We start from the raw sequence: 113043 nt of genomic DNA, 5'->3' as shown, positions 1-113043 counted from the left end.
TTCTTGCTGGAAGCAATAATGCCAATTCCAGGAGCTAAGAACCTATCAGTCAGACCTTCCCAAAGTGCATGGGATGGGGTTCAAAACCAGGAGGCTCTCACATAATTTTCACAAGGCTTCCTCTTCAGGACTCCATGGGTTTTGGTAGCAACCCATTCCCAGGTGAGGATTTAACTTAAATAAATGCTCTCTCCTTGCTACCCCAACCCCCGGCTCCTCTCCCACGGGAGCAGCCGGGGTCCCTCTCGCCCCCAGCCCTGCCCCATCCTTTCTGCAGTGCTGGCAGGAGTCAGCGGGGCCGGTGCAAGGGCAGTGCTGGCTGCGGGTACCCGCTGGGGAGATGGGAACGTGCCAGTCCTCATCCTTCCCTCTTACAGGAAAGGGCAAAGGCATCTTGCATGCCACATGTAGTTTTTTTAACCCTCCTCTATTGATTTTTAAGCATCCACCACTGCTTCTCACGCTGGGGAGTTCTCCCAACACAACACCGACCATGAGCATGGCCACAGATTTAAATTTGCTTTTTCCTGAGCATGTTGGGGAAGCTGCTTCAGGGGCACATCCCAGCGAGGGACCCAGACACAGTGATACATCCGTCTCCAGGAAATCAGGATGGCGAGGACTGCAGTCCCTGGGAGAAGTGCTGCCTCCTGTATTATACAAGTTTCCCAACCAAATTGTATTCTCTCCTGCTCAGGCAACATTCATTTGCTAATCTGTGCTGGAAAGGAGGAAATTAAGTATTCCCCCCCCTCCTATTGGGAATAGCCCCAATTTCCCAGAAATCTCCCCTGACTTGTCCTTTAAATAAAGCTTAAATAATGCCACACTGTCCTTTAGGCAGCTTATGGCAGAATATTAAGAAATAAGAACAAATACATACTCATATAAAGACAAATATATATATATACAATACCGTCCTTCAAGCTGCCCAGCAGGTATAGTAGGCAATCACGCCAGTCTTCAAATACCTACAAATGAATATTGTGGGACAGGCCATTAACCCTTCTTTACCCCTGCAGGATCCCAGACAGACACTTTGGAGAGATGCTCCATTGCAACGCCCTGGCCCTGAGCAGCCCCATCCCCGCTTTCCCTCTCTGCATATTATTATCTACAAGGTCAGGCAAAACACTATAAAAAATGTTCTGATTACTTCCCAGGAGGGAGCATAAGCAGCCTTTCAGCCTGGGTGACCTCAGGGGCTTTATCTTCCATCAGATAAGTAATCCCCCCTGGCTGGAGCCGTAGTTCAGCCCCACAGGGGAGTGAGGCAGCAAGGGGCCAAGAGCTTCCTGCTCTGTGGAGAGGTCCCAGACAACCCCACCGGGCTCCAGTCTTTGCAGCTGTGACCCTCCTTTCTGATAGCCGTTAGCTGTTGTAGTCCCTCTGGCACCCCATATGTCTGGGTCTCTTTATAAAGTCTTCCCCAGTGTTTATACCTGTGGTGGGAAAAGAACATCTCCATACCTGCAGGGGAGGAGGAGGGTGCTGGGGGCATAGATGACAGGGACCAGGCACCATTTGCACCACAACCCAACCCAAGCCGGAGCATTTTATCCTCCACAGCAGGCTGAGCAGGATCGGGAATTTTCCCTCTCCTCTCCTCTCCTCATGCCTTCCATCCGTAGTGCATTCCCAAACTCTACAGATGTCACGTTGCTCCAGGGTTTAAGGCAGATTCTTGCTGCCTGACTCAAGGGATGTGGAAATAAGCATAAAATGGGATTTAGAGAGCAAAGCTGTTACTAGGGATAACCGAGAGCAGAACGGGGGATGTCTCTTGAAGCCGAGGACCCTGCCCAGGTGCATACTGCACTGCCACCTTCCCATACGGGGTGTACAGGGCATTCCACACCGGTGTGACAAAGATGCAGGGAAGGAAGAGGGCATCCAGGAGAGCATTACCCCCAGCCCGTGGGGCTGAGCATCCCTTCTGCCCCGGTGTCCCTGCTCAGCTCATTCCTGGGGGACAGGGACCCAAGTCCCGGCTCCAGCAGGAGAAGAGCAGGGAAGAACCTGGCGGGAACAGGCTCTTTTCTCTCAATGGCATCGATTATTTCTGTAATCAGCACCTCGTTGCCGAAACTGAACATCCATTATTACAGGATTCTAAAACAAAAATAACCCAAGGGAGAGAAAAAGATATAATTCAGAAGCTGTCCTGCTCCCAAACCATGTGCGTTGGGTCAGTGCCATCTAGAGGCAGCAAACCAACCAAAAGCACCCACAGCCCGGGATTCACCCAGTGCCCGAAGGCGGCGTGGCCCCAGCGTGTCAGGGAGGGAGACCCAAGAGGGGATGCTGCCCCTCGCCCCGGCGACGCAGAGCCACCGGCCCCGCTGGCCGCTGCCCCATGGGACGCGCAAGCGGGGAGCCACGCCGCAGCCTGGCAGACCTGGGGAGCAGGCAGCACCGCATCCCGCATCCCTGCCCGGCACGGCGTGGCAGCGAGGGCAGCCACGGCCCCACACCACCAAGAGCAGGATCGAGGCGTAGCTGAACGTGCGCCCCACTCGCAAGCAGCCCGGCTATTAATATGCATGCAGCTGTATTAATAGAGCTGGCTAAACACCGCCTCAGGCCAGAGGAATATTTCAGCATTTCGTTTTCATCCCAAATTAGACTGAAACAGCTAAACAGCAATTTTTTTTTTCCACTGATGGAAAGTTCAGGAAAAATATAAAATGAGAAAATTGGAGATGAGCAAATACGACATCTTTCTTGTTGGTGGGGTCCAGGCTGGGGGTGTATCTGCCTGTGCCGCCCTGCCCCATGGGCACTGTTGGTTCCTGCCTCGTGCTCACACACCTTTCATGGTTGGTGCCCTTATTTCAGTGTGACAAATCTGCCCACAGGACAAAACTGGATCCCCCAGCCTGGCGATCCCCCCGAGATGGCTGCAGCCATCCCCGGGGTTTATAGCCAGTCTGTAGATAAGGCCGGGACAAAGCTCACACCAAACCCAGCTGCAGCCAGGGAGGGTGACACCAGCTCCAAAACTGGGACCAAACCCTGTGCTGTCACCAAGCCAAAAGGAGCCTCTGGCACGGCCCCACAGTCCCTGCCTCCATCCCCCCAGGAGCAGCGAGGGTCTCCAAAAGCATCTCCGCAGTACAAACATTTCCATTCACTTTTGTTTGCTTCTTTTTTCAAAAAATACGAGTGTGTCTTCAACATATTTAAGAGCGAGGAGCCTGCATAATGAAAGAATAAAATTGCCTTCTATCCCTGGAAACCCTGTCCTATTTTGCAATGATTAACTACCTGTATTTGCATACTGTCCATTCCTGGTTAAAGACTCAAGGGGACTATTTCCAAACACTTTCTAATCTTGCACAGAGCCTGCACGCAGTGTTGTCATTTCCTGACAACCCCCAGCGTGGCTGCATCTGGCAAGCTCCACTTTTGCTTCCTTTTATTAATATTATTTCATATTTCCATTGCCGGCTTGCCCACAGCCAGGGCCCTGCTGTGCTGGGTGCTGCACTAATGAGAAGGATGATGCCTTCCTCACTGTGGAATGTTGCTGCATAAATCAAGTGGTGTTTGCACAAGCAGCGGGCTGTTAAGACCTATGCCCACACACGCACATAAGGGCATCACGTTTTTTGCTGAGTTTTTATGCCCATGATCCCAGTTGGGGGTATTAGGGTCACTGGGAATTGCTGCTGTTTTTCTCCCCCTGGGGTTTGCATGTGAAGGTTCCTCAGGACAGGGTTTATCCACAGGCACCGATGCCAGTGGGCTCTTCAGACCACCCAAACATCCCAGGGTGGTACCTATCAATGAAGCAGCAATGGGTCAGCCCATACAACCCCAAATTATGCGATATAAACACTAGACTGTCCCCCAAGGGAAATGCAGAAACTCTGGTGTCTTTGGGGCTGGGAATGCAATCGGAAATCAAAAGGTTTGGGGACTCAGTAATCATCATAGCAGGGTTTTATTAAGCAAATTATTACTGAGCAAGTAAATAAAGCAGTGGGAATCAAAGTGGCAATCGATAGCACAGTTCGATCTGGGGCAACCTGAGCATGGCCTCACGCGTGATCCCACAGCACTGCCAAAGCCAGGTGCCACAGCCAGCGCCGAGCTGGGGGGACATCCTATCACACGGGTGCTTGAGTGGCAGCCAAGTGGAGAATAAAAAAATAAACACCTCAAAAAACAGCTAGATGGGCGCAGCCTGGGATAGGAGTGTCTCAGGGGTCTTTGCTGTCTTTTACATCCCACTTATACACTGGCCCCATCACTGCCTTTCCCGACATACAGCTCCCGCATCGAGGCAGCACGTGTACACGGCAAACCCTTTTTCTGCTCACAAAAGCACCAGCAGCACCGATTGCCTGTCCTCTGCTGCAGCCCCCCTTGGCACAGGGCCGTTCCCTCCCAGCATAAAGGGAAGGAGCCACACTGCAATTTGCAGAGCTTGTAATCTCCTGCAAAGGCTCACGTGTTGTGCTTTCTCTCCCGTGCAGACGTAGCAGCTACCACAGAGCACTTAGAAAGCCTTCCACCATGGAGGAAAGCACCCCGTGGGCACCCGAGGGAAAGTTTCCCACCTTTACACTGAGCTCATCCTGTTTGCCATGGTCAAACTGGACCGCAGCATCCTCCCGTGGCCGGACCACGGCATGGGGTCAGGCACAGGGCTTTGCTTCCCTGTGCGAATGGCTGCCCCACGAGCAAAAAGCATCCCACAGTCACAGCCCACTCCTGCCCAGTGGCCTCAGGGCTGATCCAAAACCCTCTGCTGACGACAGCACCAGTGCAACTCCTCTTGGCGTTTATTTATGGGACTGAAGGTGATCAAATCCCTGATATTTGTTAATAAAGCACAACAGAAGTGAGACGCCTCTCTGCCCCGGCGGGGATACATCATCACTCCCTCTGACACCTGAAATTTATGTGCTTGATTTGCACAGGCTGTATTACTCAGCGGGGGCAACAGAAAAGTGTGGCCAAGCCCAAGGACATAAATCTGCGCGCTCAGGAAGGCTGTGCAGGACCGACCTGCACCCGCAGGGAGCAGCCCTGGATGGGGACCTTACAGCCACGTACCCACCACCAGCCCAGCGAGCGGGTGCAGTGTTTTCCACCTCCTTTTTTTTTTTCCTATCTCCTTTTTCCCCCCCCCACCTCCTTTGGCAAAGGAGGCCAGCAGCCGTGATCTCAAAGGAAAAGGGTCACTATTTGTCCCGGAACCATGCAAACACAGAGGAGAGCCCCCCCGGCCCCCAACACGCACAGACGGCCCCACGCTGCTTGATGGTGCTGGAAAGTGTCGGTGTCCAATATGTCCCAAATTTCCCACTGCACCAGCCCAGCTGTAATCAGCTTTGGATTACCATAGTCTTCTAAAGTACCAGACTCTGATAACATCCCTTCTGTTACTGACTCTAAATCTCTCGAGTCACGCAGATGGTTTCCCCCCAGCAACCCAGCACCAATTACCAGGAAGTGAAAAGAACCCCCAAAAAAAAAAAATTAATAGTCAGGTGAAAGCCAGACACTGTTGCAATGAGCAGCTGGTGGCTGGTTTTTTGCAGCAGCACAACTACAAGAGGATATAAAGTGAAATCAGACAGCGGTGAATTTAAAACTGACCACTATCCCACAATGTATCATTAACCTCTGGAAGACACTGCCACAAAGTGTCTCTGAGGCTTCAGTGGTGCAGGGCTCGAGCTGATCAGACATTCAGATTGATAGTGAGAAGAGCCACGGCCACCTGAAGCACAAGAGAAAAAATGCCATATGGGTTACAGAGGTTTATCCTTCAGAACGTAGTCCAAGTGTTGTCTGAGCACAGGAAGAATTTCCTTTTTATTGACAGTCACCGTTTTTTCCCATCCTTCCCTTGAAGCTGCTGGCATGTGTGGCAGCAAGAACATCCTCCGTGGCAGCTGGTCCTGCCCCAGTGTTTTGAGCTGCCTGGCGTGTACTTCTCATCTCTGATTTTCCAACAAGTCCCCAGAAGCTCCTCACCTAAGCTCCTCCTCCTACATTAGGATGCCCTTTTATCTCCAGCTTTCCAGAAGGTGTCATTTTCCAAGCAGGGACGTGCTTAAGTGAGGAGCTGCACCTATGCCGGCACAGCCCACACACCTGCAGGGTCACAGCACGCCGAGGCTGGCCCTTCTCCCCATCATGTATTGGAAAGTGGAGATCTTGAAAATCCGAGATTGCTGCTTTTCAACAGTTCTCCTCATTCCACTTAATTTGGGGTTTAAACAACCTTGCAGAAGGGTTTTCATCAATCCAATTGCCTCAAGTGGTAAAACTCAGGTCATGTGGGAAACAGTTGGGGCCCCAAAATAACTGCAGCAGCCAGAAAACAGAAATAGGTTAATGAATATTTTTTTAAAGTCTCCATCTTCCTGCCAGCATGGTGCCTGGCGTACATCCCACACAGCAGCCAGGGGCACGGGGCAGCTCTGCGCTGCGGCAGCCCCGCGCTGCGGCAGCCCCCGGGGCAGACAGCCCTGGCACAAAAGCAAAGCCTGACATCTCCCACCAACCCAGGACGAGGGCAGTGACCACTTCATGTTGTTCCCAGTGACCACATTTTGCAGCACTAAGTGGTATTTCAAAGCCCCACCATGCCTGAATCCCATTGCAATGTGCTGGAGACCAGATCCTCAAGGTGCCGGTACGGCTCGTTGTCTCCTTAGCAGAATACAGTCACATGGGGACATTTTGGTACCCGGTGCTGCAGAAAAGCTTCACCTCCCGGGTCACATCAGTGCCTGTGCGGCTCACAGCAAACACCGCAGCCTTTGGGGAGGGACACGTGGCAGGGCCACCACTAACAAAGCACGGCACGTCCCTGGAAGGCTCCTCCGGTGACCCTGCACTGGCCATTTGACATCCTTGCTGAGCACGGAGGGCAAAGGGCAGTCAGGAACAGAGAGGACTTTACAGCCCAGCCAAGCACAAAGGAAATAAAGGAGAAAAAAAGAGCTGACAGAGCATGGCGAGAGAAACTTTATAGGTTCTTGCTTTCATCCTTTTCCTCTTGTTGTACAGTGAATGGGAAAAGACAAAGCAAAGCCCGGCACCTCTGCAGGGACGCTGTGTGCTGGCTCTTGCCGTGACACGCAGGCGTCAGCATCGCCGCCGCGCAGCATTTTCCTCCGGGTAAGTCAGCCAGTGGTTTTAAACTCTTTAACATTTTCAAAAGACTGATAAGGTAAATCCTCCAGGCCTCAAGTAAGGGTCCCACTGGACCCCACAGAAGCTTTGCCTGAATACTGAAGGATTATTATAACCAAAATGTTTCTGTGGATTCAAACATCAGCCTTTTCATATACAGCCTGTAGCTGCAAGTTTTGTCAGCGAATGGCCCTGATAAAGCCTTCCTGATTTTTACCCCCATTCTAATATAATTGGTATTTCTCTCCCTGTAATCCAGACGACTCCTTTTCTCTGCCATTTCACACAAGCACTGAGGATTTACTTTTTCCCTCACAAAAGGGAAAAATAATTTTCTCCACCCTGTGCCCCAAATGTTTCTTTTCCGCCTGAACAAGCCTCGCTGTTCTTAAGGTGCCAGGATGGACCCAGGAACCCCAAAGCTGAGATGGGAAGAGACCAATGACCCGAGTCCTGCTGCATCACACTCGCCTGCCCTGCTCCCAACAGGCTGGGAAACACAGCCAGAAAAACAGGAAGGAGTTTTGTATACACCATCCACGTGTTAAATTGCTGCCAGACAGAGCCTGGCCATGTCGATAGAGGCATAGGGGCAGCCCTAGATGGGTTTGTCAGGCTGGGGTGACCCCAGGAGCTGTGGCACTGGGTGAAGCACCCCATCCCCTGAGGCTCGGGGCCAGTGGTGACAAGCCAGCCCTGCCTGGGAGGACGGCGCTGGGGACAGGGGCTCACTGCAGGCGGCGGTCACGCTCTGCCCTGGCTGCTGTGGGTTTTCCAGCCAGCAGAATTAAGTCTATCCATTTGGCTTAGTGCCCTGAGCTGCTCAGCGGCTTTGCCAGCTCCTTCTGCAGGGCAAGGGGTGAGGACTGGAGGGAGCATCGCCCTGCAAAAGATGCTGAAGCAGTGTCTGGAGGAAGGAACTTCTTGGTGGTGTCTTTTAGGTCATCGGCTTTCATGACACCTCCTCTTAGTGACGTCCTGAGCGATGCCATCACCCAGCAAAGAGCGGGGCTTGGAAGTTTCTTTAAAAAATTGCCATCCCCTTCAAATCCTTGCTTTCTCTGTGTGTGACTTCAACGGGATACTTTAGAGAGGTTTCAGCAGGTGTACTCTGCCTCCTGTGGATCACCACAGCGGAAAATTGAGCCTGAAAGGAAGAAAATAAATTTCTTTGCTGGGACAGTGCTGTGCTGCACCAGGCTCCATGGAAGAGCTTCACCCTGAAGGTCTGAGCCCGCCCTGGGGGGATCATGCTGCAGCTGTGCCAGCGCTGCCCAGCTCCGCTTCCCGGGGCAATGAGGGAATAGCTCCTGTCAGTACGCACCAGCAGAGCCCCAAAGCAAATGGAAAGGAAGAGGAGTGAGACTGCAAACCCCAGGTAAATGTCTAAATCAATAGCACAGCAGCTCAATAGTGTTTCCGTACAAATCCAGCAAGCCACGCTTACAAATGCCTCCAATTTAAAGGCAGATTTCTCATCAGCTCAGTAAACCACCACTCCTCAAAGCACAGGCATGTACCGAATGGCCTGTGCCTGCTTGGGCTGGGAGAGAAATAGCAGCTGAAGATGTGAGATGAAGTCTCAGCGGTCCCCAAAGCTACCCAAGTACAAAGCTGGAGGCAACCCTAACATTCCTGCTGATCTGTATTTTGGTGCCTGGCCCTCCCTTCTGCCCACGTTGCACAGGACCATCTAGAGACTACCTACATTAGCTCTAGGAAAGAAAAGAAAGAGCATCCACAGAGGAAATAGCAGTTCTGCTAGCTAGTTGTTTCAGCCAGGCTGCTGCTCAGCAGCGTGTGTTAGCCCAGACCAGTTGGGCTGCACAGCATCCAATCCCCAGGCTTGGTTGGAAGCTGGATAAGGTACTGCCTGGCATTACACCGAGCAGCATAGCACGTCCCAAGGAGGGGGGATCAACTCTGGGTCTGACACACAGGCCCTGTGCCTGTGTGGCAAGGGGAGTCGGGGCCAGTCCCTGCTCCTGGAGGCCAGCCTGAAACCAGAGGCTGGTGCTCACTCCTGGGGCAACCGGCATCCGACCTCTCCCCTCCCGCTAACCGCTCCTCCTTGCCAGCTCTTCCCAGCTTGTTCAAACCAGATTAACCTTCTGGGTTCAATTTAGTTTCAGCCCCTCTGTGGCTAGTGGTAAAAAGTACAATGCTCCCCTTCCACCTGTAAAAATCAAACTCCAGCTATCACTTAGATTTTTATATTCCTCTGCATTTCAGAAACAAAGAAATACAGCCACTGCGCGCTGATCCCCATGGCTGCGGGTGCCACGCTGGCCGCAACAGCATCCTTCTGCCCATGAGGAGCGTTTGCTTCCACTGCACAGGGAGCCACAGCCATGAACAAAATCTCCTCAGACACAGCAATGCATTTCAGCCTTACACTTGTTACCACTGTACTTGTACAGCAGAGATGCTACAGAAAGATGCTCCAGGGCCCTGCCTCTGTGCCCGAGATCCCATCCCGCTGGTCTTTACCCAGGTCCCACAGGACACACCTACAGTCTCCTTTCGACCACCTACATTTGCAGCGGAGTGAAGAGCCCTCAAAAAGACATATGGGATTTGATGTTAAATAGTAGGGAAAAAAACAATTTGGAAAATTGGAAATAACTAACAACAGGTGCTTCAAAGGGCTGCAGATCCTGGTGCACTCCAGAGGCTATGCATGGCCACCAGACCGCAGAGTCCCTCCTCGGTGGACAAGTTTCCACCCTAGAGATGAGCTACGACCACCAAAACAGTTGAGCCCATAACATCTAGAAAGCTTGTTTACTGGATGTAAAATTAGTTCACACTTGTCCAAAGAGGCTATAAACAGCTTTGATTTCCCTCAGCAGGATGGGAAGCTGGGGTTAATGACACTCTGCAGCAAAAGCTCTTTCAATTGATTTGTCCTAAAACTGCCCACTTGCTCACTCAGTTGAGGGATTGCACATGTGCCCACTGGAAGGGACCAACAGGAACAGCTGGGGAGCTCCACCGAACACTGGCTGCTTCCTGGCAGGCGGACAGGAAGGGAACAGATGCTGATATTTGCTACATCCATGAACGCACCTCAGGGCCACGAGATCAGGGACCCAATGCACAGAGCCCTGAGCAGCACAGTCCCACCCTGAGCTGCTCACTGGCACACCGTCAGTGACCATCTCTGCTTAATGGAATTCATTTTTTATTTGGTTTTATTAACCTTCACATGTCTAGACACAAGGGCTACGATTTATAGCTCACACACAGGAAAATATGAAATCGCCACATCTCCCTGTTTAAGATATTTGTAATCATGTGTGATCTGTCCCATTATTAAATGTCGTTCCCAAACCCACTGATACGGGGGAAGCAATCTCCTAGAAGGTGGGGGAGCCCAGCTAACCCTCCACTACTGCATTCAACACACCAACCTGGGCCTGCTTGCAACACCTCCGCACATCACCCTGCTTTGCTATCTCACCAGTTTGGGACATGATCTTATTCCTGATACAGGAAGCCATTGCATCTGATTTATTGTATTCAACAAGGAGAAAGAATTTAAAACAGAAGGTCTATTCAGAGGAAAGTTTTGAAATGTTTCTGTATCTCTACCTTTGCCCCAGCCATCCCAAAAGCCTGTGACTTGTTTTGAGCAGAAGAGGTATTTTGGGGCAGTTTGCAGCTACCCCTGGGGCACAGCAGAAGCCAAGAAGCTGAGCTAAAGTGCACCTTAACGATGCGGCCTCGTGCATCTTTTTCAAACACCTGCATCTTAATTACTTCAGGGAACAGATTTCTGACACACAAAATGCAGCTAAACTAGCTGGGGTGTCTTTCATGCCTTCCTAGCTCATTTTGCCACTGGTTCCTTCAAAGCAAACCATAAAGCCAAATACATTTCCTTTAATGCACTTGATAGGGGTTTGATGTGAGTGGTGGGCTCTTTCATCTGCTTCTTCTTCAAAAAAGGATGCAGATAAAAAGATGAAAGAAAAAGGAAACCTCGTGTACATAAGTTTTACTCCAAGAGACTTGCTTGCTCTGCACTTGCTCCATCAGCATGGCCCATGTGCTCACGCGTCACAGTTCCACCTCGGTGCTCTGGGCAGGGGAAGGCAGCACCCTGCCTGTCCTGGTGGCCTTTGCCCATGGGACAGGGCTCCTCCATCACAGCCACCTGGAACATCAAAAGTACAGCCAGGATGGGGATGAGGCCAGCCAACTTGTCCTGCTAGGACAGGTCCCCAAGCATCTCTCTGCTGCAGCTTGCCCCATTAATACAGCAGAGCTACACGGCAGCTTTTGGGTGCCGTGGACCCACCCTAAGCCAGCTCAGATGTTTCCCCAGCCCTTCAGCATCTCCGCTCACCCAGACTGTGCCAGCATAGCTGCTCCCCAGGCCCTCATCCCCTTGACCTTCCCTCACAGCCCCTCAGGGGCTCATTTGCAGTTTTTCCCCACTCCTTTCCTCGAAGTCTAAAGGGTCAGCCTTACTGGCAGGAGAGGGGAACTGGGAGTTGGAAGGAGGCTCTTTCATCCCCCTCCTGCTAAGCAGCCAAGCAAGCAGGGCCAAACAGCATGAGGAGACAGGTCAGGCCAGAGCAGAGCACCAACCCTGCCCCAAAGCCTCATCTCACACTGCTCGTGGCTGTGAGGGCTCGAAGCATCCTCTCATGCCTCGTGCGTGCCTGGGGGCAGCTTCCCTGCCTCGCCACCGTGCACGCCACACGCCCCAGGCAGGATTTCAAGCATGCATGCGGCAAATCCATCCTCGCTGTAGCTTTCAAGCAACACCCTGGGCTGTGTATGTGCTACCTGAGCCCAGCAAAGGTCGCAGGAAAAGGGGCTGCTTGTTTTCTCTGACCTGTCCGAGCATTACCCAGCATCAGAGAGCTGCCACTCTTCCTGATAACACTCGTGGGTACCCACCTGCTGCAAAGAGAGCATCAGCTGGGGCCAGGCATATGCATCTCCTTCCTAGGAACAGAACAGGGGAGGGAGAGGAACAAATAGGAGAGGAAAGATCAGGATGAGAAGATATGAGAGTTGACAGCACTCTCATCTATCACTGCAGGTCTTAGCCTCAGCGCTCATTAAAGCCCTGGGTCTTCAAGTCATGGGAATTAGAAGTGGTAAAAAAAAAAAAAAATCCAAAACAACCTCTAATGGAATGGGTTTTTTCAGAACAAAGAAATGGCATTTCTGTTGAATTGTGAAAAAAATCTGTTTTAACTTGAAAATCTTTTGCTATTGTAAGTGAAACAGAGATGCAAATATGTTTCATTTAGGTTTTATCACTACAACTCATTCTGACATTTACATTGTATTAAAGTTTTAATATTAATACTGTGCAGCTATATAATATTTAATACAAAAAATAAACATATATATTTAAGTTAATATTTCATATGCTAAAATTCAAATGGCAAAATCCCTTTGCTCCATCAAAGATAAAAGCACCCAGCACTAATTAAAAGTTATCTGATGCTACTGAGGCTCAGGCCCAAAAGCAGCACCAAATAAATCCCTTGGAAACAAATCACAATGATGCCAATAACATTTGCAAGAGCATCTCAAGGGCTCTTTACTGACCTGTACTGATGTGGGGATCAGGTAGAAAGTGACCCTTCTTGCTCTTCACACCTTTGTGCATCACACACCATGAAAGCAGAGTAGGAGCAGCACTGTGATGAACATGTGGAGAAGTGGGATGAGGAGGGATGGTCAATGGTATTTTTGCAAAAAAAAAAACGTTAGCTGTGTAAGCAAGTCACCTCCAGCCAAGGCTTAGCAGCTCTGGGCTATCCGTTGCAGAGGGTCGGGGCCCCAGAGAAGGAAGTGCTGCCTTGGAGCAGTGGGTTTGGACCGGACACCACCGCTGACTCCATCGTCTTCCCCAGGCCATCACTGAGATTTCTTAACCGTGCCCATTAATAAGGTGAGCAGCCACGGAGCCCACACAAGAAATCAAGAGGAACTGTGTAATCCTACAGTAAAACCACTACCGGGTCCCAAGCCAGCTGGTCTGCCCAATGTAACATCGTGGGCAGCAGCAAAGGGAGGCTGGTGCTGAGTGGAGGTCTCAAACACCCAAACCACAGACCCCAAGTTAAGCCATACACAGCTCTTTGGGTCTTAGAAGACAGGTGAATGCCCGCATTTCCTTGTAATCTGCAGCTTGTTGGACACCCAAACACCTTGAAGCTATCCAGGACTTACCTCCCCATGTACACAGCCACCCCACCTATGGCACAGCCCTTGGTCCTGTCCAGGTCCAAAGAATACAGATGTTACAGCCCACCGACACCTCTCTGAAAGTCAGAGAAAACTGATGGGGACACTGGGTACCTTTTTATTCCCCCAATTTCTCAAGCCCCTTATCCAGTCAGCAATATTTCCCCAGTCCCCGGTTGTTCTAGTCAGCACCACCTCCAAACCTCTCCTGAAGCCTCAAGCCTCTGGTCTCCACCAGCCTGGAGACCACCCTAGCCTCGTTCCTGCTGAAGAATCGATTTGGGCTAATTCACCATGTGCAGGCAGGACCACAAGCATCCTACCCACAGGCTCATTCCCACCAGGGAGGACCTGCAGATGCACGGAGCTGCTCCACAGGTCCCCCTCTCCCCTCAAGCTCCGGTTCTCCAACCGCCTCTGCTTAATTAGAGGCCAGCTTTGAACTGCCTGTGTTTAACAGGGCCTAATCTTCAAACTGAATATATTTAACAGTGCCTGATCTTCATAATGGCTGTGTCTGACGCCCTGGATTTCAAAGCAGCTCCACTTAACAGGACTTTGTCTGGAAGCTGCAACCATATAATAGGGCCTGGTTTTAAACCAGGAGTGTTTAATAGGATCTGATGTTTAAAGTGCACATATCTAATTGGACCTAATCTTTATAATCCTCCTTTCCTCCCCCTTCTCTGGTGTTTCTTCTCCTCCTTTGCTGCTCCCCCTCCCACCAGCACCAAGACCCCCATCCCTGCCTGTGCCGGGAGCCCCACCAGGGCCACGAGCTGCTCCCGCAGGGACCATCCCGAAGCCTTTGAAAACCCTCCAAGGTTTCCTAGACCAGCTCCTAATTCCCACTGCACTCCCTCTGCTCTCACCATCTCCTCCTCAGGAGCTCACACAGACCCAATCGGTCCCGAGGATACGGGCACAAGCCCATCATTAAAAGCTTGTTTTAACAGGAACATGAACCGTAGCAAAAAAACCCAGACACCTGATTTGGTGACTGGAAAATATGGAGGTTTTTTCCATCCTGCTCTGCAAGAATCACCAGCCTCAAACGATCTTATTTCTGTATTGCCTTCCCTGGTGCTATGAGAGAAGTTGCACATTTTGGAAGGAAAGTCTTCTCCCAGGAGTAGCCAAGATGTTGAGTTTCAGCGAGTTATAACTAAAAGGCTGAAGCAACAATTTCTTTTGCCTCCTCATTTGTCAAATGGGAAAAGATTATTTTAATTTTTTTTAAATCTACTCTATTTCACAAAGTTCAGGCGGGAGGACTCAGCATCCCTTCCAAGCAAAGAAACCATAAATACAGACACACAGTGTTTCTACAGCAGCTCTGAATAGTCCCATGCCCATCTACATCTGAGTCTTAGATGTGCCCACCTCTAAGGACAGGAAAGCCCCTCAGCTCCCACTGCCTGAAACACCACACCTGCCAGGATTTCAAGGTATGCGAGTCACCCCATACCCATCCATGTAGTTTCTGTCATACACAAATATTTCAAGACGCTCTTTTTTTACATACTTAGAGTCCAAGCCTTCAAAGTAACACAAACCATGGGGCCATACTGTGATCTCTTCACAGTGACAGATATGACGGGCTGTGCTCTTGGTCGGTACAAACTGAAGGGTCACAGGCGCTGTGCCAGCAGCTGCTGTGCCCTACCCTCACATTGCCTTTCTGCTGCTGGCATCCATTTCCAAAATACCTCTGAGATTACAAAAGCTTCAACAGTCAATTTTAATACCTGCTTCAACTGTGCTTTAAAATTGTACCGTCCACAGGTCAAGTATTTTTTTAGCACACCTCACATCTAAGGAAGGACACTGCAACCAAGCCATAAAGTTTACTGTCCCCATAGCTCTCAGCCAGCCATGGATCACAGAGCACAAGGAACAAAGTTTAATGGGTTTCGTTCCCTGCCCAGCCCAATCTCTGCCACTAACACAACCGCTCTCTATAAAGTCTGATTTATTTCCTGAAACGCAGCTTCAGGTCCCATCGCGCAGGGGGAGATGTGCTCTCAAGCTCACCCCGAGGCCGCCCGGCGGTCCCAGCAGCTACCCTGCACCTTGGCCATTATCTGGCAGCTTGTCAGTGATTGCAGAATTAAACAAGCCTGTGTCCAACATGGCCTCAGTCACCTTATCTGCTGGTCCCTGGAACTCACACTTTTGCCCAGAGACCACAAATTGTCCACATGAAGTATTGCCTGTGAGCAGAGGCTGTGGCGTGGCACAGCCGGGCAGGGATGCAGCCGTGCACGAGCCCTGTGGGAGATGGGACCCCAGGGCAGAGGCCTGTGACTCAGTTTCCCCTGCCCACCCTCCGTGCAGCACTGGGAGGGGACAAGCCACAGGATGTATTTGTCCTTCATGGCCCATTGCTGTAGGACCTTTCAGCAATGCTCCTCAGAGCCATTGACCTGCAACATGGAGGAAACAAAGAGAAAAATATTCTTGACCCCGCTGACCAAGAGAAATTAAAGCAGCGAGAAACCAGGGGGTGGTTTGAAGGGCAAGGAAGGATGGAGCGTGGAGCAGAGCCAACATGGGGCAGCTCTCCTCCAGCCCCTGCACAGCCTGAGCGTGAGGACATCTCACATCTCCAGTCCCTGGGATGATCGGTGAACCCTTCCCTAGAAACACGCATCCCTCCTGGTGCCAGCCCCAGCACTTCCCCGGAGAGGGCAGCCCAGTTTGAGCCACACCATGGGGTTAGGCACCCACGTCTGGCCCATGCTCGCACCTCCGCCATCGTTCACCACCCGCTGGGTACTCCTGCAGAATTAATTCGCCATGTTTTATTCGCAGTTGAATCGAGCCCTGGCACTGCCCTAAGATTTATGCTCCACGCAAGCCTTATTGACAGACAGCAGGGTTGGGAGGTTAGAGAAGCAATATTTCCAGAATTTGCATAAAACAAGGGCATTTCATAATTTAGCTGATGCAGATTTGGATAAGATGAAATTGTTGGCCATTTTATAATTAGATGGCTAATCATAAAATAACCTTTGCGAGTCATCAAAAAACATTATTATACAAATGAATTCCTGCTTGGTACTAAACTTACTTTACCCTCGTCCTTGAGCATCAGAGACGATAAAAGAAGATCTTTTTGGTAGAATTCATTCTGCAGCCAGCCCCACGTTGTTACTATGTTTTATGGATCACAAATGCTTAATCAATAATGCAGCGCTTTCGGGAATGATGTTCTTTCTCGTGTCTTTCTGTGGCTGGAATTGTTTGGCTGGCTGCTCACAAATCTTTTGACGTGGATTCATTGTTTTGGAGATACCCTTCTCTGCATCTCAGGGCAGATTCATCAGCTGAGCTAGAAGGGGTGGGAAAGTTTATTGGGGTAAAAAGAGACGTCCTGGCAAGCAGCTAGAATCATTGTTCTGGGTTCACTGGTTGACTTGTCAGGTTAACAAATGGCCCTAGGAAGCCATTAAGTATGCAGTGGCTGAAGATCCCTTCTTCAGCAAGTAAAAACAAAGCTAAAACACCTCTTCCCACATGCCGGTGCTGCTTTTCCCAAAAAGCTAGGCTAGGAAAGGCAATTGCTGCAAAGGGCCCCCCTCCGAGCCTGGGAGCCCTGTGCATCCCTTGCTCCCCGCCCAGCCCACAGCAATGCTGCTCCCCATGCAGCAGACATCCCTGCCTGCCTTGGGAGGGACCCTCTGTCAGTGCCTGGATGTGGAGATGATGTTTTCCAGAAATTCAAGTTTGCCCCCCCCCGGGATTTCCCTACACTTGATTTTCTGTCCCATTACAGAGGGGCAGACGTATTGCTCCATGGTTAGAGCCGAAGAGCAGGGGTCCCAGCTCCCCAGCACAGACCCACACACACCTTGTCTCCCCTCATATCATAGTAGTTCTCTACCTCATAAGGTTGTTATGAGAACAACTCCATTAAGCGGCTCACAAAAAAACCCTGCACCAGCACTGGGGACTTAGCTCAGCTCCAGGCCAGCCCTGACCCAAAACTCACACCGAGCTTCAGCAGCACCTTGGGCTCCTGCTGCCACACTCATTCCTGCACCAACATCTTCTACGACTCAGACTTTGCTGCAGGATCAAAGCTTGGGGGAAGGAGGCACCTTGAACAGGCAAAACTGCTTGGATTAAAAAAAAAAAAAACAGCAGAAAATACCTGGACATTTATACAACTGGAGGCAAAGAAACAGCCGTAGTCTGCAGGGCAGCCCCTGCCCAGCAAAGGTGGTACGAAACTTCCTTGGGAATAGTCTCTGTAAAATAGAGAGCCACCTAATTCCTGTACTCTCTGTTTAATTTTCCATGTTCATTATAAGAGGAATTATCTATTGTAGTTCACCCTTAATTTGTGTGCCAGTTTGTTTAACAGGTGTACTGACCATGTTTGACTTTGCCACCTGAGTAAATGTTGAACCTGCTCAGACTTCATGGGTGGGTAAGAATGAGGGAAGAGTGAATTGGGGTCTGGCTCATTATACAAATCATCTCCGACTACATTTTTCCTCCAATGATCGCAAAGCACTTTGGCAAACAGTGATTAAATCGAAGCCCCCCACACCTCCGGCACGCAGGTGGGGGTGAGCAAATAGCCACCTTAGAGCAGGTACCGCAGGAGAGGAGTCACCGAGGAGCACGAGGGGCTGCAGCTGCCCGGCCACCTCCTTGCCACCGCCAGCTCACACCCCGGGCACTGCTACCACGAGCGGCTGGGTCATCCCGCTCCTCCGTCCCTAAACAGCGTAACCCGCACCTTTAGACACAATTTCAGTACAAACTGAACCAAGAACTTATCCCCAGCACTGCTGCAAGGGCTGCAGCCGCGGGGATGAACCCAGGTGGAAGCAGGACTTCCTTCACGGCTGCACAAGGACCACCAGGTCGGGGAGCCAGCGGCCGCGGGGCAGGCCCCCAGGTTTCCATACGCGCAGCACAGAGTTACTGTAGAGCATTAACTGTCTCTCATCAACTATGCAAACAGTGCATTTCAAGGTCCATTGCACAAGCACCTTCTCACTGCACTATGCTTATATTTTAATTAGCAGCTTATGCGCTGATTACCCTATTGGTATCCAGCACACTATGCAATGTGGCTGGCTCGCTCCCAGCAGGCAGGTAGGCAGCCAGCAGGCAGGCAGGCAGCCCATGCTCACTGCCTGGCAATCATTGCAGGGTGCTAACTGCACCCCTCGCCATGCATTGCTCATTGCTCTGGGGTTTTCTTCCTTGAGGGTGAAGGAAAGCTGTGGCATGAGACGGGCAGACAGTCTCCACTGGGGATGCAGGAAGGAGCTTTCTCGGAGGGGCTGAGCTGGCCAAGCTCCTGTCTGAAGGATTATTCTTGTGCTGCTGAGGTTAACGGTATTCAGAGAAAAAGAGAGAAGCAGCTGGAAAGGATAGGGGAAAGGAAGAGGTGATGATAATGACCAGGAGATGAAGGGGGTAGGAAAGGTTTAGTCACACGGCAAAGGCTTCGTGACACAGCCACGCAGAGGGAGGCAGGGTCTCACCATCTCTCTGTTATGCCGAGTAGCTTGAAGTGCAGCAATGTGAGGGGACACCTTGACCCCCACTCACAGCCCACCAGGGGAGCAGTGGCTTGCATTAGCCATGTCAGCCCGGGTGGCAGGATGAGAGCAATTACCCATGTCCAAGGTAGGTTGGCAAAATTTTGCAGTGTTGGGAAATAATCGGATAAGTCAGGCTGGAGGTGTCTCATCCAACCTCCTGCTCAACACAGCATTAGCAGTGACGTCAGACCAGGCCAGGCTGGTACAAGCATCAAATGTGTCAGGAAGGTGCTGTGCCAGCCACAAGGTGCTCTACCCTTACACAAACACCATCTGCAGAGCCCAGCACCCACAGCAAGCATCTTGCTGTGTGCTACAAGACAGGAGGAAGACGTATACCCTGGTTCAGCAATTAGACGCAGAGTCCTGGCCAACTCATCCAGACGATTCGTCCCCACATCAAACCACTTTCAGAAAGGATAACACATTTAAAGCCAATCCTGCTCCATGACTTTCCTGCAAGGAGGCCACCTGAGACCAAGGGGCTCTCCAGGCATGACTCTGCAAGCAGAGCTGGCCCTTCTCTCAGCCTTTGACATGGCAGATATTCCAGTTGTCTCTTCTACGGTTACTACAGGGCTGCGACCCTGGGTTGAAAAGCAAACTGAGGGGTGCCACCATTATTTGGAGCTATATGGTCTTACCCTAAGTTCGTAGGGAATTAAAGACTTTGAGGACCTTCCCTTTCTTCAGCCCCCAAGTGAGGTCACTGCAAAATAGCCTTTAGGTACAACCATGACAGCAGCCAGAGCTCAAGATGGGCCAGTACCCACAAGAGCATCACAGCTGCCCTTGCAAACCAGGGCATCATGGGTTTCCTGAACTACAGCTCACACATGGAGTTCCACTGATCTCTGAGTCTCAGCAACCCTCTGTTGGTCTGTTGGGACATGAGTTGTCACCAACAGCTCAGCTGCCAGTTCACCCCTGCAACACATCAAGGAGGCAATTCATAAAATAATGTGAAGTTTAGGGGGCTGGGCCATCTCACCCAAAAGCCATCATTTACCTGATAAAGCAAAAATCTTTGGCTTGTCCTAAATAAGAGGGATTTAATAAGCTGAGGCAGGTGGGGGAAGAAGAGGATTAAGTCTGTAACCTTTTTTAAAAAAAAAAAAACACAAAAACCCACACTTTAAAATGTGGGTCATACATCTTTTACTGCAACCTATCTGCCTACATCTGTGCACTGCAGCTCCGACGTGCATGTGATCCTCCTCTAAACCTGGCGCTAATCCTAAAAGCCCAAAAACTGTTGACCCATCATTATTAATTAGCTCACTGTTACCAAAATACACAAGAAAGATGATCATGTTATTAATTTCTGTGCAACCTGCTGTGATGCTGTCTTGGACGGGGGGAGCATGACAGAAAGACTACCAAAGGATTTTCGTCCCACGCCCCGCCAGCACGCGAGGAATCAGCTGCTTGCCTGGAGCAGAATTCCAGCTTGGCTGCAGTCTCATCCACAGCACAGGATAGTGTGTCACCATAGCAAGTGTGTAATAAACATAATTATAGAAAAAACATGATTATTCAGAAGCATGTGTGGGCAGAAGAAAGCACTAAGTGATGTAAAAGCATTTCAGTAACTGCAGCAGTGCTTTCAAAATCTCCCAGTTCCATATTTTATCAGAAGAACAGGGGGAGACTTGAGTGGAGGATCTAACAGACCTCCCTCTTTAACCTCAATACTGCCACCAAAAGCTCAGGCTAAGTAGGGTTTACTCACACCTCCTGCTACTGACGGCTGTGTGAGTGTCACAAAGTTGATGGCACTCAGCTGTTTATTCCGAGGTTTGCTTCCAGAAACTGTGTTACTTCTTTCTGAGAAAGAGATGCACTGATCCCTTTCCACTTCACGTTGCCTCTCCCACCACCCAACGGAGAAGCTCCAGTGAAGAGCAGGACAAGCAGACCCACTGGCAGCAGGCGGATGCCCTGGTAAAGCTCATCTGGGAGGGTCTCCCGCCTGCGGGGACACCAGGCTCTGTCACACAGACCCAGCCTTCGCTGGGAACCCACCTGGGCACGCTGGACCACTTTTTGGCCGGTGGTCTGAGGCTGCCTGTGAGCCTAGGCAGGCTGATGTTGCATTTTGATTCACATTATTTATGGCTTGGGTGATACGAAGCTTTACCAGACATATACTCTATGACACCAAGAGCTGATGTGCAACGCCTGGGGCATGTTTCCTAACAGAGCTATTATGGATTTAAATGATAGCATTTTCCAAGCACTTGCACCAAGATGCTTTCAAAAGCCCCGTGTGCTAAGCCTTAGCTGAATAGCTAAATGATCTCTTGCAGAGATGGGGACACAGAAAGGAGGAATTTAGTTGATTCCTTATCAGTAACACCCAAAATGGCTTTTATTTTTTTTCAGGAAGACTTATCCTTAGAAAGAGCAGCTTTGCCTTCCTCACCTTTGCTGGCTAATGCCGAGTTAGAGCTCTCTGTCCTTAACTGAGTTATTCTGCTGTGTTCTCACCAGCTTCCCACCCTGACCCAGCTCCTGGTCATCACCATCTCCCAAAGTCATTCTGATATCCTGGCACTGCCCTTGTCCCAGGGACATGGCCCCAGGGGCAAGAGGGTAAAGCAGCCAGCCCAGAGCCAGATGGGCACTGGTAAAACCCCCAACTAGAATCTTAAACAAGATAAGGGAGAGAGATGGGGAAAGTTTTGTATTTCACTGTGGCTTATTCCTGATAACAGATGAAACTTAGCAGGTCTCCAGCCAGCCACACAATACTCCAAAACACCCATGACAGACACAGTGTGGCTTTTTAATCATCTCCCTTCACTTTATCTTAAAAGACACTCTCGAGATCACTTACCCAGAAAAAGCAACAGAAGGAATAACACAAACATTTTATGCTTAAGCATGCCTTTTCTAACACGAATAGCACGCATGAATCCCCTGCCTGAAGCAAAACCAGGGCGAATTGCTTGGGGGGGACTGGCAGAGAGCACCTCACGGGGCACTGACATTTGCAGCCCAACACGTCAAGGCAAACCCGAATCAGCACACGGGCAGTCAATTAGCCAGCTGCCCTGGCACAAGCTGTCCTCCCTCGGGTCACAGCCTCTGCTCCGGCAGAGCCAGCGCAGCACCAGATCTGGCCTTTCTCCTCAGGATTTCACAGTCCTCCCTCCTATCGCCTGTGGGTGGGGAGGAGGAGGACAGGGAAGAAATAGGATCTCGCTGCCTTCTCCTGTGCATCACACAAAATAAATCCAAGATGGATTGGTGACCTACTTCACGTGAGAGGCAGTAAATAATACGTAGCACAACCAATTGCCTTTCAGGCCCACCAGCCACGTGTAACAGACAAATCTACCTGGGCAAAGGAAGCTTTCCCACAGCACACCACTGCCGGAGCATGGCTCTGGTCTCAGAAAGCCCTGAGGATCGGACCAATGAAAGGTACATGCCAGAGACACGCAAAGCTGGAGATGCTCAGCAGGTCCAGGGTCGACTGATGGGAGCCGGGAAAAGGGGAATGTGGGCTGAATGGAGGTACCTGTCATGCCGGCACAGAACCAGTTCACGGGGAAGCTCAGCTGATCTGGCACATTGGTGTCAGGACTGCTGTGCTTGTGCATAATTGCCTGATATTTAAATAAGGTCCGTCAACATAAAAGAGCTTTTTGTAGAGGATGTAGAGTATCAACGTGTAACATAGATCACACTGTCTGGGTGATGCACAGGAAGGCATGGACACAAACATGCTTTTGGGTTCACTGGACCACCAGAAAGGCTCTGTGGGATGCACTGTTGTGGTTTAACTCCAGCTAGCAACTAAGCCCAACATAGCTGCTTGCTGACTCCCTGCCATGTTGGGATGGGGAGAGAATCAGAAGAATAAAAGTGAGAAAACTCATGGGTTGAGAAAAAGACAGTTTAATGGGGAAAGTGAAAGCCGTGCACACAAGCCAAGCAAAACAAAGAATTCATTCCCCACTTCCCATGGGCAGGCAGGTGTTCAGCCGTCTCCAGGAAAGCAGGGCTCCATCACGCCTAACAGTTATTTGGGAAAACAAACGCCATCACTCCGAACGTCCCCCCTTCTTTCTTCTTCCCCCAGATGTATATGCTGAGCATGACATCCTATCATCCGGAATATCCCGTGGGTCAGTTGGGGTCAGCTGTCCCGGCTGTGTCCGCTCCCAACTTCTTGTGCACCCCCAGCCTCCTCGCTGGTGGGGTCGGGTGAGAGGCAGAAAAGGCCTTGACTCTGTGTAAGCCCTGCTCAGCAGTAACCCAAACACCCCTGTGTTATCAACACTTGTTTCCAGCACAAATCCAAAACATTGCCCCATACTAGCTATCATGAAGAAAATGAACCCGACCCCACCCAAAACTAGCACATGCACTCACAAGGGTTTGGAAAAGACAAAGGTAGTCCTTAGAGAGATTTCCTTAGTGACTCCTTTCCTGACATGCCAGCAACATTCCCAAATCATTGCATGGCCAAAAACCAGACATGACCAAGATACAGAGGGACTCGAGAGTCATCCATGGGTATGAAGCCTCTCCAGGGAGCTCACCCTACTGCCACCAGCCAAAGTGGGGCCCTACAAAGCCCAGCAGGTCCCAGCATAGCATAGTACCCTCAGCCACAGCACCATCCCTCGTCTTCCACCTCCCGCAGCGAGGGAGTGACCACCCTGGCTCGTGCCAGCCCAACCTGCTGCCCACCACAGCATGCAGCTTCATCACAGGGGCTGCCCTGAGTTCCATGCCCCAGCACAACAGCTGGAGGTCTGCTGAAGCCAGCCAAAGCCCTTTTGGGCCAAATCAGTCCCTTGTCATCTGCATGATGCTGCTCCTTGACTGGAGCCACAGGGACCAGCCATCTCTGCCACCTACGGCCAGGAACTGCACCCTGAACGTCTGCACTGGGGTTATGGCAGCTCCCAAACCTGTGCTTAGGCAATGTCCTGATCTCTGGCTGCCTCTCCAGGGCAAACACATAGGAGCTGCTGCATCACGTCTGCGCTGAATTGCAGGTCTTGCCATTTTTTGCAGGGATATGTGGATGTGTGTGCATAGCAGGGAAGATTTGGTTTCCAAAGCAGAAACAACATGATTTGGACACTGTTTTACAGTCTGGGAGAGGCAGAGCAGGCAGGGAGAGCCCTGGGCCTTCAGCAGACCAGCTGGGGCTGCCACTGAGCCCCAACAAGCAAGATCTCTGGGGCTGGAGGAGCTACCTGCTGTGGAATGAAAGGTGCTGGGCTACAGGACTCTCATCAAGTTGCAAGACAAAATCCTTGTGTATAAAGGAGTGTAGGCCCTCGCCAAGTAACCTCACACCTTCCACAAAACCCTTTCTTTGGCTTAAACTCAAGGCAAGCAGAGCTGGAGCAGGAGCGGTTTCCTAAATAGAACTACAGGGACAGGACCAAGGCTGAGGACTCCTCCTGAGCAGTCACCGCTGCTCACCGTGCCGAAGTGGTTTGGATGCAGAAGCGTGGGACTAGTGGGATCTGGCTGGGTTTGACCTGGAAAATACTTGTAATACCAGTCTGGAGGAAAGTGCTTTATAAGAATATCGTTGATGGGATGGGACGAAACGAGAGCCATAAACACCAGCCCAGACACAGGATGAGGGTTGGAAGTGATCAGACTCGGGTCTTTGGCCAGTGGGTTCCCAGGTGGTGTGAAGGGGGAGACAAGCCAGGTCTGCTCACCAGTTCACAACTGTTAAAAAGCCTCTGGGTGCTCAGACCCAAAAAGCAAGCCAGGTGCAACCAGCTGACCCATAAACACCAGCAGCCTCAGGGCAAAATCCAACACAGAAACCCAACTACTGCTGAGGTCTCCTGTTCGTGCAGGGCAGCAGCAATCACCATAGCCCTTCATTTTACACCAGCATCGAAAGCACCAGAAGGTTGTGCTTGAAGGCAGCATGGGATTACGGCTCTTTCTCCCCCCTCCTCCTCACCTCCCCAGGAGCTGGAGGTTTCTGCCTGTGCCAGCACTCACACATACCAGCTTTGAAATAACCCCTGGCAGAGCTCACCTGTCCAGTTCACACAGGGAGGAGGCAGCAGAAATGTGTTTCACAAAGAGCTGGCAGATTTTCTAACCTGCTATATTTTCCTGCCCTTGGGCTGTGCTTCCATTTACCCACTTGTGAGATGCATACAGCAGCTCCTTCCTGCACAGACCGCCCAGCGCGGTGGGAAGAACTCTTGGTATCACAGACAAGTATTTATAAGATGTTTGTACTGGAGCCAGTGCTTCACCTACCTGTTTTATTTTTAATCTTCATTTCATAGAGCTCAGATAATTCTTTCAAGGTTCCCATGAATGATCTTTATCCCTTTTGCACCTCATTCCAACTCTGTGAATAAAACCCTGGGTGGTCCTGGAAGAAGAAGAGAAAAAGGATGACATCTGAAATGAAATAAGAAACTGAAAACAGAACATATTTTTAACGAAAACTCACAATTCTAACCGCAGCAAGCCATAAACAAGCATGTTTGGCATCTGTAGGTCCTAAAACCTTTTGCAGGGAGAGGTAAAAAAATTGGATGAATGGGGTAATCTGCATTTCATAGGCAAAGGGACTGGGGTCCTAATGAGGGAAAGGGTTCAACGGCATGCACATATCTAGTGTATCTCACAGGACAGAGAAATAACCTTGAGGTCAGCTTGAGCACGTAAGTTATGACATGAGCATCAGACCACATGAAAGTGCCCAAAAGCAGAGATCCTAAACTGCTCTACCCTAACAAGTCACTAAGCCCCATTTTTAACTCTCTTCTCCAGGCAGAGAAGGACCAGTTCCACAGCAGGCTTTGGAGCTTTGCTTCTCTTCTCGACCCACTCCTTCCTGTAGCAGGAAAGCCTGTTTCACCAGACTGCCAAGAGTTCATCCACCCACCTGCATCCTCATCGTGCTCTCCCAGCTCTTCATCAGCATCTCTCCTCCTCAGGCCTCAAAGCGCTTCATGGATCAGCCAGTCTCTCTTGGTCCAGGTTGTCAAACCCATCTGGTCGCAAGGGAAGGATGATACTTACCCTTATTGTCCAAGACGGGTCTGAAATCTGGGTCACTCCCCGCTTCGATATCGAACAGGGGGGTATTAGCCCTCCCCTGGGTGATGCTATGGCAAGTCCTTCACTTCTGCCTTTCCCATGGCTCCCGGAGGAAGAAGAGGCCTCGGGGAGGGAAGGGGACCCGGCTGCTTCGGGCCCGGCCCGGCCCACGGCCGGCTCTGCGGCGTGGCAACACTCCCCCTTAGCGGCAGGAGCCGAGAATAAGCCTTCAGACAAGAAAGAACTCTAACAAAGGGACAAAATGATCTCCTGGCTCAACACGGGTCCAGCGTGTAAATCTGGGTATTAATCCGGCTGCATTTCCACAGCGTGGTGCCTCTCACAGCCTTCTAAAAAAAGATGCCTGACATCAAGAGAGGGGAAAAAAAGATTTCCTTCCTTGCAAGGGAAGGATGCCGTGAGCTCCCCTGAAGGCAGAGCAGGGTTGGTTTTGCAGGAGGGATTCAAGCTGCGGCCCAGCAGCCCCAGTCCTGGGGGTAAGGCAGGCTTTTTCCCCACCTTCCCTCTGCCACGGCAGCCCGGGATCGCCAACCGCGAGGGAGCCACGGGCAGGATACGGCCCCATGGCAAGGAGGGCTCCGGAGAGCCGTGGCTGCAGGGATTATTAGGCAGAAATGAATCTGTAAAGAAAACTTAGCAACAGTTAGAGCAAATATCGATTTTGTGTTTGTCTGCTTCTGCAGGGCCTGAGAAACGGCAGATTTAGACATTAACTGGGGCTGTTTTGGCTTAATTCAAACCTCAATTTACACTAACCCTGGGAATAGACGAGTACATCAACAGAATTAAATCTAAAATTTTTTTTCCCCTGCCCTATCTAGTCCTTTTGGGCAGATCTGACACCAATTTTGGCACCCATTACCTGCTGCACAATTACAGATAACAGGTTTTATTTTTACAAGGCTGCAGATTCTAATTTGATAGTGGAGTTTTTAGACCAGCAGTCTCCCCGGACACAGGCACTTGGCAGCACCGTCCCCAGCCACTCGCACCAGCACTGCTGCTGTGACAGCTTTGCAAACACAGGCAGTAAAAACACAGTTTTATGCACCAGACTTTGCACTCGAGCTCCGGCTGCCGTAGCGAGGAGGGGAGCAGTGGGCAAGGAGGCAGCTTTGCTTGCCCACAGGGTGGTGGTGAACATCAGCACGACACACTGGAGCATCTTCGCATTCAAAGCAAGATGCTGCCCTGGGTCTTTGCCCAAAGCACAGGTGCTGGGCTCTCCCGTCCCCAACGGACTGACTCGGGCACTTTTGGCAGCTCGGTGCCCCTGGCCAAACTCAGGACTGGGCACAGCACATTTGCACCAAAAGAAAAAAAAAAAAAAAAGAAAAAAAAAAAAAGAAAGAAAATTGCAGCTTAAAAGGCCTCACTGTACAACAGTGATGCAAGGCATCCCTTCCCCGGGCCTGGCTACCTCACTCGAAGCCAAAGCTTTGGGTGAGATTTCCAAAACTGAATAGAAAAAAAAAAACCCTAGGGAATTAGGAATGCAATTACTATTTATTTTCCTACAACATCTGTTTAGTATTTTGAAAAGAAAAACACAAAACCAAACCTAATACATTTACAAACAAAAACTCCTATAAAATATTAAATTTGCCTTTCACGAACTATTAGGTCACTAGGTCACATATGATCCAGGTGATGGTTTTGACCACTGCCAGCTATGCACACGCAAGCCGGATGCTGCCCATGGCAAGGGTAGATGAGCCTGCGCTTGTCCCCCGGGCAGTTCTGCTGAGTCTTTTTACAATGGGAGTTTTAACTCCCTGAAATTTCTCTTTTCTAACATTTTCCAAATGGAAACATTCATTTCCTCACTCCAAACCCTTTGGTTTCCACAGCAAAACGTTTCCCTGACCTCGTACCATATTTTAATCTTTTATTATTCTGTACGGGCAGAGATGAAGAATTGCAGTTTCCTTGCTCTAGAAACAGCAGGAGGGGATGTTAAGTTTCTAAAGCACAATTAGTTTCCTGCCCAGCTGCAGCCAGCTCTTAACACAAGTGGTGTCCACCTCTTGCAAAATCCAGGAGCTGCTCAGCTAATCCTCAGCACGTTATCTACCAGGCTAAAATTGTCCTTTTAATTTCCTAAACCTCTAAACCCACAGGTCAGAGTATCAAAAAAACCACATAGGAAATTTTACAAGGTTATTGCTTAGCAACTGCTCAATAAATACCATAAGCAAAGGCAGGAGAGGAGGCATTTTGCCGCTTTGAGTAATCCTCAGGGTCAAAGCGGTTTTTGGCAAAGCGGAAGCCCCAGATGCCCACCCCAACCTCAGCATCCCCTTGCACCCATCACAGGGTCCAACGTGGGGTCTAAGGCAGCCTCCCTTCCTGCACGGAGCTGTGATAAAGCTCATGGAACATCAAGGTGTAACGAACTCAGATTTAGCCACCAACAGGAAATTCATCTTTTTTTCACCCCAACACAGCACGCCCACAGCCGCAGAGGATGCACAGCCTGGGTAAACCCCGCTGCCCCACACGGGAAGGCAGGAGGAGAACAGGGATGGAGCAGCATGCCTGCAGACCAAGGAGCAGGGATGGCTCCTGAACAGAGCTCCCAGTGCAGCCAACAGCCCTGCTGCAACACAGGGTCACACCGCTGCTCCGGGAGGACAAACCTGCCAGACACCCTCCGTGCACACCGCAGCCTTGCCGTGCTTTCGTGGAAACATCAGGCAGCGACAGGTTACGCTAAAACTCAAACCTCTGTATCACCACTAAGGAATTACTCATCGTTTCATGCTCTGCAACTTATTTTGCTCTATGCCATTGTATTAGTTACCAAGTACTGTGTGTTAGCAAGGTCAACATTTGGGTTGCACCAGTAATTGCACCCCGGTTAGCAGCTTCTCCTGCCGCAGCTGCGGTGCTCGGCTGTGCCACCCCGGCCAGCACAGCTGCACCAGCAGAAAGCCTCTGCATGGGAGCAGGCAAAGCACTTGCTTACCAGGGCTGGTTTTGTGGGTGAGCCAGAGAATGGCGTACATCAGTTGCCTTTTTCTTTTATTTCCTTTAGTTACAGGAAATACGCAAAATAGGAAAAATTACTTTATTCACCATTTGCATCCCTCTGCGACTGCATGCAGGGACGGCTCTCCCCATGGGTGCCGTGCCAAAAAGCCCGCTGTGAGCAACCTGCTGTTTGCACAGCGCTTTAGCAGAATTAGCTGTGAAAACAAGATTAAAAGGCAGTGAAATCCCTCCAACCAGCAGGAACAAGCCCAGCAGACGAGAGCCCTTTGAGGGACACACAGCGGCTCCCATGTTATTGGCCATGGAGCCATGCAAGCTCAGCACTGCTCCGTCCTGCCAGGCACTACCCGGCTCCATCTTGAAGGAAGCTTGCCAGTAAAAAACCGTGGGTGTCCTTTTTTTCTTTTTTTTTTTTTTTTTCCCCCCTCCTTACCCCAACATTTTTATTCTCCCCAGCTTTTCCAGGGCTTGTCCCAGCTGGAAGCAACATCCCACTTGCAGTCAGGGCACTGCTATCACCCAGGAGGCTCCAGCTCTGCTATTCCCCTCTCATCCCTGATAAAAATCAAGGCTTTTTCCACATCTGGATTCAAACAAGGGGTCATCTGCTCTGTTGAGGAACAAAAAATACCAAAAGCAAATACAAAGTTTATAATAAAGCAGAAAGCTGGGGTTTCTGCAGCTTTCCAGCAAGCCGGGCCATGGGAGGGGATTTCTTTCCCACACAGCAGAGGCTCCTGGGACTCTTTCATCCTGGTCTTTCATTTAAAGCTAAATTAAATTTCCAGGTTTCTCCTTGTGAATGAGGGTTGTGCAGCCTGAGAGGGCTGTGCTAGTGCAGAGGCTTCAAAGGGACAACAGCCAGGGCACAGCCAGGGACACAGAGCCCTGGACTGAGAGGAGTCTCCAGCAAAACTCCTTCCTGGAGTCTCCAGCTCCAGTCCAGGGACTCCACAACCAGTGTGAAGTTCAACCTCTATGAGATTCTTACTGGAAATAAAGCAGAGCATCCAAATTAACAGAAAAACAAAGCAAGTGGGGCCTTTTTCCTCTCACCTGTGGAATGGTGCCTATTCCTGAGCCCCAGGACAGCCAAGCCAGCCTGGTAACATGCACACCAGAAGGAGCTCCATTTTCCAATTAAAAGCTAATTGTCTTTTTACTCATTAACTATGCTAGGCCTTGCTCATTTTCCTTGGTAATTTTCTGCCCCTCAATCTTTCTTAATAAGCACTCTGCAATGCAGGACACCCAGTGCTATCTGGATTTACGGCATCAGAGCAGCAGTTAATACTTCTCAGCCTCATAATCCTTTAATTTAGGGGCAGCTCCCGAACATATGTGCCAGGCTCACGCACAGATTTATTTTCCAGCAGACCCTGCCTGCTCAGGACTCCCAGCTCACATCAGCTCCAGGAAGGAAATGCAATTTTGGGCTTGGTTTTGTAAAGTCACCCAGCACAGGAACAGCCAAGCCCGCTAAAGCCCAAGGGGAGAGGGATGGTTTTATGACAATTTCTCTTAAAATAACAACAGAATGGAAGCAGCTAAATCCAGGCTTTCAGACAAGTGGTCCCAGCCGTCTTTCCAAAGCAAACACTGCAGCACTGAGAAACAGAAATAAAAATGACTTCATGGATTTGCTTTGGCCCTGAGCTTGCAGAAACAAAAAATGAGCTGGGTTTCTAGAATTCCCTCATTTTCCAGGATCCAAGGTTTTACTAACAAGTTTGTCAATAAGGATTTTTTTTACTCTATTTCTAAAGCAAGCCACAACCTGAAATGAGATTTATACAGCCCTGCTCTGTTTTTCCACCCTGCAAAGGGACTGGGGACAGTGACCCTGTTAAGAGGCTCAGGGGTGAACAGACCCCCTCCCCACATCTTTGCTGTGCAGCCACCCCAGTCAGAGGCAGATCTGCAACAATGGCTTTGGTGGCTTGCAGAGTGGCACATCACAGCACAGCCCTGAAAACAGCTCACCCAAAGAGCTGCTCACGTGCTGGTCTAACCGGCAAATTGCTCTTGAGTTTTTCCAACACCTTTCCAATTGCAAAGAGTTAATATATTGCTACAATAGCTACATTTCATCCTTGGTTATGTCAAAACAGGGCATCATACTACTGTTATCACACTGGAACAGCTACATGGATGCAGCTTTGGCCTCCAAAGGAAGGACAGAAGAGGCTCTGCTATATCACACACTCCCGGTGCTCTTCTCCAGCCCACCACTCTTCTGCGGCCTCCATCCACTCCTGCAGCTTTGCAGAGATCCCTGCCACGCTAAGCTCACAGTGTGGCACATTCCCATAAAGTAGCCAAAATAATTTCTAAACAACTGAACAAACTAAGGGGACACACACACACACACTGTCCCTTCTCCCCCATGCTGAGAGGCTAACAGTAATTCAGCAACTTGCCAGGAAAGAAGAGATCCCACATGAAAACCAGTGCTTTGCTGCATCTCATCACCCCAGCACAGCACTGCCTCCCTCCAAGTGTTGTGAGGCCCCAGGCAGAGTCAGAGTCCAAGTGACAGGCTGATGTTAGCACCATCGTTTATTTGAAGAGAGAGCACAGCCCTGGGGAGAGGCACCTGCCGCTCCCCTTCTGTGGCATGGCAGTACAAAACGGCCCCACAGGGAGCAAGGGACCAGCTCCAAACACCGGTCATCCCAAAGCACAGCTCCCATGAGTGCACAACACCCTCCCTCCTCCTAGAGTGAAGGGGGATGGACCACTTCATCCCCAGGGAAAGCCAGAAGGGGAGACACAAGACATGCAGAAACCTTTGCAAAAGCTGTTCCGAAGTACCTGAGCAGCCAGCACAAAATCCAGGCAGGCTGCAAGGCCAGTCTCCACCTCCCACTGCACATGCTGCTCCAAGGTAGAACACAGCTATGTGCTTCTACTTTTGCAGAACCCAGGTCTTGCAGAGAGAGGTCCTGCTCTTAGCTTTCCAACCCTCCCTCGTTTGCCTTTCCATAATGATCCCAAAACTTGCATTCCACACATTAGCCAGCAGTTAGCCCAATTTATTACAATATAGATCTACCTGGGAACAGAAGGAAAAAAAATCCACCCACAAACACTAGGGCCTTGCAGAGGTTATTTTTTCCTGTAGCTCCCCCTTCCCTCCACTTATAAAAAAAATTTAAAAAAATAATATAAAGCAGAACAATCCTTCATGATAAGATTAAGGTCCTTGATGTGTGACTCTGTTTCAACATGCCCAAAAACTGTCGAGCTTTCTCCTGCATGAAGAGTTGGTCTCGGGTTCCACCACAGGCTACTGCTTTCCAAGCCCTGGTCATCTACAGAGAGAAAAGAAAGCATGCGTACAACACAGTTAAGGGAGAGGACAAACAACGTCAACATCCTGTTTTAAAAGGCTACAAAAATAAATAAAACTAACAACCACCTGCTATCCAAGGGAAATAAAACTTCGGAGCACCCATCTTGCAGCTAGGAGGAAACTTGCATACTGCCAGTTACTCATAACAGCTGATATGGTAATCTCTAGCAAAGGGGGGGTTACATCCAGCAGTTTCCCAGGTTGAGTGCTCCATTTCAGGACAACCCATGTGCGCTTTCAGGGCTTTCCCTTACTTGGCTTGAGACAAAAACCCCAAAGCACAAACCCACTAAGGCTCCTTGTGCTGAAGAAATACCAGAGGGATGGATAGAATTCAAGAACGGCTTTGGGGTTTATTCCCAACCAGTTCAATTCCTACAGGAGCTGCTCAGCCCCAGGTCTAGATTGGTCAAAGACTATGCTTAACAGCAATTTGGTGCCTTCAGTTTCAGCAGGGCCCACAGCACACAGGAAGAGCTGAAAATCAGGTGTGCTTCAGTCACTGCATGCAGAAAGGGCACCCACAAGGTGTTTTTGCACTGCAGGAAAACCCCTGCGAATCCTCTGACAAATGCAGCCAAGAGACACACAGCGCCCTGAACGGGAAATACCCGTTTACATGCACTGCAAACAAGAAGAGCTCGAGCTTCAGTGTTTGCTTACAGTAACAACATCCCATACAGCCACAGCATGGTTTTGGGGCTGATTTAGGTTCAGCTCACAGCTAGGTGAGCTTCCTTAATAAGGAACTGCCACTGCTAGTAACACCAGTCCAGCACAATAAATCCCAAGAGCCCAGCAACACTGCAGACAGCTCTGCTGTCTTTGGGCAATGGGATTTCACTGCACACCTGTACTCTGTCACTACACAAGCTGCCTTACTGTCACCTTCAAGTCACTCCCAAAGCTTTATTTATACGGATCTATTAGCTCTCAGAGCAATACGACCCTGCCTAGGACAGGAGGAGAAATGGAAGTGTTTAAGTAGGGTTTATTTTGAGAAGGGGAAGGAATTACTCTGGCTGAGGAGTACTTATTTGTCAGAAGAAAGAGCTTTTCAACAGACAGCTCTAATCCAGGGACAGATGCAACCCCCCTCGCTGCAGTGTTCCATGACAACTCAGCCAAGGCTGCTCAGTGAAGACAACACTGCACCTGGGCTCTTCCTGGGATGTGAAAACACCCCCACAATAACCCCCAGTGCAGTTTTACCCCCCGCCACCAAGGGAAGCATATATTTCCATCCTCATTCAAGCTACCAGAGAGTTCCCATGACTTGGCCCAAGCAAACACCTGCAAAATCATGGTCCAAATCCCCTTCTCTAAGCTGGGCTGCCTAACAAAGCAAGGATACCCCTCTACTAATGCACTCTGCCTGCAAATATGCCAAGTGGTGAAGATTTTAAAGAGAGCACAAGAAACTGTTTATGCCCCAGAGGGCATTTGTAGGCTGCTGTGACTCCAGCACAACCCAGATGCAACTATGCAGAGCTGGGGAACAGAGTAACTGTAACAGCACCAACCTCAGCAGAAGCTACAAGGTGGCACACTGTCAACCGGAGCTCTGTACTGCCACAGGTTCAGGTAAACAGCAGGATAAAGCCAGCCTATGCTGCCTACAGCACACAGCCTTCACCACAACCTAGAAACACCCTAAAAGTCACAGGGGTGGGAAATACCTTTTTGTTTAGCATTTATACAGCACTTCACAGCCTTGCTATGCCCAGAGAAACAAAAGAGATGAGCCTACTGTTGTCCACCCAAGGAGTGCTCACTGGGAAAAGGGAGGTTTACTTCACTGCTGGATCAATCATCCAAATTCCCTGAAAGACTGGGACAGGATGCAGATTCCCATGAGGAAATCCAGGGCCAAACATTCTAAAGAGGCCACAGCTCTGATCAACCACAGGGCTTTGAGGCCCAGCAGAAGGGCAGGTTTGCAAAGAGACAGGAGGAAGCTGTAGCATGACACTACTGGCTCAGCATCTCCAAACCTTGGTGCAAAGACAGCTCTGATAGCGTATGGATGCCTATGCAGACCTTCATCCCTTCACTCCTCCTTGGGAGGAGGGACAAGGGCTGCACTACCAGCTAACCTCCTGACTGGGAGAACAGTGGCTGCAGGGCTTACCGGTGCTGGTGGTCTGAAATGGCTCGGCATTTTCCTGTAAGACATTTTCTCTGGCTGCACTTGCACAAAGGCTCTGTTGAGCAAACCACTGTCATTCTTCCTGCTCGAGGAGGAAAGGTTCAGGGACCTTGACAGGAAATTCACAGGCTGCAAAGGGGGAAAAAGAAGTATAAGGAAACAAGTTAATTTGCCCTAACAGTGCTGATACTTGGTCTGGCCAAAAGGCCAGCGAACAAATCCAGCCCTTCATCCACATTCAGGGGTGGATGTTCATACTATCGAACATACTGTTCAAAGGCAGCTGCAGGTGGCAAAGCTCCCACAGCTGCTTTGCACAGGGTTTCTTTGGAGCAGAAGCCAGCTCTACCCCTGCCCTGAGCACAGTACCCCTCACCTGGGCTCTTTTGAAACAGACAGTCTTGGGGAGGGCAGGCATATTTTGCGTCGTATCTTCATCCAAAATATCCAGAGCCAGAGACTTCCGGACCTTCTTGATGGGGCTCCTGCGCAACTGAGGGACATAGAAAAACAAGACTTGGCATGAATCAACCTGGTGAACTCCCGTCTTAAGGGCCCAGGATGCACACCAAGCCCACATCACCCCAGGTCTGCACTGCACCAGCACCTCAGGAAGAAAGCATGCTGCAGCCTTCCCCACCACAGGGCACAGCATCTTCCAGTGCTCTCCTCCTGGCACTAAGAGCCACCAATTCAGAAGAGGAAGCCCCTTTCAGTAGGAAAAACACCAGTGCAACTGAGCCAAGAGACTTCGCATACCAGCCCACAGCCTTCTGGGAGCCCAACTTGCCACAGATGCTCCAAGTGTGCTATGGGTCTCTCCTGTAGGTTATGGACACAGCATCTCCTAGCATGCCCCAAGTTCAGCGTAAATCGGGACACAGCTGGCCATATTTTAAGCTGGCCTTAACCTCAGGCACCTCTTGCTGATTAAAAGGCAGCAGCCATGGGCCAAATACTTTTTGGCATCAACAGCAGGATGAACAAAAGCAGCCAAAACACCCCTTAACAGCACAGGGCAGCTCAGCAGCAGGTTCTAGATGCAAAATCAGCTCACCCCTTGTTTCCTCTTCTGTTTCTCAGGCTTCACATCATCCTCTATGATAAGTTCAATGCCAGCTTCACTTCGGAGCACCTCTTTCAAGTCTTCTTCCAGGTGAGGAGTCTGGGGCTGGTGTGAAAAGGAGGAGAGCACAAGACAGTCAAAATTTGTATGCTGGGCAGACTCACAAGTATTTCCCTCTAGGGATAATGGGGTCAGAGGAGCCCACAGTGGGAGGACAAACACAAAGACAACTTATTTACTTCCCAGATGGAAAGGATATGACAAGATTTCTGCTAGCTTGACAGATTTACAGGATCTCCAGGCATGAGAGACTCTTATCAGCTGAACCCCAAATGTGCCATCAAGAGACCAGTGTGCACAGAAGGCCTAGGATACCGGAAACTGCCATCCCCACAACACCCACATTAAGAGACCCCGTTCCTCAGGGATGCTGAGGTAGATTGTTTCCTTGCTTCTCCTCAAGGTCATCACTAGCCAAGCACTGCAGCCTGATTCAAGGGCAGCTTATGCATTTTTAGTTGGTTTACAGAGAAGCTAAAAGTCCTGTGGCTACTCACCATGACATGTTCACCATGACAAGGTCCCCTTCATCCCTCCCATCTCAGCCTGACACTACCAAACCATACTTTATTATGCACAGATAATAGTTGGCTCACAGCTCTGCTGCAACCTACCCCACGTCCCATTTCCATTCATTATGTTTCTGCCACTTGCCAGTGGCAGACCTGCCCAATACTCACCAGAGGCCTAATTGGTCCATATTTCTCCAGGGCGTTTTTGAAAGGCGTGGGGGTGTGAGGAGTGTTGTCCACCACATACTTCTGATCTGGTGTGACAAACCTGGCAGCAAAGAGAAAGACAAAGGATCAGACATGATGTAACCCACACAAAGTAGACCCCATCCTTCCAAGCGTGCAGAGTCTCATATGGCAGCAGCAGAAGCCATCTGCCTGGCTGGACTATTCCTGGGGTGTTAGCAGGGCAAACAGGCATGGAGGAGCGTTTAGCAGGGAAAACATCCTTCAGATGTGCCAGCTATGTTGCTCCACCCTGCCAGCTACCAAGCACCCTTATCAGAAAGCAGTACAGCACCCTGAGAGGCAACATGCAGCTCTGCAGGCCAGCCCTACTCTGCAATGCTTCTGCTGGCAGATCTGCTCAGGCCCAGCCAGCCTAGGCTTGCGACAGTCACAGCTGGACCAGCAGAAGTCCTGGGTGCAAATGCACTTAAGAGCAGCCAAGCCACCTCACACCGCCTGGACAGGGGAGCTGCTCTGGACCATGCCAACAGAGCAGTTTTGCTAGCACAGCCAGCACTCCCAAACACTTGCTGCTTCAGTCCACCAGCAAAACACTCCCTTGCAGCCCACCCCTTCTCACCTGCCTGGTACAGTGACTTGGATAATCATCACCCTGGACTGCCCCTCAGGTCAGGCAAAGCAAAGGGTGCAGAGCTAAAGGGATGGATCTGAACAGCTCTTGCCGAGGAAACAAATCCCTTCCCTGCTGGCACAGGGCTTACAGCACAGGAACATTTCCCAAAGATGTACACAGAAGGCAACAGTCCACCCAGCAGCTGAGCACAACAGTGGTCACTTGGCTGCAGCCCCAATCAGATGGAACACTTGTTCCCTGCAGCTCAGAGAGGAGCTGTCTTCGCAGGGGAAACACTGCTTTAACAAAATCCCCAGCCTGTCCTGCCTCACTCTCAGTAGTGCCAGTACAAGTACTGGGGGAGGTATGTTTGAATTGGACCAGGCTGCTGTGTGGAAAAGGACGCTGCTCAGGTGGGGATGGGGGAGGAGGAAAGGACTTACGCAGAGTTCTTCTGGAGCAGAGGGGTCTTGTCCCTGTGCAGAGGGGTGGTGACAATCACCTTCTGACTGCACACAGGTGTGGAGGTCAGAGATGGGTTCTCCAGTTCTAGTGTATCCTGTTTGGTCCAAAAGTTTAAGAACTGCACAGCACAGAAAAGAAAGAGAAGACAGTCTCAAGCATCCCAGCACAGTATCACAAGTCATTACTTTTTCCTAAATATGGGGAAAACCTGAAGTAGGGACAATCCTCCCACACTGAGTGGCACAAGAGGGATCTGTACCAGTATAAACCAGGATGACTCTTACAGACTCATACAATCCTGTACATGGACACTCACATGAAAGTTGCCACAAGGTGCCTCACACCTAAAAAGGTTATTCATTTCGCATAAGGGATCAGCTGATACGACTATAAGAACCTACAGGGTGGAGAGAAGTCTCTCCTTGCACCGGTCCAGATAAGGCTAAGCAAAATGGTGAAGGACAGGTAATGCCAGCCCACCAAAGGTCTATTCCAACCTCAGGTTGGCAAACGTGAGGGAAGTCCATGTAACACAACAGCACACAAGTTAACAGATTTTGCATTGATCTGTCTTCAGCCTAAACTGTGAGAAAACGACAAACTGTCTCCTCTGTTAGGATTTTACTTCACAACATCAATATATCAGATGCTGTGGGTTTGAACACCACAGTGCTCCAAGATGATGTATGTTGGAGACCATGTGTGCACACGCGTGTGGACACTGTAGGAGTCACGACAAAGGCTGAAAGATCCTGAGTCTGTTTTGCAACAAAGACAAGCCCAGGAGCATTTTCCTAAGCACAGCAACTCAGAGATCTGCACAAGCCATGTGCTGCCAAGCCTGTCTGCATGACTTAACTGGAAACGAACAGGGAAGCCACTTTTCACTGTTGCCACTCTGCTACCCACAGCTGGGGCAGCAATGCCCTGGGGACAGAAGCACTGTGCTCTCCAGCGATCCTGCAGTGGGCAGACATGTAGATCTGCACAGTGGTGCTCCTTCCTCATAGTGGGCACGTGCCCTGCCCATCACACAGCGTAGCTGGGCTTCCTCGACGCTGCAAGCGCTCCCAGAGGCAGACACAGGCTGCTGCTCCCACAGGAAGGGCATCACTGAAGACAAGCAGTGCCAGAACCCAGCTCTATACCTTGTTTTAGCAAAGAGATGCACCCTGTGCACTGGCACTGCCTAATTCAGGGGAGGAGAAACACAAAGCTGGCAGAGCTGATGGGAATACATGGCATTAAGGCAAGTAGACAGAGCACTAACACTTACTAGCTCACGACCAAGCCCAAGCAGAGGAGCACAGACTGGGCTCGCCATTGCTCTGTACCTGAGATGGAGAGAAGGGCAGTGTCTTGACAGGGGTGCTCTTGGGCGTCATGCTGTTGCAGGAGTCAAGGAAGGAAAGGCTGGTGCTGGTGGCATTCTCTGTGACAGGGGACAGGGAGATCTTCCTCTTCTTCTGCCTCTTCAGCACAGAGGGCGGCGTGCCAAAGCTCACCTCTGCGTATGGAGAGATGGGGATGAGCTCCCCCTTGCTGCTCTTGCTTAGGTCGGAGATGGTGTGGCCGTCCAGGCGGTACTCAGTCACATTGGGCAGGGAAGGCATTGGCTTGCTGGGGGTCTGCCTCACCGGGCTGTTGCTGCTACTGCTGCTGCCAGCAGAGGGTTCCTCAGGTAGGTCAAACTGGGTCAGATCACACCACCCATCTGGGTCCTGCACAGAAGGGAAACCATCAGAAGCAGCCCAGGAGGGAAAGCTGAGCAGCCAACTGGTGCAGATGCAGATATGAACTGGGAGGTGAAATAAGTCGGTTTGTGAGATTGCACCAGCTTTTGCAACGAGCCTGGCTAGAGGAGAGCTCCTCCACTCTGCTGCCAGCTCAGCTGAGAACCAGACCAGGGAACTGACCCAGCTGAAAGCTGCTGCTTGTGCATAGGGCAGATTTTTCTGTTTACGCAAGGTTGGTTTCCCAGTTCAGTTCACAGCACAGCTGCACAAACAGCTGCACCCCCACACAGAGGGGACGAAAAAAGCAGCTGGGGATAAGTCTGGGGACAGGGGCTGAGTGACTGTCACCCAACACCAAACCACGGTCTTGGGCACATCAGTACAGCTGGACATAGGGCTCTGCTGTAACACACACTGCTGAAAGCAGATTAAAAATAACCAGACCAGTTCAGAGATCAGCTGTTTCACAGCTCCACCCCACCAATACCCAAAGCACCATACAAGCAGGCCCCTAAGGACCCACAGATGGGCCGTTAAGCCTTGGGCAAAGACTCTCTGTCCTCCTATACACATGCAAAGTGGATCCTTCACGGATAATCAGCTCATAAGCTCCTGAGGAAGGCTGGGGGTTGCAGAGACATTTCCCTCTCATGGCAGCAAAGTGCTCTGTTGATTCTACCCAGCCTCCCTCCATCACCCTGGTGACCTCAGCACTGCTTGACTGACCCAAAATTACTAGTTTCAGTGAAGCTACCTCCACTGAAAGCAAATGGTGGCGTCATCCCAGTGTGAAAGGGTCTGTCCTGCATACTACAAGTGGGCCTGGCCTATTCCCAGCCTGTCCTGTCCGATTCCATCCCATAACAGGAGGGAAAGAAAAGCCCATGAGCATGGGCCTGAACCGTTATGAACAGGAGAGCTAGAGACGATCTGGCTGATAAAGGAGGGCCTGAGATCAGGTTCGCCAGCATCTACAGCCTCCCACACCAGCAGAGCCCATGCACAAGGACACCCACCTAGGGGAATCTGCAAGCCCAGAGCAATACTGGCAGAGCTGGAAAGGTGTAATCCAGCCCTGGAAAAGAGTTGGTGGGAAGCCACAAGCCAATGACAGACCTAGCCCTCCTCAGGATGCCTATGGTGATGAGCCAGGGGACCCAATAAGTTCACTCAAGGGAAAAGGGTGGGGAATCAGTCTCCCTACATTAGCTGGAGGAACAATGGTCTGTTACTTACAGATTCAATCATGTCCAGAGCTTCACTGAAGGCTGGCACAGATGTTGGGTACAAATAGTTGGCAGCTTCAACGACCCACTTGTACGGTGATGTGAAAAATGAAGAGGCATCCTCAGGCACCACATCATCTGAGGTCCCCTCAGCGTTATGCTCTGCCAGTTCAGCAGCTGGCAGCTCTGAGGGTAACTCCTGTACACCGGTCACTTCCTCGTCGCTGACATCCTCTTCCTTTATTTCAGAGATATCAACTGGCCAGTTTGGCAGGACATTCTTTGCACATACAACAAAGAGAGTCCAGCCGTTAGTAGAAGCCAAGGGAACAATGTCAAGTTCTGGGGAAAAAGAGCAAGGGTCCCTGGACACATTCAGCTCTGCCTGCTCTCCTACTTGCCATTCAGTTTGTTTCACATCCCCATTCTCCCTCATTGCTCTGTCCCCTACACCATCTGAGCAGGAGTCCATGCAACATAATGAGCACAGGACTGTTTAACTGAAGGTTTCACTTAACAATATCCCAGGAGAAAGTTGAACAAAGGCTGAGCATGTAGCACCAATTCTGCATTTCCTACTTTCCAAGAGCCTGCCTTTGAAAACTACATGTTTTCTTCATGAAAAAATAATTGGGTATACTTCCCCTGCTTCCTTTTTTAGAGAAAAGGAACACAATACCTTTTCACCATGTCCCCCAACACGGTCTAGAACAGCTGCCTTCTCCCACTAGCAACAGCACAAGAGAGTAAAAAAAAAAATTTGGTCTCCAAGACAGACCTGATGCTGGGATTGGCAAGATAACAGTACTAGCAGACTGCTGTCCTCTGCCTGGATAACACACTTGGGCTCACATTACACCTCTAGCTCCTGGAGAGAGAGGTCTCCCAAGAGTCAGTCTGTTGGAGAAGGCTGGGGGAAGGCACAGACTGTCTATGTAGACACCAGGCTGTGGCAAAGGCAGCATGAGGGGCAGCAGAAGGGTGAACAGCTCTGATATGCATTAGCAGAGCAGACGACTGACACAGCTGCCTGCTGCAAATGTGCTGGTGCAGTACCTGGCTCCCAGCTCTCGTTCGACTTTGGCTCTCCTTGTCATCCACCTCCAAGAGGAAGTATAGTGACTTGGACTCCTTAGTTTCATTGAGAAAGCCTCCTGTGTCCACCTTCCGCTTGATGGTGGAGTTCCAGTGATTCTTCACAGCATTGTCGGTCCTGCAGAGAAAGCAGAAGGAAACAGAAACCATTTACAGCAGCTTTAAAGCACAGCTAACAGCTCCTACGCACTCTCCAGCCCCATCCTGTGAGCCCAACATGTGGATCTCCACAGGCCACCCAGGTGTGAAGGCACCAGTGAGCAAAGAGGTCCTACCTCCCAGGCAGCAGCTTGGCAATCTCCGCCCAACGATTCCCCAGGACCTTGTGGGCCTCAAAAATAATGCGATCCTCTTCCTCTGTCCATGAGGACTTCTTCACCTCAGGGTTCAGGTGGTTATGCCAGCGTTCCCGGCACTGCTTCCCTAACCGCCCTTTCAGGTGCTTGGCTATCAGGGTCCATTGTTTGGTGCCATATTTTTTAACCAGTTCAATTACCTTTGAAGAGAGTGGGAGGGAAATAAGGAAATTGAATAAAGGATGGGAAGGTCAACACAGTCATCTTCAGGCTTTGCTCTTTACCTCTTTTGAGACCAGGTAAGGGCAGAGAAAGGCCCCTTAGGAGAAAAAGCTGGAGGGATCCAGCACTGACAATCAGGTATACCAACACTTGAGAGCAACGATTCAGCTGAATTTCTAAAAGAGGCTGTTTCCATGCAGATATTTTGCCACACAGTACCTGTGAATGTAGACGAGCGCCACAAGATGGGGTGGAGACTGACAGGTGCACCAGGGACAGAGGGGCCCAGCTTTAGAAACACATGCCCATTTCTGAGCAAGGGCCAAGTCCCACATGCCCCAAGGCTACTCTGCTCCCGCTCCTACCGAGGACCTGGCCACATGACAGCAGTCTCCATCAGCTCTGCACTGGTCTGCCCACTGGGCACAGCCTCCCTTTAACAGAGTGTGCCACACCAAGGACATGGCAGAGCTGCAGCTCCATGCCCCGCTAGCACCAGGACTCCAAAACATAAACAAGCTATATTCACTTAAGAGCCATCCACTTTGCCACTTCCCATTCAACCAGGGCTTTGTCACTTCTGCCTGAGGCTCAGTGCAAATGCTTCTGGGCATGGAATCTGTTCTGAGCCCCTGAGATATGTCCACAGCACAGTCAGGACAAAACAATCTATTGCCTGCAATGTTCAGCCCACCAAAATCTTAGAGAGGAGGCTAAAGGGTTCTCAAAGAGCACTTCTAGCCTGGCCAGCTGTGCTCAGCTGAAAGATGTGGGTAGACAGGTGATGCTCACAGTGCTCTTGGCCCACAACAAATGTCCCTACTGCAGACTCTTGACTATCAAGCACAGACAAATGGACCAAAGACACCAAACTGAGGCACAAGCCAAGGAGCTGGAGTAGCTTGCGGGGCAAAGAAATGTGCAGTGTCAGGAGGAGAAAGCTGAAGCCCAGCCTGGCCAAGATGGGTATGCTGGCAGTCAGGACATGTAAAGGGACAGGGAAAGCAGGCAGCAACTGCTCTGCTGTAGGAAGGTGGAAGGACATCATGAGAAGCTTCCTTAGGACATGCTTGACATAACACACAGACAGGAGGCAAAAGGGACAGTAACAGCCTGTAATGGGACCAAAAGGGAAAGAAATGGGGGAGCAGAAGTGTTACATAGAATCTGGCAAACTAGGACATTTTGTAGCAGAAAACCTTGGTAGAAGTTGGAATGAAGTCCCAACTTTTCTTAAGCACATCAAGGTGATGAGTCTGCCTGAGCTGGCCCCTCTCAGCTCACTCTTGAATCAGCAGAGAAACAGGCTCACAGAAGTCATGATTCACCTAGCCAACCTCAGACATCACTTCAGTCTGTCTACTGTAGCAGAGGAAATGGCAGTTTTATTTTATTTTATGTCCAGCATGGCCAGGTCAGGTGGAGATCTGCCAGCAGGCAGACGAATTAATTCCCTTTTCCGCTCACTCCCTTGGCAGCCTACTGTAGCAGTACTGTGTGAAAGGGAGAAGATATTTAGTTGAAGAAGCCTAGACTCGCTCCTGCACATCACAACCATGCCTGCATTAGGCTGCTCAGAACAGGTCAGAGTGCTGCTCTCACGGGTATCCAGCATCGGAAAGAATTACCCACAGTTTACAAAAAGACCCAAGGGTCTGACACCTCCATCCTCTCCGCAGACAGTCACAGTTCAACACTCAGATCCTCTCAGCCCTGACCTACCTTTTGGTCCTCCTCTTTGGTCCAAGGGCCCTTAACCAAGTCTGGATTCAACACTCTCAGCCACCGGTACTGACACTGCTGATCACTGCGGTTCTAGGAAAAGGAACAAGAACAGCCGTGCGTTAGACCAAAGGTTCCAAAAGCCCCTATAGCAACAGCAGTCCCCATACATACAGGCTGTCCCATGGAAAACCTGCAGAAGCACATGAAGAATACATACTAAGACTAGGGCACTGGGCACAGAGGCAGGAACCTCAATTTCTCACCCCAGCTCCAACAGACTCTCCCTTGAAAGTCCTCTATGCAAGAAGGATGTCTCCCTGCCCTGAAGGATCACCATTTCACCGCATGGAGCTGCAGCCACAGAACATAGCCCCACTGTGCAAGGTGCTGCACAGACACAGAGAACCAGCGCGGTGAGCACAAGCAGCAACATGCAAACACTACAATTCCCACCTGGGCAAGGGGTCACTTACAGGAAAGTGACTGGCCAGGAACTTCCAGTCATTCTGCCCGTAATGTCTTACTAACATCTTCAGTTGCTCATCCTGCAAAGAACAAAGACATTCACTTTCACATACACTGAGGCAATACACGCCACGGACACCCCAGGCTGACAGCATCAAGAGAACAAGGTAGCTATTTTGAACTGTCAAGAAGGGGGGGTTTTGGCATTCTGCATTCAGGGGAGGAAGGTAGCTCACACCATCCTTTAGCAGTGCTCCAGTACATGGAGCGCAACTGGAAAATGCCTTGGTTCTGGGCTCTGTACTAAGGTGAGCTCATACAGCGAGGACAAAACAAGAGCTCAGCTCTGTTCCAGTACAGTCTGGTTCAAACCCTGTGGCCAAGGCTACCTGCTTATCCAGCCTCAGTACACCCCTGACCAGACAGTCCATCTCCCAGCTCAGCCACTGCTTTTGCCTGGCCAAGAAACCTGACTGGTTTAAGTGTATCGCCACTAGCCCGGTGGTCTACAGTCTTTCAGTGCTACAGGGCTCTACACCATTTCTTTCATGAATCCTGCTATAGCCAAGGTGTGCCTACTCTTACAGCTCATAGAAAGCTTGCTATAGGTGTCCTTGCCTTTGTGCTCCAGCTGGGCAAAGAGACGTGAAATAATCCCCTGCTCAACATGAGCCCAAGGCTTTGATCCCTGCACAAAGACCACCTCACTTGGTGTTCAGACCCAAGGGGAGATAGGACATCTTGTAGTTTTCACACAGAACAAAGATGATGGAGTAACTGGGAGGAGGGAAGAGAATATCCCAACTAATTTCAGGCTCTCAGCCAGGATGACTAAGCCATGATCCCAACAATCTCAATGCTCCCTGCTTTTGCTAGAGAAAAGGGAGGACATTTCCACTGCACAATTCAGCTTGCTGGAGGCCTCAGCCATCCTCTGGAACCCCTCTTTGCTCATAAGAGCGCTGCAGGCAGCAGATGGCTCGCTCGGGGCTCACAGGCTTAAGCTAAAGTGGTTGGAGCTCTTGCTCTCCAGGCTACACCTCAAACTCCCCTGAACCTCAGCTCACACGAGCAAAACAGACACATGGTCTTCTCCAGCAGGAAGACAGCAGGAGGTGGTATCGTGGCCAGCAGATGAAGACTGGGGTGGATGCACCCAAGCCCCAGGTGCCATGCCAGAAGCCTATCCCAAAGCACTCACTCTCAGCAAATGCTGGGCTCTCACTCACCTCTTCTTGTGTCCACTTGACTTTGCACCTGCCGTCCCGCTGCTCCGGCACATCTGAGTCGGTATCCTGGTAATGCAGCTCATCCTGGTCCTCACTAAAGATGAATAAACAAAGATTATAATTTCCACCTCTGATAAAAACACAGCAGAGGGAGCAACCTCCACCATGCAGAGCAGAGCTCCACAGAGCAACCTGCACTGTGCAGAGCAGAGCTCCAGATCTACTTTCTTCCAGCACTGAGCCCCAACACCTCACAGACATTCACTCAGACACCCCAGGTGTAAGGGGGTCCCTCAGCTTTGGACTCCCGGTGCGTGCTAGCAATTTTTATGCTGCCGAGAGCAGGGGAGGTAGTGTTTCTCTTGATTCCTGCTCCCTTCTGTCCCTCTGGGAGGGCTTTGCATCGAGGGACTGGCACCATCTCCCCTCCTTACAGCTCACCAGTCTCCCGTATTGCTGGACTAAAGAAAGGGGATGTGAGGAGCAGCCAGAAGCCAGCCAGCTAGTGCTGGGACAGCAGCCCCAAAGGGCTCTACACATCACCCACCGGACCCACCTCGGCCTGCCCTGTCACCCCCAGCTCCGGAGCAGGCACAGCCAGGCCCGCTCCCAGCTCCCGGGTGGGGCCAAGAGGAGCCTTTAGAGCGGGACTCGCGGAACACGGAGCCCGGGGGTACAGGGCCGCGGCCCTGCCTGCGGCCCGCCGTCCCGCTGCCCGGCCGGAGAGCGGGAACGGGCCGTCCTGGGCGGGGGGGGGGGGTGGGGGTTGGCGGGCCGCGCGGCAGAGAAGCGCCTCCAGGGGGTCCCCGAGGCTACCCCACACCCTCTTCCCCCCCCCACCGCCCCAGAGGGAAGGCGCGGGGCCCCCACACAAAGCCCCCGTCGCGGCGAGGGCTGCACTCACCCGCGGCTGCGGCGCGCCATGGCGGGGCCGGAGCCGGAGCCGGGACGCGGCTGGGCCGGGCGGCGGCGGCGGCGGCACTTTCCTATCTCGCGCCAACGGCGCCCCCCCCCTGCGCGGGGCCGGGCCGCGCATGCGCGCTGCCGCCTCCCGCCCGCACAAAGAGGCGCGCGCGGGAGGGCGCCTGCCCGCCCCGCCCCCGGGAGCCCCCGCGGCCCCGAGACACCCCCCCCGCACCGAGACCCCCAAAGCAACCGCAGCTAGGCGGTCCTGGGCGCGGGGCAGGAGGATTCCCCTCTCCCCCGGCTCACCTCTACCCCTGCAAAACCCGCTGCAGCCCCCCCCCGCCCCAGGATCGCGGCTCTGGGCGGGTCTGGGGTGCACCGAGAACCCCTCAGGACAAGGAACCCCTCAGGACAAGGCTTCGATTAGCTCTAGGAGGGGGGTTGCTTCTGCTACGGCACTGCTGCGGTCTTCTCATGCCACAGCCAGCCAGCCACGCGACACAGGACCCCCGTCAGCCACCTCCCATCAAAATGGGCAAAAAAACCAAATTAAAATCAACCACCATCCCCACGTTGCTTTTGCAGCACCTCTCGCTCCAGGGGTGCACTATGGGGCCCCCAGAGGCAAGCACAGGTTTGGCGCTTCCTAGGAGAGAAAAGAGGCGGTCAGCGTGGAAAAAGCTCAGCTCTTCCCTGCATCCCGCGGCCAGGCAGCGGCACTGTCACACCACGCACGAAAAGCGGGAGAGCTAAAAGCAGCAGGAGCGGCTACCCCAGTGACAGCTGGTCCTAGACAGGCCAGCACTTCGTACATGTGCGTTTTGAATTATGGCTATTTTCAGACTGCACGCTGCCTGCCTACACACAGCACGCACACCTGCTAGTGCCCATGCATTATCTATAATGTCCCTACTTAGCCTGTGCATGTGGATGCTCCTGGCCAGCGTTCCAGAGCAAACAATACATAACTGAAGAGAGATGTCACTTTGTTGGAGACCCTCCCAGAGTGTCATGTCCAGGCAGGAAGGCTCCATGTCTCATTCTCCTCCACCTGCAGCAGAAGACCACGGTTCCTGCAAACACCCCTCTGCTCTCCAGGGCTGCCCACTAACAGGCTACAAACACAACTGAGCCCTTACAGGACTCAGTTTACCTTCAGCAGTTAGCCACAACCCATGATCACAGCCCCTGTGCTTAAAAAGAAGCAAAAACCCCTCCTTCTCCCAAACTAGCTTAATTAGGAAATTAGCCTGTTAATGAATTACCAGAACTATAAAACCGCTACAAGCTACATTGGCAAAAAAGGATCAAGATCTCAAAGGGGGTCTTCATAGAAGCTGAAGGTAAGTAGTACTTTTTATTTCCCTAGTATTTATCACATACTATTTTTTTTTTAATTATCTTTAAGTAAAAAGTATTTTAGTCTCTTAAAGACTTTCCTTCTAGGCTGGTTATACAGCCCCCCCTGCAGTAAATTCAGGAGCTTTTTATTTCTGCTTTTAATGTGTTCAGTGTAAAAATGGTTTCAGGCCACAGTGACTGTCTTCCCCTTCCTTGATCTATCCTGTTACCTTTGGGGGTGGCTGGAAGGCAGCTACTGATTGAGCTGGTGGCGAGAACTTCCCTCTCAGGCAGAGGGGGAGCGTGAAGGAAGCTCCTGCCCACAGAGCAGAAGGCAGGGGTGTATGGCATGAGACCTGCTAGAAGGGCCTGTCCTCAAGGACCTCGCTTGGTGCCCTGTATGGGCTGTGGGATCCCACAGGTCTGCAGGTGGGGATTACCAGGGGTGGGAATAAAGTTAAGATGAGAGCTGCTCCTCAACCTCTCCCATCCTAACCAGAGCCTGGTTTTACTGCCTTCCTCTCAAAGGGACTCAACTGGTGTTAATGGCCCTCTGACTTGAGGAATGAGGATAAAATGTCTTATCTCTGGGGGAAAACAGCTCCATCTTAGTACCACTAACAGATGGAGAGGCTTACTGAGACTCCCTACACCCTGTACAAAGCTAAGAGTAGTGGTATCCAGGCTGAGGCCAAATAAATAGAACTCTAAGGAGGCTCCAAGCAATGATCAGGCTGTGGTACAATTGTGTTGCTCTAGAAGACAATGACAGGCTGGATGCCCACCTCCCTCCCCTGGATCCTGCTCAGCTCCTTGCTTTCTTAAGCAAGACTGAGACAGGATTTTGCAGAGAGCAGTCCTGCTACTCTAAGTCTGCAATTTGCTAGTGAACAGTAATGAACAGTAACATGTTTGTTCTGACAGGGACGTTCTGGTCTCCATAAACCTGACAGTAGTGGGATTCTGCACTATGCTGTCCACCAAGAGGCATGGTACCAGCACCCTGACCATAAAGGAAATCCTAGAAAATGGATTTGTGGCTGGGGCCTCCAGCCATACCCATTCTTCTCCTGTCCGCAGTTACTACATGGACTCTAGCAGTGTCTCCAAACCAGACACTTGGGAGCTTCTCATGGACTTGGACAGTGCAGCAAAAGGCAGTTCCCTGTGTGTTGTCAAGCAGTCAGAATCTCTGAGCAGCTGTGTGAAGACTGACCTGCACAGCCTGACCCAGGGCATCTCTGACCTCAGTCTTGTCTGCTTCTGCAAGACCCACCACAATCAGGCTGCCTTTGACCTGTCCAGTTTGCCTTGTGAGCACCCCAGCAGAGCTGGCTGCCTGATGGATGTGGCGTTGCAGAACACCTCAACACCGTGCAAGAAAGAAAAGCACCCCAAACTGCTGGAGAGCCTGCTCTCCAAGAGCACCGAGCTTGTCAGTGACCTCTCAACCCTTGGGAAGACACCAGGACCCAGATGGGAGATCTCAGCAATAAAAGGCCCCCTGGATACCAGCCTGTCCCTTGACGTGAGCACCGAAGAGCTGAGGTTACTGGGATGCTCCAAACCAGACACGCCGTCCCTGGAGACCTCTGTAGTAATTCCTCTGGCTTGGCCTGGAGCCTTCAAGAAGCACCCTAAGCTGATCTGCAGGTCTGCCACCCCCGAGACCCAGCTGAGCGATCTTGACCCTGTCCCTGTGTTTCTGCATCAGGCTCTGTGATGCTGCTGCCCTGGCTCCATGCCGGAGCACAGTGGGCTGCAGGGTGCAAGCCTGGGGACCTTCTGTGCTGCAGAGGAGCATTGCGTGCAGGGCTGCTGTCCCTGCTGCAGCACAGAAGATGAAGCACCCCTGCTCTGCCCTGAGCCAGGGCCTTGCTTGCTGATGGCACCACCTGGTAAAAGGTTAAACCACCCAACCTGGGGTGACTGAAACCACAAACTGCTTCGGGCACTGCTGGGTGGAGGAAGCTTCTTAGGCTGCTGATGGCAGCCCCCAAAAGCTAGCTCCAGCTAAGCAGCAGCCCTACTGGCTCCCCCTTCCTCCCCGATCGCTGTCTTTTGTATCAATGCAATAAAGATATAAATTTCACTGTGCGTGCAGTCTCTGGTGCTCTCTGACTGCTCGGCTGAGCTCCGCTGAAGACGGTCGCAGGGCCGGCCGGGGCCCGCGGCCAGGCCCGGCTCCAGCCGGACTGGGGCCCGGCTGCCGGTAAAACCCCAGCGAGCGCAGCCGCCTCCAGCGCCTTCCCCACCCGCGGGGGGAGCCCTCCGCGCCCCAAGCCCGGTGCGGAGCTCCGCGGCCCGTGGGAGGGGGCCCGTCCGCGGCCGGCTGAGGAGGGGCGAGACGCCGCGACAAGATGGCCGGGCCGGGCCCGGCCGAGCCCCGGGCGGGGAGCCCCGCGGCAGCCCCCGGCCCGGCCCGGCCCCGCTCCCAGGTGCGCGGCCCGGGGCCGCCCCACCCGCCCCCGTTACCTGGCAGAGGGGCCCAGGCAGGTCTCGGTGACGGAGGTGCGCGGAACCGCGGCCCTGGCCCCCGCCTCCGGGCCATGGCGGCGGCGGGGCCGGCCGGGCTGCCGGGGCCGGCCGGCTGCCGGGGCCCGCCGCTGCCCACGGGGAGCGCGGGCAGGGAGGCGGCGGCCGGGTGGGAGGCGCCGCCGGGGCTGGGGATCCCTCTTCTGGCACACTGGGAGAAAAACAGCCCGGGAGCGGCGGGCCAGGCCCGGCCCGAGACTCGGCAGGGCGGCACCGCGCCGCTCGTCGGGGGCAGCGGGGAAGAAAGCGGCTTCCCGGGAGCCCCCCCCCCTCGCGGCGGCGTCACCCGCCCGCGGTTCGTTTTATGCGGGATTCTAATCCTTCTCCCAGCCGGCGGCATTCAGCACCGCGGGCCTTTGCCGACAGGCAGAGGAGCGGGGACAGTTTGCTCTGTAACTCCCCCACCCTGGTCTGGGGGGGGAAGAAACGAGCCCACCTCCATCTCAGAGTTTCTTGGTCTCCTGTTAGGGCTTCCCACCTTCTACAGCCACTTGCTTTCCTTCTTTTTTTCCCTCTCCCATCACTACTTACAGCAGACACAAAGACACGGAGAATTACTCGTTAAAACCACTTTCCAAGGCATTTACAGTTTGCTCAAGAACCAATAGAGGCTCCCCCCTCTTCTTTTAGGGATAGAGTAAGGGATGAGAAGGCACGTTGCATGAGAGGACAGAGAAAAAAGTGAAAGCAGCAACAGTTGCTTGGACCCAACTTCTGTGAATTACAGCAATATTTTCATTAAATACATAAACTCCGTGGCTATTTGCATGTCTAACCTTCCAATGGCCTAGCCTCACTTCTTTAAAACCCTCACCCGCTTGTACTCCTTCAAAATTCTGCCAATGAATCAGTCCTAAACTTTATGTGTATCATATTCCCATGGCCAAAGCAAGCACTTCTGTTTACAAAATAACAGTTTACTTTCAGAGGGCCAAAGGGACATCTTCGAAAGAGGGATGCAAGCTATTGCCTCCACGTGTATTTCACAGCTTCTGGCCAAAAAAACCCATCCAGTCAGTGAAAAATCTGTTCTTTCACTTCAGCTGTCAGAGTGGCACTACAGATAAACAGCAAACAGGGAGCTGCTTGTATTCTCTGGAGGCTCAGATGACTTTTCTAAACCATGTTACAACATCAGGAACAGGTGACAAAACAACTCAGAAAAAGGACCCGGAAAGTATTTACAGTTTGAAGTATAAACACCACAGAACAGTACAAACCGGATCTATAATTAGGAAGAGGATCACGCAGTTGTTTGGTTCAACTGCAGTCTGTGCCGGTTGACTGATTAGTATTGATACTGCAGAGGAAAGATTAAGCTTATTGTGTAAATCTGTAGCTGGAATGTACAAAGTACTCTTTGTGATAAACACAACCATGCCATTAAGCAAAAATAAGCAAGAGAGGAAGAAATGAAAAATTTCAAACATGCTGCTATGAGAAAGGCATGTCTGCGGAGTAAGCAGAGATACAACCACTTTGCTAATGTTATACTAGCACATCTCAATTGGTCAGTAACTTAGCAGGTGCTTTGGGGCACCTCCTTTAGAAAAACCTGCATCAAGTTGGCATCCAAAACACAAAGCAATGTAAAATGAAATGACTTTTTGTGGGATGAAAAATGAACAGATCTTTTGGAAAAAGCAGCTTTGACGTTGAAAAGCATGGCAGAGCAAGATAAAGCACAGGTGTCACAAAGGCTGCATAGAAGGCTTGAGCGGGGGAAGAATTTAAGTTTCACAGCTTGGGTGTCAGATTAAATACAAAATTTTTTGGATGTCAAAGTGCAATCTCAGTGTTGATGTAAAAAAAAGTCCTTGCAACAAAGACACACAGCGTTAATGATGTTGACAAGTCATCTTTTCTTCCCACCACTCATACCCTTGGCTCTATTTTTGCTGTGCCTTGAGCTTCAACATTTCATGGTCTATGAATTTCACTTGAATTTCCATTCTTGTGCATTACCTAGCTTACTATCTCTGGGAATTTGGGATACCAAATAACTGTGAGTAAATACATTCCTGAGTTTCTGCACAGTATCACATTTTCTTAATAATGATCCATTAAATCTTAAAGTCTTTTTCATCCAAATACTGTCCCTTCTTTTCAAAATGATGTATTTCCAGTCTCATATGAGGCAGCGATCTGCAACAATGTCATTATTGCTTAATTTCAATTCTTCCCCTCCCTTGGAAGAAATGTTTTCCTTCTACAGTAACAAACCCACCTCTCCTTGGTTCACTTTGGCAGAGAGACAAAAGGAGACTGCCTCAGGGTGACAGTCTAGCATATTTTCAGCAGCTCCTGTATTTATGGCTGTATTTTCTTTTCCACAGTTCACAAACCAAAATAACAATCTTTCCCACAGTGCAACTAAGGACTACATGTACACCAGGAGAACCCAAAATAAGCCTTACTACAAGAAAATAAATACTAGAGTCAGGAAGAAGGACCCAAACCACATTTTCTTAGTACAAGATTTTTTATTTATATATTACAAAATTACAGTTTCAATAAAGAAGTAGAAAAATAGGGAATTATTTGGGAAGTGCTTGCAAAATACAAGCACTTCCTCAGAAGACATTAATTATCCAAATTACTACACATAAATGATCCAAACATTCAGTGAACTACTGAGATGGTCCTTATCAATATGCTGAACACAGAGGTTGAAAAAAAATGGAAAAGTATGTTTTTACTAAAAGGTCTCTCTCAAACTGGGGAAAGCCAGGTCTCAGTTACCATTCTGGAATCCAGCTTCACTTGTGTCAGTATCATGCTCCTCATGTAAGGGAAGAGAAGGGAGGAAAAAAAAAAAAAAAGAAAAAAAAAAAGAAAAAAAAAGAATTTTAACAATAGGATAGAAATGTCAGATTTTCGTCTTAACTAGACTCTTTGAGAAACAGGGAAAACTTGTTAGTAGAAACAGGTGATCTGCAAATATGCTCCAAACAGAATTTGAAGCATCAAATTTACTATGAAGAATTATTTCAGCACAGTACTGGTTGTGAGTAACAATGCTGGTTTCACATCTACATTGTAGCATTACCAAGCACTGTGAACATTCATGAGGGCACGCTGCTTTTACTCAATGCACCATTAATGAACTGTATTTAGCTGAAATTACCAAAACTACACTTGCAATGTATTAATCCCCCAATTAAAATAAATGAGAGACTTAATAAATTGAGCACTACACATTCTATACAGATTAACAGTCATAAGTATTCTGGATCACAATTTGCTGGTCTAATTTATTGCACAACAAATGTCTTAACACATCGCTCTACCTCTTGCCTGTGACAAGTGTAGCTGCTACAAAGATGTATCAGCCTCAGTGGTGATACTACCAACTATTTACTTGTAATTCTGTTATTAAAAATACCTGATTCAGTTTCTTAAACTCAACCACTTGGAAGAAGATGTGCTCCAGGATATGTTTGGCATCTTGCTTTTCCTTTGGGAGTTTACTTGTTACTCCTAGGATATCGCCACATTTTCGTATGTAAAACTCCAGGTCATCATCAGTACCTAAACAAGCATCCCAGGGAAGAAGGCAGTTGAATATCACACATATCTGTATCAGCTGGGCAAAAACTTACTACACATCTCCACTTACTGTTGGCATTCTGGGAGGTAAAGTCCTGTAAGCAAGTTCAATGGACTAGCCATGATGTATTCCTGCAGCTAGTACTTACTCATCTGGGTTAGAGTTAAGGTGTGTTTAGAATAATCTGAACATTTTAACTTCAAAGCATAGAAAGATGTGAAATAAATCAGCAAGAGTGCGCAAAGCAATTTATGCATGATATAGGAAACAGCAGGCAGAAACATAATAGAATGTCACGTAACGAACAAAATAAAATGTCATGGTACGTTAAGTCCTGTTATGAATTTCCAAGGCACTCCAATTTCTTGGCCCAGGATGACAGTAGTGGATTTTCATAAATGAGGCCCATGTTTTAAAACTAAATATAACAGTTTCCCTCCAAAAATTTGGACTTTATATATAAATGTGTAAACAATCAGTCTGCTCCACCTACATTTGTTCGTAATCTCTGCAAGACGAGCTTTCTCAGAGGAAAAAGTTTCGTCCAAGTCAAACAGCTCCAGAGGGGGAGGAGGCAATTCTCTGAAAGCAGGTGGAAAAACCTTGAAGAGAAGAATTAGCATGGTTTATTGCCACACATTCTTCTTACACTTTACAGATCTCTAAGACAACAGTTTTGGACTTAGACTGGACTTGAAGACACCTTTTATAAAGTCAAAAGCAACTCCAAAGCCCACAGTACAAAGGTACACTTTTTTAAAAATTCCATTTATATTTGTAAAAATAACTGAGTATTCCAAAAGAGTTTAGTCATGAGTATGCCAGAATGATCACCCAGCATGCATTTGCAGTTTGTTTTTAGTTTTGCTGCATGAGATCCGGGTGATGGCTGAGATACCTGAGGTACTAAGTTCACCATAACAGCTCACCTTGGAAATATATTCACACTAATTCTGGTAAGATTATTTTCTTTTTCATGCAGTCACCACTTATGCCACAAGTTGGACTTGTGTTTTTAAAGAGCAGCGCATGAGACACTACTTTCAGCTGCACCCCTGCAGCTATAACGATCCCAGTACTGTTTCTTTGGTGGCTAAGGTAAAGTAGGATGGAGTCATGACGGCAAAAATCAAAGATATCTGCTTTTCAAAATAAGTTTGACATCACCATAGCTAGTGTTGTTGCTGCCAGCCCAAATCTCTGCTGGTAAAAGTTTGGTCAGCCCTTGCTGTAAAAGACCAATGCTCCACTTTCTACTTCCCCAAAGGATACGGGAGATGGAAGAAGAGTGGGACAGACTGGCTCTTCCCCTATATTACTTACAGCACCACCGCTTTCTGAAATACCACATTCTGTTTTCACAGCGAAGGCTGAACCAGCACCTCACAGGACTGGGAGCAGCTACTCGGCTGAAGGCTTACATACATAAGGCATTCTGCTGTGGTAACAGATGCTGCATTTTCAAGCTCTGTTGATAAGAATTAAGTGTAAATAAGTGCTCTTTCCTAAAAGATAGTCCCTGCAATGTATTCAACTCCCAAGTGATTAATTATTACTACAGCATTTCTCACTTCTTTTTTTTTTTTTTTTTTTTGAAAGAACTATGGAAATGACACACAGAGGTTTTACGTGAAATGGAAGGGTTCTCTGTGCATGGTATTAGCAAGGAGATTACTCACAGCTGGCTGGAGGACAGGTAGTGGAGTCTCAAATTGAGGCTGAATGAGTTGGAGAGGTTCATGTTTCACATTCAGCTGTTCATAAGCTCTGCAGCACAGAAAAGGACGAAGTGTATGAGAGAAGAAATGATACAACATCCATTTCCACTTGCAGGCTATAAAGATGAATTTTTCTGAAGACACCAGGGTCAACATTATGCACAGTCATAGCATAAAAAAAAAAGGGATGTCTCATTTCAGAAGGATCCCAGAGACCTATGCATCAATAACAACTGACTTCTACAGTGAGCAAATTAGTTAAAATTATGACAGAGAAGAAAATAATGATAGGTAAATATATTAAGATGGGTCGTGGTTTAACCCCAGCCAGCAACTAAGCGCCACGCAGCCACTCACTCACTCCCCCCCCACCCAGTGGGATGGGGGAGAAAATTGGGAAAAGAAGTAAAACTCGTGGGTTGAGATAAGAACGGTTTAATAGAACAGAAAAGGAGAAACTAATAATGATAATGATAACACTAATAAAATGACAACAGCAATAATAAAAGGATTGGAATGTACAAATGATGCACAGTGCAATTGCTCACCACCCACCAATCGACACCCAGCTAGTCCCCAAGCGGCGATCCCCCGCCCCCACTCCCCCCAGTTTATACACTAGATGTGGCGTCACATGGTATGGAATACCCCGTTGGCCACTTTGGGTCAGCTGCCCTGGCTGTGTCCCGTCCCAACTTCTTGTGCCCCTCCAGCTTTCTCGCTGGCTGGGCACAAGAAGCTGAAATATCCTTGACTTTAGACTAAACACTACTTAGCAACAACTGAAAACATCAGTGTTATCAACATTCTTCACATATTGAACTCAAAACATAGCACTGTACCAGCTACTAGGAAGACAATTAACTCTATGTCAGCTGAAACCAGGATAAGATGATAAAAAAGAAGGAAGTCACACCTCAATTCTTCAAGCAACTTTTAAAGGGATGAACGTGCATGAGGAAAAAGAGCTCCAGTTCAAAATGGTTTTTCAGGAAGTCCATAACCAAAAGCTATTTTAAAAAATTATTTGTTACGGGATCAGAAGGGAGATCCCACTATGAATTCACATCCAGTAAAATACAAGAAATACAGAGTAAGAAGAAAGAGTGTCCACAACCGAGTGTAGTTTCATGGAATCTCTGTTAAGCCTGCTACTATTCAGCATGTTCATACATGATCTGGGTAACAGATGAGTTATGAGGGACAAAGCTGCTAGTGATACAAAACTGGTAAAACTGAGTAGCAGATAAATCTCAAGACACTATTATTGGGAAATGCAAAGATGAATAAAATGCAGCTTCAGTAAATGGCAAGTAATTCAAAAGTGGAAAAACAACCAGCTCTCAGTTAACACTCCTGAAAGTACCCAACATCACTGCATACAGTTCTACTAAAAATATTAGTTCACTGAATCAGCAGTAGTCAGAAAAAAGGAAAAAACAATGTCAGGAACTACAGTTAAGACAAGAAACAAGAGAAAAAACATCACTGTCACACTATACAAATCAATCTTCTGGTATATCCATATTCAGAATGCTGCCTACAGCTCAGTCCCTTCTGCTCATAAGCAGACACAGTTAAGCACAAATAGAAAATGCAGAATACAGAATGGAAATAAATAAATGAATAAATAAATCACAGCTGCTGACTTGATAACTGAAGGGAGGGCACTTGTATCCAGCTGATAAAGGGATGTATCAAACAGCTTTGTGAAGTCTCTTGGGTTCTCATCTCCTTCTTGCAGACAGACTCGCAGTTGCTCAGACAGCGCAGCTGTATCTGGGAGCATGGTATAGTCTGAAATCTGAACACACACACACACAGAGATAGACACACCTATGATTTAAAAAGAAAAACCCATTTACATAGTCTCTTTCTAGTTTCTCTCTCACCTAAAATCTCATCTAGAAATAATTATTTCACTCTTTACCAGGTATGACCTTTTACAGTGCAGCTTACTAGATTAGTAAACTGTGAAAACTTTGTTCTCTTAGCTTTCAACCTACTCGCCATATGGACGTTGTATCTGGATTTCCGTTAATTCTTTAAAATTAAGAGAGACAGCTTACTAGTCAACTGTGCAAGACTGTTGTTCTTTTTATGCACACAGAGTATACAATTTTATCACATAGAGTATTTCCAAATAAAAATAACGTTTGATACATCAGTTAAAAAAATAACTAAAATTGATACACAGGTTGATCCCTACTCATCTACAGAAAATCTGCCTTCACTTCATCCACATTTCTCTTGTCTGAGGACTCAGAGCAAAGTGCAAACTTACTACACTGGAGCAGCAAATGATCTCATAAACATGGGAAAATTGGAAAGAGACTTTCACAAATGAAATCTGATAATGAATAGCAATCTAAGTCTGAGAGATACAATACCGATATTTTTGATGCCTAATCTACCTGTCTACTCAATCTTAGACCCTGAATAAAGGGTCTGCAACAACAACAGCATCCATCTAGCTGTTAACCACCTTGTGCTAAACACACAGTTTGCCAAAACTGGTGCTGCTAGATCACACTATTATTTACCTCCTTGTGATGGATCTCTCTTACCTCAGGGTCCTCCATATCCATCTGGTTTAAATGGATATCTGATGTTGTGAGCCACTGGAAAAGCACATCCTGGAGAAAGGCGAAACTTAATTTCAGGAGGGTCCAAGTAATCTTATATTATGCTTAAACATTCATATTAAATCTATTAAATAAAAGACCATGAAAAAAAAAGAAGAAAATGGGTAATAAATCAAAGAATATCTGTGGAGAAAATACAAACTTTATTTGTATTTACATATGGAAGCAATAAGTCATGGCAATGAGCATACTTTACATGACATGCATACTTTCAGGAACACCTCAGCAGGAAACTCCCCTTCTTACACATAACAATGTTACATACCGCACTTTGTAAAGTGCATTACAATCTCCAGGTAGCAGAAACTATATATGCAAAGGTTTATTGTTAATCAGTAGCCATAATCAAGCGCTAAAGAAGCTAAGAAAAAGTAGTAGACAAAAAAAAACCCTACTTAATATTTAAATATCAATAACAATAAAGCAGTGAACAGAATTAGGAAAAGCTTTTCAGAGTCCTATGACACAAATAATAAACTATATCTTTAAAAAACTCTTTCCTGTTAGTTGTGCTTTAACAAATTCCTCAGGATGTTAGTATTGGGTTAGAATCTTCATACTGAATCCATTTCATAGCTGTCTTGCTCTACGATGAAGCTAGTAAGCTTGGATTGCTTTGTAAGCACTGTGAAGATCCACTAAGGTGGTTTTTTAAAACAAACAAACAAAAAAAGACTTACCATGATCTTACCATTTTCTTCTTTATCTAAATATTGATCACTGAACATGTGGGAAGATCCCAGCGCTGCCATCTTTCCACCTTGAGTCTATCAACAAAGAATACAATACAGCAAAAAATCCGTCCAAATCACAGTTTTAGAGGCAATTGGTAATGCTGTCTAATTACAAAGCGATTTAAAGAAATAGAAAATTTTGGAATAACTAGTGGCAAAAGCAGCTTCAAACTTGGTAAGCTCACAAGAGCGCAGCAGCATTTTAAGTGTATATGCTCTTAAGGCTCATAAATTTATTAAAAATACTGATCTGCATTTTGTAAGAGTAGACAGATAATTGGCAATCAAAAAAAAAAAACAAAACCCAGAGAATATCATCAACAATAGCTGCACTTAGGTTATTTTTGCAGAAAAACCCCACTTTTTTAAATCAAGTAAAAAAGAATTAAGTGAAATGAATGCTTTATTAACTTTCTGCAACTTATTCTTCAGTATTCAGAATGTAAACATAGAGGGCAGTGACATGCATGCATGTCAATACAGCACATATTCATGTCAGCTAATGACAGAAGAGTTTGCTGATTTTATTATTTGAAAGATAAAATGCAGAATATGCAGGTCATATTATTTTAATTTAGCTAAATTAAACATGCATGAAAATGCATTCATGAAACATCTTTGGAGTTCTTCTCTATGATTACCCCTTAATCCTTCCATAAGGACATACATAAGAAATAGTTAAGTTTTCAACAGAACAAGAAACCCTGTAATGCTCCCTGCACCAACTGTGAAACTCATAGCATAATATAACCATGAATACTGCTGTAATGAATTTGAAGATAGATCAAACAAAGCTCCAGTTTGTTTAACAAATTTCTGATGTTTCATCCTCCATGTTTTGCAAAGTTTTAACCTTAATTCTACATGCTTTACCCACAATAGAATAACTGGGCAGCATCCTCTGCTCTTACTTTCCATTCCTTCACTTTCTGTTGCTGTTCTTTACCATATCTCTTTTTCACTCCAAGAGATCTTGTTTTCCTTCTACCAAGTTTCTCTGCTCTGCTTGAGAGACAACCTCTGTCTCTGGCTTCATTTTCTACCCTTGAGTCTGTAACTTCCTTGAGCTACATAGGAAAAACAATGCCATCTATTTGACATTCATGTCACGGTATGATATCAAACGAAGAACTATCAGTATGATGTGTAATGGTTTCCACTGCACAAACCTATTACACTTCAGTGATCAACCCATGCAAAACACTTCATGGAGGTGCAAGCAATTTATATGGATTTCACTTACAGCATAATTTAGTTGTTATAATTTTTAGAAGAAAACACTCCTCTCCATACCAATTACATGAAGCACATTAGACCCCATATAAACAGGCACAGTCTTGAAACAAGAACACCAACCAACAAGGCTATAAACCCAGAGTTAAGGCTTTACATAACTTAGATGACTTATGTCACAAAAAGACAACTCTATCATTAATGAAAGTAATTTCACTACTATCATGGGTGCAAAATTAGGCATGGGTCTATGGGTCCACTGGATCTATGTGCAAATATTGTGTGGGATTTTATTATATATTACCCTGACAGCTGCAGATAAAATGCAAGGAGCAAGTGTACTTTTAAGTTCACCTAATGCTGCTGTATTATCTTTGATTTACCAAGTTTATTTCAGCCACAACATGGGTGGATGAAGTTGGGCATCCTCAGGAAAAAAAACACCTTCCTAACAAAGATATCAAAAAAACACAGTAGTGTTAGAAACTCATCTACATAGTAAAAAATGTGTTAACATGTTTATGTTCACTAACAATATTAATCCTTTGTTTATACCGATCAACTACTACTAGACTTCTGAAAATTTTTTTATAAATTAACAGGGCTGGATGGGTAAGATAACATATAAAAATCTACTGGTGCCAAGGTGACAGTCCCCTTCCTTAACTCAATATGGCATATTTATGAAGCTAATGATAATCTTACTTACTAAATGATCACTAAAACAGTGGGGAAAAAACCCTCAAACTTTAAAGAAGAACTGAAAATATCCATCTGTCAATTAAACAAATATATAATCTTTGCTGACCACCAAATTAATTCTCCTCTGACCCCAGGAAAAGTTTTCCATAAAAGGAGGCAGGAGTCACTAGGCTCATCTGGAATTTGCAGATGTATCAAAAATAGAAGTGGATTTGTAAGTACTCCCAAAAATACGCTCACAATTTTCGTGGGGGGTAGGGGGAGAATGCATGGCTTGTTACATGCAGAGTCATACCTCATGCTGATAGAAAGCAAGAATAGGCCTGTTGAGTGGGAAGCAGACAGATCCTGTTGACAGAACAGCCACTGCTGGTTTCATCACATTCAGTGTGGCACCAAATGGATACACGAAAGTGAGAGCTCTGTGGGAAATACAGAAACTCTGTAAGCACCTGCATGTATCAAGTAGGCTGGACATTTTTATAAAACTCAGTCTACCTAAACCGCAAACTGTAATTGTGCACCGGTGGTGGAATGCCAAGAGGCATGCTCTTGAAAATTCAGATCATTGTAACAACACTCCAGTCTCTTTCTACAGGTTTTTCCAGGTTGACAGTTTGTCTTAAATAAGGAACAAAGAACACTCTTGATCTCTGTTTGCACACTTCTGTATCTGAGAGAAGAGTAGGGGTATTTAACTCACAGATGAATATATATTCTGGAACAAAATTACACAAAATGTTTTTACACTTACATTTTTCCTTGTAATCAACTGCATGGTCATTTATTAGTCTAAAAACTAGCTTCAAGGAAGAATACAAACCTTTATAGTTATTTATGGAAAAGCTGTATTCTTCTCAATGCCTTTTCACTCCTCTGCAGCACAGAAGGATGGAAAGCTAAAAATTGCAATAAATATCTATCTTACCCTGGATTAAGACTCTAAAAAGATGTAGGGTTGCTCATGCCTGCAGCCAGACCACCCACTGTCTAGATGTTATTCATATTTACATTGTTTAATCAAATTCAAATCCACAGAGTAGGGGCAAAAAAGATCTGGTCAGGAGAGTAATAATTCCCTTCAAAACCTATCACTCCTGCTCCTTCATTGGTTATCAAGCAATACTAAACAGATTCTCCTTTCCAGATACAACCCTGAGGAGCAAGAAGCTGACATAAGAAATACATTAGAAAACCTCAACACAAGCACAACACGCTCCTGCTAGATTACAAACCTGCTAATTCCGAGTTATTCTAAATCTTTTCATATCAGCTTCCTCAAAGGAAAACACTTACTGTGAGTCATGTCCACTTCCATCTTCATCTGTTGTCTCATGCACTGTTTTTCTTGCAGCTTCACTGATTCCCCTACAAGATGTTGAAAAGCAAAACTTACTGAAAACAATACGGATTATAAGAGTTTACTGTAAAGATCTATATACCCCAAATATTTACCTATTCAAAACTCCATCAGAGATTAGTGCTTCTTTTGGGTGGTGGTACTTGTAATACACATTTCGTACTACAGCATCTTGAAGAAAGAAAAAAAATAAATAAATTTACATTTTAGCTGATCAGGGTGCTACATATAGCAATGAAAAATGAGTTTAGCTCTTGGATTCCCTGAGTGTTTGCTTTTAACACCACAAAGCTGGCATGTGGCTCCCAAAAGAATTCAAATTAGCCTCCACTACCGTTTTCTTCTGGACATACATATTTAGAACAGGAATATATTTGCAATTTCAAATAAAAATATGAAAAACAAGCACACCTCCGTGTCTTCTGCAAAGCAGAAGAGGCAAAAGGATGATCCAGTTAAAAGAATATGTATCAAGTTTTACAAGTTCAATTTTTTTTTACACATCTTCCAAAAGCATGATTAATTGAATACTGTCGATACAAAAAAAAGGCATAGTCTAGAAATGCCACCAAAGACACTAAAAATATTTTATGTATGCTAAGACACAGTTGTTTTGGGTTTGTTTTCTTCACATTGGCAGTACAAAACCTAATGAATGGCATTTTATTGGTCTGCTAAAGAAAAGTGCCACTGTTTATTCAGGGCGAGTATGAATTGATTCAATCCATTAAAACACGTGGAAAAATGTTTTAAATGAAAGGCTTTTTAACCAAGAAATGTCACTAGAATTAATTTTTGTTAGTTAATACCATTAAAACTAACAACCACAGCAAAGGAATGGAGATGGCTAAGTTGTTATCAAGGTACTCTGCCCATGGGAAGCCTTTGGTGTGCTCCAGTATTACACTGCCATGTACATGTAGATTTCAAGAAAAAACATCTCTTAGACCAAAAGGTACTTTGTTAGAGGGATCTGCTTGGCTTATATCTACAAAGGCTGAACCCATTCTTTAGATTTTGCTGAAAATGGATGAATAAACCATTACCATTATTGAAAACGATCCCATATTCTTCTAACAAAAAGTTAATATTTGTGCCATATCGTGACTCTCCGCCTTCTCTTAGCATCACCAGGATGGCTCCACCATCCTCCAGGAATTTCTTCAGAACTGAAAACTAGAAGACAACAAAGCTTCAGAAAAAATCCATGTGAAAAAAGCCACACACAAGACTGCAGGAAGTTATACTGAGATGAGGGAAGGTAACTGATTCTGCCTGCTTGCAATTAACTTGATCCTATGAGAAAAGCATTCAAATTTCAATTGGTGTAAATTCATTCAAAAGCAGTACTATTGCAAAGTCTTCTATGTTGTGCTTTTCTATTTCGCATTAAGCAAATCTTAAAACATAACTAATTTGCAAACAATTATTGACTTCTTACCTCAGCAGCACTGAACTTTTCTCTTGGCCCTGCCGTAATCCACAATTTTACCCCAAACAGTTTCTCAGATGTGATCTCATCTTTTAAGCTATAAATAGATTAATAAAGATGTGTTATTCTTGGATACAGTCCTGAACCACAATTTTTTTTCTTTTTTTTTTCTTTAAAGGACTGGCAAATAAAAATAAAGCAAATCACTTCAATCACTTCACATCCTTTTATGTGGGTTTAAAGTTGACAACTCTAGCAAAAATAATCCTTACAAATTTCAACCCACTGAATAGTAAAGCCCCTCTAACAAGGTACTGTGGCAGATCCAGAACTGGGATAAACTGTCACAGCTGCTATTAAACTTTGCACCTGAGGAGCTCTTATTCTTTTTTTTCTTTTTGCTCTAGGCACATTTTGTAGTGGACAGGCAGGCAATATCATATGCACAACGGCTGTTTTCTTTTCATCCCAAACTATACATCAAGATAGACTCAAAAACCTGCATCAGGAGTTTTATCCTTGTAACTTACGTGCTCTCTCTTCCACAGATAAGATAGCTGGAAGCTCCAAAGACAAAGAGCTATGCACAGCATCCAAAAGTGAAATGATAGCTAATGCCACAGAGTGCAATCAATGCAAAAGAGAGATCTTAGCTTACAATATACATTCCCAAAGGCTATTTGGGTATTCGATGCAGACCACACACAAATTTCAGGATCTCTCTACCGACTGCAGGTGCCCCAGCCCCTACCCACCGGGGCTGCACAGTGGTGAGGATGAGGCATCCTAGCCTCTTCGCTCAGGAGCGGCCGATCTCTCCCTCGGAGATGAGGTGGATCCACACAGCCTGGGCCGGCTGAGAGAAGACTCTTCTCCACTAGCTGCAAGGCACCTCGGTGCGCCTCCGGCCCTGCCTCTAAAAGACCCTCAGACCACAGAAACGCGGCTTCTCTCCCACGCCAGCGCTTCAAAAAAAGCTGCCGGCAGTTACTCAGAAAGCTGCCCCTCACCTCTGTATCTTCCAGTTACCGCGAAGCCTTTTGCGCAAGGCCTTGTAGCTGCTGGCGAGAGTGAAAGCCTCCCCTTTGGACGCGTTGAAGACTATGGCATTCCGCAGGCCCCTCTCCATAGGGTTACCCGGGGCTACCGCAGGGGACCGCCGCAGGACGCCAGCTCTCGGGACGTGAAGCGAACCTCCTCCCCGGCGGGACCCCCGCAGCGGGCCCGGGGCCGGCGGGGGGGGATGACTCCCCGCCGCGGCGGTGGCGGGGAGAGCGGGGCCGGCGGCCGTTACCACCGCGCGCTCCGCCTAGCAACGGGCCGGCCACCAGGCGCATGCGCGGAGGCCGAGGCCCCGAGCGCAGAGGTCGCTGCGGCGGCTTGCTCCAGTCCCAGAGCGGGGGGAAACGGGACGGTACCACTGCGGCGGGCTGGGGGGAAGGAACGGGGCTCCGCAGTCGGGCCGGTCGACCCTCGCTGTGCCCGGGCCCGGCGGCGGGAGACACCGCATCCTCGGCCTCCCGCCGAGGTCAGTGTGGGCCTGGCCCCGGGCAAGGCCGGCGCTCGGCCAGTGACCGCTGAGGCCTACCCCGGAGCAGCCCTCGCCTGGCAGTGGCCCAGGGCAGGGCTGTGTCCCCTAAGGTAGCTACCCCCCCCCCCCCCAATAGGTTTTTGGGCCTTGGACCCAAGCAAAAGCCTTCTGTTAGCCTCGAGTAGGGACTTGAATTAAAAAAAAAAAAGTTTCAGTAACTTTCTGCATGCAGTCAAGTGCTGGGGTACAGCCACTCCCAGGCACAGCATAACACCAGCACCCCCTCCCTGCTCTCCTCACCCTCCTCCCCGCCACTCCCTTACATACAGGACAGAGAGGGAAACACATCAATATATGCACTTTAATATAAACCATGTCATATTTCTGACAACTTCAGCATGTACAAGATAAAGTCTGATAATAAAAAAAAATTGTTCCAGCACAAGCTTTGCAACAGTGTGAGCATCACACAACTTTGAGAGGCCCTTGTTTATCCCTGTGTTGCAGTTAGAAGGTCTTAGCCCCCTTTCTCCTCTCCACAGCAAAAGAACAAAACTACTTTAAAAAAAAGAAAGTGGGAAGTGACATTCAATGAGTACATCAGCCTTTAAATTAAGGCAGAATAAAGAACTGTTCTACACCAGTGACAGGCATTTTCAGTCGGGCGCTGGAGCCTGGAGGACCGCTGCTGCCCTCCCCGTCCTGCGTGGGGGGGCTCAGCACTGCTGGCCACCCCAGCGCAGGGTGCGGAGCTGGGCTCGGGCTCCCCTCGCTGCGTGCCCTCCTGTGCCCCATGGCGCTCCGGATCGTGCTTGTTGCAGTAGTGTTGGTGTGCCTCAAGCAAGTCAAGCACATGCTGTGAATAGACACCCCCCACCCCACCCTGCTCAGGGTTTGGCCATAAGGTTATTTTTATTTTTCCAGGCAACTCAGCCTCTTCCCCACCCATTTTTATCTGGGATTTTCCTCCCACACACTGGCTCCTCCATAACAGCCTCCTTATTGCTTCAGCAGCATCCCAATCCTGGACCAGAGAGATACACGATCCACTCACCTTGGGGAGGGAATACCTGGCATGAAAGGCCACAGCGCAGTTCAGGATTTACAGACCTGCAGCCGCCTGTGGAACAATAACTGATGAACAGTTCCTCTGCCCAGCTCGGTCCAGGACAAATGGCTTAAGTGGCACAGTCCACTTAAAAGGAGGAAGCCACTGCTCTTGGTAGTGTGAAGAGTTTCCCTCTCTATTGGGGGGGCAAAGCAGTTGTTCAGAGCTGGGCAGAGTTAGTGCCACAAAAAAAGAAAAAAAAAGAGAAAAGAAAAAGAGTGGCCCATTACAGGGACATGGCTGTTCATGTGAATGGTGGTACATACCTCAACCATAAATACAACCACAGCGTGAATACAATTCTGTCAAGTAGCACAAGACACTCGGAGGGGGGGATCATAATAATCAGTATCCCACTTTCCCTGCCAGGGGAACAGTCATTTAGAGGGAAATCCACCAAACAGCAAAAGTTAAGAGCTCTGTTCCATCCCAGGCAGTTAGTATATTAGTCCCAATTTCCTTAAACCATGAGCAAAGGACAGTACCAATCCTTTATAAAAAAAAAAAAAAAAAACAAAAAAACAACCAAACACACACACAATCACCCAACTAAAAAACAAACAAAAAAAAACAAAACAAAAAACCACCAAACATAAAACCCAATCAGTTAAAATCTGGCTTCTCAAAGCCTTTATAAAACCTAGATGCCCTCTTCAGTTGGTGCATAAGAAAATCCTAAAAATGCATCCGAGGCACTGGAGCTGCTGGCTGCTAGGTCAGGTGTGTGAGTGATGGAGGTGGAGATCGCTTCTTGGGTGAACTCTGGATCAAAATGTCGCAGATCAGCTGGACCAGCCTAAGCCAAGGAACAGAGACATGCATAGTCATTTCAAGTGAGCAGACCCCAAACAACCACTTGTGTTCAGACAGTAACACAGCTGCTCTTCCAAAAGCACCGTCACCACTCACTGCATTTGCAGTCCCTAACCTGCAATTCAGCATCCCTCAGTGTCAGCATAAGACACCTGGAGACGATTCCTTTTGTACCACTATACAACAGATAGCAACAGAAATACCCACTTACCACATTGGGGTTGAATGGAGGAGTAATCCTCTTGTGGTACAAGTCATCCCAGTTTATTGGGCTGAAGAATACATGGTTCTTTATCTCAAGCTGCATAGAAAGCAGTGGGGAAAAAAAGTCAGTCTTCTGCCAACCCTCCTTTTCCAGCACCTGCCAGCTTGTTTCACAGCATTAAGTAGTTGAAGCAAGACTTGGAGCTACCACATATCCATGTAGGGGCCACATAGCAAATCCTTAGTACAGCAGGGTCATGGTCCAGTAACCCCTTGAAGGGAGATGACACCATCACACACTGGTGTCCTAGCTTGCCACCACACCTTGAATCATAGTGTTTCCCTTTGGAAATCCAAGTCAACCCCATATGCCCCTTTTAGGGGGCTGGAGAGACTTAAGTGTACATCAAAAGATTTTCCCAAGGCAGTGCTGTTATCATGAAAGAAAGGCTCAGAACAGAAAGGTTTCCTATCCATCCTCCCTCCTGATCCTAATGGAGGCAACCTACAAAGTCTGTCTTGGCACCCAGCCTCCTCTTCTGGTCCTTGTGGAGAAGTCCCTGGAGGATGTCACAAGCTGCCACAGTCTTGCTTCCTTGGATCTGGAGTGGCTTGTGCAGAATGTTGTCATACATCTGAGACACATCCCGGCTGTAAAAAGGAGGCTAATTTGAAAGAGAGGAGAAGCGGGCAGGTAAAACATGAGCTACCACAAGGAACCACACATCTCAGGTCAAAATGAGTCCTGCAGCAAGTAGATGAAGGAGACCTGCCATATCTCAAATATCAAACAGATATCTCTGTTCAAAGGGCAATGGTATGATTGAAGCAGGTCATCCAATTCAAGATTCAGTTGTCTGTGTCAGGTACCATGTGAACACCAGACCAACCTCACATCACAACTTTCAAAAAGAAACTCTCCACCATGTAGCATAAAACAGCTTCCAAACTTACCAGTCCAAACAGCATCTCATAGAGGACAGCTCCTAGGCACCACCAGTCTACTGTCCTGTCATACGGCTGCTTCTTTAGCACCTCAGGAGCCAAGTACTGGGAAGAATCAGAAGTAAATATTTGAGTCAAATTATAAAGGAAGGACTTTGTCCTCATAAGTACACAAACCTGGCTGCAGTTCAAACTGAGCAAATGCATTAGGAAGGACACAGATGTGTTTCCTACTATGCTTTGATAGACTTTCCACTTACTTTAGAGCAATAGGTTTGAGAGACACCTACTAAAACCCCCAAAGTGTTTTTCAGGGCTACAGAAGGTTCTCTTCCTATATAGGACTTCTACAAGAATTTGCCACCCACCACAACTCAACCAGCAAACCTGTCCTGCACTGACACATTACACCTCTAAGAGGCTCCTGTGGTTTTGAGAAAGCTGCAGTTTTCAGTCCCAGTAAGTCTGTCTAAAGCAGCAAAACTGCTAATAACCACGACCAAGCAGCAACAGGGAAGAATTCAAGTGGCCTGCAGAACAAGCAGCACACCGAGTCTGGTCTCTCAGGATTATCTCTGTGTACTATCAGGCTCCCTGCCTAGGGCAGGGAAAAAAAAAAAAAACAACAAAAAAAACCAAAAAAAACCACACCACACACACAAAAAACCCCAAACCAACACACATTAAAAACCACAAACCTAAGCTCAAACATCCCTGCTTGGTTCATGCTGTACTATTGCGTAAATGGGTCCCCACTGAAAGCAGAGGGCACCCACCAGGAAATTCCTGCCCACTTCTGAGCTTGAATACTGAAAGGTACCTTGTTTACAGACCCTTCTTCAAGCTGTCTCAGGAAGGGCAACAGGACAGGTGTATTACCTAGGCCAAAGTGCTACCAAAATCCCCAGCTCAGTAAGAAGCAGGAAAAAAGCCTCCAAGAAGCCAAACTGGAGGTAGGTTTTAGCAAAACCTAGTTGAGGGTGCACTGGAGAAAAGGCATTCCCTCCCCTCTGAACAGTGTTCACTTTCCAGAGGAGAGCCTGGTCCTCTCCTCCACACAGGGTGTTTTGCAGCTCCTGCTTAGCAAGGACATGCAGAAGAGTGGAGCAAGGTCCTGTGTATGTCAGTACCAGCAGGCTCCTTGTTCTGCAGCTCCAGGGTGTTAGAGCAGGTAAACAGCCTGCTCACAGGCTTGCTCATGGGCTCCCAGGGTCAAGGTTGTCTCCACAGCCACCTGGAGCAGGCCCAGTTTCACAAGAGTGGCCATTTCCGAATGCAGGGATCCCTGCCCCTGATAGCACAGCAAATTTAGAGTACTAATCAGCTGTTATAGTTAACACTGTCTCTGCTGAGTAGAAAAGACCTTATCTGAACTCCAGCTTCAGGCTGACAACCTCAAAGAGCCCAAGGTGGTCTAATTCACAGAGCCCATATTTTGAGATGTGAACACCCACACAAGTCTGAGACCCAGAGTAGCAAGTCTCCAAAGGCTTTCAGCCCCCAGGTCACAGTGAAACCCCAGCACATGCTGTACCTCAGGAGTGCCGCAAAAAGTAGAAGTTGTCTCCTCTTGCTCCATTCCTTCTTTGCAGAGTCCAAAGTCTGTCAATACTATGTGTCCCTACAGAAGAGAGACATTTCAGCTTGGCCCACTCTTTCTAGAGAAGAGAGGATTTCCAAGCATTGGCCTTCATATTGCACCTCATGTATGTTTTAGTTCCCCACTGCTCATGTGCTTCCCCTCCCTCACCTTCTGGACATCCTATAGTACAAGTACAGGAGCCCATAGAGAAAGTAGAGCCTAGATTATTTTTTTTTTTAAATTTGTCTACAACTCTATAGCTATGCAGAGATCCAGCACTGCTGTGCTTTGCCACTGCTTTATCCCAGAGTCAGTTTAGCAGTCACCACCAGAGTAGCAGCAGCTACTTGCTCTTAGCACCCATGATCCCTGCCCCCAAGTTAAGTCCCAGCTCTTGGGAGCGAGCTGAGAGGGCCCCAAGTGTGCAGTTCTGCAGAGGGCAAGCTCACTCACTCTTGCAGGATCTGCACAGAAATGCAGTGGTACATACATACAAAATCCATACAATGAAATAAGCTATAGCCACCCAGCTTGCAGAACCATAGTCCTCTGTTTATGATTCTGATGCTTTAAAACCAGAAGGCAGGCAGCATGAGCTGTGAATATACCTGGCAATCCAGGAGAATGTTCTCAGGTTTTAAGTCCCTGCAAGACAAAAAATGCTGTTTGAGCACATTTGGCCAGATATTTAGAAAAGCCAGACCTGAAACAGCATCAGCTAAGAACAGGAGCTAACAAGATTTCCCAGTCCAGTTCACCAAGACCTTCCCAAAGCACGTATTCCCACCACTGTTGTGTATCAACATACACACATGCAAACATAAAAAGACTGCTGTCATACAGGATCAGGTATAAGCCTGCATTTCCCTACATATCTATGCATAAATTGTTGCTGAGAGAGAATTCCTTACTTATTGAGCCAGGTTTATTTTAGATCTTTACACTTAACCACTCTCTCTCCTTCCCACTATCAGGCTGGGAGTATTTATTGCCCATCAGGCCCCATGCAGACACCATCCCTCTTGCAGGATAAAGTACCAGCAGCACACTGTCTTGTCTGGGGTAGGAGATTCTTCAGCTACTGCAGTCCTGCATTTTGCAGGGCCCCAGCGAAGCCCTTTTCTCCCCCAGCACTGCACACAGCCTGGCTGGGCAGACTTGGTGCCCCTGCTCTCCCCAGCAGGAGATGTGCCTTACCTGTAAATGATGTTTAAGGAATGCAGGTACCCAATTGCACTCGCAACTTCTGCAGCATAGAATCGGGCCCGGGGTTCACGGAAACAGCGCTCCCTTTGCAAGTGGAAGAACAGCTACAGGCAGATGAGAGGGTTGATCATTTCTTCTCTAAAAAAACCTGAAGGATATCTGGAGCAAGCCTGAAAGCCAGCTACTCAAGTGAAAACTGGTTTGCAGCAAGTAGCACATAAACAGCACCAAATAAGCCCAAACCAAGTGACTTTAAGCAATCTAAACACCTTTCTAGAAATCACTTCATTTGTCCTCCTTTTACGTCACCACCTCACTTAAGAATTCATTCCCCCCAAAACAGTCATCTGCTGATGTAGTAAGCTTCCTAGCTTGCTACAACTCACAGGCCAATCATAGTAGTAGTATGGCCATGAGAAGTGGTACATGCACAGCTGAACCCAGTAAGACCCCCAATATGAATTCTATTTGGGCAAGACATCCATGTTAACAATATCTCCCAGCCAGTTTCAGATAGCACAGAAAAAGACAGCTGCAAAAAAAGTAAGCTTCTGGAGGACAGAAAAAGAAATCTAGCATACTGCAATGGCATCACCCAAGCAGTAGACTAGGATCCAGAGCTGGCCCACAATTAGGTTTTGCCAAAATCAGTATTTCCCATATTCCCCATAGGATTTTAAAACACCCCTAACACATGCTTTTCTCAGTATCCTTGCCGTAGGAATCATCTGACTCAGGTCATAGCCAGCAAGATCTTCACTCAATTTACAGGTGAGATAGCATGCCAGCTACTCCTGGCTGGTCCTTGCCAGCAGACAAAGCAACATTATACTTCAACATCATTATCTTCTGATCAGAAACGTTTTTACACAATAAAGCAGCATGTTTGGGAAGGACCAAACAGAAGGTTAAAATAAAGCCTGTAAGTACACTCACCTCTCCTCCATTTACATAGTCAAGCACAAAGTAAAGCTTCTCTGAGGTCTGGAAGGAGTAATGGAGTCCCACAAGGAAGGGGTGCTTGACATTTTTCAGGAGCACGTTGCGTTCTGCCATGATGTGGTTTTGCTATGAAAAAGCAGACAAGACGTTAGAGTTTCAGGCAAGGGTCCAGTGCAGTCTGCCATAGGGGCTCACTGCTGTTTTCAAAACAGGTGGGAGCTGGGAGCCCAAGAGGGTCATCTCCAGCCCCAGGAAGGGAACCACTCTCTCTTTTCTGACCTGATTCATCTCAGTTCTTCTCCATGTTCCCATGGCACAGAGAAATCCATGTTTAACATGTGAGTTGTCTACATGGATGCCAGCCACAAGACACCTCAATTGCATTACCAGGATAGCTTATACACTGACCACTATTTGCAGAAGTGGCCAAGGAGAGCAGACATACCTCCTTTTTCTTTAGGATGGTTTTCTTATGCAAGACTTTCACTGCATAAAAAGTCCCATCACACTTGCGTTTGGCCAGGAGAACCTGCAACAGAAGGTCCTGGTCACAGGTTTCAGCCTCACCTTCTGCCATTTGGCTAGTGTTTCCTCATTAGCTCACTCTTGTGAGTGATTATACACAGAGTGCAGCTTCAGAGGGTCAGGTACAAAGTTTTAAAGACCAAGCTCCAGCGCTCTGACTTCCCAGCACTTTCTCATTGCCAGAAAAAAAAGCACACAACATCTCCACATACATCTCTTACACACCCAATAGAAAACAGTTTTGGAACATTTGGCAACAATCCCATTTAAAGTGGATTCTAGCTATCTCACAAGGTACAGATTTGCCTGGAGATCTTTTACTAGCTGAACAACTCTGAAGCTTATTTTGAATCAAGTACTGCTCCTCACCACCCTGAGCATAAAACACCTCACACTTCTGTCCTTAGAGAGGATGCAGGAGAGCTCAGAGTAAGAATGGACAATGAAAACCCTACCTCAGGTCTCATCTGGCCTCAGTCCCACTCAGGCCAAACTCCTCAGGAGAGGTACAAGCAAAAGACACAGCTAGAAACTCCTTCAGCAAGAAAATCTCTTTCCAAGATGCCTCTAAAGCTACAGCCCACCTGTACAAACCCACTTACTTTTCCAAAGCTTCCTTTGCCAATAACCTTCAGGAAGTCAAAGTCTGTTGGCTTGGCACTGTTGGGCAAGAATGAAACAAGTTAATGTTTCTGGGAGAGAAACGTGCAACAGCAACACTACCATCAAATCAGAGTTCCTTCTTGGAAACACCAGTGTTTGTGAAAGGGATTAAAGGGCACTGGACAGGTGACCCTCACTCCCAGCAAACAGCAGACTCCCACTGTGTATGTCAGTGCACCCAGCAGAGGATGAGCAATCCCTCAGCAACCCACCTGCTGAACACACCAGCAGGTGAAAGCAGCTGTCAGGACCAAGTAGCACCTTTGCAGGGGAAACAGTTTATCCCTATTTCTAGAGAAAGATAGTCAGGGAGCCAGCAGTGACAAGGAAGATCTTCCCTTACTACCTCTCAAGAGACATGGGACAAGAGGCTGCAGACATGGACAGGAGAGGATGATTATGATAACAGGGACCAGCTATAGCTGAATGTCTTGAAAGCTGGTGCATCAGTGATACACATGGTATTAAAGACCAAGTAAAGTAATTGTTAGGACTCTTGCAGACACCACCCACACGAGACACAGAGACCAACTGCCTTCCCCTGCGAGATCTCTTCACTGCATGCACCATACCCTACCTGGCTTTTGCAGGGAGCTTACTTTGGGTTAGCAGAAGGTCCAAGGTTGATGTTGTCAGTTGGTGTTGGAGGCTAGAGAGAATAACAATAATATTAGTCACAAGGACCATTCTGCAGGTTGTGCTTTCCTTTCCTCAATACAGCATCACTTGCACAGAGCCACTGATAAACACCCATCAGCAAGAGACACAATGGATGCTTTGGCAAACTTTTAAGTGATGGGGAAAGGGAGAACAGAGCTATGCACTAAAGTAATATTATCCCCAAGCTGGAGTCTGTACTAAGCTACTCTGTGCTGAAGTCCTCATCCCATACTTGCACAAAGAAAAAGTACTAAGCGACTGCTTGGCTCCTGACTTGACGCTTTCAAGACCTGCTGTGCTGCCACACTGCATGGCTCAGTTGCTCACTGCAGCACCAAGACAATGAGGTGCTACGCAAGAAGCCCTGTGCACAGCTCTGAGACAGAGGAGCATTCCTGCAGGAGGACATCAGCATCCCTCCCAAACCCTGCAGCCCTCTGCCCACTCCCATTAAGCCCCAAAACTGCCAAGTCTGGAGCCTTGGAAGTGGCCTTACGCATACACATCACCACAGAGGTGTAGCCTCCCTCTTCCCAATGACAAGGAGGTACATACACACACACGGTCTTCATCCCCTTCCTGCTCCTCAGGAGTCTTCCCCTCCCCAGACTCTGGGAGCATTATGCCTGTCCAAAAGGCTATATAGGGCCTCTCTGCTCTCCTTTTTCTCCACCCAGCATCACTCACAGGGACAAGGCAGCAGTAAGACTCCTAGCAGGCTAACACAGGCTCTCCTCCTTGCTTTTCTCCTACAGGCACCAACCCTCTCTCCATCCCAAAGGTGAGGGCTTGCTGGCTCAGAGCCATGATCTCACCTGGGTGCTTTTGTCCGGGCTCCGGGAACGATCCATTAAAAAAGCAACTCGTTCAGCACTTGGGAAAAGAAGAGCAAGCCAGTATTGAAAACAGAATCCAAGAGAAACACAGCTTCGCACCATGAACTTGCCAGGCACCAGCGCAGACCCCAGTGTGTGCTCCCCTCTGTCATAGGAGACCTCAGCTGAGTTCCCCAGCTACCTCCTCGGTCACACTGCTAATTCCAGGGGGTGAGGGTACACAGGCTCTGGGGGAGGCAGGGGACAGTGGGTGCATGCTGACAGGAGATGGGGGGGGGAGGGGGGGAAGGTTCCTAGGCGCACAAGTGATTTGAACAAGCACAAGCAAATTAAATGCCAGTTAGCCTTTGATTTGCAATAGCAGAAACTGGTCAGGGCACCAACATATCAAGACCAGCACAGCCCCAGCAGCAACAGAGCATCAGGGCCAGACAATGTTGCAGCCCTCCCAGCCATGGCCAGACCCCTCTCGAGGCAGATGCAGCCCCCACTGCACCCAGCCCTGCAACCCAATGAATGTCCCCATAGGGCAGCCAGGAGAGTCCAGCTGGGTCTGACCACCACATGCCATCTGGGCTGGCAGCAGCTAGAGGCCATTCCCCCAGGGCAGGGCAGACCAGGGCAGTTTGGGGCTGTTGACATTGCAGGGAAGAGGGGCTGGCCACAGCAGCCAGGGCTGGCTCAGTGAGCAGAGGCATTGAAGCACAGGGCTCTCATCTACCCAGTGCAGCTGCTGCTGGGGCTGGAGAAGGTGGACTTGAACAGCACTTGGTTCAGATCCAACCTGCTCATTCATTACTGGGGAAGGATGGGTCCTGCCACCCCAGGGATTCCTCCCTTTGGTTTCAAGGGTTCCCCCATGCTCCTTGCAAAAGCTGGGATTAAAGAGATAACAGAAGGAAAAAAAAAAAAGCAGCTCTTACCTTGTCCCCTGCCCCCAGAGGTCTTTGTCCATTCCCCCTCAGCCCCACCAAGCTCTCATACACCACAGGGAGGCTCCGAAGGCTCTCATCCCCTCAGCCACCCTCCACCCTGCCTCTTTAAAAAAGGGGGCCCGAAGCTCCCACCAGCCTCCACCACATCTCACCTGTGGGTGCTCCCCCTCTCCGCCCCCATGCACTGCCAGGCACAGACCCACAGCCATCCCAGAGCCCCCCTTCTCCACGGCCGGGCTGACCATGGCAGGAGATGCCGGACGGCAGCGGGTGCTGGCGGCTGTCCCCGGGACTGCCCACATCTGGCCGGTGCCAGCCAGCTCCATTCACCACCGAGCCAGCGCAGGGGTTATCAGGCTGAGCTTTTAAAGGGCTCTCATCCCACTGGGAGGTTTTCGTACTCACTATGAGCAGAGCCTGGAGCCGGAGGCCTTGATGGTTTGTCCTATCCTCTCACGGCCGTGCTTGATGAGTTCTGTGAGGAAAGTTGGAGCACTGAAGCCGATCAGCTGGCAGTGTGAGCACAAGTGCACAGAGGCACGTTTGTTCTTCACCGACCTTGCTCTTCTCTCCACAGCCGCCCTCCTCCCCCTTCCACCCACGTACCAAAATAACCAGGAAATTATAGGAACCAGGACAACTCCCCTCCCAGCCCTGCCAGGAGCCCTCAATAGCTCATAGGACAGGGATAAGTGCCACAAAACAGATGCCCTCTCCCATGGCAGAGGGGACTCAGGCTAAAGCACCACTGTCAAGCCTCCCTGAGCCACCCCAGTCCCCAGGAGGGATAAGGGGAGTGCTTACAAGGACTATGTTGTACTGGGATACGTCACACACTTGGCACATCCACTGCCCCTTTCATTCAGGGCTCTGCGAGTAATTGGGGACATGAATGAAACCTTTCAGGCCCCTGCAGGAGGTAAGCCAGCACACACACGTTGCAGCAAGTTAAGTGACTTGCCCAAGGACATGCAGCCAGTGCCAGAAGCTGGGATTCCCACCACAGAGCATCTCTGCTGCTCAGCTGTACAGGCAGTTGCCAGCACCCATCATCATCACCTCTCCCTTCACAGAGCCTGCTCCCTACTGCCCAGGCTGAGCAAGAGAAAAGCCTGAGAAGTACAGCCTGTATGGAGGAGTTGCTTATTTTACTTAGGAGTAGGTAACATATTTCAAGACTCAAGTTTTACTCCCTGACTCTGCCCTAGTTTTGCTACTGGAGGGAAAGAAAGAATCAAAATATTCACAGAAACACATACTTCCCTTCTGCCCCCCCCCCCCCCCCCCCCAAAAAAAAAATGGGCCTTTGTAGACACAAGCAAGTTGTCATCCTGGAATAGCTCTTCTACAGACCAAGGAATAGGCAGCACCAACTGCCAGAGCCCATCTCCCCAGGCAAGGGGTTTGCAGGACAACAACAAGTTTTGAGGTAAACACAAGCCCGATTACAGAGCCCTTCCTGCACGGGTCTTAGGATCTGCCAGATGGAAGGACCTGCATGCTCCAGAAAGCCACTGAACCGGCCACCACCGGCAGTTCTGGGATCTGGGTGCAGATCTGATGAGGAGCCAAAAAAAACCCAGGCTGTGGTTTTAGAGTTTCTGAATGGATAAGAAAGGGAAAGCAGGAATTTAAAGAAAACCCCACAAACCATTCAGTGAGTGAGCTTACAACATCAGGCTGGGCTGAGACCCTGACCTTGTCTGATACGTTGCCCTGCAGCAGGTACAAGAGCTTGTCCCAGCAGGCACCCACCAGTAGGGACAGCATGCAGGCAGCACCCAGACAGATCAATCCCCATCTCCTCCCACTGGGCAGAGTCCTTATTTCTCTGACAGTCTGGCTCTCCCTGGCTCACCGAGGTCTACTGAAGGTCATCCAACACCTGCCTTGGGGCTGCATCTGTCCCACAGCCTGCTAGACAGGCTGGCCAGATACCGTGGTTGCAAGCAGAGGGACATCAGCCCTGCTGTCTCCAAGCAGGCAACGCTCACTCAAAGCTCAGTGCCAGGGAGGAGATCTGCACAGCGGATGGCCAGGGGCACGCAGGTGTGTGTGGAACAAGCGCCAGGCTGCAAATGGCAGCAGTAGGTAGAGTGAGGGCTCCCACCCCCTGCTCAGGAGCCTCTTCCCAGAGCAACCCAACCAAGCCCACACAGTTTAACACCTCGCTCCCACTCCATACATGTAGCTCCATCAGGCAATGCAGCCTGTTCCCTCCAAATCTGAACCCCCACGAGCTTGGTTTGGCTTGGTTTTGGCCATAGGGTCAGCTTGCTGCCACTGACACTGTTCTGATCCCAGATGCAGGGGGAAAATAATGACATGTCACAGCTTAGGCATCTTGGGGAGCATGTGGGCAAGCCACGGAAACACATCCATCTGCCTTGGAGGTATTTGCTGGCAGCACAGGATGCAGGACAAGTTCCCAACTTGCTGAGGGGCTTGGAAAAGGCTGCTTTAGCAAGGTCTCCACAACCTACAGCTAGGCAGGGGCATCACTGCTGAGCAGAGGCTGCACAGCTCTTCCAGGGCCACAGCCTGGCAAGCCTGCTCATGCTTCCCTCCACGAGCCCCATTCTGCTCCACTGCTTCTTTGCTAGAAGTGAAGCTACTCAACAAGTCCCTGCTGACCAACAGCAGTGTTTTCCAACAAACCTATTTCATTAAATGTACTTGCTCTGAGGCAAGAGTCTCTCTTCCTGCAGTGAAGTACCACACACATTTTTAGGATAGGCATATCCCCATCCTGTATCACTTCCTATTCAGGCTCAGAGCCACCTTCCCCAGCCTGAGTCCACCTTCAAAGCCGGGTTAGTTTCTGGTTTAAATCTCCTGAGCAGTCAAACAGGCTTTTCCTTATCACTAACAAACCCTACTTCCCCTAAAGCACAAAGATTTCGTGAGCGCACACATGCTCAACAACAGAATCAGAAATAGGTCATGAAAATACGCTGGAATCCTTGGTTATACATGCCCAGCTGCATCCCTCCTTGTGCCTGCTGGGGCAGCAGGGATGCTCCAGGCATGGCCAGGGCCACAGAGAGCATTAGCAAGTCTAGGAGTTTCCCGATATGATGTGACTATTACACACCAGGGACACAAACCACTACACCCCACACCCCCCTTAAAGACCATTTCACCCCAACACCTGGGCCAGAGGCATCCCCCAGGCAGTAGGCACCCACTCACACAACATAAAGCTGCTACTTACAAGTTGGAGCAGTTACTGCAGCTAAATCTCCCCCCACCAAACATCCCTCAGTAACATACGTTTTCTTCCCAGCACAGCACAAGCAGCTCCCTCTTCCTTCAACAGTTCTGCCAGCAGTGACCCACATTCCCATGCTAGCCCAGCGTTATTTGCTACAAACACATTACTAATGCAACGCGTACCTTGCACGGAGAAGCAACATCATAGACTCGTCATCTGCAAGCTGCCTCCCACCCTCTTCCCTGATGTCACTGCTCTCGGCATCGTTTCCTACCTAACCTAGATTGCAAACCCCTCCGAGCAAGTCCCTCGTCCTCTCCCGCTCTGAGAAGGGCTAGTTGCCAGCCTGGAGAGGCAAGGAGGCCTGGCAGGCTGTCACTGGGACAGCAGGCAATGTTTTGGAAGAAGCACACGGTTTCGAGGGGCAGGGTTGAGAGAGGGGCACCTAAGGCAGCCCACAGCTTTCATCCAGCACAGGGGCCGCATGCAGCGTAAGGGGGAGATGCCCCAGATTCAGCTCAGAGAAGGAGCACAGGGGGAGGTGGGAAGGAGGACTCCTGCAAACACACGCTTTTACTAGCAAAAGAAAAAGCTCAAGCTTTCCCCTGCTACAGATCTAAGAGATAGCTCCAGGCCAGCACTGAGCTCCACTTTCATTCCCATTGAGGCACTACAGCACACAGCAAGTCCAGGAAGAGGTTAGGAAAGACTTTAAAGGACTTCTTCACTTGGGGAAGCTTTCTTAGCTGCCCTCTGCAGAGCTCCTACCTGACTTGTCCAATTTTCTCTTGTGGATCCTTTCCCCTACACCCCAGGGACACTGCAAACCAGAGCAGGAACCCCACCTAAGCAGCCCTGGCTCTGAGCAAGCTGGAGTCCACAGACAAACAACCCTCCACATTTTAGAGGAAAAACTACATGCAAAGCTGGAAGAAAACAGCAGGTGGCTAAAGCTTGCAGCATTTTGCAAAAAAAATAATCCCATGAAAATAGAGAACAAAGCATCAAACACACCTGGGAGCACATCTACCGGCAGAGGCTGTGTCCTGAAGCATGGGAAGCAGTCCACAGCAGGCAAGCACAGAGACCCCTCATTCCCCACACTTCCCATCCTTGCGCTAGTCTGCCCTGCTACTGGCTGCTCCGGCAGACCAGAAGCCCAAGGCTCTTTCCTAAAACTCAGAGGAGAATAGCTTTGTTTCCTGTAGCAGTTCATTTAGCCCATAAACACCCCCACCCCCTCAGGGTGACCATGCTACTACTACCAGCTCACTGCAGCCCTTTAAAGAGAGCAGGAAAAGCTGATCAGCTGCAAAAAATCAAGAGACACCTGCTAGATATACCCAAGGAATGAGAATTTAGGTGTGGGCAGTAGTTTTGGATGAGGAGGGTGGGGTGCAGGTGGTGGCTAGAAGCAAATTGCATCCCAGCAGGCATCTCAGGTGTACAGAACAATGTTTTACATGTTAGTAAGCTGGCAATTTGTCCACTGTCCTGTGGTTTGGAGGAAGGTCAAAACTGTCATTTAGTTCAGGTCAAACCCAGAAGAAGCTGCTCCTTCCAGTGTCCTCCACTGACCCAGGCTGCAGCCCAGGGTAGCCAGACTGGCGCTTTGCAGCAGTATTAAATGCAAACATAAACACACATGGAGGGGAAAACCTGATGTCGGAGGCACACGGTGATTTGACAGAACAGAGACTAAGCTCTGAGCAAAAGGAGACATTGGAGAAGGGCCGGTGTCTTCTCTCTCTCTTTGTTAAAAATAAAGCAGTTGTTTTTTGCTCCTATGGTAGTTTCCTAGAAAATCTCCCTGCATTCAGCTGCAGCAGGAGAAAAGCCACCTTATAGAGCAAGTTAAGTGGTGGGTGCAAGGTGGTAAAGGCAGAGGTCTGGGCAGCCTTCCCTGGGGAGAGCAGAGGGGCTGGTTGCCATGGGACAGGTCCCTAACCCCAAACTACAGCTACCAGGAGAAAATAATCTGAAACATCTGATGTGCTCATTGCCATGTGTAACAAGAGAGGGGAAGCAGCATGTTGCTTGAAATATCGTTCTCTCTCAGGTCAAAGCCTGAGTATTTTGCTCAGCCAACATCCTCAAGCTATTAGCATCATCAGCTTTTAAAAATATCTCCTATCATGTTTTTATTTTCTCCAGTTTTGCCTCTACTTGCATTGAAATGGTCAAGCTTCAGAATACTTTCAGCAGCTAACTTACATTTTCAAATCAGTATCTTCTGCTTTTGTTTCTTTCAATAAAAACCTTGGTATTATCAACAAAATCTACTTGATTTTCTTTTCCACAGAAAGGCATCTTTAATTAAAAATCCATTTTCTATCTAAAGAAGAGAAAGCAGAAGGATCCTGGAAGGAAAAGTTTTTACCAGCTAGAATGCATAAAATATCTAATCTGGAGTGAGGCCAGTAATGATAATAGACACTGATGGACAAAGCAATGGTTGGGTTGGTTTTGTCCATTGCGTCCCCTCCATTTGTAAGGGTTGCTAACACTCAAGGGCTGGGCACACACTGGGTGTAACCCAGGGTCAGGTGTGCGATGTGAAGCTGCTGCCCCCCTTGCACAGAACCACCTCCTGGGCCCCCCACGGGTCCCATAGGAGCTGGGATCCCTGCAGCCCTTGCTGGGAAGGGTTAGCCCCGTCTGTCCGTGCCTGCGAGGCTGGGCTGTGGCCCGAGCCAGGCTGGAGCCAGGCTGGAAGGCATGCAGTGGGGCTCTGCCCTCTGCCAGCTGCTCCGCAACCCAGTGTCGGTGGGAGACCTCCATGGGGAAGCCTCCTCCACGCCCTCATCATCCCCAGGGGGTTAGTGACACCGTACCAGCCAGGAGCATTACCCTTCGTCTTCCCCAGGGCAGTGGAGGAGGGCTCCATCCAGGCCACGTACATAAAGCCAGCCGAAATAGTTCCCTCTCCTTACGGCTGGGGCTGGAGCTCAGCAAGCGGCACCGGGCGTCCTCAGGAAGCAGAGCACGCAGACGTTTCTCTGGCTGCAAAGGTGAAGGACACAGGAGTAAGAGTAGAAACAAGCCCTCGGGTGCAGTGCTGGCTGCCCGCCAGCCGGGCACGGCTCTGGGATGCAGGGCTGGCTCCCTGAGCCTCGTCTGGCCAGCATCCACCCGGCACTTGGTCTTGTAGCGATCATCGGGGTGTTCTGCCACCGCTCTGGTGTCCCTCTCTTTGCGCTCCTCTCCAAAGAGCTTTGGGACTGGCAGATAGAGGGCACTGGAAGAGAGCTGGGTGGTACTGGTTGACTTGTTTGACTTCTGTACAACAGAAAAAATTTACCCTACAACTGTTAAATTCACAGGTTTCTGCTCTCGGGAAAGGATTTTGTTGTTCGATGCTTTCGAGGAGCTGAGACCCAATCTGTCCTCCCTGTACCCAGGGTGACTACCCTGGCACCGGTGGCTCCCCAGCACAGGAGAAGACATTCCCTGGAAGCACACGGACACATGGACTGCCAGTAAATCCCCAGCATAAGGGCAGGTCCTCACCTGGGGATTCAACATCAGACACCACCAGATGTCCGGGGCAGCTGAAGAGGGCTTTGCCCTGGAGACCCCCATGACTCTCCCTGGAGAGGTGTCCTGGGCAAGCAGTTGTCCCCGTGATGGAGGACATGAGTGGAACACGTAGATGTAAGCAGAGTTAGCCTCCAGCGTGCTGCGCATCCAGGCAACCCTCCTCACGTGCAAGAGGTGAGACTTTCCACCTTGCCCTGCCTGTGTGCACCCACGGCCACGTCCAGCAGCAGCCTGCAGCAGCCCTTGCCCCTTGCCCACGACAGGACACATTAGTGGCGCGCTGAAGGGGTTGCTGGTTGTGGGAGCACTTGCAGGGCACATACGTTTATATAGACATGCAGGCACACATCCCTACAGGTGCTGCAGGCGTGGCCATGCACCCCTTACACCGGGACTGGCCTTGGCCCCTTCCCCTGCCCAGCACCTGCAGGCTCCTAAACAAAATTAAACAATTCTAGTAAAGCCGGAGATGTGCTGGTGTCAGTGTCGGGTTTTGCCAGTGTTGCTGGTCTTCTGTGCAGGGTTGGTGCTTCCCTGACCTCCAGAGAGCACATCTATGCCAGGAAAACCTCTGGCTGGACCTGGGTTCAGAAGTGATGAGCAGCTCTCAAGCAATTTAACCCCTTCTGTGCATGTCTCCTGCCTGGGCTGGACTTGGTCAGACCATGGTGGGAGCAAGCCCTGGCCACAGAAAGGTGATTTTTTTTCAGCTGTGCTGGCACAGCTCAGAGCCTCCAGACGTTGCCTGTGCTTGGAAACATTTTCCTTTTCTCCCCGAGGGAGGAAAGCTGCCTTCACTTCCCCAAGCCCTATAAGAGGTTGAGGGCTGCATGGTCCTCCATGGCTGAGCCTGGTCTTTCCCAGCGGGGCCAGCTCTGGCCAGTGCCGCTCACCCCAGGGAAGCCACATTTGCAGCTTCTCTGGGGCAGGACATGTCCAGTGGACAACAGGTCCAGCCCATTGTCTCTAGATGCAGAGAAGTACCACCCTCTCTCTCTATTATAGTATTTTATATGCCACACATATATGCAATTTTATAGGGAAAGGTATACTATCTTAACCTCCCTATCTAGTAATATCCATAACCATAATCATAAAAGTATCACTGAACTGGAACCACACAGTTCTGAGCAATCAGAATTGCAGGGAAGGGTCCAGATAAGATTAAAACAAATATTTCTCTAGAGAGCACAAAGCAAGTTTCCATTGACCTGCAGTGAAAGGTGACCTAAAATGTTTGGCTACTCAGTTATCTCTGCTGGGTAAGGAATAGGATAGGATAGGATAGGGTAGGAGAGAATATTCTTTAAAAGGTCAGAGTCTATTTCTTCATCTTAAGAGGATTTATGAAAGACTAAATAGACTATTGGTGACCACTGGGGTTCTTTAAATTTTTTTTTTCCCCTCTCTATATTTTTCTGTTAGTGTCAAAAAGCCAGGGCTCTGCCTTAGGCATTGCCCTTGATTTTGCCAAGGAGTCCCACAGGGGTGCTGGGAAGTTTCCCATGTTTTGGTGAAAAGAGCCAAGAGGAGGATCAGGATCAGGTTTATATTCCAAAGGGATCAGGTTTATATTCCAAAGGACAACTAAAGTGGGTTTGAGCAACTTTTGGAACTTTCTGTGCCTCCATTTCCACAAATATGAATGTGGCAGAGTATTACTGATCTCTTGTAAAGCCTTTACATCTTCAGAGGAATAAATGCCTGATCTTACTATTGCCATTAAATTAGTTGGCTGGGACCTTCTTGATCCCAAGTGTTTTTTAACTGCAGGCACAGTCTCAGAATAAATAACACAAAGTTTGAAGCAGCCTGAGTCTAAGTGACCCTTCCTCTCCTGGCTGGCCAGCCTTGTCCTTGGGGAAGGTGCAATTCTCCGGCTTGCTCTCCTTTCCTTTCCTCCCCAGCAGGACTTCAGGACACATTACAGCCTATGTTCTAGAGCCTTTCTTAAAAAAAACAAACAACCATCTTTCGGGGGATGAGCGCCTCTTTTCTCCTGCAGCGCAGTCAGTCTGACACAGAGTGCACACTGAGGGCCATGACCACAGCTCAAGCCCTGAGTGTGACCAGCCTGGCAGGAACAAGGGCAGAGAGGCAGTTTCCCAGCCGGATTGAGCAGGGCTTAGCAGCTTGGAGACGGCTCGGGGAGCTGCACTGCCCGAAACCAGGCCCCTCGCTGCTGGCACAGTGCTGGGTTCATTAGGAAAGCTTGTGGGCAAAGCATCCCTAGGAATGCCTCCCCTCTGCCCTGCTCCATCCCCATCCCGTCCCCGAGAGCTGCCGACTCCAGTTCCACTGCATGGGATGCATGTTTTCACCCCTTTTTATCCACATGCAAAACCTGAGAAGCAACTGGTGCTGGCACAGACTGTCTCCAGCAGAGCTATATATACTAGATCCAGTAGGCAGCCCAGTCCAAACTGGGCCAAGTGCTGCTCAAGGCATTGTCAGGACCTGTGATCCCCTGTGCAAGAGCAGCAGACCTTTGCTGAAATCTGCTGAGCCCATCTCTGTTCCCCTGCTCTGGCACTGAGCAGAAACAGCCGTCCCTCTCCTGCCGGCAAGGGGGTTGGGGATGCCCCGTTAGAGGGATGCCAGACACAGCACCCCTGAGCTTCACCAGGCCCAGCCTGGTCCCAGAGGCACAGCCTGGGACACCACAGCCGAAATGACCAGAAATTTCTGGTGCAAACGTCACCCTTCTGGTGCTGGCTGCAAAATCCCAGTGCATCCCAACCCTCCTTTCCCTGTGCAGGTGGTTCAGGGACATGGGGACACACATGGTCGGTCACCAGCTACCTCTGCTGATCTGCCAGCTCCTGAAATTACCCACGGCCAGAAACACTTGTGACTGATCCCCATGGGAGCTCACCCAGGGAGGTGAGCTGATGTGGGGCTGCGGACACAAGCAGGGTGATGGAAGATCCTGGTGATGGAATTTTCCTGGGGGAGGCACAGTTAATGCAAGAAAACTTTCAACCTATTACAATATTTCCAGGGGGAGCAAGAAGGCTGCTTGTCTCCTCTCTGGATTCCTCCACAGCTGGGAAAAAAACCCCACTGCTAGAACTCAAACCCCCTCCACTTTCAGCTTCTGACCCTGAGCCAGACCCCCGCAGAGCAGCTCTCCCCTGTGCTGGCTGGGTCCCTGGCAGCAAGGGACGAGCCCTTCACAAAAACCTCTGCTTCTCCCAAACGGGTTTAAGTCCTTACTAAGACAAGGGAAAGTCGCAATCATCCCAGAGAAAGTACACTGACATTACCTGCAGAGAGCGAGGTGCGGGGAGCCGGCCTCCTGGGCTCCGGCAGTGGGGCTGGTGGGCACTGCCACGCTCCACCAGCATGTACCGCTCTCCCTCCTGTTGTTTTTATTTTGGTGATTCGGTCTGAAGGTCAAAGGAAAAGTCCGAAGGAGTGGCTTGTGGCAGGAAGTAAATTATTACCCTGCCACTGTTCTCCGAGGGGACTGAGGCACAGGGAGCTGGGGTAGGAGAGGAAAATCCCTCCTTGCGGGGATTAGAGGGCAGCTCGCCGGCAGGGAAGTGCAAAGGGTCAGAACAAAGTGCTCTGTTCACCAGAGGCTGTGCCGGGTCACATGCCGGGTCCTCACAGAGGTAATGAAGCATGGATCACCTCCCAAACGCCAGCAAGACCTCCTGCGTGTGGACACGACCCATTGTCGATCCACCAGCAATCCACAGAGCTTGCCAGCAAGGAAGGAACTAGGTGAGGTGGAGCCTTGTCCCCTGGCAGCACCGCGTCCAGGGTGGGAGATCCAGGGACTTTTACATGCTTGAACTTTGCAGGTGTGACAGTGCTACAACCCCACTTCTGCATCCTGTGCGACCCTCCTCTGGCTCCATGCTCCCCATCCTGGGCCACACGTATGCAAGAACAAGCACCTGAGCAGCCGATGAGGACCGAGCCCCATGGGCACATCAGAACTGAGCCCAGAGGAGCCCTTTTGGAGCCAAAATCTACTGCCCTCCATTCGTACCCTCCCCCATTTGCTCCCTGTTCCTCTCCCTTCCCCTCTGCAGGTGCCCAGCACCAGTGGTCACCACATCCCTGCATGAGTGGGTGCCCAAATGACAGTTTGATGGTTGAGCGTGTTGGTGGAGTCACTGCTGTTCACTGGTGGAGCTTCCAGCTCCTCACCCAAAATACTAACTTCATATGCAGGAGGCATTTTCTGATTACCCAGGAAGATTTCTTTCACCCTCAAAAGCCCTTTTGCACCTGCCCCTCTTTTGGCAGCAGACCACGATGTAGTTGGTTGATAGGTCCCATAGCTCTGAGAAAACATGAATGGCAGCACAGTTCCTCCAGCATTTGTCAAGCTACTGACCTCTTGCCATTGGCACGTTCCTGTCTCAGCTGGGCCTGTGAATCCCAAAGCAGAGAGGAGAAAGAAAAAGGGTCACTGGACAGGGACGCCATTACAAAAACAAAAGGGTGAGCTGAGGCAGGATTTGAATACACAGACATGTATAAAATCAGGTGATGGAGAACATTGGTGCCGCCATCAAAATAAGCATTTTCTGAAGCAGTCTGGAATACGTGATTTGGAGCATCCAAGGTTCATGAGGCCAAGACAGCCAGCTGCCACTGCAGCCAAGGTCTCCGGCTCCATGTGTGTGGGGAGAAGGCAGAGCCATACCTGCCACTCTGTGAGCTCCAGCACCAGCAGCAGCACGCGGAGAGGAGCGGGCTCAGCCCTCACCTCACTCCAGCTCCCACCGACACTCCCATTGGGTGGCATGGCCGTGTGGGTGTGTAAGGATAACAGAGATTTGATACTACCCTCATGTCTCAGGGAACGAGCCCAAATAGAGGTCCCTATTGTACTTGAGGAACCATAAAGACACAGAGGAAAATAAATCCGTTCCCTGCTAGTGGAGAGAGGGCCTTTGTTTGTCTCGTTTTCAGAATGAGAAGGTTTAGAGGATTGCTGCAGCACATGACCAGAAGCTACGAAGCTGCAGACAAAAGCCGTTTGGAACAGAGATCAGACTTTGCCATCGTGCTGGCTTTTCAGAAGATTTCTGCTTTGTCCAAGTTAAACCTGCTGCTATTTTGGGGTTTATTTTGCTCAGTCCACTGCACCCCTGCTTTAAACACTGCACATCTCCCACAACACTGGTTCATGTACGCTTTCACTAGCATCAGCACAGCATCAAAATGTCTGCTGCGGCAGGCTGGAGGGGGCTGCCTGTATTTCAAGCCCAAGTCACAAGGGTTGCACCAACAGCCGCACTCGTTCCAGCCACGGACAAGTTTAGAGGACAAAGCCTCGGCTTATCGCTCCGGCTTGCTGAGCGGGCTCATTTCGCAAGCTCATCGCACGTCAGCCGTGAGCGTGCGTCGGCACCCGGCAGAAAGACGGAGGAAAGCGCTTGAGCAAAACTGACAGTGAGACAAAGCCCGTTGGGGCCCTCTGGATAATCGCTGGCTTTACCACAGCTGAAAATTGCAGCGAGCCAGATGCTGTGATGCCCTGTCATCCCTGGGACCCGCACAGCCTGCTGCCAGGCATCACAGGGGAGGCAGAAATGCCTCGCAGAGTCCCTCCAGCCAGACGGTGTCTCATGGGGCTTGGGGGGGCTGTGCCTAGGCAGGACTTGGGGATTTGGGGTGCCCTTGGAGAGGCTGAGGGCACTCTCTGCTTGTGCTCCCCTTTTCTGCACCCTGAGGAATAGAGACAAGGAGCCTTCGGCTGCCCTGACTTTCCCCCACTGTAGCAAAAAAGGCACAAATCATCTTAGACGCCAAATACACTCAAAGCAGGAGCCATTTCTGTTCACAAGTGGGGGGGGGGGGGGGGGGGGAGTGCTGAATTAGGTTTAAAACCTCTGCAAAGTTAAAGCTTCATAAAACGGTTTCTATCATCATGTGCCCCAAACCAGAAAACCTTTAGCCCCTGAAAAACACAAAGACAGGGGACAGGTTAGTCTGTGATCATCCCCCATCCCCACACAGCCAGCTGCCCGCAAGAAGAGGCGAGTGAGCTGTGCTACCACTGTGGCACGGCATGGCAGCTGTCCTGGCTGCACCCGTTCACTTCCTGCGATCCAAATGGGGAATGCAGAGAGAAAAGGATCCTAAAACCCTTGCGTGCAAAGCAGATGCAAACCACAGATGTGCAGAGGAGTGTGGTGTTAACCTGCGAAGGGCTCCTCAGTTCTGCACTTACTCCCAGGAACTGAGGGGTTATCTCAGCCCTGCGCAGGGCAGGGAGAAGATGAACTGGATCTTCTCCCATGCAGGTCCCTTCTCAGCACCCTAGGGAGAAAACAGAGCTGGAACAGAGAGCTCACGGCAGAAGAAAAAAAGCAGCAAGCACTCATGAAGGAGGAGGAGCAGTCTCCCCGCATCCCGGGCGGCTCGATGGGATGGTTCCAGGGCCGGGCCGGGCCGCGCCGTCGGGCGAGGGCGCTGCGCTGCCGCCGAGGTCCCGGGGCTGCGGCGGGGCGGGGGGGACCGGGAGGGGGGGGGACACGGGGACCTGCAGGGGGTGAGGGCAGATTTGGCTGCCGGTGGCTGCCGACGGGGCGGTTCATCACAGGTTATTCGGAGGAAACCGCCCGAAATATTGTTTTCTCAGGGAAGGGACATCCCCCCCCCCCCCCCCGCTCCTGCCCGAAGCCCCTTTTCCCGGTTTGTGCCCCCCCCCAGCCCGCCCCGGTACCGCATTGCGGAGCTGCCCGCTGCCGTAGGGGCAGGGCGAGGGCGGGGGGCGGGGGACCCCAGTCCCTAGAGGGGCTCGACATTATTTGGGGACCTTTGCTGTGCCGGGGCTGCAGGAGCGCTGCCCGTGGGTTCCCCCCCCAGTCCTCATCCTCCTCTGTGCAGCGGGCGGACAACGAATTAGTTGTTGTGGCTTTTAAATCGGTGTAAATCGAGGTGTTTTCGGTCACGGGTGCGGAACGTGGGGCTGATCCCCGCGGCGGGGGCGGCCGCCCCCGCCGCGGGGATCAGCCCCACGTTCCGCACCCGTGACCGGGGCACAGTGAGTGGTTCAAGCCAGGTGATACCCCCAGCCCATTATTTCGTTTATTTCCCCCCCCTCCACTGCATTCGTTTGTTTGTGAGGGTGGTTTTTTTTTTTCTCCTCCTTCATAAGAACAAAAGTCTCAGGGTACATATGCAAACTCCCTCCATCTCTGGATTCTGAGCACTACGGAATAAAGCAAAGCGGGGGGGGGGGGGCGGAAGCACCCACCCCCCCCCAACTGTAGGACGACCCCTTCCCGAAATGTAAGTGTCCTACCTCTTGCAAACAGCTTAATCCCACTCTGGGTGACAACCCAGCGCTACCCCTCCGTTACCATCAAGGATGTGCGGTAGCCCCACCTGCCACCCCCCCAGTGCAAGTGGGCGCGGGGAGGATGAACCTCCCTCTGCCCCTGCCCAGCTCCTCCGACCCCCCCACGAACGAGGCCAGCCTCATCGGCTATGTTTTCTCTTTATTGTTTGATATATTTATGTACCACATTATATGTTAAAGATAGATTTTTTTTTTCTGATATACATTTTTCATCTTATTTACCACAATGACACCACACATACATTGGAAACAGCTCCACGGATCTGGTAGATTGCACAGAATGAATTGTGTCGTACTTTTGTTCCTGTATCCTGAACAACGTCAAATCCAACAATTTTTTTTTTTAACTTTTCATAATTTAGAAATAACAATTGTTAAAACAAAACAAAACAAAAGTCACCGAGAAGCGGACTCCAGGTCTGCGATTTCAACCAGAGGCAAAACGTTGTAATCGATGGGAAGCGCCGTTCCTCGGTGTGAATTCGGATGGAAGAATTAAGCTGTCCTGACATCTATGTGACTACGGTGTAAACATTGCAGGTAACTGGCATCGCTGGTCATCAGCCGCTGCTTGGACTTGTTGGGCTGGTCGTACAATCTAGGTCTCATCTACATCCATCTCACACAGTGTAAAATGAAGGTCCCTGCTCCCAGCACCCACGGCTGGTTCGCTTCTGTCTGTGAGCGCAGTAACCCAATCTCATCGGATCGGCACCTGTGTTTCAGCTCCTGAAACACTGAATTGCATATCTGTAAGAAGTATTGAAAACTGCGACTGTTTCCCAACAGGTCATTCGCGGGGATCCAAGCTTCAGGCAACAAGTGAGGAGATAGGGGTGGGGCACTGGATAATTTCCTTCCAAAAATTCTAAATAACAAAAAAATATATTTAACTCTTAGCTTATTTAAAAAGACAGCAGGGCAAACGCTTTAATCTCTTCTTGTTTCCTTTAATTTGCAGATTCTATGACATAGAATTTGTTGGATGCACGTAACGAAAATAATGACTCTTTCCATTAAAGGGATGCAGAATTATTTGGCTATGCGGATGTTCGATGCAATTTTCTTACTGCAGCCGACTCTGGCCCCTCCTTAGTCTTCAGCGTTGGTTCTGAAGGCCTCTATGAGGCCTTCTAAAGAGTGGATGAACCCAGAGACGCTGCAGATACCACCTATAACGAAAATGGCAACATCAAAGAAGACATGGTGCCACAAGAGCTTCCTCCACAAGAGTTTGAGGTGGAAAAGACTGGGGAGCAGGAAACAGAGCCCTGCGCCTGTGAGGCTCCCAGTAAGACCCATCAAGAGGGCAAAATGCGGGACATAGATAGCCATGAGCAGGGTGAAAACTACCAGGGCACATCTGAGGGTGAGTCCCCAAGATTTGAGCCGCCCGTCACCCCCATAGCAGTTGGGGAAGAATGCCCTGTTTCCATCTTGGAAAAGGGATCGCTCCAGGACTTCCACAGCTGCAAAGAACGGCAAGGGGTAGGAGAGCAAGGCTTTGGCCACCAAGAAAATGTTGACTACTGCCCTAATGGTGGACGGCAAGTTGTCTGTAATGACTTCCTTGGTCTCGTCAGCCCAGGTCAGATAGGCGACCAAGGCAAAGAGTCCCTTAAGGATGCAAGCTGCTATGTGAGTCCAGTTCATCATGCAATGAAACTCCTTGGGGTTCTGCATGTTCCCCTCCAAGGAAGGCAGAAAGATCTGAGAGGTGTAGCTGAAGACAATGATGCCGATGGAGATAGGAAACTTCTTTACATCGATGTAAAACTTGACTTTGTCCCAGGCCCAGTCACGTGCCCTGGAGAGGCAGTAGGCGATCACCAAGATGTTGATCACAAAGTGGGCTAATGTGCAGAGCAAGCTGAACTTGGAGACTGCCTTGAGGTTCTTCAAGAACGCACAAGGCAGGAGCACTGCCGTGGCAATGATGGACCATGACTTCTGGGAGACGGGCAGGTTGGGGAAGCTGTTGTACATCAGGTTCCCACTGACCACCACATAGAGGATGCAGGTCATGACCAGTTCAATGATCTGAGCCACGTTCACAATTCTGCCTCCGAGGGTGGGGAAGCGAGGCGCGCAGCACGCGTTTGCTATGTCCACGTAGGAGTCTCTCACCCTGACTATCTCCCCATCCTCATTCTCTTCATAAAGACAGGCAATAAGGATTTTCCCAGTGTAGCAGCAAACCACTGCAGCGAAAATTATTAAAAAGAGTCCTAGGTATCCACCGTGAAGGATGGCATAGGGCAGGCCCAGAACAAACATTCCCTGGAAAGAGACAAAATGGAAACCGTGTTGCTCGTCTCACCAGGCAGGCACCTGTACCCAGGCACACGCAGTCACACAGTCGCAGTCACATGCTCACTCGCTGTCTCACTTGCACACCATCACACCCACGCAATCGGTCGCACAGTCACGCCATGCAATCACGGCCACACACAATAACGCACCCCTCCTTTCTCTCTGACGTTCCACCCCCCACAATCACACCCGCGCGGTCACACCCGCACACTCACGCACACCCGCATAATCTCACCCCAGAGCACCCAGAACAAGCGAGCACGGTTTTGCCGCTCGGGCTTTGCCCCGATCTCTACCCTCTCTGTCCCCAGCCCCTCCCAGTGCACCAAGACCCCCAGAGCCGAGAAGCCGGCCCGGGCCCACGCCGGTGCAGCCCCACCACCGGCCCGGGCCCCCCCAGGGTCCCCCCTCGCCCCCGGCCCATGTGCCGGGGCAGCCCGACGGGGAGCCCCGCCAGCCCGGCCCCGCGGGAAGGCGCAGCGGGACGGGGCTTGGGGCCCGGTGCCCCTCCCGGGCTCTGCGCCGTATTCGGGGGGCGGGGGGCAAAGCAGAGATCCGGGTTTGCGCTTTTTTCCTTTCCTTTTTTAATCTCCCCCCTCCCCCATTTTTCCGCTGTCTTTCCTCTATTTTTTCTTTCCTTTTTTTCCCCGCAGTGGGCTTGCGATCAAGCCCGGGGCTGCCGGCCGGGCGCGGAGCGGGGAGCGGGGAGCGGGGAGGCGGGGAGCGGGGCCGGGGCCGGGGAGCGCTCCCCGGTGCCCGGCGGTGTGCCGGCGCGGTGGCGGTCGTACCTGGATGGCGTTGGTGACGTTCCAGCCCGCCTCCCAGGCCGTGATCTTGGGCTTGCCCTGCCCGGAGAGCTCCGAACAGACGCCCGCCTCCTTGGAGGCGGAGGGCGGCAGGGGCCCGGTGCCGTCCCGCTGGTAGTGGATGTCGCCTTCCAGGGGGGGCTCGCCCCCCTCCTCGCCGCCGTCGGACTTGAGGATGTCCATCTGCAGCCCTTGCCGGTGCTCCATGTCCAGGTCGTCGCAGTGGGCGAAGCCCACCGCCTCCTCGTCGGTGGCCGCCTGGAAGCCCATCCTCGCGAACATGCCGCTCACCTTCGCCTGGGACTTGTTGGACACCGAGGTGGCCACGTTGGAAAGCTTGCTGCGGAGGAGGGTGGCCATGGTGGCCGGCTGGCCGGCTCCGCTGCTCGGAGACCCTCGGCGACGGAGAGACCCGACGGGGCGGGGGAGCGGCGGGGCGGCGGGGGGGACCTCGGCGCCCGGCGAGGGGGTGGGGGGCGGCAGCTACGGGGGGGGCTGCTCCGAGCCGCTACCTCCGCGTCCCGGCGCAGTGCGAGCGGCTCCCGGCCGGGGTGCCCAGGGGCATGACACCGCTGCGGGGAGGTGCAGGCCCGCACGTCCCGCCGCCCGCTCCACTCCGCGCCGCTCCGCCGGCCCCCGCGGCGGGATCGGGGGGCGAGCCGGGCGGGGATGGCGGGGGGGGGGCTGTCAGCAGCCGGCGGCTGTCACCAGACGGGCAGAGCAAGCCCCTGGCAGAGCGCGCCGCGTCTCCATCGCAGTGCGCCCACCTCGCGGAGAGAAGAGGGAGAGGGGAGAGAATTGCTGCATTTCTGGGGGAGGTACCAGCCTCCCCGGCCAAGCCCAGCCTTCACCCCCCCCTCCCCGCCCCACCCACGCCCGCCGGGCCCCGCCAGCAGCAGCGCCGCAGCGCGGACCCCCCCCTCGCCCCGTCCTCCCCCCCCCCGGCTCCGCAGCCCCTGCGCTGCCCGCTCTGCCCCACACCCTGCCCCACAGCCGCGCCGCGGGGCCCCCGGCCGCCAGCCCCTTCCCCACGGTGGAACAAAAGAGCCCCGTTGAAGAGGCGGACAAACGGTTCTCGACCGGTTCTTAACGGAATTTTCCTCCTCGTACGCCCTCCTTTTTCGTTTTTCTTCCCCCAAAAACGTGCGGCCCCTATGGAGGCTGGGGACAGCGGCGGGGGCAGCTTGGGCAGCGTGTCCTGCCATAGCTGCGGAGCACAGCGCTGTGTGGAAATCTGCGCCCAGGGAACGAGGGTTTAGCTGTCTGTAACGACTCCTGTCATCTGCGTGCTCCGAAAACGGAGGGAAACGGGTTCCCGTTCCCGCCCGGGGCTCGCAGCCGGGCGGCAGCGCCTCTGCCCCGCGGAACCGCACCGGCATCTGCGGGACACCGGCAGCCCCCGAGGATATCGGCTGCGGATTTCTCCTCTTGGTCCCCACGATCTAATGTAGAGAGTCTCCTTTGCTTAAAAAAAAAACCCAAACCGGTATTTTCGGTTTGCTTCCAAATGCTTATACTTATTTGTAATTAAAAAGCCTTATGATTTTTTCTTTATTTAAAATATTTCCGAGTTGAGCAAACAACGGCAACGAGAAATTCCTGTCCTGTGCTGTGGCAAAGACAAGTCCAGGGTGGCAGGGGGAGCGCTGGCATTTTGGGGCGGTGTGTGTGAGAGCACGTCCCCCTCTGCTGCGGGGGGATCGTTTGCATCGTTATTTTATACAAAAATAGATGTTCCTTGAAAGGGCCAGGGGGAAATCTGTGTTTCGTTTGCTGCTTTGGAAGGTAAAAAAATAATATTTTTTTACTATAGACGGGCGGAAAAGCCAGCTCTAAATTATTTCGTAATATCGTTGTTGAGGGAGCGGGGAGGAAGCGCTGGGGCTGCAGTTGCAGGTGGGATGCGGCACCGAGCAGAGGTGGGGAGAGAACCCCCCACCCGGCTCCAAGGAAAAAAAAACTTAAACACCCTTTTTTTCCCCCCCTTTCTGCCAGAATCCAAAAGGAAATTGGGTGCAAAGCGGCTGAAATGTGTCAAAAAAAAAAAAAAAAAAAAAAAAAGGCCCCGGTGAGGACCTTACCCCTAAGGGGGGGGTCTCTCGGCTCCCGGCGCGGGGGGGCTTTTGCAGCAGACTGCCCCCCAAAAATGAGGCTTTTTTATAGCAACCGCTCCTCTGCGAGGAGGGGGAAGGCGGCTAAGCGAGGCGCATCCTTGGCTTTGCGGAGAAATTATTACATGTCAGCGCACAAATAGGTCGAGAAAGCCAAGCGGGGCAGGCTTTCGCCCCGGGTTTAGCAGGGCCCTGCCCGCCCCCAGGGCCGCGGCGGGCTGGGGTTTCACCGGGGACAATTAAAATCAAGGGGAGGAGGACGCGAGGGGCTCGGGCCGTCACTGCTGCCCTCGGCTGCCGCAGTCGCCGTTTCGCCTCTTCACCGTCCTGGAAAAGGACTGCTACAATGAACACCTCGGGGGGTAAATTCAACGATTTCTTCTTCTTCTTTTTTTTTTTTTTTTTTTTTTTTTTTTTTAATTTATCCTAAGACAAGTTCATTGTGAGAGAAGACATGAAGGAGACCTGGTTCTGGCGGCTGCAGGGGGCATCACGGAGGAAGGAACGAAAATTCACCCAAACCACTGTCTGGTGCGTGAATACTTCCTAAGCCCATCTAGCACATCTCCCCCCCTGCCCCGGCACCCCCAAACCTCGGCTCTGCCCCGGCTGGGAGCCGGCGGGGCACTGCCGCAGCCCCCGGGCAGTCCCGGTGAGGCCCCGCCGGGGCACCGCGCCGCATCCCCCACCGCCCCCGCCCACCACCACCCCTCGGTGCCGGGGAGGGGAAGGGGGTCCCAACCACCGGCATCACGCCAAGGGTGGAAGAGACGGGCTTTCGGCTGCTCCTTGAGCATCCAGCGTATTAGGGACGTGCTGGGCTCGGGAGACACCTCGTAGGAAAAAAATAATAAAAACAAAAAACCCCAAACCAAATTAAAAAAAAACCCAAACCCATCCAAACAAAAAAAAAAACCAACCCTCCAACCCAAACCCAAACAAACCAGCCAAACAAAAAAAACCCACAGGGAGCTTGAAAATAAGTCCAGCTTCGCCGGGCCGGTGCGGAGAGGCGTTCCCCGAGGCAGGGGCTCCCTGCGTGGGCTGCGGGACCCTCCGTCCCCGCCTGCCGACCCGGACCGTTTCTCCGTGCGGGGATGCCCTGGGGGCGGGGGATCTTTCTTCCCGCTGCTGGATGCGGCAGTGTCCCCTCCTTGCCCGAGGGACCCCCTCACCCTAACACCCCCGGCAAAGCCCCGGCTGCCTGCCCAGCCTTGGCGGACACCGAGGCGAATAGCAAACTGGGGGGGGTGGGGGGTGCAGGAGATGCAGGGGATGCCTGGGGGATGCTGAGGAGTTCAGGGGCCGCAGGGGGGCCGAGGGATACAGGAGCTGGGGAGTGGAGGGTGCCGGGGGGTGCCCCTACGCCCACTCGCTAATCCCACGCCCGGTTCTAACGCCGGGAAGCTGAGCCCGCACCCACCGCCTGCCCCCGCCGCTGGTGGGGCGCACCCCGGAGTCCCCCCGGCAGCACCCTGCCTTGCTGCCTGGCTAGAAACACCTCCCCGGGGATGCCTCAGCCCCCGGGACGGCGGCTCGCTCCTGCCCCGTTCCAGAGGAGGGAGAAAAAGACTTTCTGCAGCAGCGGCTGGAAAAAAAAAGACCCCCTGAATTTGTACCGGCGGCTAAAACCAGGGATAAAGCACACAGAAAAAAAAAGGGGGGGGGGGGCGGAATAGAGGAAAGAGGCAGAGGAAGAGAGGAAAGCGAAGCCCGAGAAATGGAGAGGAGGGTCGGGGCATTTACCTCTGCTTCTCTCCCCATCGCCGCCTGCAGCGTGCCGCTCCGCCGGGGAGCCGGAGCGGAGCGAGCAAGGGGGGAGGCTGGAGGGGCGGATGGTGGGAGGGAGGGGTGGATGGATGGATGGATGGATGGATGGATGGAGGCAGCCGCGTCACTCCTGGGGTCCCCCTAATTCTTAATTAGCCCAAGCAGGATAACGGAGCCAAACCTTATCCAAAGGTTAGCGGGTCCCAGGGGGGTGTTTGAGCTGCAAATCATCTCAGATGAAGCTAAAAGGAAAGAGAGAACCTGCAAACGAGCCGTAGCCCTCCCCTCTGCCTGGGGCTGACGCTGGGGGTTTCTGGCACTGACTGCTTTCTCTGCACCCGCTCCCCGGGGTGGGCTGAGGGTCTCGTCCCCCGCCGGGCAACCCTGGCAGGGCTGGGGGTGTGCAGCCCTGTTCCTGCGGGGAACAGCTCGCCCAGACCTCCCCCATCCTCCCCAGGCACCGGCAGATCCAGCCGGAGGAGCGACTCTGCCTTATCTCCACAGAGCAGGCTCGGGGATTGGGGGGCTTGTGGCTGAGTCTTCTGATTAATAAACTGAGGGAAAAAAAGCTATTCGTGCTCCCAAATCATGTCAGAAAAGCAGGAAAGGTCAACCCTGAGTGAGTTGTCGTTCTACAGCCCTCACCGACAGACCCTCTCCAGGCTGCTGGATGGCACAACACAGTGGCAGGTGCATGAAGGTGTGATTATTTGGGAGCAGGACGAGCACCGCTCCTAGTTCACTGCATAGTCAGGCTCCCAAATCCCAAAGGATTTGATTCTCATGGGCTTCAGTGGGCTGTGAACTGCCTCAAAGCCATTGTGCTGCAAATCGTGTCCAAAATGGGTCCCGGTGAAGAAGGGCACTTAAGGCAATTCCTGCATGCCCGTCTTCATCCTCCTCTGTAATACTGACAAAAAGCATGGGCGTCCGAATGCAGGTGTGTAACCCCCTGATTCCTGCACAGCCTCCTTGCTTATGCCACAATATTTCCCCACACCCCTAAAACCTGCTGCCGGGCATCGTCAGCAGAGCTGCCAGCTGCAGAGATGAGAAGGCCGGGGGGGCACCTTCTGCCTGACCAGCCAAGAAGCTTCCCCAGCCACGTCTGCCCAAGACCCAGCCTGCCCAGAGCAGACCTAACGCAGTTCAGCCCAGACGCTCGCTCCTTGGAGAAGCAGCCATCCCTCCCGGCCGTGTATGTATGTACCTAGAGATGTGATCACAGGAGTCAGAAGCGGTCCACCTTGCCCCCAGCTGTTGCTAAAAGCACCTCCTAGGTTTATTGCCCAGGCCGTTACCATCCCCGCAGCATCAGAGATGCACAAGCTCACCCTCGGCTCTCGACCATGAGTGACTGTGCAGCAGTGAGCTTCATCCCAGCTCTGCCTCCCTGTTCCCCCCCTCCGGCACCATACAGAGGAACTCTGACAGGATAATAAAGAGTTGCACAATATACTATAAAAAGGCAATTAGATAAACTACTGGATTGGGACCAGCTCCCGTGACCTAGTTAATAGCTCTGGGAATTTCGGGAGGGTAGGGAAGGAAAAAGCATCAGTGTCAGTACGTCGTGCAGGGCGAACGGGTTTTGGAGGGGAGGAAGGGCTGCGGTCTGCAGCACAGCGCTCTGGAAACAGCCCGAGAAAGCAGCCCCAGCATAGTGCAGCAAACACGCCTGCCTTGGATTACACCTTCTCCTTCTTGCCCATGTTTAGAGCTTGCCGTCAGCATTTAGAGTATAAAGTGGAGACGGTGGATATAGAATCACACAAGCTGCTATTCAGTTTGTGTGCTGGATATTGAGGCTGGATTCATGCGCAGCATGGTGTTCAAGACAAAGACAGTTGTAGACAGACACTTTGCAGTAAGATAACCATAAGAGAGTAAAATCCAAAAGCAAAGTCTCCAGGCGAAAGTCTTCAAGGGATGTCCCCTCCTTATTTAATTTTTTTACTGAACACAAAATGGCTGCCTAAATTAGAGAGACATAAAATAAAGACCGGGCATATAAAGCCTGGGAATATCATTATTTTACATCAGCATGTCTTACGATAAGAAAATTTGCCTGGAGAATACGTAAAAACTAAATAAAGGCTTCTTCATTTAACCTCACTATTTGCAAAATAGACAACTTCTGATCTGCAATTTGGGAGACACTTTGTACATGAATTTCTGTCTTTTTCATTTCCCAGAAGGGAAGAGCCCTGATAAAGCATTATCATATATAAACTAAAAATTCATTTGCAATTGGACCATGATATGTTCTCAAAGATAATTCCAATAAGTTGGAATTAAATTTAAGTCATAGTTTGTCTTTATTGTTGACATAAAAATTAAGTGATAGCCATTGGTTACTTGAGATGCCAAATTCCAAGGTCAGTACACAAGTAGTATTGTTCCCACGAGCTTAACAGCATTTTCATTGACTTAATATATAAAGCTTCATCACTGTCAAATTAGATATTCATATATGTACATGCTCTTGTATTTCATAGGAAATGATTATGGACTAGGAAAGGAAAGTGTATACTTCATAGATGCCAGGCTTTTTAATGTCAGCTTTCAAATCAAAAGCTCTTCTGCTACAGTTTTAGAGTCTAAGTGCTGTTTTTCAAAATTAGATTATTGTGCTCCCCAGTCCTAGACTGGCTGTTTTCCTCCAGCATAATGTTATTTTTTGGGTTTGCTCTTTTTTCCCCCCTCCTTTTTCTTTATGTTTTTAAACAAAATTAGGGTCAACTTGCAATGAAAGCACAAGTTGCAGGGAACCGAGCATTACCTATAGCTATAGGCTAAGAGGCGGTGACTGCACAGGCAGCATCCACGCCTGCCTCGCCTGGCCCAGCCCGGCGTATTCCCGAGCAGAGCAGGACTGAGGATCGTGCCCGGGAGGGCGCGTGTTCGGCCGCTCGGCTCGGTCAGGGGGCAAATGCTTACGATGTCCCTTGCTTGCTCTGCTGACCCCGGCCCTGCTCCCTGCGGTAAGCTCAGCTCCTCACACAGTGGCCTCTGGACCCTGCAACTGCTGCCTGGATCCGACCCACCTCCACCTGGTCCCATACCCTATCCTGGCTGGTAGATGATGCTTCAAAGCATAGAATAAAAGCTACTGTAATGAACGGTGACTGGTCTGTACAGGATATTTCTCCCTAAGCAGCCTGTGGTCAGATGATGCCCAAGTACTGAAGAGCTTTTATATCACCTTTTTTTTCCCCTTATGTTTTTTTTCCTCTTTTTTTTTTATATTATGTTTTCTTAGTTTTATTTGATCTGTGCAGGCTGTGAGGAAGGGCCTCTCGGAGCGGAGGGACAGTGCCAGCAGCCAGCTTGCCTTTGGGGTGTTTCTTGTCAGGAGGGCTCAATCTCAGCCAGCTCCATCCCCCATCTGTCCATTTTCCTTCTCCATTTTGTGTCCATTTCCCATAAAAGCAGGTCAATGACACAAGACAGTTACTCACATCTCTTGCAAACATCCCCCAGCCCCATCCAAAAGCCAAGACCAGCACATTGGGAAAACTTGGCCCCCACGTTTGGTATTCCTGGCAATTCAGCCAAGGCTAACAGGGGAAGGCAGCAGGCACAGGCTTGTGTATCTCCCTTTAACAGGACCTTGCTCAGTATTTTGGAGTGACACAAACAGGGTACACCTAAGCCAGGGACTGCTGCTACTGGCAAAATTGCAGTCATGTCTCTGAACCTGGCCCCTCTATCTCTTTGTAGAGCCTCACGCACGGAGGCTGCTGTTTCAGAGGCAGGATTTGGATGTGCAGCCTCCGTGTGCTGATATCATCAATTAGTTTATTTTCTTTTTTTCCAGAGGCCAAAAATAAAAGCCACATAAAGGATACAGTCAAAATCTGAGCCGAGAAAAACGCCTCGGGAAGCTATTGCTGTGTCGTAAGGAAAACCAAAGGGCAAAGCAAGGTACGTCATGGCTCAATCCAAAGGGAAAGACAGGTCAGCCCACAGCAACACTTCCAGTGCCGCTGCATCTGCTGCTGGAGAGGATGAGACAGAAAACCTCACCTTGTACTGGTGTTGGTGAGTCTTCTGCATGCCCACTGCTAGCTACCGAGATAGTGGTGCTTGTAGGCGAGGACTGGATGCTGTGCTTGACTTGGCTTCCTTTGCTCTGCAGTGCGGGCAGAGTCCTGCTCTTAAAAAAATAAAGAAAAAAGAAAAAAAAGAAAAAGCCTCTTTTTGCAGAAAGGCTCCACACGTGTTGTTCTCTTTCATCCCACACGTACCAGTGTGAGCACCGCAATGCACTGCACTGGGAAAACACACTACAGCCCAAGGAGGGTGAGAGCGCTGGGCTTTCTGCAGCCAGAAGGGGACTCAGGATCGGGCAGAACCAGCTTTCCTGTGACTAACGGTGTAACTGAGGGTAAATGCAAGGAAATGCAATTTGCCTATGTCTAACGCAAACAATAGAGAACCTGCTTATTTCTTACATGTCTCAAAGAGATCAGCTAATCTCAGTGTCTTAATTCACTGTCGCAGCCTGCCTCTGCCAAGTGTCTAATCCTCGATATAACAGAGCAGCAGATCATCTCACGCTGCAGGCAGCAACTCCATGCTGACTCCAGATGCGGTCACAGGGACAACACATATTAATTTCAGCCTAAATGTAGCATTTCTATATAGTTTATCAAACACCCTGACCTGGAAAGCTTTCCTGTCAGCACTCCAGATTAGGAAAACTGGGACGGGGTAAAATGTATTGTCCTTACAAACAGGCAAGCAGTGAGCCATGCTGCAGGAGCAGCTCCCTGTCCAGGGGCACCAAAGGAGCCCAGCCAGCCCCAGGGGTTCTCAGCATCGATCTCATGCAGGGAAGACCAGACCATTGCAGAGCAACTCTTCTTCTTTCATCTAGTGTAACATACAGAAAGAAAACAGATATTGGGACATGACTGAAATTATCCCTTGCCAGGAGACAATAAGAAGGGAACAGACCATGAGCTGGAAATCACAGCTATACCAGAGGATGGTTTTTTTGTGATGCAGCAGCACACATTTCAGCTGGGCAGCTCACATTAACCCACAGCAAATATTTCAGCAAAATAAAAGTATCACCTGTTACTGCTGCAGCAAACCTTTCGTGGGTTTTTCGGTCAGGCTTCCCGGTGGGCTGCTCTGCACCAGGGAGAGGCCGAAACAGACCCAGGTACGTGCAAGGTGCAGCCAGCCAGGTGCAGGCAGGGTGCTCCTCGCCCAGGGGTCTGCTCGGCTGCTGCCATGAGCCTGAGGGTATCTGGCTAATGGGTGTTACAGGGACAACTTTTGTGCTCTCCCAGGAATTTATCTTAAGCCTTTGAATTAAGAGGGGAAAGCAAACGGGACTAAAAAAATACTTGCAAATAATAGTGCTTGGCACCCTCGGCCCCCACTGCAAAATAGCATATATATATATATATATATATATATATATATATATATATAAATACGCGTACTCATCATGACGTGCACCTCCTTGCACCTGCAAAACCGGGCAAAACCACTCCTATTACCATTTAGAAAGCTGAGAAAGCAAGAACTCACACCCGGGGGATGCTGAATCCCAGCTCCCTGGCCCCCATCCCATGCTCAGTCTGCCCAGAGGTGTTTTTATGGCCACCACCCCAGTGGTGCCCTGGCTTTTCACAGGGATGGCCGTGTCATGCTCCCAGTGCTGCTACGTAGGTGGGAAGTGGTTATTCTGCCTTTCAGACATGATAAATAGAGGCATGAAGAGACAGGTACAATGGGTACATATGCATCTAACTCCCACATTACCCCCTGCAGAAAACTGCAGTTAAGAACTTCATTACGTATATATGTCTTGGCCTAAATTACTAATACAAACAATTTTTATCCCATGCCAGACAACACGCTAATAATGCCTGAATCCCAAGCCTGTGCCTTTGTCATAGGAGCATCCACTTTATGCTTTAGCCATTGGCTCTGATTCCTCTTTAAATGCCCTGCTTTTCCAGCCTGAAAAACCTTCTTTTTTAAAATAATGTTTTTTGGTTTGAGTTGGTTTTTTTCACATTTTCTTGTTATTGCATTGACTCTCTTTTAGCCTTAAAAACCCACCACAGCAAACTGCCCACTGAAGCAGTGATTGCACAGTACCCTTGAGAACTTTCTGGGCACTAAAGCAGCATTTCTGCTCTCCCTCTCCATCCTTACTAGAGAGCAGAGGGCGGCAGCATGGGGCAGCTGCCTGAAGCTCAGAGATGCTCGTGGTGCCAGTGAGGCCACTGCCACCCCTCCGCTGAGCACACCAGGAGCCCAACCCAGTGCAGTGCATCTGTTTGGGACACACTGTAGGTTTTGAGGGGGGGAGGTTTACACTCCTGTGCTGCTGCTCTTCCATCTTGCCCTGCACTAGAAGCTCAAACGCTGGGGAATCTTGCTTTGCTGATTTGCTGTTCGCCCCCACTGCTTTCTTCCCGGGGTAGCACCCAATAGAAAAAGGGGGACATGTTGTTTTATGAAGCACATCATTGTGTCCCATGAAAGAGTCCATGAATGCACCAGCTGGCCTTACTGTGTTTGCAGCTCAGGAGCTTTCCAAAACCAGTCAGGACCACGACCTTGTTCATGTCCCCATGGCTGGCAAACCGATTTGGGACCAGCTGTGGCTGCCTGGCTTCTTAACATTGATAACTGCTTCAATCAGCAGGCTCTCAGCCTCTCAATGACCACAGAGCTTGAAGGCTAAATGTGGCCCAGATTCACTCTCAGAGCATATTTTAGAGGACCATAGGGTCTATCGCCCTGAATCTATTTGAATGCTGCTAATGCTCAGGTGACCAAACTGGCTTGTTTGGTTTCCTTGGCATGGACCCTGGAGGGGGAAAAAATTTCCCAGCCCCTTCAAGTCTCCAGTTCTGCTGGCAACCCCAAAGGAAAGGAGGGGTAGGGATTTACTGACTGCTCCATCTCTCTGGCATCTTAAATGATGCCTCCATCATAAAATATAATGAAGGGCAGAGATCCCAAAGTACTAAAGACCCAAAGCCATAAGTCTAAAAAGTAGAGCTTTGACTTATCAGTGTGTGCTGCTGTGGTCAAACCACGTCAACCCACCCAAGAACCAGGTCTGGTTAGGTGCTGTGCTGGGCTAACACTGAAACCCTGCTGCATAAACACCTAAATTAAAGCTGCATTTGATTTGATCTGAACTGCTAATTGTCTTGGCAATGAATGTCCACCAAGACGCCAGATACCACTCCTGCTCTGCACGGGGATCCAAGGGTCTTCAGCAAATACAGTAACTAATGTTTTAGCCACCTTTATACCTTTTCACCTATTTGTGCCTCTGTTTAGACCTCTGTAAATGCATACTAGAATACTCATTTCATGGGGGAGTCTTGAGCATGCTCAAAGCCTTTAAACTTTGAAGAGAAGATAGCAGCCCATAAACTCAGAGTATTACTATTAAACAGACAGTTCTCATAATAAACCTTTTGGCATCATAACACTATCTTGTTTTAATAGAAAAGTACTTCTTAAGCAATTTAGTTAATTTGATTTATGACAAAAAGGAATTTGGAGAGTGTAAAACCTCAGGAAAAGAACAGCAGGGAAGGTAGCTCTGTGATTACCTCCCCCTGCACACATGTAAACTGTGGCTGAGATAAATTAATAATGAGACTTAAAGTTACTACTTCTCCATGGAGCACATCAGAAAACTGAGCAAAAGAAGACTGCAAGCCTGGGAAAGGAGAGGGCTGTGCGATCTGAGAGCAGGACTGTGATTCAGGAACCCTCTTCCAATACTAAAAGACCTAATCTTAGGATTAACTTATTAATTAAACACATTTTGGTGATTGCACAGGGTAGAAGATCCTCAGGACTTGTTCCTCAAGACTTGCAAGTGTCATTGAACTTACCAAGCTGAGCACAGCACCCACTTAGTCTTTTCAGGAGGAGCTGACATCCTTTTTGCTGTGTCAGAGGTCTTTGGCTGATAAAGCTGGAGGTTTTGTTTTGCCAAAAACTCCTTTATGTGATACAAACCCCCAACGGGGAAGGGGCAACCTGGGATCCCAGACTTTACCAGCTTGTGCAGGAAAGCAGAGATTAAACTTTCTTGTTCCTATTTCAGTCACTGAAGATTTGTCACTGTGGATAAATCATTTGAGCCCAGTTCAGCTCACAGCCCAGCTGATAATGGGACAGAAGTGCCTGGAGGTAAAGTTAAACTAGAGAATCTCACCTTCCACGATCTCTCTAGGTTTAACTCTTTCTACAAACCAGGATGCCTTTCTGGTCATCTGATGCCAGATTTCCCTCTGATATTCCCTAACACCTCGCTGGCTGCCATCCCAACAGAGCCCTCCGCAGGCATCCCCTCCTCACCTGATGGCTCTGCCTGGCTCAACCACTAGCTGTGCTGGAGGTTCGTGTACATCCCAGTTCATCCTCCCCCCTTCCACTGTCACTGCTTTTCTGCCCCAGGAGGTGTCTTTCATGATGTCCTGACCCATGCCAGGTGACCTGAGGGATGCTGCTAAACTGGGGGGACCAAAGGTAACACTGACTTGCTCTCATTAACAGTTAATTACTGAGGGGTCTGAAGCTGCCAGATCTGATAAATGGACATTAAAATATTCCTTATCGTCTCTCATTTTCCCAGTTTCACTCAGAATAGGGCTCTGCTCACTGAGTCCCAGTCTGGGAGGGCTGAAGGTGACCTTCTAAGTCCCCGCATCACGGACAAGTTGCTAGAAGTAGCACCTCCTCTTGCTCTGAGTCAAACCTAGTATCTGTTCAGGTCATCACCCATGGTTTTTCAGTTGTGTTTGTACCCATCAGTCAAATCTTTCTGAGGAAATTAAATCTTTAAAATGATTTTCCCATTAATTTCACCATAGAAAGCCACCTGAAAGAGCACTAAAACAGTCACCTTTGAAACCAGCTCTCAGAGCAACCAAATAGCTGCTATGTGGCATCTCTCTGGGGCAACGAGAGAGGTTACGGCAGCCAAAAAGTGACCATTACTGAAAGAAACTTCTTGAAAGCACAGTTCCAAAGCAGGGTTGATTTCAGAGCAGAAAACCCCATGTCCCCAGGAGCTCAGATGGTGTCCTGCAAGGAGACAAGGGTGTCTGCAGAACCATTGCTAGGGCTGAAAGCAGGGAAATAAATCAATAATTGTGTAATCAGTGGCATCTTACTTTTTTTTAATGAACCTGTAGGACGAGGATTTCCCCCCAGCGCCCTCCCTCTCCTCTTTTTCCCAGAGCTCATCTTTCACTTTGTCATGCAATTCCCAGCTGGCCAGCCGCAGCCTGCCTCGCTCCCTTTTCCATTACACACTCGGCTGAGCTGAGGACGAAAGGGCCCCTGGATTCCAGCGAGAAGGTAATTAATTGACTTTCTGCTCTCGTTGCTATGCGGCAAAGGTGGAAGCCGCAGCAGCTACAGTTCATTTTTAATCCTGGAAGATTAGTCACAAATGGCATCATTACGGAGATGATCGGCTGCCCACAATAAAGACACTGGCTCAACTAAAGGGTGCTCTTAGGATGAGAAGGGCTGTGATGAAGAGACCAGGAGCCGTGAGTAACAGACACCCCGTTAACCCATCAGGCAGGTATTAGTATTTGTAGCTCCTTTCCTGGGTAGTCTTTTTCCTTTTCATGTTAAACCTGTCCTAACCTCCAGGCTGGGCAGAGATCAGAGCCACCACTGCTTTGGTGGCTGGTGTCATCTCCCAGATGAGCACTCCAGGTGGGAGCAAAAAACTCGCTTTTTGGAGCTGTATGTAAAATAAGTGGCTGATTCTGCACTGTGCCCAGCTCAGGTGAGAGCCTTTCCCCAGTGTGACAGCAGTGCCATGCCCTTGGAGGCACACACATCACCAAGATCAGCTTCTTAGTGCGATGGAACAGAAAATTCTACCAAAATTCGTTAGAAGATCATTCTTCAGCTCAAAATACTAAAAACTATTCTGTAGCTAAGACAGCAGGACCACTCACACACAGAAAATTACACATATGCTGAAAATATGTTTGAATTTCAACTCTAGACTCACACTGGAAATTAATTCCTCTCTCTTCAGCAGCAATGAGTAACTGCAAAAATAAATCCATTTTGCTACTGGAAGAAAAACTATTAACTCAGGGGGTTGCTTCCATTCTAAGCTTTATAAAGTTGATAGTCAATCCGAGTAAGAGCAATTGTTTTGTTAATTGTGCAAAAGAGCTTCTTATTCTTCAAGAGTCATGTATTTGCCTGATGATTTTCAACTAAGCTGCTCTTCCCTATCTGCTAAGTCACTGTTTAAACACTTCCTCAGTAACTGTCTTCCAGATTTAAAGCAATTTGATAAGGAATTGCTACCCCTAGGGGCAGGGGACTTGGAGGACACTCTGGTATTGCACGGCTGCTCAAAACTGCTCCTGATGGTGCCTTGAACCTGCACTGGTACCTCCTCTCCCGCAGCCAGCACCAGCTGGGGAAAGGGTGGGTGGGCCTCTTCGGACAGACCTCACTCTCAAAATCCAAGGGGGTTATTCGGGCACATTCATCCAGAGAAGGGCTTCTCACAGCGCTGGAATGTGGGGAATTCATCATGGCTCCCCTGAGTAATCAGCTGCTTCTCTGCAGCCCTCTCTCGCTTTCGGTGATTTCTCACTTGCCCGCAGTGCGATGTCTCCAGCCCCGCAGGGCCTGGCGCGCTATTTGCCTGAGAAGGTCAGCAGCAGAACAAATATTTGCCCTTCCTGTGTCTCATTCAGGGCTTTATAAGAATTAAAGTTTTATTTTATGATCAAAATCTGCATCTCTCTCTTTTTCTCTCGTTCCCTTTACTCTGGAACCATCTCCTCCTTTGATTTTCAGTTAGTATCAATGCCATTTTGCCAGCGCGCACACGCATACACACAAAACCTGACCAGGCTCTAAAGCTATGTCTTAGTGATAGCACAGAAAAGCACTGTTTTAACCTAATATTTCTGGATGTCAGCATCAGCCTAAGATTTGAGCCCTATACACAGCTTTTATGGCCTGAAATAGAAGCAAACCCGCTTAAGCAGCAGCATTTACATAGATGCCCCATGGTGCATGAGTACAAGCCAAGACAACGGCAACGTTACAAATAAGGAGTGAGGGGTGTCAGGTCAGACCGCAGAAGTCACGCTATGGACAGACGATTACAGTAAGCGGGTTACTACAGCAGAGTAAGTTACCGTGCGTCACCCAAATCTCAGCAGTCGGCTGTGTAGATATCCCTAGCCTCTTCCTGTTGTGCAACAAAACTTGTTGACTTTGAACATCACCACTGGAGACCTGATGATTCAAAAGCACCTGCAGGTGCCTTCAAGCCACTCTGTATGGCTCTCTGCAGGGGGGCCATACCCCACACTCATATCAATAACCACAAAAGGGCTTTTTCTACTTGAGTGCCTTGTCCTCAACACCAGGCTCAACCTCTTCCACTCACCGGTGCCCTGAGACAGACTCACCCATGGAGGAAGGCTAATTACTGGTCAATCTCTGCAGCACTGCATGAGGAGCATGCAGGGGCTCGCTGTGAAATGCACTGAGGAAGGATGAAGGGGGGATTTACTATCCACGAGGTGAAATCTGTCGCTGGAAACAAGGCAGAGATCCTCTGCTTGCTTCTGGTCAGGGCCATCACCAAATTTACAACGCCGGTAAAAGCACAAGGCTCACTCCCCGGCCAGCGTGCCCAGGAGAGCTGTTTCATTTTGTTGAGGTGGCAACTGCTCTCCCACACGGACCTGAGCGCAGACATCACACACCGGGAGCTGTGGAGGGGTCTCAGCTGCAACAACATCAGGAGTAAAAGCACATTGTTAAAGGTGTCAGTTTACAGCATACAGCTGGGTCAAGGTAGAGATTAATTTTCACCTTTCTGAAATCATTGCAAAGCCTAGAAGTAATCTCTTTCACTATTCTTTGAGCATTGTGAACTGCTGCCTTCATCCCTATGCGGTGTTTACTCTGAAACTTAATGAAGGTCACCTGTATGGCCATGTTACTTGCAAACAGCTGTTTTTCTGTGATCCTCACAAACCACATGGCTGTATAATCAGTGGTACAGCAGCACGGAAGTGTGCAGACAGTAGCAGCATCTCAGGAAGCTACTTTCAGATGTTCCCAACCCCCCTTTCCATCACCATGTCCAAGGGATTTCTGCTTGCGTCACCGATAGCATTAATATATTACCTACATAATAGCTGTGCTTCCCCCTTTGCAGTCTGCTATCAGAAACTGGAATACAGCTCTGAGGTGCTCTCTAGAGTGATATTGAGAAAATTCAATGCTAAAATGTGTTTTACTGTTTGAACATTTAACACCTCACACAGATTTCATCATTTTGATGAATTTACAGCCCACTGTACATTTTCTATGCTTGAAGAGGCACGCTGTGAGTTGTGGTTTGCATCCAGCTGCACAACCAAAGCACTTCCCTATGCCCATGATGAGACTGGGGAGCTGCTGTACTATGCCTTTAATGTGTGATTTGCATCAGCAAAAAAAAAAAAAAAGCCTGAGGTTGTAAAGAGGTGTTTCTGAATGGGCACACACCTTTTGGCAGAGTACTGCGTTATGAAAGAAGCAAGTTTATCGCCTGAGCCATAATAAAATTAATTGTCTTTAAAATGTGGAAGTGGCAAAATGTACGGGTACGCCCTGTACGTAGGTGTGACTGCTAGATATATGAATACAGTGGCTACAGCAGGTCATCTTTTTTCCTGTGGAGTTACAGTAGGGTGTGATTTGATTCAATTGTTCCATGCCCTTAGATTCTCTCTAGGGCACTTTTCTGTAGGTTACTGGGCAGATACTGGAGGTACAGCCACTCATCAACATCCATCCATCCTTTTTCCAGTTGCCCCTTTGCTCAGGGCATTACATTGCTCTTTGGGGGCCAATAACAGAGGAGCAGCCAGCTCCGACTCACACCTTTCAAAACAGTTGAGCTGAATAGATTCAGAGCAACGAACCCAGAACATTTGGTCGTGCTGCTGATACGCTGCATGGGTATTGTTGTGACGGACCGCCAAATGCTCAGTGTACACAGACCAAGGGGCTGCGATGATGTAGATAGGAGGCCTGAAGCAGCAGGAAGCCATGGGGAATTATTCCTTGCCTTATCTCCCTCATTCAGTGTACGTCATCATTTCTGCCATTCCCTGATCTGGCAGGTCCCAGAAGGACGCATCTGCCAGTGCTGCTCACCTGATAAGGGCAGCTCCATCACGTACATATGTACAGTTTCTTTCCCTACATACTTTGCATAGCTACAACTGTTATTCTGCATTTCTTAGATGTAAGCAGATATGGAAGAAAGCACATGCAACTAACTCTAATTAAAATGGCTATATTGGCTGCTGGTGTCACAGCATTCACAGTGGAGACCAGACCTGGAGGCCTGATAGTTGCATGTTACAGTGTAACATGCAAATTTATGCTGAATGCCATGCTATTTTGTGGGAAGCAATATGATATTTACCCCAGAAAAAATTGCTGCACAAAGAGGTGTGGTGCACGTTTCCCTCCCTGTCTCTCCCTTCCCCGTATTTGAACAGCAGAGGTGAGACTTAGTGTAGGCATTTGAAGATGCTCCATACAGAGCAGCCCAAGGGGGTAAATGGTAAATGGTGCCCAAGGGCACCATTTTCCCTGCCCTACCTTCAACACACCTCCAGTCTGCGCTGGAGCCTCTGGTTTCCTCCTGCAATTGCATTATACTATAAATAAAAAGCAGAACATTTTAAGGTACTGTAACCTCTTCTTCTGCACATTCCTGTGGCCAAGGTGATCTCCATCACCACTGACTCAGACATCAAAATCAAAAAAGCAAGCTAAGAAAAGGAAAGTCAAATATTTATAGCTATGGACGTATGGAAACCTTATCCTATACACATAGGCGCATGGGAATATTTAACTACTTACCCAGGGATATTTATTTGCCTAAAGCCATCAAAATACCCCCTGCTACAGGGGATCTGCTGTGCCCCACGGGGGGACACTCTCAGCTAGTGCAAATTGTGACTGTACCCAGAGGAGATGTCCATCTTGCACCGGTCTGGATCTGTATTTCTAAAAGTCCCTGTTTTGCACTTAGATACAGAATATCCAGGGAAAAAAAAGGGTCAGCCTGCAATATCTCCTCAGCTGGAAAAGAGAGCGACTAGCAAAGAAGTTTCCATCATCTCATTTAATGGCCAAAGTCTGATTCACAAGCGTGGCTCTCCTTTGGCTGAAGCCTCTAGTTAGCAAACGTTGTACGTATCGAAGTCAACGTCTGCAGCATCAGGTTATAGCCCTCAGCTTTTGTGCTTCCTTTATAAAAGGAGGCCAGGATGAAAACATGACAATATTATGAAAAGTTAGAGGTCCAGGTCTTGTTTAAATAAGAGCTGATGGCTGTGGAAATGCACACCATGTAACAGCGGGATATTTTCTGCCTTTCAAAACTCTCCTCTTTGTTGGAAATATACTAAAAGCAACTTCTAGACATCAAATTAGGGAAGGAAAAGATCTGGACAAATAAGATGTGCCTATTTACTCTATTCATAGATAAGAAAAAGTCCATATTCATTCATTTTAAAAAAAACATGGCACAACACCCTACAACTTTTTCTATGTCTCAGCATGCCTATTCAAGAAAATGGCAATGCTAAACCTTATTTTATTCACAGGTTTTGGGGAAGGATCATTTGTTTGTTAAATATTTTGATCTCTACCTTTAAATCACTGTGCCCTCTGTATTTCTTTCCATGCACCCTACTCTGATCCCATTGCAAGAGATGGGAGAATTTCTATTGCTTTCAGGGGGAGGTGGATCAGGCCCGTCGGGAATTTCAGACCTTGTCTCTTTTCTACATTTCAGACTTGTGTGTTTAAGAATTGGCTTATTTTCTAGCCTGCTAATGTTTTCAATTATGTGAAGCCCAATTCAATATCTCTACCTGATTGGGAGGCAGCAGGAGTTGGCTTTTTGTGTTCTGTGACCTAGAGCTGACTCCATTTGCTGCCTATCTGACTAACTAGTGAAGCAGAAAATGCACACAATACAGCACAATTAATGACAGAGTCTGAAAAACACACCAGATCCCAGTGGAGAGGAAGAAATTAGGCTCTTGCACAGTGAAGGAGTTTGTTGATGATGTTTTTCTATTTATAACATTTTAAAGGGCAGGGGTGATAAGCTAGGCTTAGTGGAAAATCCTGTTTGTTTGGGTTTTTTTTCTAAAATTGGCTTAATTTTTTTTAAATTGAAGATCATAATATTAAAATTCACACCAACTGTGTGGCCCTGTGGAGTGCCAAGAGAGGGAGAGGGTTTCTCTGGCCTTTAACAATCTGTCTCTCTTGGCAAATATGGCAAAGTGTTTAAATTTACCTAAAGAGAAAAATACTCCTTAGAAAGAATAGTCAAGTGACATACCTTGCTCATCTACTATGCTGATATACTACCAATAAACAGGATTTTATGGCAAAGATATACAGGAAAGACATTGTAGTTTGACTTTTTTTTGCCCATCCAAACTAAATGAGAATTACAGTGTTACATCTACTTTCAACCTAAACACTGTGTTTGTTGTGCCGTATTGGAGTCAGCCAACTGTTTATCATTATATACCCTAGAAAAAACAGCAAACCTGGTGCTGTGTTTCTTCTGCTGAGTTACACACGTGCAGCCAACCCTCGGCCAGATCCAAGAAGAGACATAGGCAACAGCTACCTCCCATCACCACCACTTCAGCTGCAACTTGGACTGTAAACACCTCAGTTTGTAGGAAAACACTAACACTATGTTAGCAATCACTAATTTAATTAAGTTCACTAATGGGATGGGTCTTTTTAACCACCTGGTCTTTAGCTCTTGCATACAAGGGTGCCTTCAGACACTGTGAAAGAACCAGTATGAGCAGCACAAGCTCATTAATGTGATGACAATAAAGTGAACAGGACCCAAGGTATCAAAATGAGGTGTAACAAGGGGAAAGAGCAGACATATGGAGCCATCTCAAGACATCATCTTTGTAAATCAGGAAGGTACTGATGTATTTAAACCACCCTTCTTTTCACGCTACTTTATGAGGAGCAAATCCCACTTCTGCAGAGATCAGTGGGACACAGTCCTTACTAATATTTTTTAAACAGTAGCTGCCACATTTAAATATTCAATCTAGATTATTACTTAATTTTATCTTCCCACCTTGGAAAGCTGCCACATGCCCTGTATTCTCCCACCGCGAGAGTTTCTTCAGGAGGGCTGTCCCCATGCTCTGTTGTGCTCACCCAGCACCTGCAACACCTTAGCACAGCACATGACATTTAGAGGTGACAGAGCTAGCACAGGATACTGTGAGTTGCAACACCATCTAATCCCTACTCCAGTTGTCTCCAGCGTAACAGCAGGATCAAGGTGAGGAAGCTGAAAACCTCTCTGCAGTAT

The 113043-nt window shown here is 49.6% G+C and overlaps 5 protein-coding genes and 1 long non-coding RNA gene across 14 annotated transcripts; 1 reads left to right on the top strand and 5 right to left on the bottom strand.

Annotated features, from left to right (window-relative positions):
• Nucleotides 1–5258: 5258 nt before the first annotated feature.
• Nucleotides 5259–26313, bottom strand: LOC115339773. Of its 2 annotated transcripts, none has more exons than XR_003922828.2 (3): nucleotides 25840–26313; nucleotides 25203–25320; nucleotides 5259–8305 (listed from the first exon to the last, which is right to left on the bottom strand). It is a non-coding gene; the product is annotated as an uncharacterized LOC115339773 (long non-coding RNA). The 2 variants fall into 2 exon arrangements; XR_003922829.2 differs by lacking the exon at nucleotides 5259–8305 and adding an exon at nucleotides 12745–12824.
• Nucleotides 26314–31550: 5237 nt separating this feature from the next.
• Nucleotides 31551–50255, bottom strand: MYBL2 (MYB proto-oncogene like 2). 2 transcript variants are annotated; one of them, XM_041122677.1, is made up of 15 exons: nucleotides 50135–50255; nucleotides 46882–46964; nucleotides 45413–45506; nucleotides 44192–44263; nucleotides 43716–43808; nucleotides 41751–41971; nucleotides 41437–41593; nucleotides 40391–40660; nucleotides 38753–39139; nucleotides 37397–37536; nucleotides 36320–36419; nucleotides 35571–35684; nucleotides 34890–35006; nucleotides 34496–34642; nucleotides 31551–32323 (listed from the first exon to the last, which is right to left on the bottom strand). In XM_041122677.1, exons 4-15 carry the CDS (start codon nucleotides 44246–44248, stop codon nucleotides 32195–32197), a joined length of 1932 nt encoding a protein of 643 aa, XP_040978611.1. In that variant the 5' UTR covers nucleotides 44249–44263; nucleotides 45413–45506; nucleotides 46882–46964; nucleotides 50135–50255; the 3' UTR covers nucleotides 31551–32194. The 2 variants fall into 2 exon arrangements, with proteins under 2 accessions (XP_040978611.1, XP_040978610.1); XM_041122676.1 differs by lacking the exons at nucleotides 46882–46964; nucleotides 50135–50255 and adding an exon at nucleotides 46317–46439.
• LOC115339743 lies at nucleotides 46973–50099 on the top strand. The gene is made up of 2 exons (XM_030010138.2): nucleotides 46973–47661; nucleotides 48584–50099. Exon 2 carries the CDS (start codon nucleotides 48630–48632, stop codon nucleotides 49380–49382), a length of 753 nt encoding a protein of 250 aa, XP_029865998.1. The 5' UTR covers nucleotides 46973–47661; nucleotides 48584–48629; the 3' UTR covers nucleotides 49383–50099.
• Nucleotides 50256–52657: 2402 nt separating the features above from the next.
• On the bottom strand, nucleotides 52658–64891 carry IFT52 (intraflagellar transport 52). Of its 2 annotated transcripts, XM_030010248.1 has the most exons (14): nucleotides 64579–64891; nucleotides 63578–63665; nucleotides 63183–63312; nucleotides 62232–62307; nucleotides 62073–62144; nucleotides 61072–61198; nucleotides 59753–59908; nucleotides 58788–58874; nucleotides 58030–58098; nucleotides 57112–57266; nucleotides 55424–55511; nucleotides 54238–54346; nucleotides 53580–53725; nucleotides 52658–52976 (listed from the first exon to the last, which is right to left on the bottom strand). In XM_030010248.1, exons 1-14 carry the CDS (start codon nucleotides 64695–64697, stop codon nucleotides 52929–52931), a joined length of 1470 nt encoding a protein of 489 aa, XP_029866108.1. In that variant the 5' UTR covers nucleotides 64698–64891; the 3' UTR covers nucleotides 52658–52928. The 2 variants fall into 2 exon arrangements, with proteins under 2 accessions (XP_029866108.1, XP_029866106.1); XM_030010246.2 differs by lacking the exon at nucleotides 59753–59908 and having other exon boundaries at nucleotides 64579–64889.
• Nucleotides 64892–65446: 555 nt separating this feature from the next.
• Nucleotides 65447–85649, bottom strand: SGK2 (serum/glucocorticoid regulated kinase 2). 6 transcript variants are annotated; one of them, XM_030010281.2, is made up of 15 exons: nucleotides 85539–85649; nucleotides 81583–81735; nucleotides 75924–75993; nucleotides 74563–74620; nucleotides 73687–73736; nucleotides 73027–73084; nucleotides 72345–72428; nucleotides 71894–72025; nucleotides 70949–71061; nucleotides 70360–70396; nucleotides 69704–69790; nucleotides 68179–68274; nucleotides 67734–67889; nucleotides 67232–67321; nucleotides 65447–67003 (listed from the first exon to the last, which is right to left on the bottom strand). In XM_030010281.2, exons 2-15 carry the CDS (start codon nucleotides 81632–81634, stop codon nucleotides 66848–66850), a joined length of 1239 nt encoding a protein of 412 aa, XP_029866141.1. In that variant the 5' UTR covers nucleotides 81635–81735; nucleotides 85539–85649; the 3' UTR covers nucleotides 65447–66847. The 6 variants fall into 6 exon arrangements, with proteins under 6 accessions (XP_029866141.1, XP_040978626.1, XP_040978627.1 ...); XM_041122692.1 differs by having other exon boundaries at nucleotides 81633–81735; nucleotides 85539–85647; XM_041122693.1 differs by lacking the exons at nucleotides 81583–81735; nucleotides 85539–85649 and adding an exon at nucleotides 79747–80293.
• A 4075-nt stretch (nucleotides 85650–89724) lies between these two features.
• On the bottom strand, nucleotides 89725–96683 carry SLC32A1 (solute carrier family 32 member 1). The gene is made up of 3 exons (XM_030009867.2): nucleotides 96579–96683; nucleotides 92704–93488; nucleotides 89725–91882 (listed from the first exon to the last, which is right to left on the bottom strand). The coding sequence occupies exons 2-3, from the start codon at nucleotides 93079–93081 to the stop codon at nucleotides 90695–90697; spliced, it is 1566 nt and encodes a 521-aa protein (XP_029865727.1). The 5' UTR covers nucleotides 93082–93488; nucleotides 96579–96683; the 3' UTR covers nucleotides 89725–90694.
• Between the last annotated feature and the right edge of the window lie 16360 nt (nucleotides 96684–113043).

The sequence above is a fragment of the Aquila chrysaetos genome, chromosome 3 (assembly GCF_900496995.4).
Source record: "Aquila chrysaetos chrysaetos chromosome 3, bAquChr1.4, whole genome shotgun sequence".
Classification (NCBI taxonomy): Eukaryota; Metazoa; Chordata; class Aves; order Accipitriformes; family Accipitridae; genus Aquila; species Aquila chrysaetos.
The sequence above is the reverse complement of the archived record's forward strand: the minus strand, read 5'-3'. Positions and strand labels throughout refer to the sequence as shown.

Coding starts and splice junctions, on each gene's coding strand:
- MYBL2 (XM_041122676.1), bottom strand. CDS start 46,336: ATGGCGCGCCGCAGCCGCGG. Junction 43,809..44,191: donor TCCTGGCCAGTCACTTTCCT/GTAAGTGACCCC, acceptor TCCTTTTCCTAG/AACCGCAGTGATCAGCAGTG. Junction 37,537..38,752: donor TGCCCTTCTCTCCATCTCAG/GTACAGAGCAAT, acceptor TGTGCTGTGCAG/TTCTTAAACTTTTGGACCAA.
- LOC115339743 (XM_030010138.2), top strand. CDS start 48,630: ATGCTGTCCACCAAGAGGCATGGTACCAGCACCCTGACCATAAAGGAA.
- IFT52 (XM_030010248.1), bottom strand. CDS start 64,697: ATGGAGAGGGGCCTGCGGAATGCCATAGTCTTCAACGCGTCCAAAGGG. Junction 63,666..64,578: donor GGTAACTGGAAGATACAGAG/GTGAGGGGCAGC, acceptor ATCTATTTATAG/CTTAAAAGATGAGATCACAT. Junction 52,977..53,579: donor AGTTTAAGAAACTGAATCAG/GTATTTTTAATA, acceptor CCCTTACATGAG/GAGCATGATACTGACACAAG.
- SGK2 (XM_041122693.1), bottom strand. CDS start 79,948: ATGAACTGCTACAGGAAACAAAGCTATTCTCCTCTGAGTTTTAGGAAA. Junction 74,621..75,923: donor GGCTCCAGGCTCTGCTCATA/GTGAGTACGAAA, acceptor TCTTTTCCCAAG/TGCTGAACGAGTTGCTTTTT. Junction 67,322..67,733: donor TGGGTGCCAAGACAGACTTT/GTAGGTTGCCTC, acceptor CTTTCTATGCAG/CTTGAGATAAAGAACCATGT.
- SLC32A1 (XM_030009867.2), bottom strand. CDS start 93,081: ATGGCCACCCTCCTCCGCAGCAAGCTTTCCAACGTGGCCACCTCGGTG. Junction 91,883..92,703: donor ACGTCACCAACGCCATCCAG/GTACGACCGCCA, acceptor GTCTCTTTCCAG/GGAATGTTTGTTCTGGGCCT.